The sequence below is a fragment of the Mobula hypostoma genome, chromosome 15 (genome assembly GCF_963921235.1).
Source record: "Mobula hypostoma chromosome 15, sMobHyp1.1, whole genome shotgun sequence".
NCBI classification, from domain to species: Eukaryota; Metazoa; Chordata; class Chondrichthyes; order Myliobatiformes; family Myliobatidae; genus Mobula; species Mobula hypostoma.
The window spans coordinates 74,012,539-74,156,717 of NC_086111.1; the positions used below are offsets into that span (position 1 = coordinate 74,012,539).

Consider the following 144,179-nt stretch of genomic DNA (forward strand, 5'->3'; position numbering starts at 1 on the left):
AGTGCAATTACTAAGGGAGCACGGCAGCACCTCTACTTCCTTTGAAGTTTGTGAACATTTGGCTTGACACCTAAAACTTTGACAAACTTCTATAGGTGTGTAGAGAAGAGTATATTGATTGGTTACATCACAGCCTGGTATGGAAACACCAATGCTCCTGAATGGAAAACCCTACAAAAAGTAGTGGATACAGCCCGGTCCATCCCAGGCTAAACCTTCCCCACCAATGAACAGATCTACACAAAATGTTGTTGCAGGAAACAGCATCCATCATTCGCGACCCCACTACCCAGCACATGCTCTCTTCTTGCTGCTGCCATCAGGAAGAAGGTACAGGAGCCTCAGGACTCTCTCCATCAGGATCAGAAAGTTATTACCCCTCAGCCACCAGGTTCTTGAGCCAGAGGGGTAATTTCACTCGTCTTCACTTGCTCCATCACCAAGCTCTTCCCACAACCGATTGGCTCACCTTCACGTCTCTTCATCTCATGTTATTGATATTTATTGTTTATTTATTTATTATTGTTATTTTCTTTCTTTTGTATTTGCAGTTTGTTTTCTTTTGCGCAATTGTTGTGGTCTTTCATTCAGTCTATTGTGTTTCTTCATGTTTATTGAGTATGCCGGCAAGAAAATGAATCTCAGGGTGTCATGGTCCCAGACATTTATTCCCTATCTTGCTCCTAATTTCCGTTGATTGTGCCACGGTTCTGACCGTTAATTTCCCAATTGCTTCTAATTCGCTTTGATGACAGCACACCTGGTTTCCATCATGAACTGCAGTATAAGAACCCTGGCGTCACAACCACTAGTCGCCAGTTCGTTGGTCTTTTTCCTGTGAGATAACTACGTTTCCCGACCGCTTAGAACCATTTGTTCTAAGTTTAGCTCCAGTTTCAAGGTTTACCTATGAGAGTCTGTCTCTCTGTGTCAAGGCTCCGTGCCAAGGCTCCATATCAGGGCTCCGTATCAAGATCCCTAATGTTTGATTTTGGCGTTTACACCTATGTAAGCGTCCAAACTCAATCTCCATGCCTGTGTCCTGCACTTGGGTTCACTTCCTTCGCTCATTGCAACACAGGGTTGTATATGGTGACATAAATATATGTACTTTGGTAATAAGTTTTCATTGAACTTTAAACTTTCAACTTTGGACTGTTGGAGGAAAGCAGAGCACCCGAAGGAAACACACACACATGGGAAGTACGTGCAAACTTTCTTTCAGAGGATGCTGGAAATGAACTCTGAAGGTCCGAGCTGTGATAATGTAATATGCCTCAGATTAGTCTGCCTACAGCCCCTTCCTTATTCCATTCAGACTTTGGCACAAAAAAAATCAAAACCACAACTATCAGGGGTGTCTGAAAAAACAGCACAGCAATAAATATTGGAGCCTTTAATCTGGATGTCAAGTAGTAAAGGTTATGAGAACCATTTCACAGGAGTTTCCTGGTACATTCAGGGTGTTACCCAGAGTAACACGTTACGCAGCCGATCAGGAAAAGTCCTATTTAATCAACTAACCATGAGTAAAAGTTCTCTGAAGATGTAGAGATCAAGGGCTGGCAGCTTTGTGCTCTGTCTGAGAGCTTGAAAAGTGTGTGCAGGACAAGAGTATAGAGTTGGCAAAAGGGGCAGACAGACTAGCAGAAGGGAGAGTAGACAAGCTGTATCAGAATCATAGAGCACGACCGTATGGAAACAGGCCCTTCAGCCTCGTCTGTGTTCAACTATTAATCTGCTCTGCCCCATCGATCTGCACTCAGACCACACCCCTCCCATCCACGTACTTATCCAAACTTCTCTTAAACGTTGCAGTCAAACCCCAAACCAACACTTCTGCTGACTGCTCGTTCCACGCTCTCTCCACCCTCTGAGTGATGAGGGTCCTCTTTAAACATTTCATCTTTCACCTTTAACCTATGACCTCTAGTTCTAGTCTCACTCAACCTCAGTTGCAACAACCACCTTGCAATCAGCGTCGGTAAGACCAGGGAATTGATTGTGGACTTCAGGAAGGGGAAGTTCGGGGGACACACACTGGTCCTCATCAGGAGAACAGCAGTGGAAAGGGTGGGCAGCTTCAACATCCCTTAAGGTTGTCCTGGGCCCAACATATTGATGCAATGTTGAAGAAAGTATACTTATATTTCATCAGAAGTTCAAGGTGATTTGGAATGTCACCAAAAACTAGCAAATTTCTACAAATGTACCATGGAGAGCATTCTAACTGGTTGTATCACTGTCTGGTACAGAGAGGCCACTGCACAGGATCGGAAAAAGCTGCAGACGGTTGTAAACTCAGCCCGCTCCAGCATGGACACCAGCCTCCCCAGCATCGAGGACACCTTCAGAATCTTCAAGAAGGTGGCATCCATCACGAAGGACCCTTGCCATCCAAGACACGCCCTCAAATAATTACTGCCATTTGGGAAGGAGGAAGACACACACTCAATGTTTTAGGAACAGCTTCTTCCCCCCACCATTAGATTTCTGAACGGTCCATAAATCCATGAACACGGCCTCACTATCCTGCTCTTTTGCATTATTTATTTATTTTGTTGTGTACTCTATACTCTTGCTGTATGTTTTCTGTATTGCACCATACAGCTGCCACAAACAACCGACCCACGCCGGTGATAATGAGCCTGATTCTGACTGGGGAGATAGTGGGTACAGTGCGCCACCATCAGTTTAGGAGCTGCAATTGCAGCGTACGAGACCACCGTCAGGATCAGAATCTTACATTTACACGACATTTAGTACATTTACTATCAAAATGATTGGACTGTGCCTGTCAGAATGAAAGACAATGGTAACAAGTTGAGGGAATCTTGGTTTTCAAGAGATATTGAGGCCCTGGTTCAGAAAACAAAGGAGGTACATGGCAGGTACAGGCAGGCAGGAGCAAATGAGGTGCTTATGGACTCATGGAAATGCAAGAGAATGCTTAAGAGGGAAATCAGGGGGGCTAAAAGAAGGCACGAGGTTGCTCCATCAGACAAGGTGAAGGAGAATCCCAAAGGGCACCTACAGATATGTTAAGAGCAAAAGGACAGCAAGGGACAAAATTTGTCCTCTGGAAGATCGGAGAGGTAACCGATGCGTGGAGCTGAAAGAGATGGGAGATATCCCAAATGGATTTTTCTGCAGCTGAATTTACTGGGGAGATGGATACAGAGTGTATAGATGTAAGGCAAAGCAGCAGCGATGTCATGGACCCTACATAGAAGAGGAGATGTTTGCTGTCTTGAGGCAAACAAGGGTGGATAAATGCCCAGGACCTGACAAGGTGTTCCCTTGGGCCCTGTGAGGTACCAGGTGAGGCGCAGGTGAGGTACCAGAGGATTGGAGGATAGCCAATGTTGTTCTGTTGTTCAAGAAAGGCTCTAAGAATAAGACAGGAAATTATAGACTGGTGAGCCTGACATCAGAGGTGAGAAAGTTAGAATCTATTCTAAAGGACCAGTAATATAAATATTTGGATTGGTAGGGACTGATTAGGGATGGTCAGCATGGCTTCGTGCATATTAGGTCATATCTAACCAATCTTATAGAATTTTTCGAGGAAGTTACCAGGAAAGCTGATGAAGGCAAGGCAGTGGATGTTGTCTACGTGGACTTTAGTCAGGCATTTGACAAGGCTCTGCATGGGAGGCCGGTCAGGAAGGCTCACTTGGCATTCAGGATAAGATAGTAAATTGGATTAGACATTGGCTCTGTGGGAGAAGTTAGAGAGTGGTAGTCGAGGGTTGCCTCTCTAAATGGAGGCCTGTGACTAGTGGAGTGTCACAGGGATCAGTGCTGGGTCCATTGTTGTTTGTCATCTATGTCAATGATCTGGGTGATGAAGTGGTAATTTTCCTTGAATTCCTTGAAATTCACAGGTAGATAGGGTCATAAAGAAAACTTTGGGCACATTGGTCTTCATAAATCAATGTATTGAGTGCAGGAGTTGCGATATTATGCTGAAATTGTATAAGATATTGGTGAGGCCTTATTTGGAGTATTGTGTGCAGTTTTGTCACCTACTTACAGGAAAAATGTAAATAAGATTGAAAGAGTACGTGTACAAGCATGTTGCTGGGACTTCAGGGCCTAAATTATAGGGAAAGGTTGAATAGGTTGGGAGTTTGTTCCCTGGAGTGTAGGAGAACGAGGGGAGATTTGACAGAGGTTTACAAAATTATGAAGGGCATAGAGAGGGTAAATGCAAGTGGGCTTTTTCCACTGAGGTTGGGAAGGATTGCACTAGAGGTCGTGGATTAAAGGTGAAAGGTGAAATGTTGATGGGAAACTTCTTCACTCAGAGGGCGGTGAGAGTGTGGCACAAGTGGTGGAGGCAGGGTCAATTTCAACATTTAAGAGAAATTTAGATAGGTAAATGGATGGGAGAGGTATGGAGGTCTATGGTCTGGGAGCATGTTGATAGGACTAGGTACAGACTAGATGGGCCAAAGGGCCCATATCTTTGCTAGAGTGTTCAATGGCTTTATGATTTTTCTATGACTGTATATATCTTTGAAATTCGTCTTCTTGCTGACAGCCCAAGAACAAAGAAACACAATAGAACTCATTCAAGAATCTCACGCTACAAAGAACATCTAAAATCCAAAGGGTGAAAAAAGAACAAATTGTGCAAACAATAAAGATAACAGATAACACACAGAACATGAACCAAAAGTGAGTCCACAATCACGGAGCTGGTTTAGCACTGAGATGAGTGCCGATGGCTGCAGGCCACAGACATGGGGCCAGTTCAGTGCTGAAGTGAGTAAATCTTGAGGAGTAGTGAGATGAACATCAGTTTGTCCTTCACCTTCACCTTGGTGTCTTGAACAAACCGTGCAAATAGTTTGAAAAACGTAAATACAAACTCAAATCAGAATCAGAATTAGCTTTATTATCACTGAAAATATTGTAAAATATGTTGCTCTGCGACAGCAGGACATTGCAATACGTTATAAATGAAAAGTATAAATTGCAATAAGAAATATATATATATATATAAAATGAAAGTAAACAAGTGCAAAAAGACAAGAAAATAGTGAGGCAGTTTTTATGGGTTTAATGTCCACTCAAAAATCAGATGGCCAAGGGGAAGACGCTTGAATTATTGAGTGTGTGTCTTCAGGCTCCTGTACCTCCTCACTGATGGTAGTAATGAGAAGACAGCATGCCCTGGATGGTGCAGTCCTTAGTGAAGAATGGCGCTTCTTTGAGGCATTGTCTTTTGAAGATGTCCACGATGCTGGGGAGGCTGGTGCCCTTGATGGAGCTGGCTGAGTTTACAACTTTCTGCAGCTCCAACTGATCCTGTGCAGTGGCCCCTCCATACCAGATGGTGATGCATCCAGTTACAATGCTCTCCACAGTACATCTATAGAAATCTGTTCGTCTTTGGTGACAGGGCAAATCTCAAACTCCCAATGAGATATAGCTGCTGTTGTGACTTCTTTGTAATCGCATCAATATGTTGGGCTCAGGATAGATCTTCAAAGATGTTGACACTCAGAAGCATCTCTGAACAATAGAAAACAACAGGAACATCTCTGAACAACAGGAAACAACAGGAACATCTCTGAACAACAGGAAACAACAGGAACATCTCTGAACAATAGGAAACAACAGGAACATCTCTGAACAATAGAAAACAACAGGAACATCTCTGAACAATAGGAAACAACAGGAACATCTCTGAACAACAGGAAACAACAGGAACATCATTGAACAACAGGAAACAACAGGAACATCTCTGAACAACAGGAAACAGGAACATCTCTAAACAATAGGGAACAACAGGAACATCGTTGAACAATAGGAAACAACAGGAACATCGTTGAACAATAGGAAACAACAGGAACATCATTGAACAACAGGAAACAACAGGAACATCTGTGAACAATAGGAAACAGGAGCATCTCTCAATAGGAAAAGTGGGATTATTTTTATCATTACTGTTCGTAGGAGAGAGAGGGCGGAGAGAAAGCCATAGAGACATGGAGCACTGCAGCATAGAAACAGGCCCTTCCACCCATCTAGTCCATGCCAACCTATTCATCTGCCTGCTCCCATCGACCCATGCCTGGAACATAGCCCTCCACACTCCTCCCATCCTCCTACTTATCCAAACCTCTCAAACGTTGGAATCGGATGGGCCTCCACAACTTCTGCTGGCAGCTCATTTCAGACTTGCACCACCCTCTGAGTGAAGAAGTTCCCTTAAATATTTCACCTTTCACCCTTAACCTATGACCTCTAGTTCAATCCTACCCAACCTCAGTCGAAAAAACCTACTTGCACTTACCTTATCTAAACCCCTCATAATTTTGTACACCTCTATCAAATCCCACCCCCCCCCCCCGTTCTCCTACGCTCCAGGGAATAGAGTCCTAACCTATTTAACCTTCCCCTGCAACTCAGATGCTCAAGTCTGGGCAACATCCTAGATAATTGGAATTGGTCTATTATTGCCACTGGTACAGAGATACAGTGGAAAACTAGTTCTCCACACTGTTCATACAGATCAGAGCATTGAGGTAGAATGAAGCGTTATGCTGACAGAGAGAGAGAGTGCAGTGCAGGCAGACAATAAGGTGCAAGGCCATTAAGAGATAGGTTGTGAGGTCAAGCGTCTATCTTATTGTACTGGGCAACCATTCGATAGCCTTAGTGAGATAGGAACTGTCCCCGAGCCTGGAACTACGTGCTTTCAAGCTTTTGTATCTTCTGCCTGATGGTCAGACCAAACATCAGAATGGGGAAGAAATGTGATCCAAGTGATTTTGACTATGGAGTGATTGCTGGTGCCAGATGGGGTGGTTAGAGTATCTCAGAAACTGCTGGTTTCTTGGGATTTTCACGCACAACAGTCTGCAGAGTTTACAGAGAATGGCGCGAAAAACAAAACAAAAATAGTGCGCGGCAGTTCTCTGGATGAAAAATGCCCTGTTAATGAGAGAAATCAGAGGAGAATGGCCAGACTAGTTCAAGGTGACAGTAACTGAAATAACCATGTGTTACAACCGCAGTTGTGGAATGCAGAACACGTCGAACCTTGAAGTGGATGGACTACAGCAGCAGAAGACCACAAACACACACCCAGTAGCCACTTTATTAGGTACAGGAGGTCTCCAATAAAGTGGCCACAGATTGCAGATTTAGCTCCACCAAGGTCAGTCCCAACTGCACAATGGTCAGTCCCAACTCCAGCAAGGTCAGTCCCAGCTCCAGCATGGTCAGTCCCAACTCCATCATGGTCATTCCCAACACCATGGTCAGTCCCATCTTCACCATGGTCAGTCCCAACTCCACCATGGTCAGTCCCAACTCCACAATGGTCAGTCCCATCTTCACCATGGTCAGTCCAAACTCCACCATGGTCAGTCCCATCTTCACCATGGTCAGTCCCACCTCCAGCAACGTCAGTCCCAACTCCACCATGGTCAGTCCCACCTCCACCATGGTCAGTCCCAACTCCAGCACGGTCAGTCCCAACTCCACCATGGTCAGTCCCAACTCCAGCAAGGTCAGTCCCAACTCCAGCATAGTCAGTCCCAACTCCAGCAAGGTCAGTCCCAACTCCACCATGGTCAGTCCCAACTCCAGCAACGTCAGTCCCAACTCCACCATGGTCAGTCCCAACTCCAGCACAGTCAGTCCCAACTCCAGCATGGTCAGTCCCAACTCCAGCATGGTCAGTCCCAACTCCAGCAAGGTCATTCCCAACTCCACAATGGTCAGTCCCAACTCCACCATGGTCAGTCCCATCTCCACCCTGGTCAGTCCCAACTCCACCATGGTCAGTCCCAACTCCACCATGGTCAGTCCCATCTCCACCATGGTCAGTCCCAACTTCAGCATGGTCAGTCCCCCACTCCACCATGGTCAGTCCGAACTCCAGCACAGTCAGTCCCAACTCCAGCACAGTCAGTCCCAACTCCAGCACGGTCAGTCCCATCTCCACCATGGTCAGTCCCAACTCCAGCATGGTCAGTCCCAACTCCAGCAACGTCAGTCCCAACTCCACAATGGTCAGTCCCAACTCCAGCAAGGTCAGTCCCAACTCCAGCAAGGTCATTCCCAACTCCAGCATGGTCAGTCCCAACTCCACCATCATCAGTCCCAACTCCAGCATGGTCAGTCCCAACTCCACCATGGTCAGTCCCAACTCCAGCAAGGTCATTCCCAACTCCACAATGGTCAGTCCCAACGCCAGCACTGTCAGTCCCAACTCCACCATGGTCAGTCCCAACTCCAGCACGGTCAGTCCCAACTCCACCATGGTCAGTCCCAACTCCAGCACGGTCAGTCCCAACTCCACCATGGTCAGTCCCAACTCCACAAAGGTCAGTCCCAACTCCAGCATGGTCAGTCCCAACTCCACAATGGTCAGTCCCAACTCCAGCATGGTCATTCCCAACTCCACAATGGTCAGTCCCAACTCCACAATGGTCAGTCCCAACTCCAGCAAGGTCAGTCCCAACTCCACCATGGTCAGTCCCAACTCCAGCAAGGTCATTCCCAACTCCACAATGGTCAGTCCCAACTCCAGCAAGGTCAGTCCCAACTCCACCATGGTCAGTCCCAACTCCAGCAAGGTCAGTCCCAACTCCACCATGGTCAGTCCCAACTCCAGCATGGTCAGTCCCATCTCCACAATGGTCAGTCCCAACTCCACAATGGTCATTCCCAACTCCAGCATGGTCATTCCCAACTCCACAATGGTCAGTCCCAACTCCAGCAAGCCCAGCTGCCAGAAGGGGAGGCTTGGGCATGGGGCTAGCAACCCCTTCTGTAAAAACTGAGAGCTACAGAAACACCAACAGGACTGCAAAGGCCTCATCCCTGGGAGAGGAAGTATTTTAAAATGGCTACCTCTGGAGAAGACTCGAAAGGTGGGCACAGGACAGCAGACTCTTGTCAAGATTCTGTCAGCAGCCTAAGCCATAGCACCGCTGATGGGCTTAATAATAACCTCACATTTTCCAAAATCCCACGAGCTGACAATTGAGTCTATACATATAATTCATTAAGAGCACTGTCTAATTTAACGCTGTGACTGCACACCTTACTGGGCTGCATATCTGTGCGTGCTGTTGATGCACTAGTGTTGGCCTCGGCTGATGCGAGCCACCGTTAATCAATCCCCAAGCACCAGGCCCCTAAAACACATAGTTCCAATTATTACAACAATGGTCTCCTGCCTGGTTAATAACTTGAGTTCAGTTCCAGGTGCCTCAATTTTACCTGACAGTCATTCATGAGGGATTTATTAAATGCCTTATGATGGACCATATAAATAACACCACTGTCAGACCCTTGTCCAAAAAGACCATAAGGCATTGGAGCAGAATTAGGCCATCCCATCTTGTCTGATTTATTATCCCTCTCACCTCCATTCTCCTACCTTCTCCCCGTAACCTCTGACATCCTGACTAATCAAGAACCTATCAACCTCCACTTTAAATGCTTATCCCCAATGACTTGGCTTCCATAGCTGCCTGTGGCAGTGAATTCACCACCCTTTGGCTAAAGTAATTCTTCCTCTTCTCTGTTCTAAAGGGACGCTCCTCTATTCTGAGGCTGTGCTCTCTGGTCCTAGTTTCCCCCACTATAGGAAACATCCTTTCTACGTCCACTCTAATGAAGCCTTTCAACATTTGATAGGTTTCTATGAGATCTCTCCTCATTCTTCTAAATTTCAGTGAATAAAGGCCCAGAGTCATTAAACACACCTCACAGGTTAACCCTTACATTCTTGGGATCATTCTCATGAATCTCCTCTGGACCCTCTCTAATGCCAGCACATCTTCTTATCCAAATAAGGGACACAAAACTGATCACAATACTCCAAGTGCAGTCTGATCAATGTTTTATAGTACTTTCACAAAGCTCAGGGTAGTTTGCCAGGCCAGACTTGCCCATTTATGAGTCTCTGATCAGCTGAAAATGTCCAAAATGTGCATTCAATTACTGACATCACCCCTCTGCAGATGTTACTTAACCAGTCTATAATTTCTTGAATGCCCTCTGTTTTACCCTAACAGAACTTGATGTGAAATTTTCCAATCGTGAGAAGTGGTTCTTTAATTAGGAAAAATCTGAGCAAGTACACTTCGGGAATCCACAACATTCTCGCTTTAAAACTCTGGGGATTTGCCACTCTAAAGTGCAATTATTTTTCTCTGTTGTTTTTTGGTTTCTGTTATTGAAACGGTTTCCCAGGGATACCTGGCATTCAGTCATTTCCTCCAGTTACATCTCGAGGCGATTATTCCAAAGGTCCAGCATTCCTTTATTACTTACAGTATCATTTCAGAGTTTTCACAACGACTTATGTCGGTCCTAACCGCTCTCGGGTCTCAACAGCACATCAAGAAGGAAAATTCTGATATCAAACCTTCACTGCCTTTTGGCTAGACTCACTCATGGGGAAGGCTTAGGGAGTAAATTCTGAGGGAAAAATCTGGAGCTGGAGCCCCGAAAGCAGTCCTATGTTGAGTTCAATACTCACTGACAACTCCTGCAACGCCGCTGGTGCCAAACTGTATCGGGCTCTGCCGTTCCTTTGGATTTATCCTAAAATCTCATCCGCCTTCTTCAGGTTACGGAAGACAAGCCGAGTTTATGCAGTCTCCATGGAGACGACCTCAGTCTGGGAGTTCTGGTAAAGCTCCATAATGCACTTATCCAAGCCCTATATGTTCTCCCTGAGCAGCACACACACAAAATGCTGGAGGAGCTCAGCAGGTTGGGAAGCATCTTTGGAAATGAATAACCAGTCAACGTCTCAGGCCAATACCCTTCATCAGGACTGGAAAGGAAGGAGGCAGAAGCCAGAATATTCCAACCTGATGGCACCAACATTGATTCCTCCAGCTTAGACCATAAGACACAGGAGCAGAATCAGGCCATTCAGCCCATCGAGTCTGCTCTGCTACTCCATCATGGCTGATCCCAGATTTCGCTCAACCCCATACACCTGCCTTCTTGCCATATCCTTTGACGTCCTGACCGATCAGGAAACTATCAATTCCCGCCTTAAATGTACACAAGGACTCGGCCTCCACTGCGGTCTGTGGTAGAGCATCCCACAGATTCACTACTCTCTGGCCAAAAAAAAATTCCTCCTTAGCTCCTGGTGATTCCCTGCACACCCCGCTCCCTTCCCCTCCTCTCTTTTTCCAACCTGGTTCCCCCCTCACCCCTTCTTTTCCCCTCACCTGCCTATCACCTCCCTGTGGTTCCTCTCCTCCTTCCCTTTCTCCCATGGTCCACTCTCCTCTATCAGATTTCTGCTTCTTCAGCCCTTTCCCACCCACCTTCCTACCCCCTCTCTCGGTCTCATCGATCACCTGCCAGCTTGCACTCCTTCGCCTTCCGTCACCTCCTGATCCTGGCTTCTGCCCCCCTTGCTGGATCTCGGCCTGAAACGTTGACTCTTCATTCCGCTCCGTAGATGCTGCCTGACCTACTAGATTTTCCCTTTTATTTATTTAGAGTGACAGGCGGTATCGGCGCTCCCAGCCCTTTGACCCCCGCCGCCCGATTTAACACTAAACTAACCACGGGACAACTTACAATGACCAATTAACGTACTAACTGGCATGCCTTTGGACTGTGGGAGGAAAGCCCCTGCATTCCACAGGGAGGACGTAGAAACTCCTTACAGACAACGCCGGGATTGAGCTCTGATGCCCTAAGCTGTAGTAGCATCGCGCTGACCGCTATGCCATTGTGGTGCCCAGCATTCTGTGTCTATGCTCGGACTTGGTTGGGCTTTTAAAATTTCTTGGGATGGTTTTGGGGACAGCGCTGGGAGCTAGGGTTTAGGGAAGGGACGAGGAGGAGTTAAGAGGTTAGAAATCTGGGCAGGAGCCAGCGCTGGGAGTACACATTGGAATCTCCACAGTCAAAGGTCAGCGATCCAGGAAGTCAGGTCACTAGGTGCTGAGAAGGCCCAGATCTGCCAATTCTGGGTCAGAGGTCCACCACAAAAGGATGGGAATCACAAGGGCCAGTGACCCTTCAGGTCATTGGGGTCAGTGGTCCATGTGTCTGGAAGTTGAGGCTCAAAGGTCATACCTGTGATTGGCAAGCCCTGGGGTCAATATCCAGATATGGGTGAATTCTGGAGGGCAAAACCAAAGGTTATAGGCCAGAACTCAGCAAGTCCAGAGGTAGAAACCTAAAGTTTGAAGACCAAAGTTAGCAAGCCTGGAGGAAGAGGTACGAAAAATTTGGGACCAAGGTCACTAGGGTCTGGGGTCCGTGCAGTTCCCTAAGTCGAGGCCTGAAGGTCAAACCTGTGATCAAACCTGGAGTCTAGGCCCAAACAGAGGTCATCAAGGTCCAGAGTTGAAAGCCAATGTCCACGAGTCTGAAAATCTGGTGCCAAGGACTGGCAGCCAGTCCTGGAGTTGGAGGCCTATGTGGCTGGAAAAAGGGCTTCTGTTGCTCTGCTGAACATCGTGGGAATGCTATGCTGGCATCCGAATGTGTGGTGACACTTGCGATCTGCCCCCAGCACAACCCTCAGGTGCGTTGGCTGTTAACACAAACCAGCATTTCACTGTATGCTTCAATGTACATGTGACAAATAAACTCGAATGTGATTGAGACTGTACAGAACTATTAGTCCAGGGGCAAGAAGACATTTAACACCATATATTGGTGGACAGGGAATTAAATCTTTTACAAAACTAAAGAATATACAGAATAAATTGAAAGATAGTCAGAACCAAGAGATATTAACCACAAGGAGATGTTTTTTCTCTATAAAAAAGACAGTCAGCTAAACAGTGGTGATTACACAATTCAAAAGGCAGATAAATGTTTCCACATGGAGAGGAAACGTGAGCCGACAGCTAATTGGTATGTGACTACCACCAAGAAATGGCATCAGGAGAAGCCACATTGCCAGAGAACGGCAAAATGTGGAGCATATTACTGTGGACAGGCTGAGATGAATACACATATTTCTAAGACCACTGCCTGCAAGATGATGTAACGACGTTGATTAGAATCTGGGAGGGCAGACAAGGCAAGAACAATATGGGGGCATAAAGATCAGTAAGAGCTTTCTGTCACAAATATCCTATTACAGTGCTGTGGATTTGATGTAAATATACAAACATTGACTGCAGAAATGTAATTGTAGACGCCAATGCTCTCAACACACACACACACTGCAGGAATTTAATTGTAGACCCCAATGCTCTCAACAAACATGCACACAAACACATTGATTACAGAAACTTAACTGTAGTTCCTAAGTTGTAGAAAGTTAATGTGATATGAGGAAGAACTACTAAACACAAAAACACACACACACACACACACACACACACACGAGACTCCCGGCATGTGAACTTCATTTCCTCTGAGAACAAAACCAGACAACTGGGAATAAAAGCTGAAGAAATGAAAATGATGTCAGGTCAGCAATGTCCAATATCCTGATCACATAGCAACAAGTAACAGACACCGCATATGGTTGTGATTCTAGACAATTTGGCTCAGGGCAGTAACATTAACTTTAGGTTTCTGGTAAACTTGACAAAAGTGGAGTGAACAGATGTTTTGGATCCTTCAAAGTGATTTAATTCTTTGGTATTGAACATTTGGAGTTACTTAAGATGGAAATATCCGCTTGTAAGAAACAAGTAACTGCACTGTGAGTGAAGCTTCTATGAAAATCAGGTCATGAGGTTAAATAGGTATCAGCTATCAGCTCTGGATTAAACATCTGATCCAATGGGTCAACAAAAGCAGGTATGAACACTAAGACAAAGAAGATGAGAGATAATCTTTATTAAATCAAACAAAAACACAATTTATTTCACACAATAGTCAAAAATAAACTTGAGGCACCAGCTTTGTACAATGTAACTTTGAAATATGTTCTATAAAAAACTGTGAAAGTGATAATCTGGTGTTGAAGCTCAGTCCGTAGTGTTCAGTTTGGTTGGGGTTAGACCACCCTCAGTGGAGGAGCCACAAGAACAACACCATCACCACGGACAAACAGCATTGGGATATTTCTCTTGGTGGACTGGGGAGAGAAAGAGAATGATTAAAGAACAACTTTACTCGCCTTCACATCTACAAGTATTAGGAATTTGTTGGGGTGTGTTGGTGCGACCTGCAACAAAAAACATGCAACAATTCTAAAGAATAAGAATTATATTAGATAAAGGTGAGAACTGATAACAACCCCCTCACTTATATCCTGACCTCGGCGAAGCTGGACGCTACTGGGCACCGGTGGTTAGCGGCCTTGTCTGCCTATGAGTTCAGCCTGAAGTACCGCCCGGGGAGTCGGAACATCGATGCAGATGCCCTGTCTCGTCGGGCACGGCCGAGGAGTGGAAGAGTGTCCCCGCCCAGGGAGTAAAGGCCATGTGTCAGGTTGGGAACGACGGGGAAGTAGGAGCACAGATGGGAACGGATCAGGCAGTAGATCAACTGGGGGCTGACGATGACGCGCTGCCCACTGTTTACTGTAATGTGACTGCTCTGAGGAACAGGCAGCTGCCAGAGTTGAGTCCCCAGGAAGTGGAGGCGGCTCAGCGTGATGACCCGAGCATTGGCACTATCTGGTACGCGGTTAGCCAGGGTGATATGGGGCAGGTGGAGAAGGCGAAGCATGCCTCCGTTCCCCTACTATTGAAGGAGCGGCCCCGGTTGAAGCTGAAGAACCACATCCTGTACCGAGTCACGTCGCCTCCGGACCACCCCCGGCGCTGGCAGCTGGTCATGCCTGAGAGGTATCGGAAGACTGTGCTCCAGGCTCTACATGATGATTCCGGGCACTTAGGGGTAGAGAAGACCTATGGATTAGTCAAGGACCGGTTTTACTGGCCCTGGATGAGGGGGAGTTTGAAGAATACTGTAAGACCTGTAGTCGTTGCGTCAGGAGGAAGATCTTGCCTGTGCAGGCGGCCCCGTTATCCCACTTGCACAGTGTGGGACCCATGGACCTGGTGTGTATGGATTTCCTGTCTATTGAGCCAGACACCAGCAACACTGCCAATGTCTTGGTCCTCACGGATCACTACACTAGATATGCGCCGGCTTTTCCTAGTAAGGATCAGAAAGCGACTACAGTGGCGAAGGTGTCGTGGGAGAAGTACTTTGTTCATTATGGCCTCCCCCGGCGGATCCACAGTGATCAGGGACGGGACTTCGAGAGCAGGCTTATCCATGAATTACAGGGTATGCTTGAGGTTGAAAAGTCCAGAACCACCCCCTATCACCCGCAGGGTGATCCTCAACCCGAGAGGTTTAACCGGACCCTGCTGGACACGCTCGGCACCTTGGAGATTGGACAGAAGAGTAAGTGGAGTCAGCACATCGCCCATTTGGTTCACTGTTACAATTGTACTCGCAATGATGCTACGGGGTACTCGCCCTACTATCTGATGTTCGGACGGGAAGCGAGGTTGCCCATTGATCTGTGTTTTGGGACTGAAGTGGGGGAAATACCTTCGAAGCCATGTCTGAAGTACGTGTCCGATATGAGGAGAGAGTTGAAAAGGGCGTATGAGTTGGCTGAGGCGGCAGCCGCCAAGCAGAACCAGCGGAATAAAAGGAGGTATGATCAGAAGGTAAAGTTCGCCCAGCTATTGCCGGGAGACCGAGTCCTTATCCGGAATTTAGGACTACAGGGTAAGCACAAGTTGGCGGACCGTTGGGCAGCCACCCCATATGTGGTGGAGAGTCAGATGCCGAATCTCCCGGTTTACCAGGTGAGACCCGAGGACGGGAAGGGGCCTGTCAAGGTACTCCATCGGAACCACCTGTTGCCTCTGGGTCGCGAGGTGAAGATGGACCCAGAGCCCAAATGGGAGTTTACTCCTATTACAAGGACTTTACGAGGGCGCGGGAAGAGCCCGCTGTGAAGAAAACGGGGTCGGTCCCCACCTCGAGAAGGGATACGTCATCGGAAGATGATGATTCCGACGTGTGGTACCTGCTTCCGTTCGCTGATTCCCCGGTGCCGGGAGAAGAGACTCTTGGCCCTTCCATCACTGAGTCAGGGGAACCGAGGGAGGGTGTTGCAAAGCCGCCTGTATTACAGCCGGGATTGGGGGAGGGAGTTGCAGAGCCGCCTGTATTACAGCCGGGACTGGGGGAGGGTGTTGCAGAGCCGCCTGTATTACAGCCGGGATTGGGGGAGGGAGTTGCAGAGCCACCTGTATTACAGCCGGGACTGGGGGAGGGTGTTGCAGAGCCGCCTGTATTCCAGCCGGGATTGGGGGAGGGTGTTGCAGAGCCGCCTGTATTACAGCCGGGATTGGGGGAGGGTGTTGCAGAGCCGCCTGTATTCCAGCCGGGATTGGGGGAGGGAGTTGCAGAGCCGCCTGTATTACAGCCGGGACTGGGGGAGGGTGTTGCAGAGCCGCCTGTATTACAGCCGGGACTGGGGGAGGGTGTTGCAGAGCCGCCTGTATTACAGCCGGGATTGGGGGAGGGTGTTGCAGAGCCGCCTGTATTCCAGCCGGGATTGGGGGAGGGTGTTGCAGAGCCGCCTGTATTACAGCCGGGATTGGGGGAGGGTGTTGCAGAGCCGCCTGTATTCCAGCCGGGATTGGGGGAGGGTGTTGCAGAGCCGCCTGTATTACAGCCGGGATTGGGGGAGGGTGTTGCAGAGCCGCCTGTATTCCAGCCGGGATTGGGGGAGGGAGTTGCAGAGCCGCCTGTATTACAGCCGGGACTGGGGGAGGGTGTTGCAGAGCCGCCTGTATTACAGCCGGGACTGGGGGAGGGTGTTGCAGAGCCGCCTGTATTACAGCCGGGATTGGGGGAGGGTGTTGCAGAGCCGCCTGTATTCCAGCCGGGATTGGGGGAGGGTGTTGCAGAGCCGCCTGTATTACAGCCGGGATTGGGGGAGGGTGTTGCAGAGCCGCCTGTATTCCAGCCGGGATTGGGGGAGGGTGTTGCAGAGCCGCCTGTATTCCAGCCGGGATTGGGGGAAGAGAGGGTGGAGGCAGAACCCGAGCCAGAGGGCTCACCGGGGCAGTGGGATCCCGGTGAAGGGGAAGGTCCAACAGATAGGCCCGAGGGGTCAACTGGGGTGTCTGAACAGGGAGAGTCAGCAGAGGAAGTACAGAGGCCTCAGAGGAGTAGGCATCCCCCGGAAAGACTCACTTATATAGCGCCGGGAGAGCAGGGTGTGATCTCTACTGCCCTGCAAAGTTATGTCACTGCTTTATGCACCTGGGTTGGGTTTTGTGTTTTACAAGGAGCGCTGGTGAACTCTGTTAACGTCATGAGGGCATGACTTTTTGTGGTGGGGGGAGAGTGTATGGGGTCTTTCTTTTGTTACATTTAAAATGGCGACTTTGTTATGTTAATCTGGGGAGTGCGGCTTTGTTGTGCTTTAACGCTGAAGAGAGTTTGCGCTAACAGTTTGTTTTACTTTAAAATGAGATAACAGGGTTCTATTAGCCAATGGGTGGTTATGTATCGTTTTGTTTTCGGATACCATGCTGTATGATATGACTGTGGACTGAGTTTTGGCGGGGAGTCGGAGGAGAGACGAGGAAGACCACGGACGTGCGGAGAGGCTCCGGTCGATCACTCCGGGTGGTCCCGAGCCGTGAGTCGATGGAATTCGGGTGGTCGTCTGACGTCGAATTGAGCTCCAACGGTAGCGCGCGAAGAACTTGGACTTTGATAAGTGTTGGCACCTTTTTTTTTCATTACTTTCCTCTCTGTATCAAATGTATATTAATGTTATAGAATTAGTAATATCTATAAAGTGTATTTGTTAAAATTTACTGGGTGTGCTGGCTGATGATTGATGTTTGTGATTGATTCGGGCGGCAACCGACCCTGTGGGGAGTGTTGAAGCAGGTGCTGGGCTGGATTTCCCCGAGACATACACGAGCCAATATAACGGAACGTTACATACAGATTTGGAATAAAACGTGCATCAACATCAGCAAGTATTTACAAAGTAGACAACATTCTAAGTGTGTATGGAACCGGTAGAGATAGCAGAGATACTGAATGAGTACTTTACTTCAGTATTCACCGTGGAAAAGGATCTTGGTGATTGTAGGGATGACGTACAGTGGACTGAAAAGTTTGAGCACATAGACATTAAGGAAGAGGATGTGCTGGAGCCTTTGGAAAGTTTGGACAAGTCACCGGGACCGGATGAGATGTAACCCAGGCTACTGTGGAAGGCAGGGGAGGAGATTGCTAAGCCTCTGGAGATGATCTTCACATCATCAATGGGGACGGGAGAGGTACCAGAGGATTGGCTGGTTGCAATGTTGTTCCATTATTCAAGAAGGGGAGAAGAGATAGTGCAGGAAATTATAAACCAGTGAGTCTTACTTCAGTGGTTGCAAAGTTGATGGAAAAGATCCTGAGGGGCAGGATTTATGAACATTCGGAAAGGCATAATATGATTAGCAATAGTCAGCATGGCTTTGTCAAAGGCAGATCGTGCCTTATGAGCCTGATTGAATTTTTTGAGGATGTGCCTAAACACACTGATGAAGGTAGAACAGTAGATGTAGTGTATATGGATTTCAGCAAGGCATTTGACAAGATACCTCATGCAAGGCTTATTGAGAAAGTAAGGAGGCATGGGATCCAAGGGGATATTGCTTTGTGGATTCAGAACTGGCTTGCCCACAGAAGGCAAAGAGTGGTTGTAGATGGATCATATTCTGTATGGAGGTCAGTGACCAGTGGTGTGCCTCAGGGATCTGTTCTGGGACCCTTACTCTTCGTGGTTTTTATAAATGACCTGGATGAGGAAGTGGAGGGATGGGTTAGTAAGTTTGCTGATGACACAAAGGTTGGGGGTGTTGTGGATAGTGTGGAGGGCTGTCAGAGGTTACAGCGGGACATTGATAGGATGCAAAACTGGGCTGAGAAGTGGCAGATGGGATTCAACCCAGATAAGTGTAAGGTGGCTCATTTTGGTAATCTAGGTATGATGGCAGAATATAATATTAATGGTAAGACTCTTGGCAGTGTGGAGGATAAGAGGGATCTTGGGGTCCCAGTCCACAGGACACTCAAAGCTGCTGAGCAGGTTGACTCTGTGGTTAAGAAGGCATACGGTGCATTGGCCTTCATTAATTGTAGAATTGAATTTAGGAGCTGAGAGGTAATGTTGCAGCTATATAGGACCCTGGTCAGACCCCACTTGGAGTAATGTGCTCAGATCTGGTCGCCTCCTGTAGGAAGGATATGGAAACCATAGAAAGGGTGCAGAGGAGATTTACAAGGATGTTGCCTGGATTGGGGAGCATGCCTTATGAGAATAGGTTGAGTGAACTCGGCCTTTTCTCCTTAGAGTGACGGAGGATGAGAGGTGACCTGATAGAGGTGTATAAGATGATGAGAGGCACTGATCGTGTGGATAGTCAGAGGTTTTTTCCCAGGGCTGAAATGGATTGCACGAGAGGGCACAGTTTTAAGGTGCTTGGAAGTAGGTACAGAGGAGATGTCAGGGGTAAGTTTTTTTTAATGCAGAGAGTGGTGAGTGTGTGGAATGGGCTTCTGTCAATAGTGGTGGAAGCAGATACAATAGGGTCTTTTAAGAGACTCCTGGACAGGCATGTAGAGCTCAGAAAAAGGGCTATGTAGAGTGGTATGGGCAACCCTAAGGTAATTTCTCAAGTAAGGACATGTTTGGCACAGCTTTGTGGGCCAAAGGGCCTGTACTGTGTTGTAGTTTTCTATAAAGTGGTTTAAGGTATTTATAGTGCAGTGATTGGGGATATTAGACAGAGGGGGTGAGGGCTAACTAGAATGGTTGATCATATTAACTGCCTGGGGGAAGAAACTTTTAAAGGTGGTGTGGTTTTTGTTTTAATAGCCCTATAGCACTTTCCAGAAGAAAGCATTTGGAAAAGGCAATTTGTTGGGTGGGTCGTACCCCTGATATTTCCACATTCATGGATATTTTCAAGAAAACAACTATGCATTCATTTTGATGTTGGATGAAAGAGGCTGCTTGTCAGATGGCATTTATCTACTCACCCGCAGCCTTAACTATCAAAATTATGGATTACTGTGGTTTGCCATTATGTGACAGGGTTTGATCAATACAGAGGAGTAACTCGATATCCAGCAGTACTGCTGAAGTACACCAATGCCTACTGGACGTCATCCTATGTTGGCGCCGGAAAGTCAGTCACAGGATCAAGCAGTACTACAGCACAGAAGCAGGTTCTCAGGGCATCTCATCCATGCCGAACTATTAATCTGCCGAGTTCCATCCACCTGCCTCCCATCCATGTAACTATCTGAATTTCTCCTAAATGTGAAAATGTTCCCCCTCAGGTTCCCCTTAAACATTTCACCTTCCACCCTTAACCCATGACCTCAGTGGAAAAAGCCTGCTTGTACTTAGCCCTCATAATTACTTTACTTTACTGTCGCCAAACAATTGATACTAGAACGTACAATCATCACAGCGATATTTGATTCTGCACTTCGCGCTCCCTGGAGTACAAATCGATAGTAAATAGTAAAAATTTAAATTATAAATCATAAATAGGAAAATAGAAAAGGGTAAGTAAGAAAGTGCAAAAAAACCGAGAGGCAGGTCCGGATATTTGGAGGGTACGGCCCAGATCCGGATCAGGATCCGCTCAGCAGTCTTATCACAGTTGGAAAGAAGCTGTTCCCAAATCTGGCCGTACGAGTCTTCAAGCTCCTGAGCCTTCTCCCGGAGGGAAGAGGGATGAAAAGTGTGTTGGCTGGGCGGGTTGTGTCCTTGATTATCCTGGCAGCTCTGCTCCGACAGCGTGCGGTGTAAAGTGAGTCCAAGGACGGAAGATTGGTTTGTGTGATGTGCTGGGCTGTGTTCACGATCTTCTGCAGCTTCTTCCAGTCTTGGACAGGACAACTTCTATACCAGGTTGTGATGCACCCTAGAAGAACGCTTTCTACGGTGCATCTAAAAAAATTAGTGAGTGTTTTAGGGGACAGGCCAAATTTCTTTAGCTTTCTCTGGAAGCAAAGGTGCTGGTGGGCCTTCTTGGCAGTGGACTCTGCTTGGTTAGACCAAGTCAGGTCATTTGTGATATTGACCCCAAGGAACTTAAAGCTTTTGACCTGTTCCACTTGCGCACCACCGATGTAAATGGGGCCGTGCGGTCCGCTACTCCTTCTGAAGTCAACAACCAATTCCTTCGTCTTGCTGACGTTGAGAGATAGGTTATTGTCTTCGCACCATGCCACCAGGTTCTTAATTTCCTCTCTGTACTCAAACTCATCATTACCCGAGATATAGCCTACAATTGTTGTGACATCAGCAAAAGTATATATTGAGTTCAATGGAAACTTGGTTACACAATCATGGGTGTACAGTGAGTACAGCAGGGGGCTGAGTACACAGCCTTGTGGGGCACCGGTGCTCGGAGTGATTGTAGAGGAGAGCTTGTCCCCTATTTTTACAGCCTGGGTCCTGTCTGTGAGGAAGTTGAAGATCCAGCTGCAGATCTGAGTGCTAAGGCCCAGGTTCCAGAGCTTGGGAATCAGTTTATTTGGAACAATGGTATTATAGACAGAGCTGTAGTCAATGAAAAGGAGCCTTACATATGCGCCTTTATTCTCCAGGTGTTCTAAGGAGGAATGTAGGGCCAGAGAAATGGCATCTGCCGTTGACCTGTAGCTCCGGTAGGCGAATTGCAAAGCGTCGAGGTTGACCGGTAGGCTGTGGTTGATGTGTGCCATAACCAATTGCTCGAAGCACTTCATTGCAATTGATGTCAATTTTGTATACCTCCTTCAAATATCTCATTCTCCTATGCTCTAGGGAATAAAGTTCCCCAAAAACTCAGGTCCTCAAGTGCTAGCAACATCCTCGTAAATTTTCTTTGTACTTTCAACATTATTTACATCTTTCCTGTGGGTAGGTAACCAAAACTGCACACAATACTCCAACTTGGGCCTTACCTAGATCTTATACAACTATAACATAACATACCAATTCTTCTACTCAATACTTTCAATGTGCCAAAAACTCTCTTTACGACCCTATCTACCTGTGACGTCACTTTCAAGGAATTATGGATCAGTATTCCTAGATCCCTCTGTTCTGCCGCACTCCTCTGTGTCCTAGCGCTCACTATGTAGGTCCCCCCGAAGTGCAACACCTCACATTAAATTCCATCTGACATTTGTAAGCCCATTCCCCCAGCTGATCTGGACGCTGCTGCCAGCTTTGGTAGCTTGTTCCACATTCTCACCACCCTCTGAGTGACCATGTTCCCTCTCGGTTTCCCCTTAAATATCTCACCTTTCACCCTACACTCATGACCTACCGTTCCAGTCTCACCCAATTTCAGTGGAAAAAGCCTGCTTGCATTTACTCTATCTGTACCACATAATTTTGCATACCTCTACCAAATCTCCTTTTATTCTCCAGTGCTTCAGGGAATAAAGTTTAATTTATTCAACCTTTTGCTAAAACTCAGGACCTCAAGTCCCAGCAACATCTTTGTAATTACTAGTTTAGCAACACTATGATCACTTTGCAACAAAAATGCATTTTTATTTGTTCCAATTGTGTAATTGATGTTTCTTTGTGAATTTAAAAACGCAAACATGAGGAAATCTGCAGATGCTGGAATTTCAAGCAACACACATAAAAGTTGCTGGTGAATGCAGCAGGCCGGGCAGCATCTCTAGGAAGAGGTACAGTCGACGTTTCGGGCTGAGACCCTTCGTCAGGACTAACTGAAGGAAGAGCTAGTAAGAAATTTGAAAGTGGGAGGGGGAGGGGGAGATCCGAAATGATAGGAGAAGACAGGAGGGTGAGGGATGGAGCCAAGAGCTGGACAGGTGATTGGCAAAATGGATATGAGAGGATCATGGGACAGGAGGTCACAGCTATCTGGACTATTCCTCTTCTCACCCTGTCTCTTGCAAGAATGCCATCCCCTTCTCGCAATTCCTCTGTCTCCGCCACATCTGCTCTCAGGATGAAGCTTTTCATTCCAGGAGGAAGGAGATGTCCTCCTTTTTTAAAGAAAGGGGCTTCCCTTCCTCCACCATCAACTCTGCTCTTAAACACATCTCCCCCATTTCACGCACATCTGCTCAGAAACACAGAAAATAGGTGCAGGAGTAGGCTATTCGGCCCTTCGAGCCTGCACCGCCATTCAGTATGATCATGGCTGATCATCCAACTCAGAACCCTGTACCAGCCTTCCCTCCATACCCCCTGATCCCTTTAGCCACAAGAGCCATATCTAACTCCCTCTTAAATATAGCCAATGAACTGGCCTCAACTGTTCCCTGTGCTCTAATGCTCTCACTCCATCCTCCCGCCACCCCACTAGGAATAGGGTTCCCCTTGTCCTCACCTACCACACCAACAGCCTCCGGGTCCAACATATTATTCTCCGTAACTTCTGCCACCTCCAACAGGATCCCACCACTAAGCACATCTTTCCCTCCCCCCCCCCCCCGCTTTCCGCAGGGATCGCTACCTACGCAACTCCCTTGGCCATTTGTCCCCCCCATCCCTCCCCACCGATCTCCCACCTGGCATTTATCCTTGTAAGCGGAACAAGTGCTACACATGCCCTTACACTTCCTCCTTCACCCCCATTCAGAGCCCCAGACAGTCCTTCCAGGTGAGGCGACACTTCACCTGTGAGTCGGCAGGGGTGATATACTGCGTCCGGTGCTCCCGATGTGGCCTTTTATATATTGGCGAGGCCCGACGCAGACTGGCAGATCGTTTCGCTGAACACCTACGCTCTGTCCGCCAGAGAAAGCAGGGTCTCCCAGTGGCCACACATTTTAATTCCACATCCCATTCCCATTCTGACATGTCTATCCACGGCCTCCTCTACTGTAAAGATGAAGCCACACTCAGGTTGGAGGAACAACACCTTATATTCCGTCTGGGTAGCCTCCAACCTGATGGCATGAACATCGACTTCTCTAACTTCCGCTAAGGCCCCATCTCCCCCTCGTACCCCATCTGTTATTTATTTATATACACACTTCTTTTTCTCTCTCTCCTTTTTCTCCCTCTGTCCCTCTCACTATACTTTCCCCCACTCCCCCTTTCTTTCTCCCTGGGCCTCCTGTCCCCTGATCCTCTCATATCCCTTTTGCCAATCACCTGTCCAGCTCTTGGCTCCATCCCTCCCCCTCCTGTCTTCTCCTATCATTTTGGATCTCCCCTCCCCCTCCCACTTTCAAATCTCTTACTAGCGCTTCCTTCAGTTAGTCCTGACGAAGGGTCTTGGCCCAAAACGTCGACTGTACCCCTTCCTAGAGATGCTGCCTGGCCTGCTGCGTTCAGCAGCAACGTTGATGTGTGTGGCTTTCTTTGTGAATGCTGCTTATCTGATGCTGTGTGCCAGTGATGCTGCTGGAGGTAAGTTTTTCATTGCACACATGGACTTGTGCAGATGACAATAAACTCCATTTCTCAGAATTTGCTACATTTGAGAGAGTATGCTTCTCTGCTGTAGTGTTCTGAGACTCTATAAGCTTTCTGTACAGAGGCAACAACAAGCATTCCTGTTTAATAACCAGGAGACCACTTCTCAGGTCCTTGTTCATGCCAGCATTTGGCAGGGAAGGGTTGTCTGCATTAGCATGCCCCTTGCTTGCCCACCAGTTGGGTGGGATGGGAAAAAGTGAGAGGGGCAGAGTGGGAGCCACAACATCTTCCCTACCGGACAGCAGACAAATGCTTGGGACAACTAGGATGAAGTAAACTGTACTGACCATCTCTATTTCATCTGGGTAGCCTCCAACCTGAGGCGTGAACATCGATTTCACTAACATACGGTAATTTCGCCCCCCTCTCCATTCCCGCTTGATTAATGCCCCACTCTAGCTCCACTCGTGCCTTTTCTCCTCATCGTCCTCTCTTCTCCCTCTGATGCCCCTCCTCCTTCCCCTTCTCCCATGGTCCACTGTCCTCTCCAAACAGATTCCTTCTTCTTCAGCCCTGTAACCATTTCCACCTGTCACCGCCCAGCTTCTTGCTTCATCCCCTCTCTCCCATGCACCCACCTGGTCTCACCCATCACCTGCCGGTTGGTACTCCTTCCCCCACCTTCTTATTCTGGCTTCTTCCCCTTTCCTTTCCAGTCCTGACGAAGTGTCCTGGGCTGAAATGTCAACTGTTTATTCCTCTCGATAGTCTGCCTGAGCCACCAAGCTCCTCCAGCATTCTGTGAGAGTTACCCTGGATTGCCAGTATCTGCAGAATCTCTTGTGTTTATGAAGATTCAGATTTATTTATCACACTGAAATGAGTTGTTTGTGTTGACAACCAACAGGGCCCAAGGCTGTGCTGGGGGCAGCCCGCACATGTCACCACACATTCCGATGCCAACGTAGCGTGCCCACAATGTTCAGCAGAACATCACAAACAACATAACAAAAATAAAAAAAAACAACAGCAAAGCAAACCCCTCAGCCCTTCCAGAGACATGATTCTAAGGTGGTGAAGATCTAGATCTGTGATTGTGTAACCAGACATGATTAATTAATGACATCTCTGTAAAGAATCCTTGAGGGAAATGTGATTGTAGAATGGTGGAATTGTTAACTCAGTTAACATTCGAGAAATGTGGGTCTGCAAACTGCTATCTGAGACCGAAATGAAGCCACTTATAAGGGCTGGGGAGAACGATAAACATAGGAGCAAACCTAGGCCATTCAGCCCATTGCGTCTGCTCTGCCATTCTATCATGGCTGATTTATTATCCCTCTCAACCCCACTCTCCTGCCTTCTCCCTGTAATCCTTGATGCCCTTATTAATTAAGAACCTGTAAACCTCCATTTTAAATATACCCAATGACTTGGCCTCCACAACTGTCTCACCAACCTCTGGCTACAGATATTCCTCCTCATCTTTGTTCCAAAGGGCTGTGGTTGTACAGTGAGGCTGTGTCCTCTGGTTCGAGACTCTCCCACTACTGGGGTGCCACAGCAGTGCAACGGCTTGCGTGATGCTATTACAGCTCGGGGCGGCGCAGTTCAAAGTTCAATCCCGGCTTCCTCCGTAAGGAGTCTCTGTATGTCCTCCCTGTGGAATGTGAGAGTTTTCTCTGTGTCTCTGGTTTCATCCCACAGTCCAAAAACATACCAGGTAGGTTCATTGGCAATAGTAAATTGTCCCGTGTTTAGACTAGGGCTAAATCGGAGCTGTTGGGCAGTGTGGCTGATTCGGAGGGGCGTATTCCACGCTGTATCTCTCTAAATAAACACATACTGGGAACAGCCTCTCCACATTCACTGTCTAGGTCTTGCAATATTCAGTAGGCAATTAATGAGATTAAACGATTTGGAAATACAAAAGGCCAGGGTTTTAAGGGTGTGGATATTGCTCAGGATGGGAAGCTGGAAGAGTTTATGGAGAGCCTAGTTTGCCAATGTAGCGGGTAGAAAGACACTAGAACGTAAAGAAAAGAGCATCGTACTTACCTTGTATATCTCCTCATACGTTTCCTCATCGATTTCCACAGTTGTTACTGTCTCTTCAACATCTCCCAAAATCATATTCAAGTGCTGATCATATGCCTGTGATTACAAAAAGAGCATGTTTTAGCAAAGTAACCTTGAGAGAAAGCAAGGACAAATTTTGCACGTCACTAATTATAAATGTATCTCTGTATGCCTGAGAGCACATGTATTATAAATTACACAACTCTCATTCATAACAGTGACTGACTATGTGTAGTTGTCATATTGCAGGCAGGCAGCAAGGTGTGAGGGGTCTTGGCTGATATTCACCCTAAATATGAACAGATAATAGGAAAATGGTAAAAAAACAACACAAAATAATGTCTGCAAGGACTGATCCAATTATCCTCTCTCGTGCACACACAAGCTCGATGTGTGTCTGACTGCCTACAATAAGCGGGCGCTCAGGGCTCTTTCCATGAAGCAGTATTGCTCTTCTCGTAGTCATACAGTCACACAGCATGGGTGTTGGCCCTTCTGCCCAGCTTACCCATGCTAACCCCAGACCTCCATCTAATCCAATCCCATTTGCCTGTGTTTGACCCACATCCCTCTTAACCTTTCCTATCTACGTCCATGTGTCTCCTTTTGCAGCTGTATGACCATATGACACAGAAGGTGAATTAGGCCATTTGACCCAGAGGATCTTCTCTGCCATTCCATCATGTCTGATTTATTTTCCCTCTTAAGCCCATTCTACCGTCCTTTCCCCATAACAGTTGATATCCTTACTAATCAAGAATTTATGAAACTCTAGTTTAAATATACCCAATGACTTGGCTTCCACAGCTGTCTGTGGCAATACATTCAACAGATTTACCACTCCCTGGCTAAAGAAATTCCTCCTTATTTCTGTTCTAAAGTTGAACCCTTTGGTCACAGACTCTCCCAATATAAGAAACATAATTTTTACATCCACTCTCTGTATATCAGGGATTCCCAACTTGGGGTCCACAGAACCCTCTGTTAATGATAGGGGTCAAAGGTCAGGACCCCTGATCTATATCGTTCAATATTTGGTACATTTCAATGAGAACAACCCCCCCCCCCGCCAATTCTTTGAAATTTAGTGAGTACAAACAGCTCATTCTGCACACCCACCAACCTCTGTGTGGAAAACTTGCCTCTTAGATCCCCTTTAAATTCTTTCCCTTTCACCTTAAACCTGGACCCTCTGATTCTTGGTTCCCCTTCCCTTTTTCATTGTTCATTACAGCTCAGTACAGGTTGTTCAGCCTGTTGTGCCAACCTTTTACCCTACTCAACGTCAATCTCATTCTTCCCTCCCTCCCTCATCACCATCATTACGTGCCCTGTCGTATAACATGGCCGATTATGGTCTTCCATCTCACTTCAGCCTGTTGTTCTTACTCTTTCTCTATCCATGACCATGGTTGTTCTTGGCAAGTTGTTCTACTGAAGTGGTTTGTCATCGCCTTCTTCTGGGCAGTGTCTTTACAAGACGGGTGACCCCAGCCATTATCAATACTTCAGAGACTGTCTGCCTGGCGTCAGTGGTCGTATAACCAGGATTTGTGACATGTACCAGCTGCTCCCGTGGCTTCACATGACTCTGATTGGGGGGCTAAGTTGGGGCTACACCTTGCCTAAGGGTGACTGCAGGGAAGGAGCATCCCACACCTCCTTTGGTGGAGAGGGGGGAGAGGAACATGACTCACATGACTCTGATTGGGGGCCCAAGGGTGACTGCAGGGAAGGAGCATCCCACACCTCCTTTGGTGGAGAGGGGGGAGAGGAACATGACTCACATGACTCTGATTGGGGGCCTAAGGGTGACTGCAGGGAAGGAGCATCCCACACCTCCTTTGGTGGAGAGGGGGGAGAGGAACATGACTCACATGACTCTGATTGGGGGCCCAAGGGTGACTGCAGGGAAGGAGCACTCCACATCTCCTTTGGTAGAGACGTTTCTTTACCTCGCCACCCTTCCCTTCCACGTAGTCCTACATTTTTCTATCACCCTGTGTCTAGTATCACTTGATGAACATACCATCCATGTATATAAGCAATTTTATGTATTTATATTTATTGTGTTTGTTTTTGTGCTGCATGGGATCCAGAGTAACAATTATTTTGCACTTTGTGTATTGGAAACCACAAGTGCCTTTACTTCCTGAGAAAGCTAAAGAAATTTGGCCTGTCCCCTAAAACCCTCACTAATTTTTATAGATGCACTGTAGAAAACATTCTTCTAGGGTGCATCACAACCTGGTATGGAAGTTCTCCTGTCCAAGACCAGACGAAGCTGCAGAAGATCGTGAACACAGTGCAGCACATCACACAAACTTATCTTCCGTCCTTGGACTCACTCTACACCGCACGCTGTTGGAGCAGTGCTGCCAGGATAATCAAGGAGGGAACAGCTTCTTTCCAACTGTGATAAGACTGCTGAACGGATCCTGACCCGGATCTGGGCCGTACTCTCCAAATATCCAGACCTGCCTCATGTTTTTTTTTTGCACTACCTTACTTTCCCTTTTCTATTTTCTATTTATGACTTATAATTTAAATTTTTAATATTTACTATCGATTTGTAATCCAGGGAGCTTGAAGCGCAAAATTTGATTCTTGAAATTTGAAAATTTGATGATTGTACGCTCTAGTATCAATTGTTTGGTGACAATAAAGTATAGTAAACTTAAAATAAATGATGTTGAAATTGATAAGGTTTCTGAAACAAAATTTTTAGGAGTGGTAATAGATAGTAAATTAAGCTGGAAACCAGATATAAATCATGTCAAAGCAAAAATGTCAAAATCTATTGCAATACTGTACAACACGCAAGATTTCTTATATCAGGAATCTTTGTATACATTACACTGTTGACTTTCAGTCCCATACATGACTGACTGTGTAGAGGTATGGGGAAATACATACAAAACAAATACAAACTTAATTTTTCTACTCCGAAACAAAGTCACACAAATTGTAAATAAGACAAGTTATTATGAGCCAACCAATCCACTATTTATTGAACTAAACACTTTAAAATTCAGAGATTTCGTAGATTTTAAAATAATACAAGTTATGTATAAAGTAAAAAATAATACAAGTTATGTATAAAGTAAAAAAGCTACCACAAAGTATCCAAAGGTTGTTTAAAATGAGAGAAAGTCAACATGATTTGAGAGGAACATGTATATTTCAAAAGCAAAGGATAAGAACAAATGTAAAAAATCATTGTATTTCAGTCAGAGGGGTGAATCTATGGAACAGTTGTCATGAGAATTTAAAAATATGCACCACACTTAACAAATTAAAAAAAATTATTTAAAAACAATTTAATGAATAGATGTAAAATACATGATTTAAAATGAATGGGAGTAATGTAAATAAATGACACTTGGCATTGGATTTTGTTAAAAGATTATGAAATTTTTTGTTTTGATGTGATGATTGACACCAAATATGTTGTTGTATGAGTAAGAGGGGTAGGCGTAATAAGCTGTAGCTTCAGCCTACACCCTTTCGGTCTGTTTTAAAGGATATCTATTTTTTTTTGTTGTAATTTTGCCCTATGAAATCATTGTTGAAAATTATGCTTTTTGTTATGTTTGTACTAACCAAAATAAATTTCATTGATTCATTAAACAGTCTTGAATCTTCATGAAAAAGCTGCTTTTTCCTGAACACTAAAGGTCTCTTGATTAACACTCGGTTCCTCACACTTCACTTACCAAAGAGATTGTCTGCTGATTAGCACGTTGCTGTTTGTAGGAACACGCTGTTTGCAATTGCTGCACTTGGCCACATTGCAATTCTGGCTACACTTCACTGGCATTAAAGCATGAAGCACTCTCCAGACAATACTTGTTCCTACACACAAACATTTCCTTTACTCTTTCCATTGCCCTTCCATTACTCTGCATCTTGGTCTGGGCAACGTTGAAGTCAGCTCCTCCTACACCCCTGTGGAATCTAACATTTTAACAGGAGACACCTTGCATCTAATTTTTCTAAATGTTAACTTTCCCCTGCAAGCTGTCACATTGGGCGTATCATCTTTGGAAAAGCTTTCAATAACTCAGCCCAAACAGGAAATGACAGTAAAGTTAGATGTATGCCTGGCTTCCAGTGCAGGGCTTTTTCCAATAGTCATGAATTGGGAAGAATTGGGGGAACTTGATCCAGTCACCAAGTCATGTGGGACTCTGAGGTTTACAAACCATTGTGGAGAGATAACCTTCTGCCTTCCTCGCCCATGAGACTAGTGGATTTGATGCTTGCTAAAGGATGTGCCGGGTCCAGAGGAGGTTCACAAGAGTCATTCCAAGGTTTGGCTCTGGGCTCACTGGACTTTCGAAGAATGACCAAGAAATATTGAATGCCTAGATAGAGTGGATGCGCAGAGGATGTTGCCTCTTGTGGGTGAGTCTAAGTCCAGAGGACACGGTCTCAGAACAGAAGAACAGACCGTTAGAACGGAGATGAAGAGGAATTTCATTAGCCAGAGGGTGGTGATTCTGTGGAATTCATTGCCAAGGATGGCTGTGGAGGCCAAGTATATTTAAATCAGAGATTGATAGGTTCTTGATTAGTCGGGACATCAAAGGTTACAGGGAGAAGGCAGGAGAATGGGGTTGAGAGGGATAATAAATCAGCCATGATGGAATGGCAGAGCAAACTTGATGGGCTGAATGGCCTAATTTTACTCCTATGGCCAATGGCTTTGCCCATAATATTGGAAAATACAATCATTTTGTATAATTCAGAGCACGTGAGGAGGCACAAAAAAGATAAATAATCCCAAAGGATTGTTTTGATGTTTGCTGTGGTTTGTGTTGTTCTGCAGAACATTGTGGGCATGCTAGGTTTGCACCGGAATGTGAAGCAACACCTGCGGGCTGCCCCCAGCACATGCGTAAGTGGGCTGGTTGTTAACACAAACAACACATTTCACTGCATGGCTTCATTTGCACATGATAAACAGATCTGAATCTTTGCTTTTGTGCAACGAGCTGCCGGTGGAAATGTGGATGTGGATTCGACTGCAAAGTTTAGGAAAATTTAGATTGATACATGGGTGGGAGGGCTATGGTCTGGTTGCAGGTCAGTGGAACTAGACACATTAACAGTTTGGTATGGACTAGATGGGCTGAAAGGCCTATTTCTGCTCTGTAGTGCTCTATGACTCTATATCTGACACTGGTTTTCTACTGTCCGTCCTGCTAATCTATCTGTCCACTTCACCAACTCTAAGTTGCACAGTTGTTTCTGAGGGCTGAAGGGTGTGTGTCTGTGCTGTATTCTCTATCAGGACTAGTTACAGAGAGGAAAGAAAACAAACTGTGTTTCGGGTGATGTGGGGGTTTGGGGGAAAAATTGGCTTCTAACCTAATGCTCCACGATTGCAATTTAAACCTCCACCCAATGCTGTACCACAACGTTTCTGATCTTGATCAAGGTGACCCCTCTGACTGACTTAGTTCAATTGCCTGATAAGCGGTTTATCATCAGACACTAAAGCTTTCTATTTTTAAAAACCTCCTATTATTCACTTTAGCTAATCATCAAAAGTATAGAATCTTCAGCAGTCAATCACATTGAAGGATCTCGTTTCCGAGCAGATCTGTGCAGGCTTAGAGTAAACTAATTATCAAAGTACGTATTAACTTTCTTGCAGGCATTTACAGGAACAAAGAAATACAACCGAATTTACACAAAAGCTACACATAAATAAAGATCGACAAAGAACCAATATGCAAAGACCAGTTGTACAAATAAATAAAAAAATGATAGTGAGAACACAAGTCCTTGAAAGTGAGTCTGCAGCTTGTGGAATCAGCTCAGTGTGGAGGTGAGTTCAGGAGCCTGATGGTTGAGGGGTAATATCTGTTCCTAAAACTGGTGGTGTGGGATGTAGGGCTCCTGTACCTCCTGCCCAATGGCAACAGCGAGAAGAGAGCAAGGCCTGGATGGCAGGGGTCCTTGATAATGGATGCTGCTTTCTAGATGTGCTCAATGGTTGGGAGGGATTTCCCTGTGATGGACTGGGCTGTATCCAACACTTTTTGTTGGCTTTTAGTTTCCCGGGCATTGCTTTTTACATTCCAGGCAATCACTTAGGACAATCTCCACTGTACATCTACAGTATCTACTTTTGCCAAAGTTTTTGGTGGCATGCCAAAACTACACAAACTAAGTCGCACAATTACTGATAAATCATCCTGTGTAGGACCTACAGACCCTGATAAGGGTGAGACAGGTGGAGTTTGGTGGGCCATGTGAATGGGTGATTCAAATAGGTAGAGTTTAGTGGAGCAGGTGAACAGGTGATTCAGACAGGTAGGGTTTGGTGGGCCAGGTGAATGGGTGATTCAGACAGGGTTTGGTGGGCCAGGTGAATGGGTGATTCAGACAGATAAGAGTTTAGTGGAGCAGGTGAACGGGTGATTCAGCCAGGTAGGGTTTGGTGGGCCAGGTGAATGGGTGATTCAGACAGGTAGAGTTTGGTGGGGCAGGTGAATGGGTGATTCAGACAGGTAGAGTTTAGTGGAGCAGGTGAATGGGTGATTCAGACAGGTAGGGTTTGGTGGGCCAGGTGAATGGGTGATTCAGACAGGTAGGGTTTGGTGGGCCAGGTGAATGGGTGATTCAGACAGGTAGAGTTTGGTGGGCCAGGTGAATGGGTGATTCAGACAGGGTTTGGTGGGCCAGGTGAATGGGTGATTCAGACAGATAAGAGTTTAGTGGAGCAGGTGAACGGGTGATTCAGCCAGGTAGGGTTTGGTGGGCCAGGTGAATGGGTGATTCAGACAGGTAGAGTTTGGTGGGGCAGGTGAATGGGTGATTCAGACAGGTAGAGTTTAGTGGAGCAGGTGAATGGGTGATTCAGACAGGTAGGGTTTGGTGGGCCAGGTGAATGGGTGATTCAGACAGGTAGGGTTTGGTGGGCCAGGTGAATGGGTGATTCAGACAGGTAGAGTTTGGTGGGCCAGGCGAACGGGTGATTCAGACAGGTAGAGTTTGGTGGGGTAGGTGAACGGGTGATTCAGACAGGTAGAGTTTGGTGGGGCAGGTGAATGGGTGATTCAGACAGGTAGGGTTTGGTGGGGCAGGTGAATGGGTGATTCAGACAGGTAGAGTTTAGTGGAGCAGGTGAACAGGTGATTCAGACAGGTAGGGTTTGGTGGGCCAGGTGAATGGGTGATTCAGACAGGTAGGGTTTGGTGGGCCAGGTGAATGGGTGATTCAGCCAGGTAGAGTTTGGTGGGGCAGGTGAACGGGTGATTCAGACAGGTAGAGTTTAGTGGAGCAGGTAAATGGGTGATTCCGGCAGATGGGGTTTGGTGGGGCAGGTGAATGGGTGATTCCGGCAGATGGGGTTTGATGGGGCAGGTGAATGGGTGATTCAGACAGATAGGGTTTGGTGGGCAGGTAAATGGGTGATTCCGGCAGATGGGGTTTGATGGGGCAGGTGAATGGGTGATTCCGGCAGATGGGGTTTGGTGGGGCAGGTGAATGGGTGATTCAGACAGATGGGGTTTGGTGGGGCAGGTGAATGGGTGATTCAGACAGGTAGGGTTTGGTGGGGCAGGTGAATGGGTGATTCCGGCAGATGGGGTTTGGTGGGCCAGGTGAATGGGTGATTCAGACAGATGGGGTTTGGTGGGGCAGGTGAATGGGTGATTCAGACAGGTAGGGTTTGATGGGGCAGGTGAATGGTGATTTAGATTTGTGCCTGTGTTTAGCCTCCACCTGCTCCCAAAGAGACTACAATTGTTTGTTACGTTCATGGATGTTTGGGTTATGGATCCCCACGAGCGGACAAACGGTGTTACATTCTCAAGATCAGATGAGCTTTTTGTCACGTGTACATCAAAATGTACAGTGAAATGCGTCGTTTGTGTCACTGAGGGTGTGTTAGCGGAAAGCCACAAGTGTTACCATGCTTCCAGTGCCAGCAGAGCATACTTACAATTCACCAACCCTAACCTGTCCATCCTTGGAGTGTGGGGGGAAACCGGAGCACCCCGAGGAAACCCAGGTGGTCGCAGGGAGCACAGGAAAACTCATTACAGACAGCGGTGGGAATTGAACCCAGGTCGCTGGTACTGTAAAGTATTACGCCAACCACTACACTCATGTACCACCCACAAAGAAGTTTGGAGGATGCCCTGAAGCATGTTTCCTGCCCTCTTGAGAAATGATGCCTTGCTAGAGTGTTTGCTTCAGGAGTCTGGTGGCAGGCACAGAGACTACGTGGCTCACCCGTCAGGCATTGTCAAGTGTAACAGGAACACTGACGCTGAGATATCTGACCAATACATTTGAAGGATTTCAGTCAGTACTGGTGCTGCCTCTCCAGAGCTCTGAGATGACAGCTGTATATTATCCGTGTCTTTGAATAGCAGGTCAGGATTTCTGCTTCTCCTTAGGCACATGCCTGGGTGGCAGGTTGGGGTCCAAATATAAACACGAGATTCTGCAGATGCTGGAAATCGCAAAGCAACACACAAAAAATGCTGGAGGAGCTCAGAAGGTCAGGCAGCATCTACGGAAGTGAAATCACAGTCAACGTTTCAGGCCGAGACTCTTCATCAGGGCCGGAAAGGAAGAGGGAAGATGACATAAACCAGGTGGGGAAGGGAAGGAGCACAGGCTATAAGATGACACATTCATCCAAAAGCTGCAGTGATACATGGGAGGTAACATCAGATTTTGTCATTGCTATCCCCTTGCCTTCCAAGGTACAAAGCGACCCATGTCAAGTCGGGTATCATCACGATTGTTTTGGGTGAAGTAAAACACTGGGCTGAGGCAGCACTTATCCCCTCCTGAGCAGCCAAGTGTGAGTATAACCAAGAGAAGTGTGGTCCAGGGAAGGCCAGACAGAACAGTAGCCCAACGTTTACAATGCCTGCGATCGAGGTCCAATTCCCGGCTGCCTGCGACCACACATGGGTTTCCTCTGGATGCTTCAGACGCCACCTGTGGAAGCAATGAGGTGGTTGGCTCCTCGGGTCGAGACGACACTAACTCCGGGCAGGAGATTGCTGGGACTGCCATGTGAGGAGATTGCTGGGACTGCCATGTCAGGAGATTGCTGGGACTGCCATGTCAGGAGATTGCTGGGACTGCCATGTGAGGAGATTGCTGGGACTGCCATGTGAGGAGATTGCTGGGACTGCCATGTGAGGAGATTGCTGGGACTGCCATGTGAGGAGATTGCTGGGACTGCCATGTCAGGAGATTGCTGGGACTGCCATGTCAGGAGATTGTTGGGATTGCCATGTCAGGAGATTGTTGGGATTGCCATGTGAGGAGATTGTTGGGATTGCCATGTGAGGAGATTGCTGGGACTGCCATGTGAGGAGATTGTTGGGACTGCCATGTGAGGAGATTGTTGGGACTGCCATGTGAGGAGATTGTTGGGACTGCCATGTGAGGAGATTGCTGGGACTGCCATGTGAGGAGATTGTTGGGATTGCCATGTGAGGAGATTGTTGGGATTGCCATGTGAGGAGATTGTTAAGATTGCCATGTGAGGAGATTGTTGGGATTGCCATGTGAGGAGATTGCTGGGATTGCCATGTGAGGAGATTGCTGGGATTGCCATGTGAGGAGATTGCTGGGATTGCCATGTGAGGAGATTGCTGGAACTGCCATGTCATTGCCATGTGAGCAGATTGCTGGGATTGCCATGTGAGGAGATTGTTGGGATTGCCATGTGAGGAGATTGTTGGGACTGCCATGTGAGGAGATTGTTGGGACTGCCATGTGAGGAGATTGCTGGGATTGCCATGTGAGGAGATTGCTGGGATTGCCATGTGAGGAGATTGCTGGGATTGCCATGTGAGGAGATTGCTGGAACTGCCATGTCAGGAGATTGCTGGGATTGCCATGTGAGCAGATTGCTGGGATTGCCATGTGAGGAGATTGTTGGGATTGCCATGTGAGGAGATTGTTGGGACTGCCATGTGAGGAGATTGTTGGGACTGCCATGTGAGGAGATTGTTGGGACTGCCATGTGAGGAGATTGTTGGGACTGCCATGTGAGGAGATTGCTGGAACTGCCATGTCAGGAGATTGCTGGGATTGCCATGTCAGGTGACCAGCTTTGCACATTGACTGCATGCCAGTTCTTCACGGCACAGGCAGCAACTTGTTTCCTTGTGCCCCGGATCCCAACGTCTCCAGTCTCCATTAGATAGTGACACAGTCCTGCCTGGAGCATGAATAATTGATGCTTAGGTTTAAATATCAAGCCTAAAAATGTTCCTGCAGGGCTTGTGTCAAGGTAATTAGCACTGCCACTTGTGCCATGGCTGTAGGCAAAACCTTCATCTATCCAGGAGGCAGAGAATGCAGCTGTGAGTACGGCAATTTCACCCAGGAAATAACCTAAAAAGTAAAAGGTCCTACAACACATGAAACTTGCAGTTTTTGTGCTCAACACACCCTTATTAGCCTACTGGGTTGTCCCAGGAAAGAGACCATTAAGATTGAAAGAGTACAGGGAAAATTAAATAGGATGTGGCCAACATCGGGATATAGAAACTGTCCTTGAGCATGGTGGCACGTGCCTTCAGGCTTTTGTATCTGAGGGGACAAGAGAGAATATTCGGGTGGGGTCTTTGATGATGCTGGCTGCTTTACTGAGGCTGTGAGAATTGTAGACAGAGTCCATGCAGAGGAGGCTGGTTTCTGTGATGTGCTGAGCTGTGTCCACAGCTCTCTGCAGCTTGTCGTAGTCAGAGCCAGAGCAGTTGTCATACTAAGGTTTCCTCTGGAACTTGGTAAAATCCGTCAGGGTTGAAAGAGAACCTGCAAGATTTCTGTGGCTTCCTGAGGAAGTAGAGGTGCCCATATCCCCATAACAACTGTTATGATCCCTCCTATTAACAGTTCCATCTGGCCTAAGATCATCAGCTCAGAAGTTCCGTGTAACATTTCAATTTAGCCAAATCAAAAACATGGATTGTGAATATCTAGGCCCCAAGCACCGAACGTGCTGTACCCCACAAGTTAGAATAGGTGTTTGTTTGTTCCCCCAACATGGTAATAATTCAACAGGTTACCCACGTGAAGTCTGCCACGAAGTTCTCGATCGTTCCTCATCTTCACGTAAATCCGTTCATCCAGACTAAGTCTGATCAAATCAAGAGGCTCCTCAACAGTGTTGGTGGTCTGGGGCTGAGGTGAAAGAAGCAGAAAACGAAATCTTATGAGCAGGAATCCGGTGACTTGACATATTTTAGAACACAGAACAGTATAGCACAGGAACAGGCCCTTTAGCCCACAATGCTGTAATGAACCAGCTAAAAAGCAAATCAGAGACATTCAAACACTAATCTCTCCTACCTAAACAACATCCATATCCCTCTATCGTCCTCACATCCATGTGTCTACCTGAACACCTCTTAAAAGCCTCTAATGTACTTGACTCTACCACCATACCAGGCAGCACATGGTAAAAAAACGTACCCCTTACATCCCCCTTTGAACCTCTCCTCCTCTCATCTTCAATGCATGCCCTCTGGTATTAGACATTTCTACCCTGGGAAACAGCTATTCCCTGTCTACTCTATCTATACCTCTCATAGTCTTGGAAACCTCTATCAGATCTCCCCCCAGCCTCTGCTGTTCCAGAGAAAACGGCCCAAATTTGTCCAACCTTTCGTGATAGCACATTCCCTCTAAACCAAACAGCATCCTGGTAAACCTTTTCTGCACCCTCACCCTCTCGACATCCTTCCTATAGTGGGGTGGCCAGAACTGTGTAAAAACTGCAGATGTGGCCTAACCAGTGTTCTATAAACTTGCAATATAACCTCTTGCAACAGAAAGGTCACAGGAGCTTCATTCAAGCATTTTACAGTAAGATAGATTACCTATATGATTAGGTATATGCAATTATGAAGAAGGCAAGCTATACTTCATTAGGAATTTGAGGAGATTTGTTATGTCACCAAAGGCTAGCAAATACCGTGAAGAGCATTCAGAATGGTTGCATCACAATCTGGTATGGAGGATGGTGAGAGTGTGGAATGAGATACCAGTGGAAAATGGTTGACGCAGGTTTGATTTCAACATTTAAGAGAAGTTTGGGTAAGTTTGGGAGGGGTATGGAGAGCTATGGTCCACGGACAGGTCAATGGGACTGGGCAGAAGAATGACATGGCACTGATCAGATGGACTGAGGGGCCCATTTTTGTGCTATAGTGCGCCACAAGGATAGGCTGCAAGTTTGATCTACATTCAGAGTTTGTCAATTGCAGGTTGATGGATAGCAACGATCATGGCTCTCAATACTTGCAAGTGAACTTTTTCTGATAGCAGATGGCTACTCCTCAAAGGCAGGTTCCATTCCTCCCATAACCCACCATCCAAATCAAAAGGCCAACAAGTCCAAGGTCAACAATGAAGAGGTGAAGTTTAACAGAGACCAAAGGCTGGTGAGAATGTGTCCCGCAGAGGACAAAGCTGCGTTGGAGAGGTGAAGGAATAAAAGTTTCAATCACCTATCTACAGGAAAGGCATCTAGAAGATTGAAAGTGCAGAGAAAATTTACAAGGATGTCACCAGGACTTGACCTGAGTTATATGGAAAGGTTGAATAGGTTAGGACTTTATCCCCTCTAGTGTAGGAGAAAAAGGGGATTGATAGAGGTATACAAAATTCTGACGGTAGAGATAGGGTAACTGCTTTTTCCACTGAAGCTGGGTGAGGCTAAAGGTTCTACTTTAAAGGGTGAAAAAGTATTTAAGGAGAACTTCTTCGCTCAGGGGGTGGGGGTGGTGTGTGTGTGTGTGTGTGTGTGTGTGTGTGTGTGTGTGTGTGTGTGTGTGTATATACACGTACACGTACGCATACGGAATGAGTGGGCTTGATTCCAACATTGAGAAGTTTGGGTAAGTACAGTACATGAGTGCGAGGAGTAAAGAGGGCCATGGCCCAAGCCAATGGGACGAGGCAGAATAACAGTTCAGCATGGATAGGCTGAAGGGCCTGTTTTTGTGCTACGATTCTAAAAGTCAGAAGGCAAGTAAGCTGGGTTTATGCTCGGAGTGGGAGTGCAGGAGGCTGAGGGGTGACCTAAAGAGATTTACACAAGTATAAGGAACACAGGATAAATAGTTAAGACTCTTTCCCAGGGCCAGGAAATCTAGAACTAGAGAGCACAGCTTTATGGTGAGAAATTCAACAGGTACCTGAGCAGCAAGTTTTTACAACGCAACTGGTATTGGTTACATGGAATGGGTTGTCTGTGCTGGTAGTGAAAGTAGATCGAATTACATCTTCTGACAGGTACTTGGACAGAAAAGGTAGTTTGGTAAATTGATCTATTAGTGTCACATGCCCCAAGGTTCAGTGAAAAGCTTGCCATGCATACCGATGACTCAGACCATTTCATTATAACACTGAGACAAGGGAAAATAATAACAGGTTCATTATCATTGTGTACCATGTCGTATGATGTGAGCTATGATTGTTCTTGGCAAATCTTTCTGCACAAGTGGTTTGTCATTGCCTTCTTCTGGGCAGTGTCTCTACAAGATGGGTGACCCCAGCCATTATCAATACTCCTCAGAGATTGTCGGCCTGGCGTCAGTGGTCGCATAACCAGGACTTGTGATATCAGCTGCTCATATGACCATCCACCACCTGCTCTCATGGCTTCACGTGACCCCGATTGGGGGGCTAAGCAGGTGCTACACCTTGCCCAAGGGTGACCTGCAAGCTAGCAAAAGGAAGTAGTGCCTCACACTTCCTTTGAGAGCCATATCTCTACCTCGACACCTATAATAACAGAATGCAGAATCATAAACACAAGAAATTCTGAAGATGCTGGAAATCTTGAACACACAAAATACTGGAGGAACTCAACAAGTCAGGCAGTGTCTACGGAGAATGACCAGTTGAATATTCCGGCAAGACCTTTCAGTATGACCAGATAAGAAGGGACAGAAGCCAGAATGCACAATGGAGTGTTACAAAGAAAGTGCAGTACAGGTAGACAATAAGGTGAAAGGTCACATGAAGGTAGATCACAAGGTCAAGAATTCATTTTATTGGATGAGGGGTTCATTCAGCATTAGAACAGCTGGATAGAAACTATTCATGAGTACGTGGAAATGGGTCTATTGGAGGCAAAGGGGCTGGTCAAAGACGATGACATATCAAAATGGCAGTGAAGGCAGAAGAAGGCTGAGAGGTCCCAATCATCTTGTACTACCTGCCACTGGACCCTGACCCTGACCTGGCAGGACCGTGTGGTGGCTGCCCGTGCATCAGACTCCCCATGTTAAACAAAGTCAGACACAGGCATTCTCCATGAGGAGAACATCATACTCAAGTTGAGTGAGCACACTACTCACAAGGTGTATGATGTGTTGGTCAAGAGATTGAATTGAAGATTCAAGAGCCGTGAGGTAACGTTGCAGCTCTACAAAACTCTGGTTAGATCACACTTGGAGTATTGTGTTCAGTTCTGGTCACCTCATTAGAGGAAGGATGTGGAAGCTTTAGAGAGGGTGCAGAGGAGATTTAAAAGGATGTTGCCCGAATTAGGAAGCATGTCTTTTGTGGAAAGGGTGAGTGAGCTAGGGGTTTTCTCTTTGAGATGAAAGAGAATGTGAAGTGACTTGACAGAGGTGTACAAGTTGCTAAGAGCCATAAATCGAGTGGGCAGCCAGAGACCTTTATCCCCAGGTCAGAAATAGCTAATACAAGAGGACATAAATTTAAGGAGATTGGAAGGAAGTATGGGGTGGGGGTTGTCAGAGGTAGGGCTTTTTTTTAAATATATACAGAGTGCTGAGTGTGTGCAATGCACTGCTGGAGTTGGTTGTAGAGGCAGATACCTCAGAGGTATTTAAGATTCTTTGATAGGCACATGGATAAGACATGGGAGCAGAATTAGACCATTCAGCTCATCGAGTCTGCTCTGCCATTCCATCATGGCTGATCCCAGATCCCACCCAACCCCATACTCCTGCCTTCTCGCCAAATCCTTTGAGGCCCTGACTGATCAGGAAACTATCAACTTCTGCCTCAAACATACCCACGGACTTGGCCTCCACTGCACTCTGTGGCAAAGCATTCCACAGATTCAGTACTCTCAGGCTAAGAAATTTCCTCCTTACCTCTGTTCTGAAAGGTCACCCTCAATTTTGAGGCTGTGTCCTCTAGTTCTGGATACCTCCACCACAGGAAACATCCTCTCCACATCCACCCTATCTAGTCCTTTCAACATTCAGTAGGTTTCAATGAGATCCCAATGCATTTTTCTAAATTCCAGTGAGTTCAGGCCCAGAGCTGCCAAACGCTCCTTCATTTCCGGAATCATCCTCATGAACCTCCTCTGGACTCTCTCCTTTCTGAGAGATGGGCCCCAAAACTGTTAATTATACTTAAAGTGCGGCCTAACTAATGTCTTAAAAAGCCACAAAGAGAGGGAAGGGATAGATTGATTTTAGAGAAAGTTGTAAGGTTGGTACAACATCATTTGAATCCAGTATGCCATCTAGTGGGAATATTTGAAAGCTTTAATCTAGTGCTTCCCAAAGTGATTCAAGATAAAGAGGGATGGGCTGCGTTCGGTAGCAATAGGCTGCTGAGGGATTAATGGTTTAAGTTAAGAAATGAATTACTTATTGTAAGCATTTTATCTTCAGTGCCTCATATTTGATTACAATGAACACAGTATCACCTCATCTCTTACTAACCCACTGTTCTCATAGACATTGCTCATAGCGCGTTATGGTTGTTGAAGAGCAATGTGACATTTCTGTATCTGGCATATCATGAAAAATCTACACTGAAGCGCTCACGTTATTTCTGGGCCTAGCCCGTGCACTATTGCTGTTAGCTAGTACGAGAGATTTTAGGACGTTCACTCGATTCAAATTCCGATCAGGCAATAAATCCATACCTGAGCACTTATAATGAAGAATAACAGTAAGGATGGGGGAAGAACTGATCTTGCTACAAAATGACTTTGAACTGAAGTCAAAGTTTAAAAAAAATCATATCAAGACTTTAGGTTGCAGAAAGAAGTCTCTGAACACTATCCTGCACTGTGGGAAAAGGTCAAGATGTTCTTTATAGCCTTTCCAACAACATATTTAGCGAAGCGTGCTCTCAGTACAGTCACCTAACTTCTTTCAAAACAACGAAGCAGGCTGCAAGTTACTGAATGTGGGAACCTGAGACTCCTGAATGACATTCAGCCTGACATTGAGAGCTGGTATCACTGCCCCAAGCTCATCCATCTGACTGAAAGGTGAAAAAGCAAGGAAGCAGTTAGTGAATATTTGGATCACTCATGTACACTCTAAAGTTGTTCATTAAAATTGATTTTACTGCAGTTAAATAAAGAATTTTATGGGCAACTTTAAAAAGAGTTGAACAATTTTTGCAATTACTTGTCTCTGCTTTGAATTAGCAGTTCCTATTTTCTTTCACTGAGCATCATAAATCAAATTTCTTTATAGTTTTTATGTAATGGCTGGAAAAGGAGGAGGGTGTTCTAGGGATGTGGTCTGGGAAATAAGGGGGCTGTAACCCCAAAAAAATTTGGGAACCACTGCTTTAATCCATAACAACAGCTGCACATTTACTACAATGAACTGCACAACCCATTTACAGATCACCTCAAGTCACTTCAACCGATGCAGTGTCACGACACACAAACCAGTCAACAGCATCACTGCCCAAGAAGTGCTCCTTTCCTGAATTAGTTGACTTGTGGTAATGGGACTCCAATGCTAATACAAAGGAACTGGAGACTCTGTGGGGTCTGTCACACGACACGGTTTCTCGTAACAGAACTTGCACCATCTATAATGTTTCATAATTGAAAACGACTGGCATGTTGCCGCCAAGGCACAAGCCTCCCCACCATCTTCAGAGCTAACGAGAGAGCAGCGTCCAATGAGGAATGCAGAGCCACAGTGACACCCCCGTCCCCCAGTCCAACAACCGAAGCGCACAGTGAGATCCCAGCCGGCTGAACAGCAGGCTACCAAGGCCTCCAGCAAACTTCTGCAGGAGTACCATGGAGAGCACTCTAACGGGTTGCATCACTGTCTGGCACAGAGAGGCCTCTGCGCAGGATCGGAAACTCAGCCAGGCCCATCGTGGGCACCAGCCTCCCCACCATGGAAGACATCTTCAAAAGGCGATACCTCAAATAGGTGGCATCCATCATGCAGGATGCCCACCACCCAGGACACGCCCTCTTCTCATTACTACCGTCGGAGAGGTGGTACAGGAGCCTGACAACGCACACTCAATGTTTCAAGAACAGCTTCTTCCCCTCCGTCATCAGACTTCTGAACAGTCCATGAACTATTTTGCTCTCCTTTTGCACTATTACTGTAATTTATATTTGTCTTTACGTATTGCACTGCTCTGTTCCCACAGGACAACAAGTTTCATAATTGCAGTGATAAGAAACTGGATTCTGACGAGTGACACAAAAACGGAGGGCAATGTGGGAGAGAAGATTAAATATACTAGTATACTAGCCCTTACAGAGGATGGGGAAGTTTTAAAGGTGCGGAGATTTACCAGGATGCCGCATGGATTACAGAGATATCTTATGAAGAAAGGTTGAGCGAGCTCGGGCTTTTCCCAGGCTGGAAATGGCTAATGCAAGGGGGCATGATTTTTACGGTGTACAGGGGATGTCAGAGATCAGTTCTTTACGCAGAGGTGCCTGGCTTCTTGTGTGTGGATGCACTCACTTTTTGTAAACTTCAGCTCTGAACGCCGTTTCCTTACTTTGTTTGCATGGTTTGTTTTTTCATTCGGCACATTGGGTGTTGACAGTCTTTTTTTAAAATGGGTTCTATTGGGTTTCTTTGAATTGTGGCTGCCTATAAGGAGATATATCTCAAGGTTGTATAAAATATACATATCTTGATAATAAATGTACTTTGAAGTTTGAGTGGTGGGTGCTTGGAACACATTGCCAGGGTTCGTGGTACAAGCAGTGACATATGTGTAAGAGATTATTAGACTGACTCATTCATGATAGAAAAATGGAGGGCTATATGGGAGGGAAGGGTTAGATTGATCTTAGAGTTGGTTAAAAATGTCAGCACAACAGCCATAGGCCAAAGGGCCTGTACAGCTCTTTGTTTTATATTAACTCTGTACTAAAGCAGTACAAAGTCAAGGAGGAAAATTTGATTTAAGTAAAAACAAAATTATGTCACCTTGCAATGAATATACCGAAACAGGGTATACTTCAACCTTGCAGGATGTGGATTACTACAGTATTCACCTCCTTGGAAGTTTTCATGTTTTATTGTTTTACAACATTGAATCACAGTGGACTTAATTCAGCTTTTTAACACTGATCAACAGAAAAGACTCGTTCGTGTCAAAGTGAAAACAAATTTCTACAAAAATGGTCTAAATTTATTATAATTATTAAACATAAAATAATTGATTGTATAATTTATCACCTCCTTCAAGTCATTACTTAGTGGATGCACCTTTGGCAGCAATTACAGTCTTGAGTCTGTGTGGGTAGGTCTCCATCAGCTTTGCACATCTGGACACTGCAAATTTTTCCCCATTCTTTACAAAACTGCTCAAGCTCTGTCAGCTTGCATGGGGATTGTGAGTAACCAAACAGCCCTTTGAGGTATGGGCTCTGACTAGGCCACTCCAAGACATTAACTTTGTTGCTTTTTTTTAAAGCCATTTCTGTGTAGCTTTGGCTTTATGCTTGGGGTCATTGTCTTGCTGGAAAACAAATCTCCCAAGTTGCAGTACTCTTTCAGATTACATCGGGTTTTCCTCCAGGATTTCCCTGTATTTTGCTGCATTCATTTTACTCTCTACCTTCACAAGCCTTCCAGGGCCTGCTGCAGTGAAGCATCCCCACAGCATGATGCAGCCACCACCATGCTTCACGGTAGGGATGGTGTGTTTTTGATGATGTGTGGTGTTCCGCTTACACCAAACATTGCACTTAGTGTGATGGCCAAAAAGCTCAATTTTGGTTTCATCAGACCATAGAACCTTCTTTCAACTCACTTCACAGTCTCCCACATTCCTTCTGGCAAACTCTAGCCAAGATCTCATGAGAGTTTTTTTTTTTAAAAACAGTGGCTTTCTCCTTGCCACCCTCCCATAAAGCTGCGACTGGTGAAGCACCCAGGCAACAGTTGTTGTCTGCACAGTCTCTCCCATCTCAGCCACTGAAGCTTGTAACTCCTCCAGAGTTGTCATCGGTCTCTTGGTGGCCTCCCTCACTAGTCCCCTTCTTGCACGGTCACTCAGTTTTTGAGGGCAGTCTGCTCTAGGCAGATTTACAGCTGTGTCATATTCTTTCCATTTCTTGATGATTGGCTTAACTGTACTCCAAGGGATATTCAGTGACTTGGAAGTTTTTTTGTATCCATCTCCTGACCTGTGCTTTTCAATAACCTTTCTGCAGAGTTGCTTGGAGTGTTCTTTTGTCTTCATAGAGTAGATTTTCCAGGATACTGACTCACCAGCAGTTGGACCTTCCAGATAGAGGTGTATTTTTACTATAATCAATTGAAACACCTTGACTGCACACAGGTGATCTCCAGTTCACTAACTATGTGACTTCTAAAACCAATTGGCTGCACCAGTAATGATTTGTTGTGAATACTTATGCAATCAATCATTTTGTGATTTATATTTGTAATTAATTTAAATCACTTTGTAGAGATCTGCTTTTACTTTGACATGGAAGAATATTGCTCTGTTTATTAGTCAAAAAAAGACTAATTAAATCCACTGTGATTCAATGTTGTAAAACAATAAAACATGAAAACTCTGAGGGGAGGCTGGAATACTTTTTATAGGCACAATAGACTGAGGCGCTGTAGGAAGCAGGCAGATCCCCTACGACAGAACTAGGACATTAAATCTACCAAGGTGTTAATAAAGTATAGTACTTAGAACAAGTAGGGCCAGAACACCAATTAAAAATAGAAGAAAAAGACTCAAAGGGCCACGGTAATGGAATAAGTGAGAGTTATCACAGAATTCCAGACAACCCATGATAATTTCCTTTCATGGAGACATTTCTTCTGCCTGAGAGTAAACAAGGATGATAAGGAACAACTCAATCTGCAGAACAGGGAGCAGGACCTAGTAGTAACGAACACAGAAAATGTACTTCTGAAAGGAACAGGGTAAGATGGCTCAGAAAACTGACTGTAAAATATGCAACTTACTTAACAAATCCACTGTGATTATAAGCAATATTCTCTGCACCTGAGAACAATTCTCTTGATTACAGTTGATCTAATTACTAATGGGTAAATGTACAATGTTTTCAACACAGAGGACAAAGGAATATACATGTAAAAGCTGGGAGTGAGGGTGGGGAGAAATCAAGTGTCTAATAACAGTTAATTATTAACTACAGACTAACATCAGTTATCAGGAAACTGCTTGAATATATCAAAACTGCTAGAATATTTGAGTTCAAAATCTGCTAGATACGGTAATGCTGCAGCTCTATAAAACCCTGGTTAGACCACACTCGGAATATCGTGCTCAGTTCTGGTCGCCTCACTATAGGAAGGATGTGGAGATTTGGAGAGGGTGCAGAGGAGATTTACCAGGGTGCTGCCTGGATTACAGAGCATGTCTTATGAGGATGGGTTGAGCAAGTGAGGGATTTCCTCTCTGGAGTGGAGGAGGATGAGAAGTGACTCAATGGAGGTGTACAGGATGATAAGGGACACTGACAGAGTGGACAGCCAGAGACCTTTCCCCAGGGTGGAAGTGGCAAATACGAGGGGGCATCAATTTAAGGTGATGGGGGGGGGGGGAGTATAGGGGGATGTCAGAGGTAGGTTTCTCACACCGAGAGTTCTGAGTGTGTGAAATGCCCTGCTGGGGGTGTTGGTGGAGTCGGACACATCAGGGACATTTAAGAGACTCCGGGATAGGCACATGGATGATAGAAGTTATGTGGGAGGGAATGGCTAATGGTCCAGAACACCATGGATCAAAGGGGCCTATCGTGCTCTACGTTCTAAATAAGGTCAGAAAATGTTATTTATGAACAGGCAGCATCAACATGTTTATGATAAATCTATTTTTTCACCATTATCCCCCTCCACCCCAACAGTGTACACAGGCAGGGTAATTATGGGCTGAGGATATCGGGACTTTTAAAAGGCATTTGTTAAGATATAAAATGTTAAGTAACACAAAGGCTCATGAACTTGGGAAGATTCACATTCAGATCCATTTATTTATTATACGTACTTTGAAAAAACACATTGTTTGGATTGACAACCGACACAAGACCAGACCATGGTGAGGGTAACCCGCAAGTGCCACCACACACTCCAGCACCAGCACAGGAGTAATACTCGTGTGGGTAGATGACGCATTAAAAACCAGAGCAAGAATAAACAGCGTGAGGTCTTTCTCAGCTTGGCAAGCTGCGAGGATACTGTGTCAGTCATCAGTTCCTTACATCTGCCTGGAAAAGGGAGTGCTACATGCCCAGGTTTGCCCGCAACAAAGCAGTTAGCACAATGCAAGCATTGTTGGCAGAACTTCAGATGGTGACGAAGGGCGAGATACAGAACCAGTTAGTTGGGTGGAGTTGCAGCTATAACCTTGCACTCAAAGAGCTGATTGTGGACTTCAGAAAGGTTAAGACGAAGGAACACCAACCAATCCGCATAGAAGTATCAGAAGGGGAGAGAGTAAACAACTTCAAGTTCCTGGGTGTCAGTATCTCTAAGGATCTAACCCGGAAGCAACACAAAGAAAGCAAGATAACAGCTATACGTATTTCAATAGGAGTTTGAGGAGATTTCGTTTGTCAATTAACACACTCAAAAACTTCTACAAATTTACTGTGGGGAGCATTCTGACTGGCAACATCACTGTCTGGTATGGGGGCAGGGAACTACTGCACAGGATCGAAGCAAGTTGCAGAAGCTTGTAAAATTAGTCAGCTCCATTATGGGCACAAGCCTCCACAGCATTCCAGACATCTTCAAGGAGTGGTACCTTAGGAAGGCAGTGTCCATCGTTAAAGACCCCACCCTCCCAGGCCAAGCCAGGCCCTCTTCACACTGTTCCGGTTGGGAAGGACGTACAGAAGCCTGAAGGCACATACTCAGGGATTCAGGAATAATTTCCTCCCCTCTACCATCCGATTTCTAAATGGACATTGAACCCATGAAAACTACCCCACTACTTTTTTTTATTTGTTATTTTCCACTACTTATGTTAACTTAACTATTTAATAGACATATATCTTTAATACAACTGTTTTTTCCCCTTTATATTTATCGTGTATTTCACTGTAGTGCCACCGTAAAGTTAACAAATTTCATGTCCATAAGACCATAAGACAAAGGAGCAGAAGTCGGCCATTTGGCCCATCGAGTCTGCTCCGCCATTTTATCATGAGCTGATCCATTCTCCCATTTAGTCCCACTCCCTTGCCTTCTCACCATAACCTTTGATGCCCTGGCTACTCAGATACCTATCAATCTCTGCCTTAAATATACCCAATGACTTGGCCTCCACTGCCACCCGTGGCAACAAATTCCATAGATTCACCACCCTCTGGCTAAAAAATTTTTTTCGCATAAGATATTAAATCTGATTCTGATGATGCCAGAAAGTGAGGGATTATTAACTTTGGTAGGAGCAGAGAAAAAAATAAAAAGCAGTAAAGTATTCAGTGGTATTCCTGTTGTATACAATGTTAGTGTGCAGTGACACCTTGTGTGCAGGTTGACAAAAAGCAGGCAGGTATCATGAGACAGCAGCAAACACAAAGCAAGTGACATGCTGATTTAATGTAAGGGGAGTTGCTGTACGATATTGCTGCAACTCCCTGGTGAGAGTACAATCGGCCTCTAACAGACAGCACCATGGTATTACTGATCAGGGCAGGCCAGAGTTTGGAGCTCAATTCCAGCACCATTCTCTGTACGTCCTCCCCATGGAACGTGGGGCATTTCCCTGGGTGCTCTGCTCTCCTCCCACAGTCTAAAGACATGCCAGGTAGGTTAACTAGTCTTTGTAAATTGTCCCATAATTCTGTTAGGGCTGTATGTGTATCTATAACGAAAGTGTCTCCATTTCAGGAACAAACTAAAAAACTTTGAATCCTGATGAAGAGCCTCAGCCCAAAAAGTCAACCATTTACTCTTTTCCATAGATGCTGCCTGGCCTGCTGAATTCCTCCGGCACTTTGGATGTGTTGTTTTCTGGTGTTAAATCAGGTTTGTTGGGAGTTGCTGGGGCAGCAGAGCTTGAAGGGCCTATTCCACGCTGCATCCCAATTAAAATAAATAAAGATCCACCACAGAGGCAATGAACTGTCAGCTTGTGATAGCCGACTCATTAACTGAGGGAAGAATGGGTCTCTGTTTACTCGGGTTGTTAGAATGTGAGGCAATTTTTTAAAAAAAACATACAAGATACCACAGCAGTGTTTGTGTATCTGTAAGAAAAGTGTCTCCATTTCAGGAAGAAACTAAAAGATGTAGATCAATCATGCAGACAGAAGAAATTCTACAGTTACTGGAAACCCAGAGCAACACCCAAAATGCAGCAGGAACTCAGCAGGTCAGGCAAGCTCCAGAGAAGGGGCACAAAATCCTGAAAAAGGGTCTTGGCCTGAAATGTCGACTGTTTATTCCCCTCCATAGATGCTGCCTGGCCTGAGAGTTCCTCCAGTGTTTTCTGTTATGTAAGAAAGCTAAAGATTATCAAAAAGAAAACAAGATCACATCTGACAAAACAGCATCTATTTACCAAGAGATAGCTGATAAAGTGCCAAACACAGTTAGTTAATAAACGGAAGCTACAGTACGAGGACATCTAGGAAGTATTTAGTTACAGTGCTTTGTGAAAGCAATCAGTTCCCAAACATTTGATCACATAAATGAGTATTACAAATAGGGATCACTAACTGAGAAATTTTATTTGTGATTCATGTGCTCCATTTTTCACAGTAGAGCCCATAAAAAAAGGGAAAATTGTGAAGTCAAAGTACACTTATCAAATTATGGATAATTTCTACGACTTTGAGATTCACCTCCTTACAGGCAGCGACACAACGAAGTAAGTTGGCTAGTAAGTTGTGGGCATGCTATGTTGACAGTGGCAGGATTCCTCCGACAGAATCAATATCACTGGTGTATGTTGTGAAATTGGTTCTACAGTAGCGGTACAGTGCAATGCACATTAATAAAAACTATAAATGACAATGTATACAAAAATAAATTAAATTAGTGTGAGGGAATAAATACTAAGTTAGTGCTCATGGGTTCATTATCTATTCAGAAATCTGATGGCACAGGGGACGAAGCTGTTCCTGAAACATTTGAGTATCGCCAGGCTCCTGTACCTCCTCCCTGATGGTAGCAATAAGAGGGCTTGTCCTCAATGATGGATGAGGCCGTTTTGAGGCCTGGCCTTTTGAAGGTGCCCTCGATGCTGGGGAGGCTAGTGCCCATGATGGAGCTGGCTGAACTCACACCTTTCTACAGCTTTTTCTGATCCTGTGCAGTGCTCCCCCCATACCGTAAGACAAAGCAGAACTAGGCCATTCAGCCCATTAAGTCTGCTTCCCCTTTCCATCAGGACTGATCACAGATCCCACTCAACCCCATACACTTGCCTTCTCACCATATCCTTTGATGCCCTGACCGATCAGGAAACGATCAACTTCCGCTTTAAGTATACCCACGGACATGGCCTCCACTGCAGTCTGCGGCGGAGAATTCCACAGATTCTCCTTCCTTTATCCTCTGGCTAAAAAAAAATTCCTCCTTACCTCTGTTCTAAAAGGTCGCCCCTCAATTTTGAGGCTGTGACCTCTAGTTCTGGATACCCTCAACATAGGAGACATCCTCTCTACATCCACCCTAGCTAGTCCTTTCAACATTTGGTAGGTTTCAATGAGATCCCCCCCACACACATTCTTCTAAATTCCAGTGAGTACAGGCCTAACGCTCCTCATATGTTAACCCTTTCATTCAATCATCGTTAGTCTCCAAGTACCCTGAAACCTCATCCTTAATAATAGACTCCAACACTTTCCCAACCACTGAGGTTAGGCTAACTGGCCTATAATTTGTTTTCTTTTGCCTCCTTAAAGAGTGGACTGGCATTTGCAATTTCCAGTCCTCTTGGCTCATGCCAGAATCAAATGATTCTTGAAAGATCCTGACCAATGCATCCATTATCTTTTCAGCAACCTCTTTCAGGACGCTGGAACGTAGTCCATCCGGTCCAGGTGACTTTTGCACCTTAACACCTTTGAGCTTGCTTCACACTTTTTTCTTGTAATAGCAATGGCACTCATTCCTGCTCCAACACTCACGGACCGCTGGCACACTGCTAGTGTCTTCCACAGTGAAGACTGATGCAAAGTACTCATTAAGTTCATCTGCCATTTCTTTGTCCCTCATTACTACCTCACCAGCATCATTTTCCAGTGGTCCAGTATCAACTCTCACCTTTTACTCTTTATACAAACTGAAAAAAACTTTTATTATCCTGCTTTATATCACTGGCTAGTTTGCCCACATATTTCATCTTCTCCCTCCTTTTTAGTTGCTTTTTGTTGGATTTTAAAAGCTTCCCAATCATCCAACTTCCCACTCACTTTTGCTTCCTTATACGCCCTTTCATAGAAACATAGAAACTCTACAGCACAATATAGGCCCTTTGGCCCACAAAGTTGTGTCGAACATGTCCCTACCTTAGAAATTACTAGGCTTACCTGTAGCCCTCTATTTTACTAAGTTCCATGTACCTATTTAAAAGACCCTATTGTATCCGCCTCCACCACTGTTGCCGGCAGCCCATTCCACGCACTCACCACTCTCTGAGTAAAAAACTTACCCCTGACATCTCCTCTGTACCTACTCCCCAGCACCTTAAATTGTGTCCTCTTTGTGGCAACCATTTCAGCCCTGGGAAAAAGCCTCTGACTATCCTTGGCTTTTATGCAGTCCTTAACTGCCCTTGTCAGCCACGGTTGCCTGCCCCTGCCATTTGAGAACAACTTCTTCTGTGGGACATACCTATCCTGCACCTTGTGAACTATTCCCAGAAACTTCAGACACCTCTGCTCTGCCGTCATCTCCACCAGTATCCTCCTCCAATTCTCCTGGGCAAGCTCCTCTCTCATGCCTCTGTAACTCCTTTATTCCATTGACATACTGATACATGTGACTTGTGCTTCTCCCTGTCAAATTACAGTATGAATTCAATCATATTATGATCACTGTCTCCCAAGGGATCCTTTACATCAAAGCCCCTAATAAAATCTGGATTACTACACAACACTCAATCTCAGATAGCCTTTCCCTGAGTCGGCTCAATCACAAGCTGCTCTAAAAAGCCATCTCGTAGGCATTCAACAAACTCCCTCTCTTGCAATCCGACACCAACCTGATTTTCCCAATCCTCTTGGATATTGAAGTTCCCCTTTACAACTGTTACATTACCTTTATTACATGCCCTTTCCAACTCCCTTTGCAATCTCAACCCCAATTCTCGCCTACTATTTGGAGGCCTAGATATGATTCCCATAATGGTTAAATACCAACGTTGAACCAGTTAGAATACTCCCCACGGAACCTCTGTAGAAATTTGTGAGCGTCTTTGATGACATATCAATTCTTCTCAAAATCCAAAGAAATATAGTCACCATTCTGACTTTTTGTACTTGCATCAATATGCCGAGCCCAGGACAGACCCTCGGAGATGCTAACACCAGGAACTTGAAACTCTTTCCACTTCTAATCCCTCAATGTGGGTGTCCCTCGACTCCCCCTTCCCGAAGCCCACAATCAACTCCTTGGTCTTACTAACGACAAGAGCAAAGTTGTTGCTCTGACACCATTGGTACGTCTCGCTCCTGCACGCCTCCTCGTCACCATCTGAAATTCCGCTAACAATGGTTGTGACGTCGGCAAACTTACAGATGGCATCTGAGCTGTGCCATGCTCGAGTTGCGGCTGTGGAGTACAGCAGTGGCTAAGCACACACGTCCCTGAGGTAGAGCAGCACATCGTTGTGCTGTGTCGGTTGCTGACTCAAACAATGTACGTTTCAATGTACATGCAACAAATAAAGCTTTTTAAAAATCTCCCTACGTATGGCACAAACGGTTGCTGCACAAGGTACAAGTGTACGCAACTGGAGGTAAAATGTTGCCATGCATCGAGGATTGGTCAACGTACAGAAAAGGTTGGGATAATTGGTTTGCTTTCAGATTGGGAGTCAGTAATTAATGAGGTACCACATGGTTTAGGCTGGGGTCTCACTACTTGCGATCTTTATCAGTGACCTGGATAAGGCGATAGAGCGCCCTGTAGCCAGATTTGCTGATGATACAAAGACAGGCGTACCAGCAAGTCATGATGAGGGTGCAGTGTACAGAGGGAGGTAGAGAGGCCGAGTCAGTGGACAACAAGTGGACAGGTGGAATATAATAGGCAGGTCAAATATGATGGCAGAATATAGTATTAATGGTAAGACTCTTGGCAGTGTGGAGGATCAGAGGGATCTTGGGGTCCGAGTCCATAGGACACTCAAAGCTGCTACGCAGGTTGACTGTGTGGATAAGAAGGCATACGGTGCATTGGCCTTCACCAATCGTGGGATTGAGTTTAAGGGCTGAGAGGTAATGTTACAGCTACTTAGGACCCTGGTCAGAACCTACTTGGAGTACTGTGCTCAGTTCTGGTCACCTCACTACAGGAAGGATGTGGAAACCATAGAAAGGGTGCAGAGGAGATTTACAAGGAGGTTGCCTGGATTGGGGAGCATGCCTTATGAAAACAGGTTGAGTGAACTTGGCCTTTTCTCCTTGGAGCGACAGAGGATGAGAGGTAAGCTGATAGAGGTGTATAAGATGATGAGAGGCATTGATTGTGTGGATAGTCAGAGGCTTTTTCCCAGGGCTGAAATGACTGCCACAAGAGGGCACAGTATTAATGTGCTGGGGAGTAGGTACAGAGGAGATGTCAGGGGTAAGTTTTTTACTCAGAGAGTGGTGAGTGCGTGGAATGGGCTGCAGGCAACGGTGGTGGAGGCGGATACAATAGGGTCTTTTAAGAGACTTTTGGATAGGTACATGGAGCTTAGAAAAATAGAGGGCTATGGGTAAGCTTAGTAATTTCTAATAGGGACATGTTCAGCATAACTTTGAGGGCCAAAGGGCCTGTATCATGCTGTAGGTTTTCTATGTTTCTATAAGGCGGGAAATTAGGAAATTATTCACTTCAGAATGTTGGAGGAAAGCAGAGAACCTGGAGGAAGCCCACCGGGTCACGGGGAGAAAGTACAAACTCCTTACAGATGGCAGCAGGAATTGAACCCCAATCACAACTGCTGGCACCGTAAAGCACTGCACCACCGGCCTCCCATATTATTGAATATCTCCAGGAAGTTCCAATACACCACATCCAATGGTTCCCCTTTCTACCCATCCTCAAAAAAACACAGCAAATAACAATTTCATGTGGACTGCTCAAATGCCTTGCCATTACCTTAACCATCTGCCCATGACCACAAGAAACTGCAGGGTTGTGAACACAGCTCAGAACATCATGGAAACCAGTCTCCCCTTGACGGTCTGTCTGCATTTCTTGCTGCCTCAGTAAAACAATCAATGTAATCAAAGATCCCACTCATTGTGACAGACTCTCCTCTATCTCTCTCCCATCGGGCAGAAGGTACAAAAACTTGAACTTGAAAGGATAGCTTCCACCCCACTGTTAAAATAACATTGAATGGTCCTCCAGTACGATAAGATGGACTCTTGACCCGATAGTCTACCACGCTGTGATCTTTCTCAACGCTGTAAAACTTTAGTTGGTTTTTCCCTTGATCTACCTCAATGCACTGTAATGACCTAGTCTGTATGAACAGTACAGACAGTTTTTTCACTAATTCACAATACATGTGACAGTAACAAACCAATGGAAAAATGAGCCCTGCAGATCCCACTGGGCCTACAGCCCCTCCACCTGCTTTGGATCCTGCAGAGACATATTTTTGCAGTTTTCCAAATCTCTGGGACATCTCCAGAATCTAAGGAAATCATGACATGTTACAACTAGCACATCCTCTGTTTCTGAAGCCAATTCTTTTGAGACCATAAAGAAACAAACTGTCAGGTATTTGGGCCACCAGCCCTTACCCAGGGGCTCTCAACCTTTCTCGAGCCATGGACCCTTGATTTCACCAAACAATTTCTCCAGTGACAGATAACTTTTAAGATACCCTTTTTGATTATTATTGGGACAATTTAACTGAAGCACTTCCCATTCCTTCAGTGTCTGTGCCAAGTGCTCCATTATTAGACATAAACCTGTCCCACACCAATCATCACACCATACATTTAATTCTCTGAATGTATCTACCCGGTACGGACTTAGTGGGTGGCAGGTGGAGATACGTCTACCAGAGGAGGTGTGAGGTGCTCCTTCCCTCCACTAGCCTGCAGGTCACCTTTGGGCAAGGTGTAGAACCTGCTCAGCCGCTCCTCCTGGATCAGAGTCACACGAAGCCACAGGAGCAGGTGGTGGATGGTCGTATGAGCAGCCGGTGCAGATCACAAGTCCTGGTTATGTGACTATTGACAATCTCTGAAGAGTATTGAGAATGGCTGGGGTCATCCCTCTCGTAAAGACGCTGCCCAGTAGAAGTCAATGGCAAACCAGTTTTGTAGAAAATTTGCCAAGAACAACTGTGGTAATGGAAAGATCAGGATCGCCCTTGTCACACGACACAGCACGTAATGATGTTGATGACGACTGACTTCCATCTCTCTCCTTTTGTACTCCATGGCTCAAGCCTGTTCTTGAGGATACAGTGAAGTGCATGAACATGTCAGAAACCTGTTCAAGTTTTGAGGAACAACATCCAACCTGCTGGAACAATTCAATGGGTTGAACAGCATCTGAGGGAGGAAAGGAACTGTTGATGTTTCGGGATAAGCCCTGATTCAGGACAGGAGCTTTTTTTGAGGTGGTAGCTAAGGCAGCACAGTAGACCTGGTTTATAAGGAGCAGTAAAGCTCTCAACAAAATCCCACGTCAGACTGGCCCAGAGCTACTCAACAACTTATCCGCAAAGTGGATCTAAAGCTCCATCCCTACTACCCGTACCACTCCCCTTTCCACCCCAACCCACCACCCTATCCCTGCCTTCCCTCAACTGCCTCGCTAACCACCTCCTCCCTATTCTACCTATCCCCTCCCTCCTCTCTAATCCACCCTCCTTCCCTCAACTTCCTCTCTATTCTACCTATCCCCTCCCTCCTCTCTATTCCATCCTCCTTCCCTCAACTTCTTCTCTATTCTACCCTATTCCCCATTCCTTCCCTCCCCAGCCTCCTCTCTATTCCACCTATCCCCTCCCTCCCCAGCCTCCTCTCTATTCCACCTACCCCCTCCTTCCCCACCCTCATCTCTATTCTACCTATCCCCTCCTTCCCCACCCTCATCTCTATTCCACCTTCCTTTCCTCAATTTCCTCTCCATTCTACCCTATTCCTCCCCTTATTCCCTCCCTCCCCTAGCCACCTCTCTATCCCACCCTATCCCCTCCCTCCCCAACATCCTGTCCATTCTCCCTCCCTCCCACAGCCTCCTCTCTATTCCACCCTATCCTCTCCCTCCCACAGCCTCCTCTCTATCCCTACCCTCCACCCACCTCCTCTGCATCCCTCCCAATCGTGAAGTCGTGAAGCTGCCGGACTGGACGGCATCTCAGGGCGGGTACTCAGGATGTGCGGCACAACTGGCAGGTGTGTTTACGGACATTTTTAATCTCTCCCTCTCCCAGTGTAGATTGCCTTACTGCTTCAAAACATCCACCATTGTCCCTGTTCCTAAAAAGACCAAAGACCAAGGCAACATGTCTCAACGACTGGCATCCTGTCACACTCACCTCAGTAATTATCAAATGCTTCGAGAGGCTGGTCAAGGATTACATCTGTAGCTGGCTACCACCCACACTGGACCCCCTACAATTCACCTACCGACACAACCGATCGACAGATGACACAATAGCCACAGCTCTACACACCGTCCTTACACATCCGGAGAACAAGAATGCTTATGTGAGAATGCTGTTCTTGGACTACAGTTCAGCATTCAACACTATTATTCCCTCCAGACTCAACAAGAAGATCAGAGACCTCGGCCTTCACCCTGCCCGTGTAACTGGATCCTGGACTTCCTGTCAGATCACCGGCAGGTGGTAAGAGTGGGCTCCCTCACCTCCATCCCTCTGAGTCTCAACACAGGTGCCCCTCAGGGCTGTGTCCTAAGCCCCTCCTTTACTCTCTGTATACCCATGACTGTGTCGCCACCCACAGCTCCAATCTGCGAATTAAATTTGCTGACGACACTACACTGATTGGCCTAATCTCAAATAATAACAAGGTGACCTACAGAGAAGAAGTCATCACCCTGACACAGTGGTGTCAAGAAAACAACCTCTCCCTCAATGTCGCAAAAACAAGGGAGCTGGTTGTGGACTACAGGAGGAATGGAGACAGGCTAACTCCTATTGACATCAATGGATCTGGGGCTAAGAGGGTGAACAGCTTTAAGTTCCTCAGCATCCACATCACTGAGGAGCTCACATGGTCTGTACGCACCAGCTATGTGGTGAAAAAGGGACAACAGTGCCTCTTTCACCTCAGATGGTTGAGGAGGTTTGGTATGGGCCTGTGACAAAAAACCAAGTTATCAGAAGATTGATGCTAATGAGAGAAATAAATGAGACAATGGAGAAACATTCACAATGTTAATGAGAGAGGAGAGAGAGATAACGGAAAGAGACACTAGTCCAAGTATTGACAGACCGATTGCTTTGAATCTGAACTGTTTGAAGTTTGATGGACAGGCGATACCCCAGCAGGGGGATAAAAAGAACAGGTTCGCTAAGGCAAGACACACACCACGAGATCACGAGACCCTGGAAAAGCGGTGTGCCCCCACAAGTCGGTGCGAGTTTGGAGGTCTGGTCGCGGGACCGACCATAGACGCACAGGGTGAAAAGGTACGATCGGCAGGAACCTGGTGTGTGTGTCCACCCTTGCCTGGGTGCCCAGTTCACTGCGGAAGAACGGTCGAATCCGGAACGGAGGGGTCACAGTCGGTGACCACAGAGACATAAAAGGGTTCGCCCGAAAGCTAACTGCGAAGAACAAAGGTCTGTGTGAATCAGAATTTGCATTCTCTCTCTCTCTCTCCAACGGCACGACAGCGATTACTGCGAACTGTACTAAGCTGAACTGAACTCTGCGTCACTTGAGACTAATCATTTTACCCCGAGACTGCGATAGAGCTTGATTGATCCTATTATCCTAGTTCTGTGTACATGTGTGTTTTATCACTGCTAACCTGTTGCATTTATATCCTTACGATTACTGTGTTACTTATTTCTTTAATAAAACTTTCTTAGTTCCAGTAATCCAGACTCCAACTAAGTGGTCCATTTCTGCTGGTTTGGTAACCCAGTTATGGGGTACGTAACAGGGCCCCCAAATCCTAAGGCCTATCTACATGGGCACAATTCAGAGCATCCTGACTGGCTGCATCACTGCCTGGTATGGGAACTGTACTTCCCTCAATCACAGGACTCTGCAGAGAGTGGTGCGGACAGCCCAGCACATCTGTGGTTGTGAACTTCCCACTATTCAGGACATTTACAAAGACAGGTGTGTAAAAAGGGCCCGAAGGATCATTGGGGACCCGAGTCGCCCCAACCACAAACTGTTCCAGTTGCTACCATTCAGGAAGTGGTATCGCAGCATAAAAGCCAGGACCAACAGGCTCCGGGACAGCTTCTTCCACCAGGCCATCAGACTGATTAATTCATGCTGATACAATTGTATTTCTATGTTATATTGATTGACCCACTGTACATACTATTTATTACAAATTACTATAAATTGCACATTTAGATGGAGACTTAAAGATTTTTACTCCTCATGAATGTGAAGGATGTAAGTAATAAAGTCAAGCAACACACATAAAAATTGCTGGTGAACGCAGCAGGCCAGGTAGCATCTCTACAGTCGACGTTTCGGGCCGAGACCCTTCGTCAGGACTAACTGAAGGAAGGGATAATAGAGATTTTTTTGTGTGTTGCTTGAATTTCCAGCATCTGCACATTTCCTCGTGTTTACGAAGTAATAAAGTCAATTCAATTCTCCTTCTTTCAACGTCTCACCTCCCCTCCCTCCTTTCTCCCCCTCCCCTCCCTCTCCCCTTCCCTTTCCCCTCCCTCTCTCCTCCTTCCCCTCCCTCTCCCCCCTTTCTCCCCCTCCCTCTTTCTCCCCTCCCCTCCCTCCCTCTCCCCCTCCCTTTCCCCTCCCTCTCTCCTCCTTCCCCTCCCTCTCCCCCCTTTCTCCCCCTCCCTCCCTCTTTCTCCCCTCCCCTCCCTCCCTCTCCCCCTCCCCTCCCATCCCCTTCCTCCCTCCGTCTCCCCCTCCTCCCTCCCTCTCCCCTCCCTCCCTCTTTCTCCCCCCTCCCTCCCTCTTTCTCCCCCTCCCCTCCCTCCCTTTCTCCCCCTCCCCTCCCTCCCTCTTTCTCCCCCTCCCCTCCCTCCCTCTTTCTCCCCCTCCCTCCCTCTTTTTCCCCCTCCCTCCCTCTTTCTCCTCCCTCCCTCTTTTCCCCCCTCCCTCCCTCCTTTCCCCCTCCCTCTTTTTCCCCCCTCCCTCCCTCCCCCCCTCCCTCCCTCTTTTCCCCTCCCTCCCTCTTTCTCCCCTCCCTCCCTCCCTCTTTCTCCCCTCCCCTCCCTCCCTCTTTCTCCCCTCCCCTCCCTCCCTCCCTCTCCCCTCCCCTCCCTCCCTCTTTCTCCCCTCCCCTCCCTCCCTCCCTCTTTCTCCCCTCCCCTCCCTCCCTCCCTCTTTCTCCCCTCCCTCCCTCTTTCTCCCCTCCCCTCCCTCCCTCTTTCTCCCCTCCCCTCCCTCCCTCTTTCTCCCCTCCCTCCCTCTTTCTCCCCTCCCCTCCCTCTTTCTCCCCTGCCCTCCCTCCCTCCCTCTTTCTCCCCTCCCCTCCCCTCCCTCCCTCTTTCTCCCCTCCCCTCCCTCCCTCCCTCTCCCCTCCCCTCCCTCCCTCTTTCTCCCCTCCCCCCCTCCCTCTTTCTCCCCTCCCCTCCCTCCCTCCCTCTTTCCTCCCTCCCTCCCTCTTTCTCCCCTCCCCTCCCTCCCTCCCTCCCTCTTTCTCCCCTCCCCTCCCTCCCTCCTTCTCCTCTCCCTCTCCCCCCTCACTACCTGCTCCACTTCCTCCGCCATCACCGCATTCGAATCCGAGGCCAAGTGGCGGGAGGACCCACACCGCGCATGCGCATCCACGCGGGCCGAGCTGTCGTAGGATTTTAAAGTTGAACGAACTCGGGTGATGGTGGAGGACGGGAACGCCGGACGGAGGGAAGATGACGAATGATCCTTTTCTCTCTTTTAATATGCAATATGGAAACAGCGGAGCGCTGCAGGCCCGAGCTACCGGTCCTCCACCCAGCCCGCCCCGTGCGGCCGGGAGGGTGATGGGTCTGGGCAGCCGGTACTCCACCCAGCCCGCCCCCTACAGCTGGAAGTGTGAAAGTTACTGGCTGTGGTCTTCCAGGCAGTGCGCCCCCTGCGGCCGGGAGGGTTTCGGGTTCAGTGGCCGGTACTCCAGGCAGTACGCCCCCTGCGGCCGGGAGGGTCTCGGGTTCGGTGGCCGGTACTCCAGGCAGTACGCCCCCTGCGGCCGGGAGGGTTTCGGGTTCGGTGGCCGGTACTCCAGGCAGTACGCCCCCTGCGGCCGGGAGGGTTTCGGGTTCAGTGGCCGGTACTCCAGGCAGTACGCCCCCTGCGGCCGGGAGGGTCTCGGGTTCGGTGGCCGGTACTCCAGGCAGTACGCCCCCTGCGGCCGGGAGGGTTTCGGGTTCGGTGGCCGGTACTCCAGGCAGTACGCCCCCTGCGGCCGGGAGGGTTTCGGGTTCGGTGGCCGGTACTCCACCCAGCCCGCCCCGTGCGGCCGGGAGGGTTTCGGGTTCGGTGGCCGGTACTCCAGGCAGTACGCCCCCTGCGGCCGGGAGGGCGGCGCGCTTTGCACATGCGCAGAGCGGTGAGCGGTGAGCGGCGATGCCCGGGGCTGGAGGTTCCTGGGTAGCTGCATTTGTGTTACATAAATCACCTCGCATGGTCCTTGCATAACAGGGTGGCAGAATCTGGAATTCGCATCTTGCATTGTCTCTTAAGTTGCATCAGGCTCAAAGATGGTGAAAAGGAAAGCGTCAGCCGACTCTGCAGTCAAGACCGACAATAAGAGGGTGAAGGAGAGTCGAAGTGAACGGGCCAAAGCTGTAAAATCTGGACAGCACCCGCAGACTGGTAATCACACTTTATAAACTTTCCAGTGGATGGATAGTTTGCAGCTGGTGCCTCTGATCCAAATGTAATGCCTTTGTACAGAAACCGGTGCCTCTAAGCCAGTCGTTCAGATTATCTATGAAGTGATTGTGGAAATTACTTGCGAGTGTGAAATGGACTTATGAGGGTCAATTAAGTCAGTGCTGGTGATCACTCGTGAAAGTTTGTGCTCAGAAGAGTTATGTAATTCCGTACAGAGCTGCTCCAGCGTTCTGTGTCGGCTGCTCTGGATTTCCAGCGTCTCTTGTGTTAATGCTGTTTTGGGGTGAATATCTGCTCAGCATGTTTGGGGGAACTCCTGTAATAAACTAATAATAATAAGCTGAACTCCAGTCCTTCGCGGCGGAGAACTGAGATCTTTCGCTTGAGGCTGAGATGGATGGAATTTTAGATAATAGAAATCAGAATCAATTTTAGTGTCACCAGCATATGAGGTGAAATTTATTGTTAAGGTTTTGTTTCAGAAATTATCCAAGACATGCTGTCTTCCCGAAGTTGCCGTTCAACAAGAGGTACAAGAGCCTGAGGTTCGGGTACATTTGGGGCACACACTCAACGATTCAGGAACAATATCGTCCACTCAGCCATCAGGTTTCGGAATGGACATTGAACCCATGAACACACCTCACTACTTGTTTTCTCTTTTCCCACTACTTATTTAACTTTTTAAATATATATACTTTCTGTAATTCACAGTTTTTATTCTTCTGTATTATATTGTACTTCTGATGCATAAACAGCAAACTTCACAATATATTCCAGTAATATTCTTTTTCTGAGTTACTGCCCTTCAACCTTCAGGCTGCTGAACTGGTGTGGATAACTGAACTGATTGCACACCCCACAGACTCACTTTCAAGGACTGGACAGCCCCTGTCTCAGTATTACCTGTCTATCTATTTGTATTTGCACAGCTGGCCTTCTTTTGCAGACTGATTGTTTGTCAGTCTCTGTGCCACGATGAGGCCACCCTCAGGGTGGGGGAGCAACACTTTATATTCCATCTGGGTAGCCTCCAACCTGAACATCGATTCCTCTTCCAGGAACAAATCTCACCAGCCCCCCCCCCCTCCAGTTCCCTACTCTGCCCTTTTCCCTCTTCTCAGCGGCCTATCAATTCATCCTGGGCCCCCTCCTCCTTCCCTTTCTCCGATGGTCCGCTCACCTCTCCTCTCAGATTCCTTCTTCTCCAGCCCTTTACCTATCCCACCCACTGGACTTCACCCAATCACTTATCCCTTCCCCCAAATCTTTTATTCTAGCATCTTTCCCCTTCCTTCTTTGTCCCAAACATCAACTGTTTATACATTTACATAGCTACTGTCTGGGCTGCTGAGTTCTTCCACATTTTGTGTGCAGTTATTCATTGATTCTATTATATTTCTCTGTGAATGTCTGCAAGAAAATGAACCTGTGGGCAGTATTTGTCTACAATGATAAATTTCGTTTCAGCTAGTGAGTTACAGTTAAAAGATTATACTTTGCTTGCCTTACAGACGTATTATCCCATACCTGCATCGGGACAGTTGTACCTACACCGTCCCGTACCCACATCGGGACAGTCACACAGACACACCGTCCAATACCTGCATCGGGACAGTTGTACCTACACCATCCCATACCCACATCAGGACAGTCGTACCTACACCAGTGATACAGACATTTCATCCCGTACCCTCATCGGGACAGTTGTACAGACACACCGTCCCGTACCCGCATCGGGACAGTCACACAGACATACTGTCCCGTATCCCCATCGGGACAGTCGTACCTACACCGTCCCATACCTGCATCGGGACAGTCGTACCTACACCGTCCCATACCTGCATCGGGACAGTCACACAGACACACCGTCCCGTACCCCCATCGGGACAGTCGTACCTACACCGTCCCATACCCACATCGGGACAATCGTACCTACATCAGTGATACAGACATATCATCCCGTACCCATATCGGGCCAACTGTACAGACACACCGTCCCATATCCACATCGGGACAGTCGTACCTACACCGTCTCGTACCCACATCGGGACGCTCGCACAGACACACCGTCCCGTACCCACATCAGGTCAGCTGTACAGACACACCGTCCCGTCCTTGCATAGGGACAGTCGTACCTACACCGTCCCGTACCCCCATAGGGACAGTCATACCTACACCGTCCCGTACCCCCATAGGGACAGTCGTACCTACACCGTCCCGTACCCCCATCGGGACGCTCGTACAGACACACCGTCCCGTACCCCCATCAGAACAGTCGCACAGACACACCGTCCCGTACCCCCATCGGGACGCTCGTACAGACACACCGTCCCGTACCCCCATCAGGACAGTCAGAAGAAGTTAAGGCCACAGAGCGTGACGAGGTATTTTGGGAGATTTAGCACTCGATGAGTTATCGACAGATTGCAGAGCCAAGCAGGGGAAAGGAGCAGATAGAATGAATCATGCAAATGTGCTGCCTGTGCTCCTTTGTTCCACCTCGGTGCACGGTGTAATGAATTGATTTGTATGAACATTTTGCAAGACAAGCTTTTCTCAGTACGTGTAACAATGATGATCCATTTCTGTCAGTGCAATGTGTCGCCCTAGACAAGAGGGTACATGGGATTGGGGAATGTACCGAGACAGGCTGAGAATGAGTTAATGAGAGGGAGAAGGTTGTGGGCATAACTCCGGTTGGCACGGTAGCACAGCAGGCGGTGTAACCCTTTACAGCTGGCGATTGGGCCACGGTTAGCCCGTCGCCATGACAGCTCAGGGTATTCCGGAGTCCGGAGTTCAGAGTTCCACTCAGCGCTGCTCCATCGGGATCCTCTTTGCGTTCTCCCTGTGGAATGCGTGGGTTTACCCCGGCCCCGGGTGCTCCGGTTTCCCCCCACAGTCCAAAACGTACCGGCGAGGTGAATTGGCCATTGTCAGTTGCCCTGGGATTGGTTTGAGTTAACCGGGTTTGTCGAGGTTGCTGGGCCAGTACAGCTGGAAAGGCCAGAAGGGCCTATTCTGTGCCCCCTCTCTCAATTTAAAAAAAAACCAACGTGCAGCTGCAGTGAATGGTTACGGCAGTGGCTATGTTTACACCAGGGTGTGTTTACAGGCGGAAACGCGTGCATATGTAGAGGCTTAGTGGGACTGCACCTGTCACTTTAGGTACAGTTGTTTACAGGCGAAAGTGTGTGACGTATGGAGGCTTAGTGGGATGGCACCTGTCACTTTCTGTACAGACAAAAGCAAGTGATGTTTCGAGGCTTGGCGCAACTTTGTGGTCACTCCTACCGAAGATAGGAACTAGGTTTTTTACCCCATTCTAGTATGAAGTCAAATTTGTTGTTCCGTGGTTGTAAAGGCATAAAATTACCATAAATTAAAACATAAATAGTGTAAGAAAACAAAATAGTGAGGTGGTGTTCGAGGACCGCTCAGAAATGGAATGGTGGTGGGGAAGAAGCTGTTCCTGAATTGTTGATGTGTGTCTTCAGGCTCCTGTAGCTCGTCCCTGATGGTAGCAGTGAGTGGGGGGCTCGTCCCTGATGGTAGCGGTGAGCGGGGGGCTCGTCCCTGATGGTAGCGGTGAGCGGGGGGCTCATCCCTGATGGTAGCGGTGAGCGGGGGGGCTCGTCCCTGATGGTAGCGGTGAGCGGGGGGCTTGTCCTGGGCGGTGTGAATCACACACTCAGAGTCAATGCTTGGATATTTAGGGCTTGAGAAATATCTTCACGCTTATGGTGGGGAATCTTTGGTATTCAGCCCCTGGGGGGCTGTCGAGTCTCAGTCAATGAGTTCATTGAAACAGAGAATGGCGGCTCATGGATAGTCAGGAAATTGAGAGATCCTGGGAGAATCCCAGGAAAATGGAGCTGGAGAAGATGGCGCCAGTGAACAACACGACCATGAACGACATCCTCCCGATGGTCCACAAAACTCTTTCTTTCACTTGCTTTATGTCTTCTTTTTCTGTCAAATGTGGTTCTGGTACTGTTGGAGGCTGTGATTTACAATGTGATGATGTCTTTTTGAGCCAATTGAGCGATCTAGACACAGTGCACGAGCCCAGGATCAAATCCGATTCTTGCCGATTAAAGCATGGCGGCTGGAAATCATCGGGGTGAGTGCGGGAGGTGAGCGAGTGTTCAGCGTCGTCGGGGCCCAAATGAGAGTATCCTGACTGGCTGCATCACTGCATTTCCCTCAATCGCAGGACTCTGCAGAGAGTGGTGCGGACAGCCCAGCGCATCTGTAGATGTGAACTTCCCACTATCCAGGATATTTACAGAGACAGGTGTGTAAAAAGGGCCCGAAGGATCACTGGGGACCCGAGTCACCCCAACCACAAACTGTTCCAGCTGCTACCATCTGGGAAACAGTACTGCAACGTAAAAGCCAGGACCAACAGTCTCTGGGACAGCTTCTTCCACCAGGCCATCAGACTGATTAACTCACGCTGACACAACTGTATTTCTATGTTATATTGACTGTCCTGTTGTACATACTAATAATTATAAATTGCACATTGCATAACTAGATGGAGACATAACATAAAGATTTTTACTCATGTATATGATGGATTTAAGAAATAAAGTCAATTCAATTCTATAATAAATATACTTTGAATCCTTTGGAGTTTGAACCTTCAAACTTGAAATAAAGGTTAGCTTGGAATATTGTGCACAATTCAATATTCAAAGTAAAATTTATTATCAAAGTACACTTGTGTTTCCAAAGACTGTCTCGAGATTCATTTTCTTCTGGGTACTTACAGGAAAATGAAGAAATACGATAGAATTTCTGAAAAAAACTATAAACAAAGACAAAAGTGGCCAATGTGCAAAAGGAGACAAACTGTATGAATAAACAATACTGAGAACATGAGTTGTAGAGTCCTAGAAAGTGAGTTTGTAGGTTGTGGAATCAGTTCAGAATTGAGTGAGTGAAGTTATCCACGCAGGTTCAGGAGCCTGATGGTTGTAGGGAATAGGGTAGAAACCCCTACTATCAAAGTCATGCTCTCTTCTCACTACTACCATCGGGCAGGAGGTACAGGAGCCTTAAGTCCCACACCACCAGGCTCAGGAACAGTTATTACCCCTCAACCATCAGGTCCCACACCACCAGGTTCAGGAACAGTTATTACCCCTCACCCATCAGGTCCCACACCACCAGGTTCAGGAACAGTTATTACCCCTCAACCATCAGGTCCCACACCACCAGGTTCAGGAACAGTTATTACCCCTCAACCATCAGGTCCCACACCACCAGGTTCGGGAACAGTTATTACCCCTCACCCATCAGGTCCCACACCACCAGGTTCAGGAACAGTTATTACCCCCTCAACCATCAGGTCCCACACCACCAGGTTCAGGAACAGTTATTACCCTACAACCGTCAGGCAGAGTGAATGTCTGGTCGCAGTATCTAAAACTTGAGGGCACAAAATTGAAGACGAGAGGGAGGGAGTTCAAAACGAATCTGAAGGGTAGAGTTTTCACACAGAGTGGTGGATATCTGGAATGAACAGCCCAGAGGAAGTGGTGGAGGCAGCAACAATAACGACAATGAAGAGGTGCCTGGTGTCTGCTGCACTGTGGAGGGCTCTGAGGGATGTGGAATTAATGCGGGCAACCAGGGTTGGTCAGCATAGACCCAGGGCTAAGGGGTTGTTTTGTTTTTTGCTTGGTTTGCTGTTGTTTGTGGAACTTTGTGTGGGAAGTTCCCTATAGAAGGGACGTGGAAGGTGCTATATTAATACCAGTCTTGCTGTACAGAGAACATCAAATACTACAGCACAGTCCAGGCCCTTCTACCCACGATGTTGTGCTGACCTTTCAACCTTCTCTGAGATCAGTTTAACCCTTCCCTCCTGCAGAGGCTTCTGGTTTTCTATCATCTATCTGCCTATCCTGAATGTCCCGAATGTATCTGCTACCACCCTCCCCGCTCTGGCTGTGCGTTCCACACACTCACCATTCTCACACTTACCTCTGACGCTCCCCTGTACTTTCCTGCAGTCACCGGAATGTTTTGCCCCTTCCCATCAGCCATTCCTGTCCCGGGGAAAAGCCGCTAACTACCCATACTATCTGTGCCTCTCATCATCTTGTACACCTCTATAAATTCCTCCCTCACTCCAAAGAGTTCAACCTGTCCTTGTATTCCCACCCTCCTGCTCTGTAATCCAGGCAGCATCCTGATAAAATTCCTCAGCACCCTGTCTAAACCTTCCACATCCTTCCTATAAGGAGGCGACCGGAACAGAACACAACAGGCAATCAGTTAATTTATTTACTTGTTTTTATTCAATAAATACAAAATAATTATAGTGATGGAATAATAATACCTTTATTGTGATTCTGTAGGTGACACAGGTGAACTGTTTGTTAGTCAGTCCTCCGGGCCGTGTCTACGAGACGGCAGCTGTCAGTGGATAAGATAGGTGTTATACAATTCCCGGTCTGAAGCATCCTTCTCTTCCCGATGAGCAGGTATCCAGGACTCCCAGAAGGAAAAGCCTCAGGTGAAGCCCAGAGTCCGCGGGGAGCGAGCAGCGGCTCCGAGGGGCTGTCCAGTCCCTGCGGCTGGGAAAGCGTCGAAGAGGAAACCCTCAAGGGGCAGGGGCAAAGTGGGGAGCTCCCCGGTGAAGGAGGAAAGAGAGAGCAGATCTCTTGTTGTGAGGTAGGCTTCGGGCCTGGCTTCTGACTGTAGGGTAAACAGAACTGACCAATGGAGTCATCCAACACAACAGCACGGAAACAGGGCGTTCGGCCCGTCCATTCCCAGCTGAACTGGTAGTCTCCCTCGTCTCACTGACCTGCACCTGGAATCATCACCCTCTCCACCCCTCCCATCCAAACTTCCCTTAAATGTTGAAATCGAACCTGCGTCCCTCACTTCCACTGGCAACTCTCACAACCCTCTGAGTGAAGAAGTTCCCTCTCAGGTTCCCCTTAAACTTCGCACCACTCACCCTTCGCCTATCTCCTCTAGTTCTAGTCTCACCCAACCTCTGGGAAAAGCCTACGGGCATTTACCCTGTCTACACCCCTTTATTAAATCCTCGATCTCCTACGCTCCAGGGAATGAAGTCCAAACGTGGTCAGCCTCTCCCTGTAATAAAGTGTTATAACGAGGTGGGGAAGCATTCTCGGACGATTCCCCGGGGAGTGGAATTAAAATGGCTGCCAACCAAGAGTTCTCGAAACACTGGAGTGAGTTTGGCTCCATAGCACTCGACAGGCTTTTATCAACGTTAGGGCAGTGCTGGTGAGCTGGAGCCTGGGCCTCTGCAGTGAGCTTTAGTTTGTGAGAAACTTGCATTTGTGAGTAACAAAGGACTGGGTTGTCAATCAGAATTGGGTTTATTACTGCCTCTGTGCTGTGAAGTTTGTTGTTTTGTGGCAGCAGTTCAGTGCAAAGGCTTAAAACTCTTTCACTAACACATATAACTGGTGCAGAAAAAGGAATAACGAGGCAGCATTCAAAGGTTCATGGTTCAGATATCTGACGGCGGGCGGGAAAAAGCTACACCTGAATCGTTGAGTGCAGGACCTCAGGCTCCTGCCACTCCTCCCTGATGGTAGTAAGGAGAGGAGGGAGGGAGGGAGGGAGTGTCCTGGATAGTAAGGGCCTTAATGATGGATGCCATCATGGGGCATCTCCTTTTGAAGAGGCTCTCGATGGTGGGACGAGGTCAGCTGAGAAGATCATCGGGGTCTCTCTTCCCACCATCACAGACACTTACACCACACGCCGCATCCGTAAAGCAAACAGCATTGTGAAGGACCCCATGCACCCCTCATACAAACTCTTCTCCCTCCTGCCATCCGGAAAAAGGCACCGAAGCATTCGGGCTCTCATGACCAGACTATGTAACAGTTTCTTCCCCCAAGCCATCAGACTCCTCAATACCCAGAGCCCGGACTGACACCAACCTACTGCCCTCTACTGTGCCTATTGTCTTGTTTATTATTTATTGTAATGCCTGCACTGTTTTGTGCACTTTATGCAGTCCTGGGTAGGTCTGTAGTCTAGTGTAGTTTCTGTGTTTTTTCTTACGTAGTTCAGTGTAGTTTTTGTATTGTTTCATGCAGCACCATGGTCCTGAAAAACGTTGTCTCATTTTTACTATGTTCTGTACCAGCAGTTATGGTTGAAATGACAATAAAAAGTGACTTGACTTGACTTGACTTGGCCCATGCTGGAGCTGCGTTTCCTCTGACCCTGTGTAGTGGCCCCTCTGTATCGAACAGGGATGCGACCAGTCAGAGTGCTCTCCGCTGTGCATCGATACACATTGGAAAGAGTCTTTGGTGATGTACCAAGTCTCGTCATGAGGTGCAGCCACTGGCCTGCCTTCTTCCAGATTGCATCAGTGTGTTGAGACCGCTCACCGTTTCCACTGCTGATCCCTCGACGAGGATAGGTCTGTGTTCCCTCGATCTCCCCTTCCTGAAGCCCACCGTCAGTTCCCTGCCCTCGCTGGCATTTCAGTGCGACGCCGGCTGTTCAGACACCACTCAACCAGCTGGCCTAACCCCCTCCTGATGGTAGTTGGTCGTCACTCACAGAAGGAAGGTGGAGGGGCTGGGACAATCATAACCACTTTGTGAGGGGCTGAAGGACTCGGGAAGAGCCTGTGGGAAATGGGTGTCTGTATTGTGTTAGGGTGTCTGCTGGAGACCGCCCTTCACCCACAAACATCTGCTTTCTCCCAGTTTGGCAGGTGGTGAGGCAGAGGAAGGCAGCTCACCGGAGGAGAGCGAGGATGACTGGGAAGATGTGGAAGGTGAGTTCACCCTCTGAGGGACGGTGGGGGGCTTTGGCCGACCAGCCTAGCGGTGGGACATGGTCCTCAGCCTGACAGCCCGCCTCACACAAGATATGGGAGCAGCCAGCCCTTCACATCTGCTTCAGTTTTCAAACTCATGGCACATTCTTCGCACACGGAACCCGTTCCCTCTGATTGTATTGGGAGCTGGTAATGTACATGCCTCTCTTTGACCACACTCGGTAACTGAGGCTCTACAGCCTCAGAAATGGAGTATTTCCTCATCATCCCAATCCGGAAAGGACACCCTGAGACCAGTCCCAAACACTATTCCCACATCTCCCCTGTCGAGCTGCAAGACATAGAAACATAGAAAATCTACAGCACAATACAGGCCCTTCAGCCCACAAAGTTGTGCTGAACATGTCCCTACCTTAGAAAAATAGAGGGCTATGGGTAACCCTAGTAATTTCTGAGCTCCATGTACCTATCAAAAAGTCTCTTAAAAGACCCTATCGTATCCACCTCCACCACCGTTGCTGGCAGCCCATTCCACGCACTCACCACTCTCTGCGTAAAAACTTACCCCTGACACCTACCCCTACTCCCAAGCACCTTAAACCTGTGCCCTCTTGTGGCAGCCATTTCAGCCTGGGAAAAAGGCTCTGATTATCCACACGATCAATGCCTCTCATCATCTTAAAAACCTCTATCAGGAAACTTCTCGTCCTCTGTCGCTCCAAGGAGAAAAGGCCGAGTTCACTCAACCTGTTTTCATAAGGCATGCTCCCCAATCCAGGCAACATCCTTGTAAATCTCCTCTGCACCCTTTCTATGGTTTCCACATCCTTCCTGTAGTGAGGCGACCAGAACTGAGCACAGTACTCCAAGTGAGGTCTGACCAGGGCCTTGTATAGCTGCAATATTACCTTTTGGCTCCTAACTCAATCCCACGATTGATGTAGGCCAATGCACCGTATGCTTTCTTAACCACAGAGTCAACCTGTGCGGCATCTTTGAGTGTCCTCTGGACTCAGACCCCAAGATCCCTCTGATCCTCCACACTGCCAAGAGTCTTACCATTAATACTATATTCTTTCATCATATTTGACCTACCAAAATGAACCACCTCACACTTATCTGGGTTGAACTTCATCTGCCACTTCTCAGCCCTGTTTTGCATCCTATCAATGTCCCGCTGTAACCTCCATACTATCCACAACACCCCCAACCTTTGTGCCATCAGCAAATTTACTAACCCGTCCCTCCACTTCCTCATCCAGGTCATTTATAAAATTCACGAAGAGTAGGGGTCTCAGAACAGATCCCTGAGGCACACCACTGGTGACTGGCCTCCATGCAGAATATGACCCGTCGACAACCACTCTTTGCCTTCTGTGGGCAAGCCAATTCTGCATCCACAAAGCAATGTCCCCTTGGATCCCAAGTCTCCTTACTTTCTCAATAAGCCTTGCATGGGGTACCTTATCAAATGCCTTGCTGAAATCCATATACACTACATCTACTACTCTAACTTCATCAATGTATTTAATCACATCCTCAAAAAATTCAATCAGGCTCGTAAAACACAACCTGCCTTTCACAAAGCCATGCTGACTATTCCTAATCATATTATGCGTCTCCAAATATTCATGTATCTTGCCTCTCAGGATCTTCTCCATCAACTTACCAACCACTGAAATAAGACTCACTGGTCTATAATTTCCTGGGCTATCTCTACTCCCTTTCTTGAATAATGGAACAACATCTGTAACCTTCCAATCTTTCAGAACCTCCCCCATCCTCATTGATGATGCAGAGATCATCACCAGAGGCTCAGCAATCTTCTCTCTCGCCTCCCACAGTAGCCTGGGGTACATCTCATCCGGTCCCATTGACTTACCAACTTGATGCTTTCCAAAAATCTCCAGCACATCCGCTTTCTTAATATCTACATGATCAATCTTTTCAGTCTGCTGTAAGTCATCCCTACAATCGCCAAGATACTTTTCCATAGTGAATACTGAAGCAAAGTATTCATTAAGTACCTCTGCTATCTCCTCCGGTTCCATACATACTTTTCCACTGTCACACTTGATTGGTCCTATTCTCTCACGTCTTATCCTCTTGCTCTTCACATACTTGTAGAACGCCTTGGAGTTTTCCTTAATCCTGTCCGCCAAGGCCTTCTCATGGCCCCTTCTGGCTCTTCTAATCTTTTTCTTAAGCTCCTTCCTGCTAGCCTTTATAATCTTCTAGATCTCATATCATCACCTAATTTTTGGAACCTTTCGTAAGCTCTTCTTCTTGACTAGAGCCCTTTGTACACCACGGTTCCTGTACCCTACCATCCTTTTCCTGTCTCATTGGAATGTACCTATGCAGAACCCCACACAAATATCCCTGAACAATTACCACATTTCTTCCGTACATTTCCCTGAGAACATCTGTTTCCAATTTATGCTTCCGAGTTCTTGCCTGATAGCCTCATAGAAACATAGAAAATAGGTGCAGGAGTAGGCCATTCGGCCCTTCGAGCCTGCACCGCCATTCGGTATGATCATGGCTGATCATCCAACTCAGAACCCTGTACCTACCTTCTCTCCATACTCCTGATCCCTTTAGCCACAAGGGCCATATCTAACTCCCTCCCCTTTAGCCACAAGGGCCATATCTAACTCCCTCCCCTTTAGCCACAAGGGCCATATCTAACATATCATATTTCCCTTTACTCCAATTAAACGCATTCCTAACTTGTCTGTTCCTATCCCTCTCCAATGCTATGGTAGAAGAGGTAAGAATTGTGATCACTATCTCCAAAATGCTCTCCCACTGAGAGACCTGACACCTGACCAGGTTCATTTCCCAATACCAGATCAAGCACAGCCTCTCCTCTTGTAGACTTATCTACATCTTGTGTCAAGGAACCTTCCCCTAACAAACTCCACCCCATCTAAACCCCTTGTTCTAGGGTCATGCCAATTGATGTTTGGGAAATTAAAATCTCCCACTTTAACAACCCTGTTATTATTACACCTTTCCAGAATCTGTCTCCCTATCTGCTCCTCGATGTCCCTGTTACTATTGGGTGGTCCATAAAAAAATACCCAGTAGAGTTATTGACCCCTTCCTGTTCATTTATTGTGATTCTGTAGGTGACGCAGGTGAACTGTTTGTTAGTCAGTCCTCCGGGCCGTGTCTACGAGACGGCAGCTGTCGGTGGATAAGACAGGTGTTATACAATTCCCGGTCTGAAGCATCCTTCTCTTCCCGATGAGCAGGTATCCAGGACTCCCAGAAGGAAAAGCCTTGGGTGAAGCCCAGAGTCCGCGGGGAGCGAGCAGCGGCTTCGAGGGGCTGTCCGGTCCCTGCGGCTGGGAAAGCATCGAAGAGGAAACCCTCAAGGGGCAGGGGCAAAGTGGGGAGCTCCCCGGTGAAGGAGGAAAGAGAGAGCAGATCTCTTGTTGTGAGGTAGGCTTCGGGCCTGGCTTCTGACTGTAGGGTAAACAGAACTGACCAATGGAGTCATCCAACACAACAGCACGGAAACAGGGCGTTCGGCCCGTCCATTCCCAGCTGAACTGGTAGTCTCCCTCGTCTCACTGACCTGCACCTGGAATCATCACCCTCCCCACCCCTCCCATCCAAACTTCCCTTAAATGTTGAAATCGAACCTGCGTCCCTCACTTCCACTGGCAACTCTCACAACCCTCTGAGTGAAGAAGTTCCCTCTCAGGTTCCCCTTAAACTTCGCACCACTCACCCTTCGCCTATCTCCTCTAGTTCTAGTCTCACCCAACTTCTGGGAAAAGCCTACGGGCATTTACCCTGTCTACACCCCTTTATTAAATCCTCGATCTCCTACGCTCCAGGGAATGAAGTCCAAACGTGGTCAGCCTCTCCCTGTAATAAAGTGTTATAACGAGGTGGGGAAGCATTCTCGGACGATTCCCCGGGGAGTGGAATTAAAATGGCTGCCAACCAAGAGTTCTCGAAACACTGGAGTGAGTTTGGCTCCATAGCACTCGACAGGCTTTTATCAACGTTAGGGCAGTGCTGGTAAGCTGGAGCCTGGGCCTCTGCAGTGAGCTTTAGTTTGTGGGAAACTTGCATTTGTGAGTAACAAAGGACTGGGTTGTCAATCAGAATTGGGTTTATTACTGCCTCTGTGCTGTGAAGTTTGTTGTTTTGTGGCAGCAGTTCAGTGCAAAGGCTTAAAACTCTTTCACTAACACATATAACTGGTGCAGAAAAAGGAATAACGAGGCAGCATTCAAAGGTTCATGGTTCAGATATCTGACGGCGGGCGGGAAAAAGCTACACCTGAATCGTTGAGCGCAGGACCTCAGGCTCCTGCCACTCCTCCCTGATGGTAGTAAGGAGAGGAGGGAGGGAGGGAGGGAGTGTCCTGGATAGTAAGGGCCTTAATGATGGATGCCATCATGGGGCATCTCCTTTTGAAGAGGCTCTCGATGGTGGGATGAGGTCAGCTGAGAAGATCATCGGGGTCTCTCTTCCCACCATCACAGACACTTACACCACACGCCGCATCCGTAAAGCAAACAGCATTATGAAGGACCCCACGCACCCCTCATACAAACTCTTCTCCCTCCTGCCATCTGGCAAAAGGCACCGAAGCATTCGGGCTCTCACGACCAGACTATGTAACAGTTTCTTCCCCCAAGCCATCAGACTCCTCAATACCCAGAGCCCGGACTGACACCAACCTACTGCCCTCTACTGTGCCTATTGTCTTGTTTATTATTTATTGTAATGCCTGCACTGTTTTGTGCACTTTATACAGTCCTGGGTAGGTCTGTAGTCTAGTGTAGTTTCTGTGTTTTTTCTTATGTAGTTCAGTGTAGTTTTTGTATTGTTTCATGTAGCACCATGGTCCTGGAAAACGTTGTCTCATTTTTACTATGTTCTGTACCAGCAGTTATGGTTGAAATGACAATAAGAAGTGACTTGACTTGACTTGACCCATGCTGGAGCTGCGTTTCCTCTGACCCTGTGTAGTGGCCCCTCTGTATCTAACAGGGATGCGACCAGTCAGAGTGCTCTCCGCTGTGCATCGATACACATTGGAAAGAGTCTTTGGTGATGTACCAAGTCTCGTCATGAGGTGCAGCCACTGGCCTGCCTTCTTCCAGATTGCATCAGTGTGTTGAGACCGCTCACCGTTTCCACTGCTGATCCCTCGACGAGGACAGGTCTGTGCTCCCTCGATCTCCCCCTTCCTGAAGCCCACCGTCAGTTCCCTGCCCTCGCTGGCATTTCAGTGCGACGCCGGCTGTTCAGACACCACTCAACCAGCTGGCCTAACCCCCTCCTGATGGTAGTTGGTCGTCACTCACAGAAGGAAGGTGGAGGGGCTGGGACAATCATAACCACTTTGTGAGGGGCTGAAGGACTCGGGAAGAGCCTGTGGGAAATGGGTGTCTGTATTGTGTTAGGGTGTCTGCTGGAGACCGCCCTTCACCCACAAACATCTGCTTTCTCCCAGTTTGGCAGGTGGTGAGGCAGAGGAAGGCAGCTCACCGGAGGAGAGCAAGGATGACTGGGAAGATGTGGAAGGTGAGTTCACCCTCTGAGGGACAGTGGGGGGCTTTGGCCGACCAGCCTAGCGGTGGGACATGGTCCTCAGCCTGACAGCCCGCCTCACACAAGATATGGGAGCAGCCAGCCCTTCACATCTGCTTCAGTTTTCAAACTCATGGCACATTCTTCGCACACGGAACCCGTTCCCTCTGATTGTATTGGGAGCTGGTTATGTACATGCCTCTCTTTGACCACACTCGGTAACTGAGGCTCTACAGCCTCAGAAATGGAGTATTTCCTCGTCATCCCAATCCGGAAAGGACACCCTGAGACCAGTCCCAAACACTATTCCCACATCTCCCCTGTCGAACTGCAAGACATAGAAACATAGAAAATCTACAGCACAATACAGGCCCTTCAGCCCACAAAGTTGTGCTGAACATGTCCCTACCTTAGAAAAATAGAGGGCTATGGGTAACCCTAGTAACTTCTAAGCTCCATGTACCTATCCAAAAGTCTCTTAAAAGACCCTATCGTATCCGCCTCCACCACCGTTGCCGGCAGCCCATTCCACTCACTCACACTCTCTGCGTAAAAACTTACCCCTGACACCTACCCCTACTCCCAAGCACCTTAAACCTGTGCCCTCTTGTGGCAGCCATTTCAGCCTGGGAAAAAGGCTCTGATTATCCACACGATCAATGCCTCTCATCATCTTAAAAACCTCTATCAGGAAACTTCTCGTCCTCTGTCGCTCCAAGGAGAAAAGGCCGAGTTCACTCAACCTGTTTTCATAAGGCATGCTCCCCAATCCAGGCAACATCCTTGTAAATCTCCTCTGCACCCTTTCTATGGTTTCCACATCCTTCCTGTAGTGAGGCGACCAGAAATGAGCACAGTACTCCAAGTGGGGTCTGACCAGGGTCCTATATAGCTGCAACATTACCTCTCAGCTCTTAAACTCAATCCCACGATTGATGTAGGCCAATGTGACCCCAAGATCCCTGATCCTTCACACTGCCAAGCATCTTACCATTAATTTTATATTCTGTCATCATATTTGACCTACCAAAATGAACCACTTCACACTTATTTGGGTTGAACTCCATCTGCCACTTCTCAGCCCTGTTTTGCATCCTATCAATGTCCCGCTGTAACCTCTGACAGCCCTCCATACTATCCACAACACCCCCAACCTTTGTGCCATCAGCAAATTTACTAACCCATTCCTCCACTTCCTCATCCAGGTCATTTATAAAAATCACGAAGAGTAGGGGTCTCAGAACAGGTCCCTGAGGCACACCACTGGTGACTGGCCTCCATGCAGAATATGACCTGTCTACAACCACTCTTTGCCTTCTGTGGGCAAGCCAATTCTGGATGCACAAAGCAATGTCCCCTTGGATCCCAAGTCTCCTTACTTTCTCAATAAGCCTTGCATGGGGTACCTTATCAAATGCCTTGCTGAAATCCATATACACTACATCTACTGCTCTACCTTCATCAATGTATTTAGTCACATCCTCAAAAAATTCAATCAGGCTCAACCTGCCTTTCACAAAGCCATGCTGACTATTCCTAATCATATTATGCGTCTCCAAATATTCATGTATCTTGCCTCTCAGGATCTTCTCCATCAACTTACCAACCACTGAAATAAGACTCACTGGTCTATAATTTCCTGGGCTATCTCTACTCCCTTTCTTGAATAATGGAACAACATCTGTAACCCTCCAATCTTTCAGAACCTCCCCCATCCTCATTGATGATGCAAAGATCATCACCAGAGGCTCAGCAATCTTCTCTCTCGCCTCCCACAGTAGCCTGGGGTACATCTCATCCGGTCCCATTGACTTACCAACTTGATGCTTTCCAAAAATCTCCAGCACATCCGCTTTCTTAATATCTACATGATCAATCTTTTCAGTCTGCTGTAAGTCATCCCTACAATCGCCAAGATCCTTTTCCATAGTGAATACTGAAGCAAAGTATTCATTAAGTACCTCTGCTATCTCCTCCGGTTCCATACACACTTTTCCACTGTCACACTTGATTGGTCCTATTCTCTCACGTCTTATCCTCTTGCTCTTCACATACTTGTAGAATGCCTTGGGGTTTTCCTTAATCCTGCTCGCCAAGGCCTTCTCATGGCCCCTTCTGGCTCTCCTAATTTCTTTCTTAAGCTCCTTCCTGCTAGCCTTATAATCTTCTAGATCTCATATCATCACCTAATTTTTGGAACCTTTCGTAAGCTCTTCTTCTTGACTAGAGCCCTTTGTACACCACGGTTCCTGTACCCTACCATCCTTTTCCTGTCTCATTGGAATGTACCTATGCAGAACCCCACACAAATATCCCTGAACATTTACCACATTTCTTCCGTACATTTCCCTGAGAACATCTGTTTCCAATTTATGCTTCCGAGTTCTTGCCTGATAGCCTCATAGAAACATAGAAAATAGGTGCAGGAGTAGGCCATTCGGCCCTTTGAGCCTGCACCGCCATTCGGTATGATCATGGCTGATCATCCAACTCAGAACCCTGTACCAGCCTTCCCTCCGTACCCCCTGATCCCTTTAGCCACAAGGGCCATATCTAACTCCCTCCCCTTTAGCCACAAGGGCGATATCTAACATATCATATTTCCCTTTACTCCAATTAAACGCATTCCTAACTTGTCTGTTCCTATCCCTCTCCAATGCTATGGTAGAAGAGGTAAGAATTGTGATCACTATCTCCAAAATGCTCTCCCACTAAGAGATCTGACACCTGACCAGGTTCATTTCCCAATACCAGATCAAGCACAGCCTCTCCTCTTGTAGGCTTATCTACATCTTGTGTCAGGAAACCTTCCTGATCAGACCTAACAAACTCCACCCCATCTAAACCCCTTGTTCTAGGGACATGCCAATTGATGTTTGGGAAATTAAAATCTCCCACTTTAACAACCCTGTTATTATTACACCTTTCCAGAATCTGTCTCCCTATCTGCTCCTCGATGTCCCTGTTACTATTGGGTGGTCCATAAAAAAATACCCAGTAGAGTTATTGACCCCTTCCTGTTCATTTATTGTGATTCTGTAGGTGACGCAGGTGAACTGTTTGTTAGTCAGTCCTCGGGGCCGTGTCTACGAGACGGCAGCTGTCAGTGGATAAGATAGGTGTTATACAATTCCCGGTCTGAAGCATCCTTCTCTTCCCGATGAGCAGGTATCCAGGACTTCCAGATGGAAAAGCCTCGGGTGAAGCCCAGAGTCCGCGGGGAGCGAGCAGCGGCTTCGAGGGGATGTCCGGTCCCTGCGGCTGGGAAAGCATCGAAGAGGAAACCCTCAAGGGGCAGGGGCAAAGTGGGGAGCTGCCCGGTGAAGGAGGAAAGAGAGAGCAGATCTCTTGTTGTGAGGTAGGCTTCGGGCCTGGCTTCTGACTGTAGGGTAAACAGAACTGACCAATGGAGTCATCCAACACAACAGCAGGGAAACAGGGCATTCGGCCCGTCCATTCCCAGCTGAACTGGTAGTCTCCCTCGTCTCACTGACCTGCACCTGGAATCATCACCCTCTCCACCCCTCCCATCAAAACTTCCCTTAAATGTTGAAATCGAACCTGCGTCCCTCACTTCCACTGGCAACTCTCACAACCCTCTGAGTGAAGAAGTTCCCTCTCAGGTTCCCCTTAAACTTCGCACCACTCACCCTTCGCCTATCTCCTCTAGTTCTAGTCTCACCCAACCTCTGGGAAAAGCCTACGGGCATTTACCCTGTCTACACCCCTTTATTAAATCCTCGATCTCCTACGCTCCAGGGAATGAAGTCCAAACGTGGTCAGCCTCTCCCTGTAATAAAGTGTTATAACGAGGTGGGGAAGCATTCTCGGACGATTCCCCGGGGAGTGGAATTAAAATGGCTGCCAACCAAGAGTTCTCGAAACACTGGAGTGAGTTTGGCTCCATAGCACTCGACAGGCTTTTATCAACGTTAGGGCAGTGCTGGTGAGCTGGAGCCTGGGCCTCTGCAGTGAGCTTTAGTTTGTGGGAAACTTGCATTTGTGAGTAACAAAGGACTGGGTTGTCAATCAGAATTGGGTTTATTACTGCCTCTGTGCTGTGAAGTTTGTTGTTTTGTGGCAGCAGTTCAGTGCAAAGGCTTAAAACTCTTTCACTAACACATATAACTGGTGCAGAAAAAGGAATAACGAGGCAGCATTCAAAGGTTCATGGTTCAGATATCTGACGGCGGGCGGGAAAAAGCTACACCTGAATCGTTGAGTGCAGGACCTCAGGCTCCTGCCACTCCTCCCTGATGGTAGTAAGGAGAGGAGGGAGGGAGGGAGGGAGGGAGTGTCCTGGATAGTAAGGGCCTTAATGATGGATGCCATCATGGGGCATCTCCTTTTGAAGAGGCTCTCGATGGTGGGACGAGGTCAGCTGAGAAGATCATCGGGGTCTCTCTTCCTGCCATTACAGACATTTACACCACACGCCGCATCCATAAAGCAAACAGCATTGTGAAGGACCCCACGCACCCCTCATACAAATTCTTCTCCCTCCTGCCATCCGGAAAAAGGCACCGAAGCATTCAGGCCCTCACGACCAGACTATGTAACAGTTTCTTCCCCCAAGCCATCAGACTCCTCAATACCCAGAGCCTGGACTGACACCAACCTACTGCCCTCTACTGTGCCTATTGTCTTGTTTATTATTTATTGTAATGCCTGCACTGTTTTGTGCACTTTATGCAGTCCTGGGTAGGTCTGTAGTCTAGTGTAGTTTTTGTGTTTTTTCTTACGTAGTTCAGTGTAGTTTTTGTATTGTTTCATGTAGCACCATGGTCCTGGAAAATGTTGTCTCATTTTTACTATGTTCTGTACCAGCAGTTATGGTTGAAATGACAATAAGAAGTGACTTGACTTGACTTGACTTGACTTGGCCCATGCTGGAGCTGCGTTTCCTCTGACCCTGTGTAGTGGCCCCTCTGTATCGAACAGGGATGCGACCAGTCAGAATGCTCTCCGCTGTGCATCGATACACATTGGAAAGAGTCTTTGGTGATGTACCAAGTCTCGTCATGAGGTGCAGCCACTGGCCTGCCTTCTTCCAGATTGCATCAGTGTGTTGAGACCGCTCGCCGTTTCCACTGCTGATCCCTCGACGAGGACAGGTCTGTGTTCCGTCGATCTCCCCTTCCTGAAGCCTACCGTCAGTTCCCTGCCCTCGCTGGCATTTCAGTGCGACGCCGGCTGTTCAGACACCACTCAACCAGCTGGCCTAACCCCCTCCTGATGGTAGTTGGTCGTCACTCACAGAAGGAAGGTGGAGGGGCTGGGACAATCATAACCACTTTGTGAGGGGCTGAAGGACTCGGGAAGAGCCTGTGGGAAATGGGTGTCTGTATTGTGTTAGGGTGTCTGCTGGAGACCGCCCTTCACCCACAAACATCTGCTTTCTCCCAGTTTGGCAGGTGGTGAGGCAGAGGAAGGCAGCTCACCGGAGGAGAGCGAGGATGACTGGGAAGATGTGGAAGGTGAGTTCACCCTCTGAGGGACGGTGGGGGGCTTTGGCCGACCAGCCTAGCGGTGGGACATGGTCCTCAGCCTGACAGCCCGCCTCACACAAGATATGGGAGCAGCCAGCCCTTCACATCTGCTTCAGTTTTCAATCTCATGGCACATTCTTCGCACACGGAACCCGTTCCCTCTGATTGTATTGGGAGCTGGTAATGTACATGCCTCTCTTTGACCACACTCGGTAACTGAGGCTCTACAGCCTCAGAAATGGAGTATTTCCTCGTCATCCCAATCCGGAAAGGACACCCTGAGACCAGTCCCAAACACTATTCCCACATCTCCCCTGTCGAGCTGCAAGACATAGAAACATAGAAAACCTACAGCACAATACAGGCCCTTCGGCCCACAAAGTTGTGCTGAACATGTCCCTACCTTAGAAAAATAGAGGGCTATGGGTAACCCTAGTAACTTCTAAGCTCCATGTACCTATCCAAAAGTCTCTTAAAAGGTCGTATCGTATCTACCACCACCACCATTGCTGGCAGTCCATTCCACGTACTCACCACTCTCTGCGTAAAATAGTTACCCCGATATCTCCTCTGTACCTACTCCCCAGCACCTCAAACCTGTGTCCTCTTGTGGCAACCATTTCAGCCCTGGGAAAAAGTCTCTGACTATCCACACGATCAAATGCCTCTCATCATCTTATACACCTCTATCAGATCATCTCTCATCCTCCGTCGCTCCAAGGAGAAAAGGCTGAGTTCACTCAACCTGTTTTCATAAGGCATGCTCCCCAATCCAGGCAACATCCTTGTAAATCTCCTCTGCACCCTTTCTATGGTTTCCACATCCTTCCTGTAGTGAGGCGACCAGAAATGAGCACAGTACTCCAAGTGGGGTCTGACCAGGGTCCTATATAGCTGCAACATTACCTCTCAGCTCTTAAACTCAATCCCACGATTGATGTAGGCCAATGCACCGTATACCTTAACCACAGAGTCAACCTGCTCAGCAGCTTGAGTGTCCTATGGACTCAGACCCCAAGATCCCTCTGATCCTCCACACTGCCAGGATCTTACCAGTAAAACTATATTCTGTCATCATATTTGACCTACCAGAATGAACCACCTCACACTTATCTGGGTTGAACTCCATCTGTCACTTCTCAGCCCACTTGTGCATCCTATCGATGTCCCACTGTAACCTCTGACAGCCCTCCACACCATCCACAACACCCCCAATCTTTGTCTCATCAGCAAATTTAGATTTACTAACCCATCCCTCCACTTCCTCATCCAGGTCATTTATAAAAATCATGAAGAGCAGGGGTCCCAGAACAGAAGCCTGAGGCACATCACTGGTGATCAACCTCCATGCAGAATATGACCCGTCTACAATAACTCTTTGCCTTCTGTGGGCAAGCCAGTTCTGGATCCACAAAGCAATGTCCCCTTGGAGCCCATGGCTCCTTACTTTCTCAATAAGCCTTGCATGTGGTACCTTGTCAAATGCTTTGCCGAAATCCATATACACTACATCTACTGCTCTACCTCCATCAATGTGTTTAGACACATCCTCAAAAAATTCAATCAGGCTTGTAAAACACAACCTGCCTTTCACAAAGCCATGCTGACTATTCCTAATCATATTATGCGTCTCCACATATTCATGTATCTTGCCTCTCAGGATCTTCTCCATCAACTTACCAACCACTGAAATAAGACTCACTGGTCTATAATTTCCTGGGCTATCGCTACTCCCTTTCTTGAATAATGGAACAACATCTGTAACCCTCCAATCCTTCAGAACCTCCCCCATCCTCATTGATGATGCAAAGATCATCACCAGAGGCTCAGCAATCTCCTCCCTCGCCTCCCACAGTAGCCTGGGGTACATCTCATCCGGTCCCGGTGACTTACTAACTTGATGCTTTCCAAAAATCTCCAGCACATCCTCTTTCTTAATATCTACATGCTCAAGCTTTTCAGTCCACTGTAAGTCATCCCTACAATCGCCAAGATCCTTTTCTGTAGTGAATACTGAAGCAAAGTATTCATTAAGTACCTCTGCTATCTCCTCCGGTTCCATACACACTTTTCCACTGTCACACTTGATTGGTCCTATTCTCTCACGTCTTATCCTCTTGCTCTTCACATACTTGTAGAATGCCTTGGGGTTTTCCTTAATCCCGTCTGCCAAGGCCTTCTCATGGCCCCTTCTGGCTCTCCTAATTTCATTATTAAGCCCCTTCCTGCTAGCCTTATAATCTTCTAGATCTCTATCATTACCTAATTTTTTGAACGTTTTGTTAGCTCTTCTTGACGAGATTTACAACAGCCTTTGTATACCATGGTTCCTGTATCCTACCATCCTTTCCCTGTCTCATTGGACTATACCTATGTAGAACTCCACGCAAATATCCCTGAACGTTTGCCACATATCTTCCGAACGTTTCCCTGAGAACATCTGTTTCCAATTTACGCTTCCAAGTTCTTGCCTGATAGCTTCATATTTCCCCTTACTCCAATTAAACGCTCTCCTAACTTGTCTGTTCCTATCCCTCTCCAATGCTATGGTAAAAGAGATAGAATTGTGATCACCATCTCCAAAATGCTCTCCCACTGAGAGATCTGACACCTGACCAGGTTCATTTCCCAATACCAGATCAAGTGCAGCCTCTCCTCTTGTAGACTTATCTACATATTGTGTCAGGAAACCTTCCTGAACACACCTAACAAACTCCACTCCACCCCATCTAAAGCCGTTGCTCTAGGGACATGCCAATTGATGTTTGGGAAATTAAAATCTCCCACCATAACAACCCTATTATTATTACACTTTTCCAGAATTTATCTCCCTATTTGCTCCTCAGTGTCCCTATTACTGTTGGGGGGGCTATAAAAAAACACCCAGTAGAGTTATTGACCTCTTCCTGTTCCTAACTTCCACCCACAGAGACCCCGCAGACAATCCCTCCATGACTTCCTCCTTTTCTGCAGCCGTGACACTATCTCTGATCAACAGTGCCACGCCCCCACCTCTTTTGCCTCCCTCCCTGTCCTTTCTGAAACATCTAAAGCCTGGCACTCGAAGTAACCATTCCTGCCCCTGAGCCATCCAAGTCTCTGTAATGGCCACAACATCATAGCTCCAAGTACTGATCCACACACTAAGCTCATCCGCTTTGTGTATAATAATCCTTGCATTAAAATAGACACATCTCAAACCGTTGGTCTGAGCGCGTCCCTTCTCTATCACCTGCCTATCCTCCCTCTCGCACTGTCTCCAAGCTTTCTCTATTTGTGAGTCAACGGCCCCTTCCTCCATCTCTTCAGTTCGGTTCCCACCCCCAAGCAATCCTAGTTTGAACTCTCCCCAATAGCCTTAGCAAACCTCCCCGCCAGGATATTGGTCCCCCTGGAATTCAAGTGCAACCCGTCCTTTTTGTACAGGTCACACCTGCCCCAAAAGAGGTCCCAATGATCCAGCAATCTGAATCCCTGCTCCCTGCTCCAATCCCTCAGCCACACATTTATCCTCCACCTCACTCTATTCCTATACTCACTGTCACATTCAAGACCTTCAAGATTAGCGTTATTTGTCACAAGTACATCAAAATATACGGTGGAATGTGTTGTTTGCGTCAACGACCAGCACAGTCCAAAGACTTGCTGGGGATTGTCTGCAAGTATTGCAAATACAGCACGCCCACAACTTACCGGCCTTACCCTACATGTCTTTGGTCTGTGGAAGAAAACCGAACCACCAGAGGAAAAGCATGTGGACACGGGGAGAAGTAAACGTACAGACAGGATTGGACCCAGATCGCTGGTGGTGTAAAGCGTCTCACTCTCCCACATGCTGCCCCACGAGGAATTTTGGACTTTTCATGATCACTTCTCACTCTTGAGACAAGCCTGCAAAACCCCTGCTTGTGTAACAAACCCACCACCCCAGGGGTCACTCTGCGAGCTGTCACCGCACTCCCCACCCCACCCACCCATCAGAAGTGCATCGTCCTTTGGGTATGGAGACAGGATACCTACATAATATCCCAGACCAGGTGTCAGCTGGGCCTCAAATACCACTGGAGTAAAACGTCTCTAACTTTGCACTCAAATCCAGTGGCGTGGAGAGAGTTTCATTCTGTGTCTGACCCCGGGAGTGTGTGATGGGACGGTGTGGAGGGAGCTTCACTCTGTGTCTGACCGTGGGTGTGTGTGCTGGGATGGCGTGGAGAGAGTTTCACTCTGTGTCTGACCCTGGGAGTGTGTGATGGGACGGTGTGGAGGGAGCTTCACTCTGTGTCTGACCCCGGGAGTGTGTGATGGGACGGTGTGGAGGGAGCTTCACTCTGTGTCTGACCCCGGGAGTGTGTTATGGGACGGTGTGGAGGGAGTTTCACTCTGTGTCTGACCCTGGAAGTGTGTGATGGGACGGTGTGGAGGGAGCTTCACTCTGTATCTGACCCTGGGAGTGTGTGATGGGACGGTGTGGAGGGAGATTCACTCTGTGTCTGACCCCGGGAGTGTGTGATGGGACGGTGTGGAGGGAGCTTCACTCTGTGTCTGACCCTAGGAGTGTGTGATGGGACAGTGTGGAGGGAGTTTCACTCTGTGTCTGACCCCGGGAGTGTGTGATGGGACAATGTGGAGGGAGCTTCACTCTGCGGGTTACCAGGATTTGCTTGCCTGTCCAAACAGGTGAAGGTTCCCCAGGTCGGAACTGTAGACATGGCTGGTGGGGCAGTGCCAAGGGTGTCTGTGTCTGTACCAGTGTAAACATCCTCTTCTCTCTGGGCAGAGCTACAACATGAAGCAGCTGAAGAACCTTCGGCCTTTTCCGTTCCTGAGCCCCAACTTCCAGAGAAACCTCTGCAGATCGAGATTGAGACACCATTACATGCCAAGGAGCGAGAGAGCAGGTCAGTGGTTTCAATATTGGTGTTACTATACGGCTGCCTGGTTCTCCAAGGGTCTCACACAGCTAGCTAGTGGCAATGAACCTGCAGAGACAGGAGTGTCTGCAAAGCCTGTACTCCTGGGGTGTTATTGTGGGGGGGGAGGAACTGTGGGAGGCTCACACTATCGGACCTCTCTCTCCTCAAGTTTGCTGCAAAATTGCCAAAGAACGGTTTTGGAAACTGCCCAAAGATTGGAAGTGTGGAGTATCATCTTGGTAGCAGAATGAAACAGTTTCCTTTTCTGGAAGGATTCTGTTCAGTGCAGATTTTTGGTCTGTGTCTCAGGACCTGAGTCAGGGGTTGAGGGTGGGGAGGGTTTTTATGCAGTTGGACCCGGTGCTGGGCCCCATGCGGTCGGTAAGCCTCTCAGACATCCACCCCCATCTCCCTGACAGGGCCCCACTCCCCAGTCTGCGCTCCATCGCGAGGTGCGATCGGAAATAACCCCGATATGGTACAGAGCACCTCCCCGGGGTTATGAGCACTTAGTCTCATTCCAGCGCCGTCTGCCGATGCAGCTGGAGTGGGGTGGGGCCCAGGGGCAGCTCCAGGGTTATTTTGAGGGGTGATAGTGTACCGTCCCCGGTCTGTGGGTTACTCGAGGTGCCACGCCTGTAAGGAGTTTGGGCATATTTGGAAGAATTGCCCGAACCATCAGGTGGCCAACTCTGCCTCAGAGGCACAGGGTGATACCGCTGGGCCTTCCCCTGCTGACCCCCCCCCCCAGGCTGTCCCTCTCCCTGTTGCGCGACCTCTCTCCGCCCCCCCACCCATGCCATCGGCTGTGTAATTTGATTTTGTGGCCCATGTCTGACTGTTGTACACTGCGGCAGAGTGCCTACTGAAGGTGAACGGGTCTCTGACAGCACCCGTGTGCTTTGGGAGGGGGGTGCATCAGGGGTGGACCCACTCCTGCCCCTGCTCCGTCACAGGTTAACGGGTTTTCTTCGACGCAGACCAGACATGGAGGTTGTCCTGTCAGCTCATGCCGACGACATCCTCCTCATGGTCACCGACCCAGTTGACGTGCAGAAGATCCGAGACCACCAGCAGGTCTTCTCGGCTGTGTCTTTTCAACTGGGAGAAGAGTGCGGGCTCCTGGTGGGTCGGTGGCAGGTGGACTCCCTACCCGAGGGGTTGAGGCCCTTTGTGTGGAGCACCACGCACCTCCTCTACTTGGGGGTCTACCTGAGTGCGACGGAGGAGGCCGGGCTAGTGAGCTGGTGGCATTCGGAGACAAAAATCTCTGCCCGGCTGGGACGCTGGTCAGGCCCCCTTCGTGCGATCTCTGCCCGGCTGGGACGCTGGTCAGGCCCCCTTCGTGCGATCTCTGCCCGGCTGGGACGCTGGTCAAACCCCCTTCGTGCGATCTCTGCCCGGCTGGGACGCTGGTCAGGCCCCCTTCGTGCGATCTCTGCCCGGCTGGAACGCTGGTCAGGCCCCCTTCGTGCGATCTCTGCCCGGCTGGGACGCTGGTCAGGCCCCCTTCGTGCGATCTCTGCCCGGCTGGGACGCTGGTCAGGCCTCCTTCGTGCGATCTCTGCCCGGCTGGGACGCTGGTCAGGCCTCCTTCGTGCGATCTCTGCCCGGCTGGGACGCTGGTCAGGCCCCCTTCGTGTGATCTCTGCCCGGCTGGGACGCTGGTCAGGCCTCCTTCGTGTGATCTCGTACCAGGGAAGGGTGTTGGCTATAAATCAGCTGGTCGCCTCGAAGAGATGGTACCGGCTGATTATGTTGGTCCCTCCGATCGCGGAGGGCAGTCTCCGCGTGCACGCTCAGCTGGTGGCTCTCCAGCTCAGGACCTGCAGAGGTATCTCACAGTGACCACGCTCTGAGACGGTATGCGCTGGCGACGCACTTTCTCCGCCGGGGACGGGAGTGCACGTGGCTTCCAGTGGGCAATGTCAGCCGCGCCGATTTGTGGGAACTGCCTGGGTTTTTTTGGGAGCTGAAGGGGATATGGGGTTTAGTCTCGTACTGACAGGGTGATCTTGCGTCGGTGGGGGACGGTGCTCTGGCTGTGAGGGGAACTGGTCCACATCCTATCACGGAGGGTATCGAGGAACTGGAGGGGTTCGGCTGCACCACCTGCTGGGCTGGAAGTGCTCGGGCCCAGGCCTCGGGAGAGGGTCCCGCACAACGTGAGCCATGTTGCGGAGGTGCCCACCGTGCCCTCCTGTGACGCTCCAAAGCGTTTCTTGTACGGGCTGCTCCTGCACTCCGTTCACTCCCTTGCCTCCTTCGACCGACCGGACCCGCCTTGGCAGCCCCTGTCACCACCTGACAGCGGAGGAGGCCCCCAGTGGAAATCTCTTTACACAGGGGTGCTTCCCCTGTACACTGGGGACCTGGGGTGGACGGTGTGGCGTCGGACAGTCCCGTACAATAGATTCCTGAGCAGGTTCACTGACACCTCGTCCAGCTGTCCATTCTGTGGCCGGAAGGGGTCAGTGTATCGTGTATATATGGAGTGTGCGAGGTTGCAGCCCCTGTTTGAGCATCTGAAGAGGCTGCTGCTCAGGTTCTGGTTGTAATCAGCCACACGCCCGTGTACGCGGGCACCCAGTACGGAACAGGGCAGGGTGTGACGAGGATCTACTGGTGGGTTTGGTCCTATGCCGACAACGTCCTCCTTGCGAGCGCCAACCCTGTTGACCTACAGGCGATGCGAGGCTGTCAGTGGGTTTTCTCAGCCGCATCCTCTGCCAGGGTCAATTGGAGAAAGTGCTCTGGTCATTTAGTGGCTCAGTGGGAGATGGACTCCCTGTCAGAGGAGCTAAGACCATTTGTGTGGAGCACCACCCTCCATCTGGGCTCTCCCTAGGATCCATTGCGGAGACTCAGCTGGTGAACTGTCAGGATTTAGAGACGACTGTCTGCCCCTCTTCTGGGGCTGCATGTGTGCCAGGGTGTCCCTAGAGAGGGGGCACGTGATCATTATGAGTTCCGTGGGGGATTTCCAGGAATGGTGGTCCCACCCCCGGGAATTGAATGCATCATGGACAGTAATAACTCTGTTTTAATTTGAATTCGGTAACTGTATTGTAACCCCTGACCTTTGTACATCTTTTGATTTTGAGTAGAGTTTTTTATGTTTGTAAAACAAAAATAGTGAGTGAGGGTCAAACTTCCTTGGTTTGAAGTTTTTGATGGGACTACAGAAAAGCAAAGATCTATTTTTTTTGAAGAAACCAGACATTTAGCCCAATTCACCTGTAAGCTCAGGACCTGCTGTTCCTCATTCTGCAGAGAGAAGAGGGAAGCTGAATTTGAATCCTATCTTCGTCGAATGATCAACCGTTTCACCCGGCAGCTTCGTGAGGACATCCACAAGGTCTGTCAAACCAAATTGGAAATCATGGAGTTTTGATGCCTTCAAAGGGTTCAGCCAGTAAATCAGGGAGTAATAGAGGACTGAAACACACCCTTGGCATTTGTTACATACTGACCAAGAAGCACATCTAAGCCAGTCCAGTGTGCCTGTGTTTGACCCATATCCCCCTAACCTTTCCTATCCTGTCCATATCCCTCTAAACCTTTCCTATCCGTGTACCTGTCCATATCCCCCAACCTTTCCTATCTGTGTACCTGTCCATATCCCCCAACCTTTCCTATCCTGTCTATACCCCTCTAAACCTTTCCTATCCATGTACCTGTCCATATCCCCCAACCTTTCCTATCCATGTACCTGTCCATATTCCCCAACCTTTCCTATCCTTTCCGCATCCCTCTAAACCTTTACTATCCGTGTACCTGTCCATATCCCTCTAAACCTTTACTATCCGTGTACCTGTCCATATCCCTCTAAACCTTCCCTATACATATACTTGTCCAACTGTCTTTTAACTGTCATTAATTTATCTGCCTCAACCACGTCCCCTGGCAGCTCATTCCGTTTATCCATCACCCTCTGGGTGAAAAAGTTATTCCTGAGTTTCCTATTCAATCTCTTACCCCACTCATCTTAAACCTGTGCCCTCTGGTTCTTGGTTCCTCAGCCCTGGGGAAAAGTCAATGGGCATTTACCCTGCCCTAGCCCCTTGTGATTTTATACACCTCCATGAGGTCACCTTTCCGTCTCTACACTCCACCGAGTAATAAACTCCCAGCCTGCCCAATCTCTCTCTATGGCTCAGGTCTTCGAGTCTTGACAGCATCCATCCTTGCCCCCTTTCCATCCATCCCTTAACTGAACAGAGTACTCCAGCGTCTTGTACATCTGCAACGTAATGTTCCATCAGGATCAGGGAGCATGTCTTGTGAGGAAAGTTTGTGTGAGCAAGGGCTTTCTGGAGAGCTGGAGGTTGAGAGGTGACAAGACAGTAGACAATAGGTGCAGGAGTAGGCCATTCGGCCCTTCGAGCCAGCACCGCCGTTCACTGTGATCATGGCTGATCATACACAATCAGTATCCAGTTCCTGCCTTATCCCTGTAACCTTTGATTCCACTGTCTTTAAGAGCTCTATCCATCTTTGGATGATAGGAGACATAGATAGAGTGGACAGCCAGAGACTTTTTCCCGGGTAGAAATGGCTGATGTGAGGAGGCGTAATTTTAACACGATCAGAGGAAAGTATCGGGGATGTCAGAGATGGGTGTTTTACACAGAGAGTGGTGGGTCTGTGGAATGCCCTGCCGGGTTGGTGGTGAGACAAGTACATCAGGGACATTTAGGAGATGATAGAAAAATGGAGGGTAACACAAGAGGGAAGGGTTGGACTGATCTTACAGTAGGTTGGAAGGTCAGTACAAGATCGTGGGCGTGTGGCCTGTTCTGTGCAGTAATGATCTATGTTCTGTCAATGTTTGGAACTGTTTTCACCAAAGAGCAGGAACTTGTGAACGTGTCTAGGGCAGAGGTTGACGAGTGACAGACGGGGTAAATGGGGAGTCGGGGTTCTGGTAGGTAAGCTGTCTGTCATCCTGTGGATATAAAAGGTTCAATGGCCCCAGCGGCTCTTTCTGCTCTTTATATCTTCTGCTGAATGGTGTCGGAGCAGGAGGGGCCTGGTATTCTCGTACACATCACAGAAAGTTAACATGCTGGTTCAGCACACAGTTAGATCATGAGACATAGAAGCTGAATTAGGCCATTCGGCCCATCGAGTCTGCTTGCCATGTGGTAATGGCTAATCTATTATCTCTCTCAACCCCATTCTCCTGCCTTCTCTCTGTAACCATTGACGTCCTGACTAATCGAGAACCTATCAGCCTCTGCTTTAAACATACCCATCGACTTGCCCCCACCACTGTGTGGGGCGCCATGGCAACGCGGTGGTTAGTGCAGTGCCTTCACCGCACGGTGCTTTGGAGTTTGGAGTTCAATTTTAGTGTCGTCTGTAAGGAGTTTGTATGCTCTCCCCGTCCATTTTCTCCAGGTGCTCTGCCTTCCTCCCACAAAAGACATTTTGGTTAGTGGGTTAATTGGTCATTGTAAATTGTCCTGTGATTAGGCTGGGGTTAAATTGGTGAGTTGCTGGGTGGTGTGGCTGTATCTCTAAATAAAATAAATTTTCACAGATTCACCACCCTTTGGCAAAAGAAATTCCTCCTCATCTCTGTTCTAAAGGGATGCCCCTCTATTCTGAGGCTGTGCCCTCTGGTTGTAGGCAACCCCACTACGGGAGGCACCCTCTCAACCTCCACTCTACCTCGGCCTTGGGGAGGGAAGTGGTTACGTTGCCTGTGAGGAGAGGGGCCTCTCTGAAGTGAATCCAGGCCCTGGTAAGGTTGCACCTGAAATATCGTGAAACATTCAGGGATAGAGAAAGTGCAGTGAAGACTCCTGAGCTGGTAGTTTTGTTGTATGAAGAGGGATTGAACAGATTGGTCAGATCTTGCTCCATTCCTTCCCCCCACCCCCACACCTCTTTAAGATGTCTGTGCCCCTCCGTCATTCAGTTTCAACCCAAAACGTCAGCTGTCCGTTTCCCTCCTCTGAGTTCATCCAGTGTAGATCACTACAGCACAGTCCAGGCCCTTCAACCCATAATGTTGTGCTGACCTGAGATCAGTCTACATAGCCTCCATTTTTCTATCATCCATGTGCCAAAGACACATAGAAAACCTACAGCACAATACAGGCCCTTCGGCCCACAAAGCTGTGCTGAACATGTCCTTACCTTAGAACTATCTAGGCTTACCCATAGCCCTCTATTTTTCTAAGCTCCATGTACCTATCCAGGAGTCTCTTAAAAGACCCTATCATATCCGCCTCCACCACCGTCGCCGGCAGCCCAGTCCACACATTCACCACCCTCTGTGTAAAAAAAACTTACCCCTGACATCTCCTCTGCACCTGCTTCCAAGCACCTTAAAACTGTGCCCTCTCCTGCTAGCCATTTCAGCCCTGGGAAAAAGCCTCTGACTATCCACACGATCAATGCCTCTCATCATCTTAAAAACCTCTATCAGGAAACCTCTCATCCTCCGTCGCTCCTAGGAGAAAAGGCCGAGTTCACTCAATCTATTCTCATAAGGCATGCTCCCCAATCCAGGCAACATCCTTGTAAATCTCCTCTGCACCCTTTCTATGGTTTCCACATCCTTCCTGTAGTGAGGCAACCAGAACTCAGCACAGTACTCCAAGTGGGGTCTGACCAGGGTCCTATATAGCTGCAACATTACCTCTCGGCTCCTAATCTCAATCCCATGATTGATGAAGGCCAATACACCGTATACCTTAATCACAGATCAACCTGCGCAGCCGCTTTGAGTGTCCTATGGACTCAGACCCCAAGATCCCTCTGATCCTCCACACTGCCAAGAGTCTTACCATTAATACTATATTCTGCCATCATATTTGACCTACCAAAATGAACCACCTCACATTTATCTGGGTTGAACTCCATTTGTCACTTCTCAGCCCAGTTTTGCATCCTACCAATGTCCCGCTGTAACCTCTGACAACCCTCCACACTATCCACAACACCTCCAATCTTTGTGTCATCAGCAAGTTTACTAACCCATCCCTCCACTTCCTCATCCAGGTCATTTATAAAAATCACGAAGAGTAGGGGTCCCAGAACAGGTCCCTGAGGCACACCACTGGTGCCTGTCTAAGAGTTTCCTAAATGTTCCTAATGCAGAGGGTTCACAACCTGGTGTCCACAGACCCTTTGATGAATAGTAGGGGGTCTATGATATTAAAAAGGTTGTGAACTCCTGCCCTAATGTATCTGTCTGTACCACCAGTCCTGGCGTTCCACACACCCACCACTCTCTGTGTCAAAACTTACCTCTACCGTCCCTCCTATACTTTCTTCCAATCACCTGAAAATCATGCCCCCTCGTATTAGTCATTTCCGCCCTGGGAAAAAGTCTCTGGCTGTCCTCTCGATCGTCTTGTTGCTCCAGACTGGACCTGTGACCTATTGAGTTCGGAAGAAAGAGCCCGGGTGGGAGAGGGGAGGAGACGGAAACGGTAGATGTGGAGGTAATGTTTTTCCCTGGCTGAGTCTCTAGATCCAGGGGACACTCTTGAAACGAGGAATGAGCATTTGGGTCTGAGGTGTGGAGAATCTCTTTAGCCAGAGGGCCGTAAGAGTTTGGAACTGCTGGCCAGAGTGTGTGTGGAGGCTCCATTGCCGAGTGTATTCAGAACTAGGAGGGCTGGGTTTAGATATCAGGGAAGTCATGAACATTGGAACGTGGTAGATCAGCCATGGCCGTATTTAGCGGTGGAGCAGGAACAAAGGGCCGAGTGGCCTGCTGTTTTGATTGGGGGAGAGGTACTGCGTGCGGCCACGTGGTAACATTGTCCAAATCACCCACTCTGCCTTCTGCTACTTCTGGTCTGTATATTGTTCCCCTGCAGGCACATCTCCTCTGCCTACTGGCCAATGGAATGTTCCGGAACAGGACGTGCAGTGAGCCCGAGCTGCGGGCCGTGGCCTTGTCCTTGCTGCCCACCGAGCTGGCCGGGCTTTCGGCCGGGGGTGCGGATGTCCTGTACATCTCCCGGCTTCTGAAATGGTAAGTGACCTCAGGACGGTAACGGCAACGGCAATGGCAACGTCCATTTGCACGGCAGTGGGCTTGGTTCCAATGGCGTTCCTTTGTGTAAAAATTCTGTGCAATAAATGTTTCTCTTGTGATTGCTGCTTCTATGATACTCTGTGCCTGTGATGCTGCTACAAGTACGTTTTCCATTACATCTGTCCAAGAAACTGCAGAGAGTTGTGGACACAGTTCAGCACGTCACAGAAACCAGCCTCCCCTCCATCGATTCTGTCTACACTTCCTGCTGCCTCAGTAAAGCAGCCAACAACATCAGAGACCACTCCCACCCCGGACATTCTCTCTCCTCCCTTCTCCCACCCGGGCCTTTCCGTCTGTCTCCTCCCCTCTCCCACCCCGGGCCGTCTCTCTCCTCCCCTCTCCCACCCGGGCCGTCTGTCTCCTCCCCTCTCCCACCCGGGCTGTCTCTCTCCTCCCCTCTCCCACCCGGGCCGTCTGTCTCCTCCCCTCTCCCACCCGGGCCTTTCCGTCTCTCTCCTCCCCTCTCCCACCCGGGCCGTCTGTCTCCTCCCCTCTCCCACCCGGGCCGTCTGTCTCCTCCCCTCTCCCACCCGGGCCTTTCCGTCTCTCTCCTCCCCTCTCCCACCGGGGCAGAAGATACAAAAGCCTGAAAGCACGACCCACGAGGCTCGGGGACAGATCCTACACCACTGTTATAAGACTATTGAATGGTTCCCTGGTTAGACCAGATGAAATGCTGACCTCCCAATCCACTCATTATGATCTTGCACCTTATTTACCTGCACTGCTCTTTCTCTGTGACTCTTGCACTTTATTCTGTGCTGTGACTGTTTCCCCGTGTTGTACACTGTGTGATGGTCTGCTCTGTGTGGACAGTCTGTTCGGTGTATCAGTACGTTTAACAATAACAAACCAATTCTGATGCATTACCGTTTATTTATTGAGCTACAGTGTGAAAAAGGCTTTTCTGCCCTTCGAGCCACACTTCCCAGCAATCCTGTGACTTAACCCTAGGCTATTTACAATGGCCAAATAACCTACAAACCTGTACACTATTGGACCTTGGGAGGAAACCAGAGCACCCGGAGGAAACCCACACACTCATGGGGAGGACGACATCGGAATTGAACTCTGAACTCCACCAAGTTGTTCTAGCATCGCTGATTGCTACGCTACCACGACATACCCAAGCGTGTTTTGGTTCTTGGTGCAAATGGCACATTTCACTCTATGTTTTGACATACACAGGATAAATAAATCTGACTCTGTGACCTCTGGTTATAGAACAGATAGATTCTGGCATTGTACTGGGTGACTGGAAAATTGCAAATGTTACTCCGCCATTTAAGAGGGGTGGGAGACAGCAGAAAGGAAACTATAGACCTGCTAGTCTGACATCAGTGGTTGGAAAGTTGTTGGAATCAATTGTTAGGGATGAGATTACGGAGTACCTGGAGGTACATGACAAGATAGGCCAAAGCCAGCATGGTTTCCTGAGGAAAATCCTGCCTGACTAATTTTCTGCAATTTTTTGAGAAAGTTACATGCAGGGTACACAAAGGAGATGCAGTAGATGTGTTGTACTTGGATTTTCAGAAGGCCTTTGACAAGGTGTTGCTCATGAGGCTACTTAGCAAGATAAGAGACAAGGTAATTACAGGGAAGTTACTAGCATGGGTGGAGCTTAGGCTGATTGGCAGAAAGCAGAGAGTGGGAATAAAGGGATCCTATTCTGGCTGGCTGCCAGTTACCAATGGAGTTCCACAGGGGTCGGTGTTGCTTTTTACGATGTATGTCAATGATTTGGACTATGGGATTAATGGATTTGTGGGTAAATTTGCCAATGATACAAAGATAGGTGGAGGAGCGGGTAGTTTTGAGGAAACAGAGAGCCTGTAGAGAGACTTAGATAGTTTAGGGGAATAGGCAAAGAAGTGGCAAATGAAATACAATGTTGGAAAGTGTATGGTCATGCACTTTGGTGGAAGAAATAAACGGGCAGACTATTATTTAGATGGGGAGAGAATTCAAAATGCAGAGATGCAAAGGGACTTGGGAGTCCTTGTACAGGATACCCTAAAGGTTAACCTCACAGCCGTACCGAGCTGTGATGCATCTGGATCGGATGCTTTCTGTGGTGCGTCGGTAAAAATTGGTTGAGTGTCATCGAGAATTTCTTCAGGCTCCAGAGGAAGTGAAGACTTTTGTGAACTTTCCCTCTCCTGTCTCCAGGTTTGTGTCGGCCTTTGAGATGGACCTGTCCGTCGGCCAGAGTGACTCAGGGAAGCTGTCCGGAGCTCTGCGGCACAGACTCTCCCGCCGTTCTGCGGGCAGCGAGGAGGAATTGGTTCACGTATGTTTCGTGGTGAAACAACCAACCGTACACCTCAAGTGAAGACCGTGTGCTAGAAGTACTCTGTGGCCTGCTACTGACCCACTGAGTATTTCCCACATTTTCTGTTCTGTCTGTGTTTTGAGTTTCCTCAATTGTGCATTTGTCTTGCTGTGACTCATTGCCCTGATCTCCTCGGTCCTTTGCTGCCCTCTGGTCCCTCCCACTCCTTTTGCTCTTCATTCCATCACCATAAGGTATAGGAGTAAAGTTAGGCCATTTGGCCCATCGAGTCTGCTCCACCATTCCATCACGGCTGATTTATTATCCCCCTCAACCCCGTTCTCCTGCCTTCTCCCTGTAACCTCAGACCCCCTGACTAATCAAGAACAAATCAGCCTCCACTTTAACTATACCCAGTGACTTAGCCTCCACAGCCGTCTGGGGCAATGAATTCCACTGATTCATTCTTCCTCTGCTCTAAAGGGATGTCGCTGTATTCTGAGGCTGTGCCCTCTGGTCCTGGACTCTCCCACAATGGGAAACATCCTGTCCACATCCACTCTATCTAGGCCTTTCAACATCTGATGGGTTTCAATGAATTCTCCATCATTTCTCTAAACTGCACTAAGTACAGACCCAGCGGCAGCCTCGTACATTAACCCTTTCATTCCCAGAAACATTCTCATGAACCTTCTCTGGACTCTCTCCAATGCCAGCACATCCTTTCTCAAGTAAGGGGCCCAAAGCTGTTCATAATACTCCAATTGTGACTTCCTCTTCCTGTCTCCGCCCCTCCTCCTCCCCCTCCATTCCTCCGTCTCCTCTGCTCCTAGTCTGTTCTGCCCTTCACCCTCCCAATGCTCACTGCCTCTCTGTGCACTTCCCTCACCCCGATGCCTGTCCCTCCCTCTCTGCCCCCCTCACCCTCTCCCTCTGCTGCCTCCAGATCTATTGACTGCACTTGAGGTTGGGTTGTTACCGTGTGAGGATTCTTTCTCAGTGCGCGACCCTCACTGCCGGCCTTTTTGTATCTACAGCTGTTCCTCATCGTACTCCGGGCATTGCCTCTGTCGTCTCGGCTTGTCATTTCTCTTCAGCCTATTCCGTTCAAGCAAAGTGCAAAAGTGGTAAGCAATGTGTCCATCACTCTTGTCGAGGTTGTGAGGGTAGGGTAGTGTTGTGGTTAGCGTAATCTATTACAGACGTGGGTTCAATTCCCACCTCTGCCTGTAAGGACTCTGGGGTTTCCTCCGGGTGCTCCAGTCTCCTCCCACAGTTCAGGGGTGCGGGTTAGTAGATTAATTGGTCACGTGGGGTGTAATTGGGCAGCGCAGTCTCGTTGGGCCACGAGAGGCTGTAACTGTGCTGTATCTCTAAATATTAAAAAATAACCCTTTGGGTAAACAGGTGTGCAGCTGATTCCTCCCAAGTCTAATCCCTGATGAAAAGTCTCGGCCAAAAACATCAACTTTTCATTCTACTCCACGCCTGACCTGCTGAGTACAGGCCCCTCGGCCCACTTTTAACCTACTCTAAGATCCCTCTAACTCTTCCCTCCCACATAACCCTCCATTTTTCTATCATCCACTTACCTTTCTGAGAGTCTGTTAAATGTCCCTGATGTATTTGCCTCTCCCACCACCCGTCAGCACATTCCACACACCCACCACCCTGTGTGGAGAAAAAATTCCCTCTGACAGCAGACCCCCCCCCCCCCGCCACCATACTTCCCTCCTTAAAACAGGGGTTCCCAACCTGGGGTGCCTTGCTTAATGGTATTGGTGCACGGCAGAAAAAAGGTTACGAACCTCTGCCTTAAAATCATCTCTCTCCTATTAGCTATTTCCACCCTGGGGAAAATATCTCTGGCTATCCACTCGATCTTTGCCTTTCATCCTCTTGCTCACGTCTATCAAGTCACCTCTCATCCTCCTTCACTCTGAAGAGAAAAGCCCTAGTTCACTCAGCCGATCCTCTGAAAACATGCAGCATCCTCCGCACCTTCTCTAAAGATTTCATATCCTTACGTTTAACCTCTGACATCCCCTCCACCTATATTTTTCTCCAATCATCTCAAAGTTATGCCCCTTCATATTCTGTGTGTGTTGCTGTGGATTTCCAGCATCTGCAGAATCCTTTGTGCTTCTAATTCCTGTTCTTCTCTTCTCCTGAAGAATCAGAGAGGGGAGAAGTCCGAAGGCGATTCCCAGGAAGCTCCTGAAGCGGAGGCCGACACTAAACCCGGAACAGCAGCCGGAAAAGAGGCCAAGAGAAAAGCGAGCGTCAAACCAGAGGAGAAGGGGGAGATCCGGGTGAAGAGAGAGGGTGGGGTCGCTCGGAAGAGGAAGAAGGAGGTCAGCCGTCCCGAAGCGTCCGCTGAGTCTGGGTTCGAGGACGACGAGCGCTCGGGGAAGCGGAAGCTGAAGAATGAGCGGCGGAGGTGTGTGGCTTCGAAGGTCTCATACAGGGAGCCTGACACAGACCAGGATGATGGCAGCGACTCAGATTTCGAACTTGTCGATGGCTCTGCCCACTCCAGCAGCTCCTCGGGTGGAGACGGGGCCCGCGCGCCCGGGGACAAGAGGGGAAAGGGCCGGGTGCGTGGGGGGAGTGTGGAGGCTGGTGAAGAGGGGGACTCGGGGAGCACTGCATCGAAGAGGAGATCCTCAGGTTGTAGGAGGGGTGCCAGAGAGGCGAAATCGTCAGACCAGTGGATCGAGGTTTATGCCGACGTCGAGCGGAAGTGGGTGGCCGTGGACTGTGTGCGCAGTTCTGTGGACCACCCAGCGTTGTGCGCGAAGCACACCTCCAAACCTCTCTGCTACATCATCAGCTTTGACAACGAGAACAGCGTGAGAGACGTTACCCAGAGGTACGACGTGGCCTGGATGACCGTCACCAGGAAGCGGAGGGTTGACCCGGCGTGGTGGGAGGAGACGCTGTCGGCGTACAGGAGCACCCGCTCTGAGCGAGAGGCAGAGGAAGACCAGGAGGTAGGTGCAGATTTGGAGACGCTCGTGAATCTCTGCTAGCATTGGGTCTGGTGAGATCCAGGGTCGCTACTAGAGCCTGGGCCTCACCATCAGGGACCAGAGTGCCGATTCCAAAACCAGTTCAAAGAGTCAGGGTCACACAGCACTTCAGACCTACAGAAACCACATTCCCTTGTTCATAACCCATAACCCTCCATTTTTCTATCACCCATATGCATAAGAGTTTCTTAGATGTCCCTAATGTATCTGCCCCCATCACCACCCCCAGAAGCACGTTCTCTGTGTTATTAAAAAAAAGTACTACCTCTGACATGCTCCCTATATTGTTGTATCGGTCTTCACTGTGGAAGACACCAGCAGTGTGTTGGATGTTGAAGGGTGTGAGGGAAGAGAAGTGGGTGCAGTTACTGTTACAAGGGAGAAGGTGATCAAAAAGCTGAGAGACTTAAGGGTACATAAGTCACCTGGACCAGATGAACTGCACCTTGGGGTTCTGTAAGAGGTAGTGTTGGAGATTGTGGTGGCATTAGAAATGATCTTTCAAAAATCATTGGACTCGGGCATGGTGCCAGAGGACTGGAAAATTGTAAATATCACTCCACTCTTTAAGAAAGGAGGAAGGCAGCAGAAATGAAATTATAGGCCAGTTAGCCTGACCTCAGTAGTTGGAGTCAATTGTTAAGGATGAAGTTATGTAGTACTTGGTGACACAAGACAAGGTTGGACAAAATCAGCATGGTTTCCTTAAGGGAAAATTTTGCCTGATGAACCTGTTGGATTTCTTTAAGGAGATTGCAAATAAGATAGATAAAGGGGATGCAGTGGATGTTGTATATTTGGACTTTCAGAAGGCCTTTGACAAGGTGCCACACATGAGGCTGCTTACCAAGTTAAGAGCCCATGGTATTACAGGAAAGTTTCTAACATGGTTAGAGCATTGGCCGATTAGTAGGAGGCAGCGAGTGGGAATAAAAGGATCCTTTTCTGGTCGGCTGCCAGTGACTGGTGGTGTTCCACAGGGGTCGGTGTTGGGACTACTTCTTTTTGTGCTGTATATCAGTGATTTAGATGATGGAATAGATGGTTTTGTTGCCAAGTTTGCAGATGATACGAAGATGGGTGGAGGGCAGGTAGTGTTGAGGAAACAGGTAGGCTGCAGAAGGACTTAGACAGATTAGGAAAATGGGCAAGAAAGTGGCAAATGAAATATAATGTTGGAAAATCCATGGTCATGCACTTTGGTAGAAGAAATAAATGTGGAAACTATTTTCTAAACGGGAAGAAAATCCAAAAATCTGAGATGCAAAGAGTCCTTGTACAGAACACCCTAAAGGGTAACTTGCAGGTTGAGTTGGTGGTGAGGAAGGCAAATGTAATGTTAGCATTCATTTCAAGAGGTCTAGAATACAAGAGCAGGGATGTGATGCTGAGGCTTTATAAGACACTGGTGAGGCCTCACCTTGAGTATTGTGGACAGTTTTGGGCTCCTCATCTTAGAAAAGATGTGCTGACTTTAGAGAGGGTTCAGAGGAGGTTCACAAGGATGATTCCAGGAATGAAAGGGTTATGCAAACAACAGGAATTCTGCAGATGCTGGAAATTCAAGCAACACACATCAAAGTTGCTGGTGAACGCAGCAGGCCAGGCAGCATCTCTAGGAAGAGGTACAGTCGACAGGCCAAGCTGAGACTCTCGGCCTGAAACATCGACTGTACCTCTTCCTAGAGATGCTGCCTGGCCTGCTGCGTTCACCAGCAACTGTGATGAAAGGGTTATCATATCTGGAAAAATCTCCCAAAACACTCTGGGCCTGTACCCATTGGAATTCAGAAGGGTGAGGCGGGTTCTCATTGAAACCCTTCGAATGTTGAAAGGCCTGGACAGAGTAGATGTGGAGAGGATGTTGCCTGTGGTGGGGGAGTCTAGAACAAGATGGCACAGCCTCAGGATAGAGGGGCATCCATTTAAAACAGAGATGTGGAGAATTTTCTTTAGCCAGAGGGTGGTGAATTTGTGGAATTTGCCGCCACAGGCAGCTGTGGAGGCCAGGTCATTGGGTGTATTTAAGGCAGAGATCGATAGGTTCCTGATTGGACATGGCATCAAAGGTTACGAGGAGGCTGGGGGGTGGGGCTGAGGGGGGGAAATAGGATCAGCCATGTTTGAATAGCAGAGCAGACTCGATGGGCCAAATGGCCTGATTCGGCTCCTATGTCTGATGGTCTTAAGGTTTACATTTTCCTCCATTCACCTTAAAGTTACAGCCCTCGTGTGTGTTTACTCTGGAACTGCTGCGTCTGCAGAATCGCTGTGTTCGTGTTAGGGATGATGTACTGGGCTGAGCCCACTGCTCTCTGCAGCTACTCGTGTTCGTGTGCATCCAAATTGCCGTATCAGAACATGGGGAACCAAGGTCAACACACAAAACGCTGGAGAAACTCAGCAGGTCAGGCTGTCTATGGAGAGGAGAATTCTTCCACCATTTTGTGTGAGTTGCTCTGGATTTCTGGCATTTACAGAATCCGTTGTGTCTGTGGTGCAACCAGTCAGGACATTTTCAACAGAAATCGGTTGTAATCTCAGTTACGACTGTTCGACACACCCGAAGAGCCTGTTTCTGTGCTGCCGGGTTTGAATCGGTTGAAGTTGTATATTTGGGCATTGTGAAAGGCCCCCACTACTCCCACTCCCCACCTGAAAGGGACCTCTTTATTTCTGCTTGCTGTTGGCTGTTGCCCTCGGGATTGAGGGTGGATTGGATCCGGCCTGGGCGGCCGCTGTGAGCTCATTCTGTGCTGCGGGACGTTTACAAGTGTTTTTCCTGGTTTGACAGCTGCGTGTGAAGTTGCTGGAACAACCCTTGCCCAGCTCCATCGTAGAGTACAAGAACCACCCACTGTACGTGCTGCAGAGACACCTGCTGAAGTATGAAACGCTCTACCCACCCACTGCCTCCATCCTGGGCTACTGCAAGAAGGAAGCCGTCTACTCCCGGTGAGGACCTCGAGGCAAGTCCGGCCGGCACTCCGACTGGCCGGGCGTACTCGGCCTCGAGACTGGGCAGTGGGAGGGCGTCCTGGGGTTTGAGACCCACAGTCTGACTCCCCTTGGTTCCTGACCAGGGCTGGTTCCCACTTGACACTGTCGAGAGAGGCGGGAGAGAGGGGAGGGAGGGGGAGGGGGAGGGGGAGGGGAGAGGGGAGGGGGAGGGCGAGGGGAGAGGGGAGGGGAGAGGGGAGGGGGAGGGAAAGGGAGAGGGGGAGGAGGGGGGGAGAGAGAGGGGAGAGAGGGGGAGGAAGAGAGGGAGGGGAGGAAGAGAGGGAGGGGAGGAAGAGAGGGAGGGGGAGAGGAAGGAAGAGAGGGAGGGAGGTGAGAGGAAGGAAGGGAGGGAGGGGAGAGGGAGGAAGAGAGGGGGAGGAAGAGAGGGAGGGGGGGAGGAAGAGAGGGAGGGGGGGAGGAAGAGAGGGGGGGGAGGAAGAGAGGGAGGGGGAGAGGAAGGAAGAGGGGGAGGGGGAGAGGAAGGAAGAGAGGGGGAGGGGGAGAGGAAGGAAGAGAGGGGGAGGGGGAGAGGAAGGAAGAGAGGGGGAGGGGGAGAGGAAGGAAGAGAGGGGGAGGGGGAGAGGAAGTTAGAGAGGGGGAGGGGGAGACGGAGGAAGAGAGGAGGAGGGGGAGACGGGGGAAGAGAGGAGGAGGGGAGACGGAGGAAGAGAGGAGGAGGGAGAGAGAGAGGGGAGGGAGGGAAGGAGGAAGAGAAGGGAGAGGGGGAGGGGAGGGGGAGAGAGGGGATGGAGGGAAGGAGGAAGAGAGGGAGGAGGAGGGGGAGAGGGAGAGAGGGGGTGGGGAGAGGGAGAGAGGGGGTAGGGAGAAGGAGGGGGAGGGGGGATAGAGAGGAGGAGGAAGGAGGAAGAGAGGGGGAGGGGGAGAGAGAACACCTCAGTACACTGTAACACACACAAACACATGCACACACTGTGCTCCCACATACACGCTCACCCCGGTTACCCACACGCTCACCCCCCCCACACACTCACCCCCCCCACACACTCACCCCCCCACACACTCACCCCCCCCACACACTCACCCCCCCCACACACTCACCCCCCCCCACACACTCACCCCCCCCACACACTCACCCCCCCCACACACTCACCCCCTGTTCTGCCTCAACTCCTCTTTCTTCCCTCATTTCCACTTTTTCCCTCTCCTTCCTTATTCCTCATGACTCCCTGCTTCCAACCCATAACCCTCCACCCACCTCCTCTCCCCCTTTTCCCCACCTCAACCCACTCCTCCTCTTTCTCCCCCTCTTCCCTACCTCTCCTCAGTTCCCCTCACTTCTTCCCACCTTCTGTCCCCCTCTCCCCTTCTCCCCACTTCTCCCCACTCCCCCTCTCCAACTTTACCATTCTCCCCTCCTCTCCCCATTCTCCCCTCAGTTCACCATTCCCTCCCCACCTCCTCTCCCCCTTTTCCCCACCTCAACCCACTCCTGCTCTCCTACTTGACCATTCTCCCCTCTTCCCTACCTCTCCTCAATTCCCCTCACTTCTTCCCTACCTCTCCTCAGTTCCCCTCTCCACCAGCTGCCCCCCTCCCTTCTCCCCGCACACAGTGCCAGTTTGGCCATGCTCCGCTCCGCACCCGTTTCCGCTGTGTCCGTCTCTTCTGGCCCCCGGTTTGTCGGCCGTCCGCTCGGGTGACATGAAGACGGAGCAGCACTGACCCCGTCCTGACCTGCTCTTTCAGGGACTGTGTACATGTGCTTCACTCCAAGGACACCTGGCTGAAGGAAGCCCGTGTGGTGAGAGACGGAGAGGTGCCATGTAAGGTATGAACTCTGGACCCCCTCAATGAAAGATTCGCCCCCCCCCCCAGTTTGCTGGAGTTCTGCCTCCTCTCCCCACCTGCCTCCTCCCCCAGACACAAGGCCTCAGGAAACCCAAGTAGGAGCCAGCATCCAAACCCCATTGCCCACCTTGCCTGATTAACTCTTAATCAGACCTTGGCCTCAGTGCTCCCTCCTTCCCTGCCCATGGACCCCCTCAATTCTCCAGACAGTACACTGTCAGCCACAGTCCAACACCACCCCTCAACCTCTCACAATGAGAGGGCTGCAAAGAATCGCAACCCTCGAGTGAAGAAATTCCTCCTCGTCTGCCTTAAATAGGCTACCCCTTATTAGAACACAGAACAGTCCAGGCCCTTCACCCCACGATGTTGTGCTGACCTTTTAACCTACTGTTAAAATCAACCTAACCCTTCCCTCCTGCACAGCCTCCAGTTTTCTATCATCCATGTGCCTGTCTAGGAGTCTCTTAAATGCCCCTAATGTATCTGCCTCTCCCATACCCACCTCTACCACCGTTCCATGTGCCCACCCCTCTCTGTGTATGAAAGCCGAGCTCTGACATCCCCTGATGCTTTCCTCCAATCACCGTAAAATTATTCCCCCTCGTATTAGCCATTTCCACCCTGGGAAAAAGTATCTGGCTATCTGCTGGATCTCAGCCTCTTATCATCTTGTACACCTCTATCAAGTCACATCTCATCCTCCTTTGCTCCAAAGAGGAAAGCCCCAGCTCCCTCAAACTTTCCTGATAAGAGGTGAGGCAGCATCCTGGTAAATCTCCTCTGCACCCTCTCTAAAGCATCCACATCCTCCCTATAGTGAGACCAGAACTGAGCACATATTCCACGTGTGGTCTGACTAGAGTTTCACAGAGCTAAATCATTACCTCACGGTTCTGAAACTCAACCCCTGTCGCCAGCAATCTCCCAACCTACACCCCGTCACCGTCCCCGTCCCCGTCCCTCCCTTGCAGTAACATCCCCCACCTCCTCCTCGCCTCGGCCTGTGCTCCTCGCCGCTGGGCCGGTGGCTGTAGTGACGTGGAACCGTGGTTACCCACAGATGGTGAAGAGTCAGTCCAACAGGGCGCGGCGAGCACGCATGTCAGGCCTGGAGAACGGCGGCCAAGACGATCTCGGGCTTTTCGGACGCTGGCAGACGGAGGAGTACCACCCGCCCAGGGCCACTGACGGAAAGGTGGGTGTGGCTTTTGGGGGCCGGAGGGTTGAGTGGGGTTTGGTGCCCTGTTCCTTCCCCAGATGGGTTGATCAGCCCCCAAGTTGGTTCCACTTTTGGTGAGGTTGTCCCACGGTGTGACCCTCCCTTGGTACCACCCCTCCCACAGCGTGACCCTTCCTCGGTACCGCCCCTCCCACAGTGTGACCCTCCCTCAGTACCACTCCTCCCACAGTGTGACCCTCCCTCAGTACCACCCCCCCACAGTGTGACCCTCCCTCAGTACCACCCCTCCCACAGTGTGACCCTCCCTCAGTACCGCCCCTCCCACAGTGTGACCTTCCCTCAGTACCACCCCTCCCACAGTGTGACCCTCTCTCAGTACCACCCCTCCCACAGTGTGACCCTCCCTCAGTACCACCCCTCCCACAGTGTGACTGTCCCTCAGTACCGCCCCTCCCACAGTGTGACCCTCCCTCGGTACCACCCCTCCCACAGTGTGACCCTCCCTCAGTACCACCCCTCCCACAGTGTGACCCTCCCTCAGTACCACCCCTCCCACAGTGTGACCCTCTCTCAGTACCACCCCTCCCACAGTGTGACCCTCCCTCGGTACCACCCCTGCCACAGTGTGACCCTCCCTCGGTACCACCCCTCCCACAGTGTGACCCTCCCTCGGTACCACCCCTCCCACAGTGTGACCCTCCCTCAGTACCACCCCTCCCACAGTGTGACCCTCCCTCGGTACCACCCCTCTAAAGAAGTAATTCTGCCTCATTCTTCTTGCTGCCAGGTCCCACGGAACGAGTTTGGGAATGTTTATCTATTCAGACCCTGCATGCTGCCTGTGGGCTGCCGTCACCTGCGGATCCCCAACCTGCACCGTGTGGCGCGTAAGCTTGACATCGACTGCGCCTCCGCCGTCACTGGCTTCGATTTCCACTCTGGACATTCGCACCCAATGTATGCACCTCTCCCTACAATGCTCAGATCCCCCGCTCCTCCACTCCCCCCAACATCCCCGAACCCTTTCCATCTCTGCTGAACCCTCCCCTCCCTCTGCCCCATTTCTCCTTCCCCCAACCCTTCCCCCTCTTAACCCCCCCCATTCACACATGGTGCTATTTGTCTCCACCCTCACTCGCCCTATCCCGAAATGTCCCCTTCACCTCCACGTAACCCTTCCTCTCTGCTAAACTCCCTCTCGTCCTTCCTTTTCCTCCTCAACCCAAAACCTCCCCTTCACCTCCCTCTTCTGTGGACTAGAATCCCCAGCATGGAGCAGAGGGACCGAATGGTCTGTTTCTAATTCTGTTCAAATCGGCTGGGTTGACTGCAACTCTGAACGGTTGGCAGAGAGAAGTTATCGAGCAGGTTGAGTGAGCTCGAGGTACAAGGAGAGACTGGACAGGGTGGGTCTGTTTTCCCTGCAGTGTAGAAGGCTGAGGGGGTGATGTGATAGAAGTTTATGAAGTCACGACTGGCAGAGATATTCACGGTACTTTTCCTAGGGTGGGTAAATCTAAATCCAGAGGGCAGATGGAATGGAGTGCAGGAAAGTGTGGGGTTATGCACTTTGTCGGAAGAATAAAGACATAGATTATTTCTAAACGTAAAGAAAAATCAGAGGTGCTCGGGGACTTGGGAGCCCTTGTGCAGGTTTCCCTGAAGGTTAACTTGCCGGTTGAGTCAGTAGTGAAGAAGGCAATTGCAATGTTAGCATTCATTTCAAGAGGACAAGAACACAAGGCAAGGGTGTAATGCTGAGGGTTTTATCTGACATTGGTCAGACCACACTTGGAGTATTGTTAGCAGTTTGGAGCCCCTTATCTAAGAATAGTTGTGCTGGCATTGGAGAGGGTGCAGGGGAGGTTCACGGCCATGCTTCTGCGAATGAAAGGGTTAACACAAATGCTTGCTGGCTCTGGGCCTGTACTCACTGGAGTTTAGAACATGACGGGGATCTCATTGACACCTATTGAATATTGAAAGGGCTAGATAGACTGGATGTGGAGAGGATGTTTCCTATGGTGGGGGAGTCTTGGACCAGCAGGTGGTGAATCTGTGGAATTCATTGCCACAGATGGCTGTGGAGGCCAAGTCATTGAGTATATTTAAAGCGGAGGTTAATAGGTTTTTGATTGGTGGGGGCATTAAGGTTTACAGGGAGAAGGTTGGAGAATATGGTTGGGAAAAAGCCTTGATTGAATGTTGGAACAGACTCAAGAGGCAACGACCTAGGTCTGCTCCTGGGCCACATAGTCTGGTGGCACAGGTTTAAGGGAGAGGAGACATTTTGAAAGAGACCCGAGGGGCAAGTTTTTCTACACAGGTCATGAGTTTGTGGAATGGGCTGCCAGAGGATGTGCCGAGGCAGATACATTAACATTTAAAAGACACTTCGACAGGTACACGGATAGGGAAGGTTTAGAGGGATACGGACTGGTACACGGATAGGGAAGGTTTAGAGGGATACGGACGGGTACACGGATAGGGAAGATTTAGAGGGATATGGACTGGTACACGGATAGGGAAGGTTTAGAGGGATACGGATAGAAAAGGTTTCGAGGGATATGGACAGGTACACGGATAGGAAAGGTTTAGAGGGATACGGACAGGTACGCGGTTAGGAAAGGTTTACAGTGATATAGACAGGGACACAGATAGGAAAGGTTTAGAGGGATATGGACAGGTACAGGACTATCTCAGGAAGGCATTGTGGGCAGCATGGAGTTGGATCGAAATGCCTGCTTCCATGCTTTGCGACTCTGACAGTAATTCCCTTTGTTGCTACCCCACAGAATAGATGGGTACGTGGTTTGTGAGGAACATGTGGAGGTCTTACTGACAGCGAGTAAACAGGAGGAGGTTGAGCAGGCCAAGAGGGAGCAGCTGGTAAGTGCTCCGGAAATCTGGGAAGGGAATGGGTGGGGTGGGACTGAGGGAGGCTAGGCTCGTAAGGGGAATGGGGGCAGGTGGGAATCAGGAGAGGGAGGGGGTGAGAATTGGCATGGGAGACTGTGATGGCCCTGACAAAAAATTCAACACGTTATAAGCTGAACCATTCTGGACAATCCCAGTAGGCCCAGCTCACAACCCAAAGCACCCATTCCATCCTGCTGACACCTCTCTCAGTCAGAGGTGGGGTGAGAAATAGAACTAGAATGTGTGAGGAGAACGTTTCACATATAAACCCAGGAGTGTGTGGTGGGATGGTGTGGAGGGAGCTTCACTCTGTGTCTGACCCCGGGAGTGTGTGATGGGACGGTGTGGAGGGAGCTTCACTCTGTGTCTGACCCCGGGAGTGTGTGATGGGACAGTGTGGAGGGAGCTTCACTCTGTGTCTGACCCTGGGAGTGTGTGGTGGGACGGTGTGGAGGGAGCTTCACTCTGTGTCTGACCCCGGGAGTGTGTGATGGGACGGTGTGGAGGGAGCTTCACTCTGTGTCTGACCCCGGGAGTGTGTGATGGGACGGTGTGGAGGGAGATTCACTCTGTGTCTGACCCCGGGAGTGTGTGATGGGACGGTGTGGAGGGAGTTTCACTCTGTGTCTGACCCTGGCAGTGTATGATGGGACGGTGAGGAGGGAGTTTCACTCTGTGTCTGACCCCAGGAGTGTGTGACGGGACGGTGAGGAGGGACATTCACTCTGAGTCTGACCCCGGGAGTGTGTGATGGGACAGTGTGGAGGGAGCTTCACTCTGTGTCTGACCCCAAGAGTGTGTGACGGGATGGTATGGAGGGAGTTTCACTCTGTGTCTGACCCCGGGAGTGTGTGATGGGATGGTGTGGAGGGAGTTTCACTCTGTGTCTGACCCCGGGAGTGTGTGACGGTATGGTATGGAGGGAGTTTCACTCTGTGTCTGACCCCGGGAGTGTGTGATGGGACGGTGAGGAGGGACATTCACTCTGATGTCTAGCTCTGGGAGTGTATGAGGGGACGATGTAGAGGAAGTTTCAGTCTGTTATGTAAGAGTGGATTGAAGTGTGTGTGCTGAGAACGTGGTCCCTGGGGTTTTTGGTCCCACCACTGGCGGTGTGGAGGTCTCTGGGAGGTCTGGCCCTGCAGATTCTGTTGGTCTGACAGATGACTGTTGTGTTTCTGTGCAGAAGCGCGAGAAGCGGGTTTTGGGGAACTGGAAGCTGCTGGTGAAGGGGCTGCTGATCAGGGAGCGGCTTAAGGCTCGCTACCAATCCCAGGTAACAGTGAGCTTTAAACTTAATTACTGCGTCCACCCTGCTGTCTCCCCAGCATAAAACACCACAGCGTGTCCCTCACACTCCCCATGTGTCCTAATATCCTTCCTCATTTCCATGACCCCCTCCCTCCTCCTCCCCATCTCACCCCTACACCCCTCCCTGCCTGTCCACAGCACGTTTTGGTCCTCTTGAAAAGACTGCAGTTTACCACCGACTCACTCTGCAAGTTAATCTTGCAAATCCGTAGGAGTTCGGAAGTTTTTGGGAACGCTGGTTGTTGGTGGGAACAACCGTGCAGGTCTGGTTCCCCTGAGTAGTTCAGGCCGCTCACAGCATCCAGTTTTCAGGACACCCGGCACCACAGACATGCCCTCTTCTCATTGCTACCAGCAGGGAGCCTGAAGACACCCGCTCAACATCTTAGGAATGGTTTCTTCCCCTCTGCTTTCACATATTTGATCAGACAATGAACACTACCTCACTATTTTTGCCCTTTCTGCACTACTTTTTATATATTTCTAATAGTAATTTTTTGTAACAACAGGAATTCTGCAGATGCTGGAAATTCAAGCAACACACATCAAAGTTGCTGGTGAACGCAGCAGGCCAGGCAGCATCTCTAGGAAGAGGTGCAGTCGACGTTTCGGGCCGAGACCCTTCGTCAGGACTAACTGAAGGAAGAGTTAGTAAGAGATTTGAAAGTGGGAGGGGGAGGGGGGAGATCCAAAATGATAGAAGACAGGAGGGGGAGGGATGGAGCCAAGAGCTGGACAGGTGACTGGCAAAAGGGGTACGAGAGGATCATGGGACAGGAGGCCCAGGGAGAAGGAAAGGGGGGATGGGGAAAAAAAACCCAGATGATGGGCAAGGGGTATAGTCAGAGGGACAGAGGGAGAAAAAGGAGAGTGAGAGAAAGAATATGTGTATAAATAAGTAACGGATGAGGTACAAGGGGGAGGTGGGGCATTAGCGGAAGTTAGAGAAGTCAGTGTTCATGCCATCAGGTTCCTCCACTCAGGTTGGAGGAACAACACCTTATATTCCGTCTGGGTAGCCTCCAACCTGATGGCATGAACATTGACTTCACTAATGCCCCACCTCCCCCTCGTACCCCATCCGTTATTTATTTATACACACACATTCTTTTTCTCTCTCTCCTTTTTCTCCCTCTGTCCCTCTGACTATACCTCTTGCCCATCCTCTGGGTTTACACTCTGCCTTGTCTTTCTCCCCGGGCCTCCTGTCCCCTGATCCTCTCATATCCCTTTTGCCAATCACCTGTCCAGCTCTTGGCTCCATCCCTCCCCCTCCTATCTTCTCCTATCATTTTGGATCTCCCCCTCCCTCTCCCACTTTCAAATCTCTTACTAACTCTTCCTTCAGTTAGTCCTGACGAAGGGTCTCGGCCCGAAACGTCGACTGTACCTCTTCCTAGAGATGCTGCCTGGCCTGCTGCGTTCACCAGCAACTTTGATGTGTGTTGCAGTAATTTTTTGTATTCCTTTTTACCACTACCCCAAACAACAGCTTTCACGACATATGGCAGTGATAATCAACCTGATCTGATTCATCAAACCTGAGCAGTGCTTTCCCCCCCAAACTCTGCGTGCTTCGGTAAAACTCTGGCAGAGCTTTCCCTTCTGCCAGTATGGTAACTGCTACTCTGTCTTTCCGCTTTTAGGAGGGAGCTGTTGTAAACTCCGGGCAGGGGCCCACAGGCTGCTCCGAGGACGAGGGTCCCAGCGAATCGACCCCGGCCACTGACACTGCTTCCTCGTGGCCCCTGAACCGACAGGAAGGGGAGACAAGCCAGAAGAGGCGCAAACTGAAGCGAGGCGAGGAGAAGCACCTGTTCCCCTTCGAGAAGCTGTGAGCCCTCACCCCCACACACCAGGGTGGCTTGGCGCCTTCCTCACGCACCCACCAGTGGAGAGGGCTCCAACCTGTTTCCAGGGAGCAGCTGACCAGGGACATCCCATTATTTGCTGCTACCACACGGAGGTCCTGCCAAGATCCCTGCGGCCTCTGTTTCTGCTGTTCTTGGTACCGATTCTCCGCACTGTGTGTGTGTGTGTACTGCTCAGTGTGAGGGGCTTCAATCTGTACATTGCTCAGACTACCACTGTCCTGTTGAGAATCAGTGGGTCCCTGACCACAGAGTTCACAAGACCGGGAGAAAGGCATTCTGTTCTTGTAAGAACCACATTTGTCAAACTTGCACCCTGTCCCTCTGTACCCCAACTTCCTCACACCAGCAGGGCATTACCAGCTGTTCAGTTATAACTTCACTGCGGAATTATTCAAGTGTTTAACATTCTTTCCTATATTTGCAGAAAAAAGAATAAAGTGCATTGATTTGTAACAAAGACTCTTTGGGCTCTAATTGGAGAGGGTGTGGAGGGGTTCAGGGTCCCTCCTGTGCAGGCAGTGATCAGCCGGGTTCCCCATCAATCTCCACAGCCCCAGCCTGGTCTGTCCCCATGGGGAAGAGGGGCTCGGCTAAATCCCTCCAGGATGAACTGTATAGGGAAGGCTGGTTGAAGTGGGGGATAATCACGGTGTGGGGATTAGGGCGCTAAAGTAGTGTCACAGTTAGCATGATGCTACTACATTTCAGGGCATGGGAGTCTGGAGTTCCGAGTTCATTTCTGGTACAGTCAATAAGGAGTTTGTACATCATTCCCGCGAACGTGTGGGTTTCCACCTCGTTCTAAAGATGTACCAGTTAGTAGGTTAACTGGTCATTGGGTGTAAACTGTCCTGTCATTAGGCTCGGGTTAAATCGGTGGGTCGCTGGGTGTAAATTGTCCTGTCATTAGGCTTAGGTTAAATCGGTGGGTCGCTGGGTGTAAATTGTCCTGTGATTAGGCTCGGGTTAAATTGGTGGGTCGCTGGGTGTAAATTGTCCTGTCATTAGGCTCGGGTTAAATCGGTGGGTCGCTGGGTGTAAATTGTCCTGTGATTAGGCTCGGGTTAAATTGGTGGGTCGCTGGGTGTAAATTGTCCTGTCATTAGGCTCGGGTTAAATCGGTGGGTCGCTGGGTGTAAATTGTCCTGTCATTAGGCTTGGGTTAAATTGGTGGGTCGCTGGGTGTAAATTGTCCTGTCATTAGGCTCGGGTTAAATCGGTGGGTCGCTGGGTGTAAATTGTCCTGTCATTAGGCTTGGGTTAAATCGGTGGGTCGCTGGGTGTAAATTGTCCTGTGATTAGGCTCGGGTTAAATCGGTGGGTCGCTGGGTGTAAATTGTCCTGTGATTAAGCTCGGGTTAAATCGGTGGGTTGCTGGGTGGTGCCAGTGGTTGGGAGGGGCCTATTCCACACCGATCTCTAAATAAATAATTAAAAATAATCCGCGCTCTCTGACAGGATGGCATCCCATCAGCCTGTGGGCATTGGGATCCAGACAGACAACCTTCCTGCTACAACCTTCAACGCCGGAGCCATTTCCTCCCTTCCCTCTTCTCTGCCCTTGGTGCTCTAGGAAACCCAGGAATACTCTTCTTGGCCACTGATTCTTTTAAACACAGAAAAATGGGACTCAGTCAGGTGGGCACGTTAGTTGGCGCGGACAAGCTGCGTCAAAAGGACTGTTTCTGTGCTGTGACATTTGGACAGTACACAGATAGTAAAGGTTACTTAGCTGAAAACCTGTGCCAACCAACTAGTGGGAGTATTCAAGGACATTTTTAACCTCTCACTGCTATGGACAGAAGTTCCCACTTGCTTCAAAAAGGTGACAGTTATACCAGTGCCTAAGAATAATGTGAGCTGCCTTAATGACTATCACCCGGTAGCACTCACATCAACTGTGATGAAATGCTTTGAGGGGTTGGTCATGACTAGACTGAACTCCTGCCTCAGCAAGGACCTGGACCCACTGCAATTTGCCTATCACCACAATGGGTCAACGGCAGACACAATCTCAATGGCTCCACACGGCTTTAACCACCTGGACAATACAAACACCTACGTCAGGATGCTGTTCATCGACCAAAGCTCAGCATTTAACACCATCATTCCCACAATCCTGATGATAAGATATAGACCCTGGGCCTCTGTACCTCCCTCTGCAATTGGATCGGCTTCCTAACCGGAAGACCACAATCTGTGAAGATTGGTGATAACAACTCCTCCTCGCTGACGATCAACACTGGTGCACCTCAGGGGTGTGTGCTTAGCCCACTGCTCTACACTCTATATACACATGACTGTGTGGCTAGGCATAGCTCAAATACCATCTATAAATTTGCTGATGATACAGCCATTGTTGGTAGAATCTCAGGTGGTGACAAGAGGGCATACAGGAGTGAGATATGCCAACTAGTGGAGTGGTGCCGCAGCAACAACCTGGCACTCAACGTCAGTCAGACGAAAGAGCTGATTGTGGACTTCAGGAAGGGCAAGACAAAGGAACATATACCAATCCTCAGAGGGATCTGAAGTGGAGAGAGTGAGCAATTTCAAGATCTCTGAGGACCTAAACTGGTCCCAACATATCGATGCAGTTATAAAGAAGGCAAGACAGCAACTATACTTTATCAGTTTGAAGAGATTTGGTATGTCAACAAAAACACTCAAAAACTTCTATGGATGTACTGTGGAGAGCATTCTGACAGGCTGCATCACTGTCTGGTATGGAGGGGGTGGGGGGCTACTGCATACGAATGAAAGAAGGTCATAAATTTAGTCAGCTCCATCTTGGGTACTAGCCTACAAAGTACCCAGGATATTCTCAAGGAGCGGTGTCTCAGAAAGGCAGCACCCATTATTAAGGACCCCAAGTACCCAGGGCATGCCCCTTTCTCACTAGTACAGAAGCCTGGAGTCACACACTCAGCGATTCAGGAACAGTTTTCCAGGGAAGGTGGGACCTGTTCCAGCGTGATGGTCTACATCTGAACTGGAGGGGGAGAAATATTCTTGCAGGTAGGTTTGCTAGAGAGGCTCCAGTGGGTTTAAACTAGATACGAGGGGGGAGGGGAACCAGAGTGCAGGAACAGATGTAGGGAAGAAGGAAGAAAAAGAAAATAGTAAAATTGTTTGCACAGTTAGTGATAAACAGAGAGTAAGAGGTGGAAAATTTCTTAAATGTATTTATTTTAATGCTAGGAGCATTATAAGAAAGGTGGATGAGCTTAAAGCATGGATTGATACCTGGAAATATGATGTGGTAGCCATTAGTGAAACATGGTTACAGGAGGGGTGTGATTGGCAACTAAATATTCCTGGATTTCGTTGCTTCAGGTGTGAGAGAATCGGAGGGACAAGAGGGGGAGGTGTTGCATTGCTTGTCAGAGAAAATATTACAGCAGTGCTCCGGCAGAATAGATTAGAGGGCTGGTCTAGGGAGGCTATTTGGGTGGAATTGAGGAATGGGAAAGGTGCAGTAACACTTATGGGGGTGTATTATAGACCACCTAATGGGGAGCGAGAATTGGAGGAGCAAATTTGTAAGGAGATAGCAGATATATGTAGTTAGCACTAGGATGTAATTGTGGGAGATTTTAATTTTCCACACATAGACTGGGAAGCCCATTCTGTAAAAGGGCTGGATGGTTTGGAGTTTGTAAAATATGTGCAAGATAGTTTTTTGCAGCAATACATAGAGGTACCAACTAGAGAAGGAGCAGTGTTGGATCTCCTGTTAGGGAATGAGATAGGGCAGGTGACGGAGGTTTGTGTTGGGGAGCACTTCGGGTCCAGTGATCACAATGCTGTTAGTTTCAATATAATTATGGAGAAGGATAGATCTGGACCCAGGGTTGAGATTTTTGATTGGAATAAGGCTAACGTTGAGGAGATGCGAAAGGATTTAGAAGGAGTGGATTGGGACAATTTGTTTTATGGGAAGGATGTAATAGAGAAATGAAGGTCATTTAAAGGTGAAATTTTGAGAGTACAGAATCCTTATGTTCCTGTTAGGTTGAAAGGAAAAGTTAAAAGTTTGAGATAGCTATGGTTTTCAAGGGATATTTGGAAACTTGGTTCGGAAAAAAAGAGAGATCTACAATAAATATAGACAGCATGGAGTAAATGAGGTGCTCGAGGAATATAAAGAATGTAAAAAGAATCTTAAAGAAATTAGAAAAGCTAAAAGAAGATATGAGGTTGCTTTGGCGAGTAAGGTGAAAATAAATCCCAAGGGTTTCTACCGTTATATAAATAGCAAAAGGATAGTGAGGGATAAAATTGGTCCCTTAGAGAATCAGAGCGGACGGCTATGCCTGGAGCCAACAGAGATGGGGGAGATTCTTAACAATTTCTTTTCTTCAGTATTGACTAAGAAGAAGGATATTGAATTGTGTAAGGTAAGGGAAACAGGTAGGGAAGTTATGGAAACTATGATGATTAAAGAAGTAGTAGTACTGGAGCTTTTAAGGAATATAAAAGTGAATAAGTCTCCGGGTCCTGACAGGATGTTCCCTAAGACCTTGAGGGAAGTTAGTGTGGAAATAGCAGGGGCTCTGACAGAAATATTTCAAATGTCATTAGAAACGGGGATGGTGCCGGAGGATTGGCGTATTGCTCATGTTGTTCCATTGTTTAAAAAGGGTTCTAAGAGTAAACCTAGCAATTATCAGCCTGTGAGTTTGACGTCAGTGATGGGTAAATTGATGGAAAGTATTCTTAGAGATGGTATATATAATTATCTGCATAGAGAGGATCTGATTAGGAACAGTCAACATGGATTTGTGCGTGGAAGGTCATGTTTGACAAATATTATTGAATTTTTTGAAGAGGTTACTAGGAATGTTGACGAGGGTAAAGCAGTGGATGTTGTCTATATGGACTTCAGTAAGGCCTTTGACAAGTTTCCACACGGCAGGTTGGTTAGGAAGGTTCAATCGTTAGATATTAATATTGAAATAGTAAAATGGATTCAGCAGTGGCTGGATGGGAGACACCAGAGAGTAGTGGTGGATAACTGTTTGTCAGATTGGAGGCCAGTGATTAGTGGTGTGCCTCAGGGATCATACACTAATGATCTGGATGATGGGGTGGTAAATTGGATTAGTAAGTATGTAGGTAATACTAAGATAAGTGGAGCTATGGATAATGAAGTAGGTTATCAAAGCTTGCAGAGAGATTTAGGCCAGTTAGAAGAGTGGGATGAAAGATGGCAGATGGAGTTTAATGCTGATAAATGTGAGGTGCTACATTTTGGTAGGACTAATCAAAATAGGACATACATGGTAAATGGTAGGGCATTGAAGAATGCAGTAGAACAGAGGGATCTAGGAATAATGGTGCATAGTTCCCTGAAGGTGGAATCTTATGTGGATAGGGTGGTGAAGAAAGCTTTTGGTATGCTGGCCTTTATAAATCAGAGCATTGAGTATAGGAGTTGGGACGTAATGTTGAAATTGTATAAGGCATTGTTGAGGTCAAATTTGGAGTATTGTATACAGTTTTGGTCACAAAATAGAGACAGTACAGAGAAGGTTTACTAGAATGTTACCTGGGCTTCATCACCTAAGTTACAGAGAAAGGTCGAACAAGTTGGGTCTTTATTCTTTGGAACGCAGAAGGTTGAGGGGGGACTTGATAGAGGTATTTAAAATTATGAGAGGGATAGATAGAGTTGACGTGGATAGGCTTTTTCCATTGAGAGTGGGGGAGATTCAAACAAGAGGACATGAGTTGAGAGTTAAAGGGCAAAAGTTTAGGCGTGACATGAGGCGTGACATACTCTCTGAGTAAAGGAGTGGTGGCTGTGTGGAACAAGCTTCCAGCAGTAGTGGTTCAGGCAGGTTCGATGTTGTCATTTAAAGTTAAATTGGATAGATATATGGACAGGAAAGGAATGGAGGGTTATGGGCTGAGTGCAGGTCGATGGGACTAGGTGAGAGTAAGCGTTTGGCACAGACTAGAAGGGCCAAGATGGCCTGTTTCTGTGCTGTAATTGTTATATGATTATGATTAACAGCTTCTTCCCCTCTACCATCCGATTCCTAAACGGACATTGAACCAGTGAACACCAGCTCACTTTTTAAATATTATTTTTGTTTTTACACAATTCTTAATCTCCAATATACATATACTGTAATTGATTGATTTCTTCTAGATCATGTATTGCATTGAACTGCTGCTGCTAAGTTAACAAATTTCACGACACATGCCAGTGATAATAAACCTGATTCTGATTCTGAAGGACTAATTGAGGAAGTCCAAACCTTTAAGAGGATCCCATTGTCCAAGTTTGAGCCGCCCCATGCCAATGTCATCGTGCTAGATTATTTCTACCATAGCAGCAATCCGGGAGTCCAGGGGGACAGGCTGTGACTGTTTTCCCTGGAGTGAAGGAGGCTGAGGGTTTATAAAATCATAAATAATCAGAATTATGTTTAATATCACTAGCATGTCATGAAATTTGTTGTTTTAGGGCAGCAGTACATTGTAATACATGATAAAATAGAAATTACAAGTGTGTATATAATTGATTACATAAGTAGTGCAAAATGAGGGGAAAGTACTGAGGTAATGTTCATGGGTTCATTGTCCATTCAGAAATCTGATGGTGCAGGGGAAGAAGCTGTTCCTGAATCATTGCAGCAAGTCCAGGTCCTTGCCTAGGCAGTTGATTCTGGCCATGATCAACTTCATCACAGTAGATGTGAGTCACTGAGGCAGCTCCCCCTGCTCTTCTTGGACACGGGTCTGATTGTTGCCCATTTGAAGCAGGTGGGGATCTCTGACTGCAGCAGTGAGAGATTGAAGATGCCCTTGAATATGGGTATTTTCCCCAGGGTAGAGAAGTCTATTAAAACTAGAGGGCACAGATTTAAGGTGGGAGGGGAATTGGTTATATCAAAGATTGCGGGCAGTAGGTAGGAGAATAGATTGAAAAGGAAAGGACATCAACCATGACCTAACAGTGAAGTCTCGATGAGCCAATTGGCCTAATTCTGCTCCTATGTCTTATGATGCAGTGATAAAAAAGCAAATGACTCTAGTTGCGTTAGGCATTTATGCCTACACTGACCAGCTGGGCTGAAGACCTGTGTCAACACCTATCACTCATGGGAACCAGGGGATGGGACCTCAGACTCGGATTCTCTCTGTCCTGGGGTGATAAAGATATCTGACACTTGCTTTACACTCATGACGGTGACAGCTCCAATGCCATAGTCAAGTTTGCTAACTAACAGTGACCAAATCAAAGATGGTGACAAATCAGCAGATTGGAAGGGGACTGAGAACTTAGCTGAGAAGTGACACTCGACTGCCTCTCACTCCATATCAGCAAGGCCAAGAAGCTGATTATTGACTTCAAGAGGAGGAAACCAGAAGTTCGCAACTTTAACTTAGACCATAAGACCATAAGACAAAGGAGCAGAAGTAGGCCATTCGGCCCATCGAGTCTGCTCCGCCATTTTATCATGAGCTGATCCATTTTATCCTATTTAGTCCCACTGCCCCGCCTTCTCACCATAACCTTTGATGCCCTGGCTACTCAGATACCTATCAATCTCTGCTTTAAAGACACCCAATGACTTGGCCTCCACTGCTGCCCGCGGCAACAAATTCCATAGATTCACCACCCTCTGACTAAAAAAATTTTTTCACATTTCTGTTCTGAAAGGGCACCCTCCAATCCTGAAGTCATGCCCTCTCGTACTAGACTCCCCCATCATGGGAAACAACTTTACCACATCCACTCTGTCCATGCCTTTTAACATTCGAAATGTTTCTATAAGGTCTCCCCTCATTCTTTTGAACTCCAAGGAATACAGTCCAAGAGCGGACAAACGTTCCTCATATGTTAACCCTCTCATTCCCGGAATCATTCCAGTGAATCTTCTCTGTACCCTCTCCAACGTCAGCACATCCTTTCTTAAATAAGGAGCCCAAAACTGCCCACAGTACTCCAAGTGAGGTCTCACCAGCGCCTTATAGAGCCTCAACATCACATCCCTGCTCCTATACTCTATTCCTCTAGAAATGAATGTCAACATTGCATTCCCCTTCTTCACTACCGACTCAACCTGGAGGTTAACTTTAAGGGAATCCTGTACGAGGACTCCCAAGTCCCGTTGCATCTCAGAACTTTGAATTCTTTCCCCATTTAAATAATAGTCTGCCCGTTTATTTTTTCTGCCAAAGTGCATAACCATACACTTTCCAACACTGTACTTCATTTGCCACTTCTCTGCCCATTCTTCCAATCTATCCAAGTCTCTCTGCAGACTCTCCGTTTCCTCAGCACTACCGGCCCCTCCACCTATCTTCGTATCGTCAGCAAACTTAGCCACAAAGCCCTCTATTCCATAATCCAAATCGTTGATGTACAATGTAAAAAGAAGCGGCCCCAACACTGATCCCTGTGGAACACCACTGGTAACCGGCAGCCAACCAGAATAGGATCCCTTTATTCCCACTCTCTGTTTCCTGCCAGTCAGCCAACGCTCTATCCACGTATGTAACTTTCCTGTAATTCCATGGGCTCTTATCTTGTTAAGCAGCCTCATGTGTGGCACCTTGTCAAAGGCCTTCTGAAAATCCAAATATACAACATCCACTGCATCTCCCTTGTCTAGCCAACTGGTAATTTCCTCAAAAAATTGTAATAGGTTTGTCAGGCAGGATTTTCCTTTAAGGAATCCATACTGAGTTCTGCCTATCTTGTCATATGCCTCCAGCTACTCTGTAACCTCATCCTTGACAATCGACTCCAACAACTTCCCAACCACCGACGTCAAGCTAACAGGTCTATAATTTCCTTTTTGCTTCCTTGCCCCCTTCTTAAATAGTGGAGTGACATTTGCAATCTTCCAGTCCTCCGGAACCATGCCAGAATCTATCGACTTTTGAAAGATCATCGCTAGTGCCTCCGCAATCTCCACAGCTACTTCCTTCAGAACACCAGGGTGCATTCCATCTGGTCCAGGAGATTTATCCACCTTTAGCCTATTCAGCTTCCTGAGTACTCTGTCGTAATTGTGACTGCGCACACTTCTCTTCCCTGCCACCCTTGAGTGTCCAGTATCTTGCTGTCTTCCTCAGTGAAGACTGATGCAAAAAACTTGTTCAGTTCCTCTGCCATCTCCTCATCTCCCATTACAATTTCTCCAGTATCATTTTCTATCGGTCCTATATCTACTCTCACCTGTCTTTTACTCTTTATATACTTGAAAAAGCTTTTAGTATCCTCTTCGATATTATTTGCTAGTTTCCTTTCATAGTTAATCTTTTCTCTCTTAATGACCTTCTTGGTTTCCTTTTGTAAGGTTTTAAAGACTTCCCAGTCCTCTGTCTTCCCACTAATTTTTGCTTCCTTGTATGCCCTCTTCTTAGCTTTAGCTTTGGCTTTGACTTCTCTTGTCAACCACGGTTGCATCCTTTTTCCACTTGAAAATTTCTTCTTTTTTGGAATATACCTGTCTTGCACATTCCTCATTTCTCACATAAACTCCAGCCACTGCTGCTCTGCCGTCTTTCCCGCCAGTGTCTCTTTCCAGTCAACTTTGGCCAGTTCCTCTCTCATGCCACTGTAGTTTCCTTTACTCCACTGAAACACCGACACATCAGATTTCGGCTTCTCTTTTTCTAATTTCACAGTGAACTCAAATCATGTTATGATCACTGCCTCCTAAGGGTTCCTTCACCTCAATCTCTCCAATCACCTCCGGTTCATTGCACAATACCCAATCCAGTACAGCCGATCCCCTAGTGGGCTCAACAACAAGCTGTTCTAAAAAGCCATCTCGCAGACATTCTACAAATTCTCTCTCTTGAGATCCAGTGCCGACCTGATTTTTCCAATCTACTCGCATGTTAAAATCCCCCACAATTATCATAATACTGCCCTTCTGACAAGCCTTTTCTATTTCCAGTTGTAATTTGTAGTCCACATCACTGCAGCTGTTTGGAGGCCTATAAATAACTGCCATCAGGGTCTTTTTACCCCTGCTATTCCTTAGCTCAACCCATAAAGATTCTGCACCTTCCGATCCTATATCACCTCTTTCTAACGATTTAATATCATTTCTTACCAATAAAGCCACGCCTCCCCCTCTGCCTACCTTCCTATACACCATGTATCCTTGGACGTTCAGCTCCCAGAGACATGCATCCTTTAGCCAGGTCTCAGTGATGGCCACAATATCATACCTGCCAATCTGTAGCTGTACAAGAAGATCATCCACCTTATTTCTTATGCTGCGTGCATTTAAGTACAACACCTTAAGACCAGTATTTGATACTTTTTGCTTTGATTTCACTGCAACTCATCCCAATGGCTACACATTTGCCCCATCACCCGCCTGTCTTTCCTGACATCTTTACTGCTCACTATCTTAGATTTATTTCTGTTTTCCCCTTCCTCCGCTCTATCATTCCGGTTCCCATCCCCCTGCCAAATTAGTTTAAACCCTCCCTAACAGCTATTAAACTTTCCCGCCAGGATATTGGTCCCCTTCGGGTTCAGGTGTAACCTGTCCTTTTTGAACAGGTCATGCTTCCCCCAGAAGACATCCCAATGATCCAAGAATCTGAAGCCCTGCCCCCTGCACCAGTCTCTCAGCCACGCATTCATCTGCTTGATCCTACTATTCTTGCCCTTGCTAGCACGTGGCACAGGTAGCAATCCCGAGATTACTACCCTGGAGGTCCTGCTTCTCAGCTTCCTTCCTAACTCCTGGAAATCTCTCTTCAGGACCTCCTCCTTTGTCCTATCTATGTCATTGGTACCAACATGTAACAAGACAACTGGCTGCTCACCCTCCCCCTTTAGAATATTCAGGACCCGATCCGAGACATCCCGTACCCTGGCACCTGGGAGGCAACACACCATGCGGGTATCTCTATCAGGCTCGCAGAATCTCCTGTCCATTCCCCTGACTATGGAATCCCCCACGACTACCGCATTTCTCTTCACCCTCCTTCTCTCCTGCACAACAGCGCCAGGCTCAGTGCCAGAGACCTGGTCACCGTGGCTGTACTCTGTCAGGTCATCCCCCTCAAAAGCATCCAGAACAAGATATTTGTTGCTGAGGGGGACAGCCACAGGGGTGCTCTCCACTATCTGGGCATTTCCCTTCCCTCTTTTGACAGTGACCCAGTGTTTTGACTCCTGTAGCCTAGGGATAACCACCTCCCTGTAGCTCCTGTCTATCACCTCTTCACTTTCCCTGATAACAACTTCCTTGGTAACACACACAAAATGCTGGTGGAACTCAGCAGGTCAGGCAAGCATCCATGGAAATGAATAGACGAGACCACATTTCAGGGTGAGACCCTTCTTCAAGATTAAAAAGAAAGGGAGAAGATGCCAGAATAAAAAGGCGGGGGGAGGGGAAGGAGGCTAGCTGGAAGGTGATAGGTGAACCTAGGTGGGTGGGAAAGGTCACGGTGGAGGAGGAGGAATGTAATAGGAGAAAGGGAAGGGGGGGAAATAATGAGCAGGTGAGAAGAAGTGCATATAGACATTTCTGAGGAGGAAATACTAATACCCCTGAGTTAGCCAGTTCGTTTGAGATGGTCTTCAAGGAGCGTTGAAACAGTGGCTGGTGTCCTTCATGCAGAATGCAGGTTCAGCGGGTGAGTAAAGCAAAACACCCAACCATTCCAGAAATGAGCTCCGACGTTTATGTGCACATTGGACTGGTTTAACTGTAATGGACCCTTTTAACTGTTTGTTAAAGTTGAAATATTGGTAAATATACTTCTTTTGTAACTTTATGCCAGTGTAAGATCTGTTATTTTTCTTCTAAACAATAACTTCATGTGTGGAGTACTCACACAGCACAACTAACATTCCTCCCCATAACATCCCAACTTTCCTGTTCGGTTAAAGCCAAATCATACGGACCCTAGAGGTATATTGTTTACCAAAGGTGGCCTTCTTACCACTCAGTCACGTGGCTGACTGCAGAGATAGCTAACAAGGCAAGTGAGAGGGCTACATAAATAAAAACACAATAAATATAAATACATTACATATAGAGTGTGTGTGTGTTTTTTTTACAATGTTTATTTATATTTAAGATATTTTTATGTTTTATATTGTGGGTATTTTGTGCTGCATTGGACCCGGACTAACAACTGCGTCGTCCTCCTTTACACCTGCGTACTGGAAATGACAATAAACAATCTAGTGTCTTGAATCTGTGTAAAATTCCTACCTCTGACATGGATGAACCATCATAGTAAAACAGTAATAAAATTATTTGCCAATTTACCGAACACTCTGCAATGAATATCACTGGAAACCAGGTGAGAGGGGGCCAACCCCCACCCGGCTCCCCCCAGATCTGCCACAGTCTGTGACAAGAAGCAATGGAAGCTGGTGTAATCCACCATCAGATCTTGAATGCAGCTTACCTGCGGTGATAGTCTGCATCACCAACAATGGATTCAATATTTTTATTAAGAAAGTTGCCTAGAAGATATCACAACCCCACCCCACCCCAAGCAGAACTGGAACTGGAATCAAACGGTACCAGATTCTCTGTAAACTCTGACATGGACGGTCCCAAACCCGGCTGCAAAATGAGAAGGGTCAGGCACGGGGCAAGCAACCCCATCCCCTGAAAAACAGGAACGGCAACTGAAGCTCCAACCACCTCACCGCCGGGAGAGGAAAGGTCTTCACTGTACCTGCAGACAATCTGACAGAGGACTCGGGTGGGCCTCTGTTGGCAGCCTACGCCCCAGGAGAGCTGATGGGCTTAAGGAGAAGCAACCTGCTGGGCTGTGCGTGGGCACCAGCAGGAGACTGGTCCCAGTCAACAGAGTCCATTGCTGACATCTCAAGCCCTGGCATCGCACTGAATTGGAGCTCAGGGAACAGGCTACAGGCCGTCAGATTTGTTGCAGGGTTTCTGCAGTGACACTGTTTACTGGGATCGTCCAGTGAGGGAGGGGACGGCAGCGGCTCACCCTCTCCGCTCTCTGGGCTCACAGCATCTTGGGCCGGTCTCGGATCTTCGCCATCAGGATGGGCAGAGTGGCCAGGAGCACCAACAGTACGGCCAGCAAGGGCCGATAGAAGATCCAGCCCACGGCCACCGTCAGCAGGGTCAGGGAAGTGGCCACGGAGAGCGCAAATACTGTCAGACCCATGCTCACCACGTCACGGAGGATGGGTACCCAGTCCACTGTGGGGAGAGAGAGAGACACACAGCATTAATATGGGGAAACACAGAACACAGACTACACAGCACAGAAACAGTTCAGCGGCCCACAAACTAAACGAAACCCTTCTGCCTACACAATGTCCACATCCTTCCATTTCTCTCACATCCATGTGCCTATTCAAACACCTCTGATCTATCGGCCTCTACCATCACCCCAAACAGAGCATTCCAGGCACCTGCCACTCTGCCAAAACAAAACTCACCCCTCACATCTCCTTTGAAATTAACCCCCCTCCCACCTTAAATGGATGCCCTCTGGAATTAAACATTTCAACCCTGGGAAAAAGACACCGTCTGTCTACTCTGTCTATGACTTTCGTGATTTTATAAACCTCTATCAGATCTCCCCTCAGCCTCCGAAGCTCCAGAGAAAACAACCTCTCGTGATAGCAGATGCCCTGTAATCCAGACAGCGACATGGTAAACCTCCCCAAAGCCTCAACATCCTTCCTACAGTGGGGCAATCAGAACTGCATGCAATACTCCAGACACGGCATAACTAGAGTTTTATAACATCACTTCCTGACCTTTGAACCGAGTGCCATAAGCACCCCACTGCCCTCTCACCCACTGTCTGACCCTGTGCAGCAGCGGAGCTATGGATCCCTCTGGTCATAAGCAGCACTGACCCTCCAGCAACAGGGTCAGCAGGTCACAGGCAATTACCCCCCCAGCACCCCGAGCGAGCGGAGAGCTGGCACGTACCCCCCTTACACCCCCAATGCTCACTGAATCCACTGGCTACACAAATCACCTAGGAAATGGTCAGAGAGGTCAGGAGAAGGGGGAGGGGGATCAGAGGAGGGAGGTGGAGTTGAGGAGGGACAGGGAGTTGAGGAGGGAGGGGGAGCAGAGGGAGTTGAGGAGGCTGAGGGAGCAGAGGGATTTGAGGAGAGAGGGGGAGCAGAGGGAGTTGAGGAGGGAGGGGGAGTTGAGGAGGGAGGGGGAGCAGAGGGAGTTGAGGAGGCTGAGGGAGCAGAGGGAGAGAGATTACACAGAAAAGAAGAGAGAACTGGCAGCATAGCAGTTAGCACAGTGAATTACAGCACGGCCCAGGCTCATTTCCCGCTGCTCTCTGTAAGGAGTTTGTACGTTCTCCCCGTGACCGCATGGGTTTCCTCCGTGTGCTCTGGTTTCCTCCCACAGTCCAAAGACACACGGTTAGGGTTCGTAAATTGTGGGCGTGCTACGATGGCGCCAGAAGGTGGCAACTCTTGTGGGCTGCCCCCAGTTCAATCCTCCAGGGACGCATTTCACTGTATGCTTCGATGTTTCCATGTGCCCAAAAAAGTTCATCTTAATTTAGAAAGTAGTGAGCAAACAAATTTCTCCAAATACCAAACCCCTCCCTCACTCTTTCTTCACTCCCCATTCTGGTTCCCCTCCTTCCCCTTCTCTCCACACCTGTCCATCACCTCCCTCTGGCTAGACAGCGTAAATGCAAGCTGAGCTTGGGTAACACTAGAATTAGGCTTAGGATGTCCACACTGGGTGAGAGAAGAGAGTGAACAGCGGTTGGTCTCAGCGATCCACGTGGGGAAGTGGTGTGACAGGGGAGAACAGGGACCGAGCGCGCGGTCAGACTCACCGTGATCCACGTGGGGAACTGGTGTGACGGGAGATGGCAGGGACCGAGCACGCGGTCAGACTCACCGTGATCCACGTGGGGAAGTGGTGTGACAGGGGAGAACAGGGACCGAGCGCGCGGTCAGACTCACCGTGATCCACGTGGGGAAGTGGTGTGACAGGGACCGAGCGCGCGGTCAGACTCACCGTGATCCACGTGGGGAAGTGGTGTGACAGGGGAGAACAGGGACCGAGCGCGCGGTCAGACTCACCGTGATCCACGTGGGGAAGTGGTGTGACGGGAGATGGCAGGGACCGAGCGCGCGGTCAGACTCACCGTGATCCACGTGGGGAACTGGTGTGACGGGAGATGGCAGGGACCGAGCGCGCGGTCAGACTCACCGTGATCCACGTGGGGAAGTGGTGTGACGGGAGATGGCAGGGACCGAGCGCGCGGTCAGACTCACCGTGATCCACGTGGGGAACTGGTGTGACGGGAGATGGCAGGGACCGAGCGCGCGGTCAGACTCACCGTGATCCACGTGGGGAAGTGGTGTGACGGGAGATGGCAGGGACCGAGCGCGCGGTCAGACTCACCGTGATCCACGTGGGGAAGTGGTGTGACGGGAGATGGCAGGGACCGAGCGCGCGGTCAGACTCACCGTGATCCACGTGGGGAACTGGTGTGACGGGAGATGGCAGGGACCGAGCGCGCGGTCAGACTCACCGTGATCCACGTGGGGAAGTGGTGTGACGGGAGATGGCAGGGACCGAGCGCGCGGTCAGACTCACCGTGATCCACGTGGGGAAGTGGTGTGACGGGAGATGGCAGGGACCGAGCGCGCGGTCAGACTCACCGTGATCCACGTGGGGAACTGGTGTGACGGGAGATGGCAGGGACCGAGCGCGCGGTCAGACTCACCGTGATCCACGTGGGGAACTGGTGTGACGGGAGATGGCAGGGACCGAGCGCGCGGTCAGACTCACCGATAGTGTAAAGGATCCGTGTCATCAGCTTGATGCCGACAAACATGAGCAGCCAGCCGGCAAAGCGCAGAGCCCAGGTCAGGGCAGCGTTGGCAGCGTGCTCCCTCTCAAACACTTCCTGCAACACACGCCAGACATACACAGAGTCATGGAGCACCCAGCATCCACATCACAGACCCCCACCATCTTGGCTGTGCTCTGCTGTCAGGCAGGCAATACACCTCGTTCCACACTGCCATAAGCCTCATCCCTCCGTGTACCCGTACCCAAACTGAACACAATATTCCAAGTGTGGTCTACCCAGAGCTGCAACACTACCTTGCAGTTCTTGAACTCAGTCTCTCAACTAATAAAGGACAACATACCATTTGCCTTAACAACCTTATAAACGAACGGCAACTGTGAGCCATTTATGGACATGGACCTCAAGATCCCTCTGTTCACGTGCACTACGCACTGAAACTCCTGGGTCCCTCTGCACGCCAGTGACAATGGACTTGAACATAAAACTCCAACACCTTCCTGCTCCCGTTGACACTACTGCCCACTGAGTAACACCCTCTCTGGCTGGGGTACTGCATCGCCTTCAGCTGCCGAATGCCTTCCACCTGGCTACAGCAACACCGAGGACAGGGACCAGCGTACCCGCTATTTTTTACATCTGCGTGGACTTATGGATCAGTGCATGAATAGGGGGGGTTCAGAAGGATATGGGACTAGCTGAGACAGCATTAGCACATTGGGCCAAAGGGCCTGTTTTCTTGCTGCACTAGACTGTGATTGATATCTCTCTATTCCCTGCACATTCATCTCATCTAACAGCCTCCTAAACATCACTAGCATTCTAACTGGGTGCATCACCATCTGGTATGGAGGGGCCACCGCACAGGATCGGGAAAAGCTGCAGAAAGTTGCAAACTCAGCCAGTTCCACCATGGGCACCAGCCTCCCCAGCATCGAGGCCATCTTCAAAAGGCCAGGCCTCAAAACAGCCGCATCCATCACTAAGGGCCCCCATCACCGGGACATACCCTCCTCTCACTGTTACCATCAAGGAGGAAGTACAGGAGCCTGAAGACACACACTCAGCAATTCAGGAACAGCTTCTTCACCTCCGCAATCAGATTTCTGAATGGTCCATGAAAACTCCCTCACTACTTTTCTTCCTTTCTTTTTGAACTACTTAATTTTTATTATTGTAAATTACAGTTTTTATCATTATGTGGTGCATTGTACTGCTGCCACAAAACAACACGTCATAACATATGAATGCCTGTGATATTAAACCTGATTCTGATTACCCTATCTGCTTCCATCACCAGCTCTGGCCTATTCCAGACACCCTTCACAAAACTGCCTGCACTTTTCCTTTCAACTCTCCCCCATCCCCAGATGCGTCTATCTATTATCGGACATTTCTACTCTGCGAGAAAGATTCTGACTATATACTGACCGTTGCCGAGAGTTGCTCCTCGTACAATAGTTCTAGAATGTTCCCCGCCTTGGTCTGGTACGCACCCAGCATGTTGGTCTCCTGATGAGCCACAATGGTCACCTTCAGGGAGAGATCGCACATCAGCCGCTGGAAGGCAAGGCCAGTCCCCGCCCCGTGAGCCTCACCCACCTGGGCACAGAGCAGAAATCGGTGGGTTCTGTGACAGGATCAGGCTCTGGGGACATTCGACAGAAAGCAGCATGGACAAAGGACGAAGGCAGGGATACCTACCAGGCAGAGGAAGACTGCAACAGTGAAGGATCCCTAATCATCTTACATTCCCCACGGCACTGGACCATGAACCCGATTTGTCAAGGACCGTGATGGCTACCTGTGCATCAGCCTTCGCATGTTAAACAAAGTCACGCACAGGGTGTTCTCCATTAACAGAATTTACCCTAACATTCCGGTTTGACAAACTGCTTTCTATAGATGTGTGGTGGAGAGTATATTAACTGGTTGCCTCATAGACTGGTATGGAAACACTACTGCCCTTGAACAGAAAAGCCTACAAAAAGTGGTGGAGAAATCCCAGCCCATCACGGGTTAAAGCCCTTCCCACCATTGAGCACATCCACGTGAAGGGTTGTCGCAGGAAAGCAGCATCCATCATCAGGGACCTCCATCACCCAGGACGTGCTCTCTTCTCACTGCTGCCATAGCAAGAAAGTACAGGAGCCTCAGGACTCACACCACTATGATCAGGAACAGTTATTACCCCTCAACCATCAGGCCCTTGAACCAGTGAGAACTTCACTCACCTCAACACTGAACTACTCCCAAAACCCAAGGACTCACTTTCAGGTTCCTGATATTTATTGTCCATTTTTTATTATTTCTTTGTATTTACTGTGAATACCTGCAAGAAAACGAATCTCAGGATTGTAAATGGTGGCACATTTACTTTGAACAACGGATTAACTCCAGTGGTGATCAGCCGGTGACAAAGGGGGGCAGGATTGAGAGAATATGTGGATTACGGATCAGCCTCTTCAGCTATCTGAGGACCAACCATTAAAGAACATCAGACTCAACGCGAGTGACAACCTACCACATCCGGACGTCCAAGGAAGAACCGCTGACCGCTCAGCCCTGCGTAATAGAAGGACACACGCACGTCCCCAACCTGGGAAGAGAAAGCAGAGGTGACCACTTGAGGATGTTACTGGAAGTCGAGGAAGTCTTAACAGAGGTGTCCCGTCAAACACAACCTCTCTCCCCCATTGGGAACCACCCATGGACAAAGGATTAGACAGAGAAGGGAGAATCAAGCCCCTTGCTCTGACTGTGTCCAGTCTCTCCCTCCCAACACACCCAGACACACAGATGTAGGCATGAATCAGGCCTACCATGACTGCACAGGACAAACCTCGCCCACATCACGGGACTGCACAGGACAAACCTCACCCCGTCAGTACACAGGGACAGACCCCTGACCAATGCTCCCCAACCCTGTGCAAACCGCTCCCCCCCCCCCCACTCCGCTTTACAGGACAAGTCACCCAGCCTGCTAAACAAACCTCTCCATCTGCAGGTGGTGAATCTGTGCAATTCACTGCACCAGGCGGCTGTGGAGGCCAAGTCATTGGGTACAAAGCAGAGGATGATAGGTTCTTGATTAATCAGGATGTCTAAGGTTACAGAAAGAGGGAAAATAAGTCAGCCCTGATGGAATGCTGGACCAGACTTGATGGGCCAAATGGCATAATTCTGCTATGGCTTATGGCCATTCTGCCCCTCGAATCTGCTCGACCACTCTGCTGCCACTTTTGGGAACTACTTGAACTCTATCTACCAGCCCTCCACAAGCAGTGGTGCTGTCTCAGCAGATTTAAAGCTGGATGTTAGTATTCTCGTTTAGAAAGCATTTTAACTGTAGGGTGGGGAGTGGTGGTTGTCCGTTTTATCTCACAATGACAGAAGACTTGTGCAGGGGACTTTTTAGTGTGGTAAAGTCTTGGCTGTTTGCAGTGGATGACTGTGGCTTCTGCCTTGTCATGCCCCTTGCTCTCCACGGATTGTCGCAGTACCGCCTCCCTGGCCACTGGATCTCACTGTAGTTCTCGTGCATCTAGACCACAGGAGCTGACTTTCCATGCTGGGACGGGCATGTCCCTACATCACCGGGGTACGAGGCCTGCTGGCTGCACTCACGGGGTTTAGTCCGACTGTCGAAGCAGTGTACTGAAATCAGTGTGCTGAGGCGTAACCACTGTCGCATGCAAACAGCTACTTACCACGTTCAGAAATACAGATTAACTGAGGGAAGGGTCCGAGACACATAGTGCCAAAACAGGATATTTGGCCCAACTCATCCACGCCAACCGAGATGACCGCTCGAGCCTGCACTTGGCCCATATCTCTCTCAACCTTTCCTATCCATGCACCTGAACCTCCTAAATGTCTTTTCAATGTTGTCATTGCACTTGCCCTCAACCTCTTCCTCTGACCGCTCCTTGCACACCCTCTGGGTGAAAAACCTGCCCTCAGGTCCCCTCTTAAATCCTTCCCCCTCTCACCTTAAAGATGTATCCTCTAGTTATAGATTTCCCTACTCTGGGCACGTGGCCAAGTGGTTAAGGCATTCGTCTAGTGATCTGAAGGTCACTAGTTCGAGCCTCAGCTGTGGCAGTGTGTTTGTGTCCTTGAGCAAGGCACTTAACCACACATTGCTCTAGCATCTGTGTGAGGAGTGGCGCCCCACACAGACTTCCAATCTGCGCCTTGTAAGGTACGAAAATGCCTGAGGCAGGCCTCTCATGGTCTGAGTCGACATTCCCCTCCTACCCCGGGGAAAAACAATGTGATCAGATCTTATAAACCTCACCCCTCAGCCTCCTTTACTCCAGGGAAAACAGTCCCAGTTTGTCCAGTCTTTCCTTATAATTGAGGCCCTCTGGCCCCAGCAACATCCTTTGTGAATTGTTCCAGCTCCCAGTGTGTAAGAATGAACGACTGTTTACCTCTGGGCTCCTGGGGCTGCTGCTATGGTAGAAGTAATCATCCAGCACAATAATGTCGGCATGGGGCGGCTCAAACTTGGACAATGGAATCCTCTTAAAGGTCTGGACTTTCTCAATTAGTCCTGAAGTGAAAAGAGAAGAGCAGACTCAGGAAGAAGCTCATGCAACCACTCAGAACCAGCAGCTAATCTTTGAACAGCACAAGCCCTTCGGCTGGCCTTTACAAACATTCTAAGTACATTTATTATCTAAGTCTTTAAGCAGTATACAACCCTGAGATTCATCTTCCCACAGACAGCCACGAAGCGAAGAAACACCATGGAACTCATTCAAAGAAAAACATCAAACACCCATTGTGCATAAAAAAGAACAAATCAAAAACAAGCAAATCACACACCGAATATTAAACATCAAACCGCAGAGTTCGTGCAACGGTCTAGGAACGTTCAGTTTAGTTCACATTAACCTAATCCAACATCAGTCCAAGCCTTCTCTCCCACATAACCCTCCGAACTTCTATCATCCACATGCCTAGCTAAAAGGTTCTTAAATGTCCATAAAGTATCTGCCTCTACCACAGTGGTGAGTACTCTCCACTGTGTAAAAAACACTTACCTCTGACAGCCCCCTACATTTTCCTCCACACGTTAAAACTATGCCCCCTTGTACTAGCCATTTCCACCCTGGGAAATGTCTCTGTCTGTCTGCTCTGTCTCTGCCTTTTATCATCTAGTACTCCTCTATCAGGTCACCTTTCATCCTCCTTCGCTCCACAGAGAAAAGCCCGAGCTCACTCAAGCTTTCCTGACAGGGAACGCTCCCTAATTCAGGCAGCACCCTGGGGGTGAGCAGATCGTCTGGTGGGTCAGAACAACTGTGCAGGGGTGAGAGGGAGCCCTTGTAAGAGGCAGAGTAGAAGGTTAAAAGATTAGCGTTACATGAGACATGTACACTGAAACATACAGTGAAATGCGTCGACCAACACAGCCCGAGGATGTGCTGGGGCGGGCTGCAAGTGTCAGCATGCTTCAAAACCAGTAAACAGTGAAATATTCCAGTTACTCTTGTAATGCTTCAAAACCAGTAAACAGTGAAATATTCCAGTTACTCTTGTAATACTGTTGCAAAGGAACAAAATGTAAAGATTAGTCGTGTACAGTCTAGGGTTCCGCTTGAAGAGTTTCTCAAGCACTTCCCACTACATTGTGTGCTGATGGTGCATTGTACAAGGATGTATCGGGTACACTAGACACAGAGAAAGGTACAGTATGTCTCTGTTGTATATATTATAAAATCAGAAGACATAGGAGCAGAATTAGGCCGTTCAGCCCATGGAGTCTGCTCTACCATTCCATCATGGCTGATCTATTATCCCTCTCAACTCCATTCTCCTGCTTTCACCCTGTAACCTTTGACCACCATTTTGAATCAAGAACCTATCAATCTTCTCTTTAAATATACCCAATGACTTGGCCACCACAGCCGTCTGTGGCAATGAATTCCAGGTTCACCACCCTCTGGCTAAAGAAATTCCTCCTCATCTCTGTTCGAAGTCCCTTGATTCTGAGGTTGTGCCCTCTGGTCCTAGATTCTCCCCACTATAGGAAACATCCTCTCCACATCCACTCTATCTGTGTCCTCTGGTCCTAGACTCCCCCACTATCGGAAACATCCTCTCCACATCCACTCTGTGTCCTCTGGTCCTAGACTCCCCCACTATAGGAAACATCCTCTCCACATCCACTCTATCTGTGTCCTCTGGTCCTAGATTCCCCCGCTATAGGAAACATCCTCTCCACACCCACTCTATATATGCCTTTCAATATTCAATAGGTTTCAATGAGATCTCCCCTCATTCTTCTGAACTCTACGAAGTACAGGCCCAGAGCTATCAAGTGCTCTTCATGCATTAACCCTTTCATTCACGCAAACCTCCTCTGGTGGCTCTTCAACACACATCTCTTCTTAGATAAGGGACGCAGAACTGCCCACAATACACTCCAAATGTGGCCTTATAAAGCCTCAGCATTACATCCTTGCTTTTACTGTATATTCTAATCCTCCCAAAATAAATAAGTAAACTTCTCCTCATCTGTTTTAAAGGAGGGTCTTTCTTTTCCGAGGCTGTGCTCTCTGGTCACTAGGTGGTTTCCTCCGGGAGCTCTGGTTTCCTCCCATGGGTTAGAGTTAGTAAGTCGTTACACTGACGTGTTACGTTGACGTTCCAGGCTGCCCCACCACGATCCTCGCTGATTTGATTTGCCTTAAACAACACCATTTAAAGATGAACCCCAATGAAGCCAATCTTCCCCTCACAGAGTCTGCAAATTTCTAAAGTTCAGAGAGGTTGAGATATTGCTAAACATATAACATAATATATATGTATATAAACACATAGGTAATCACACGCAAGTGAATTACGAAGAAAGTGTGGCAGTGTCTCTACTCCTTAGGAAATTGCAGAGTGTAGATCAGCCAGGGTGGGGTAGATTTGAAGGACCCGACAAGCTACTCCTGCTCTCTAGTTTCTTGTGTTACCCTTCCCAACCCCTGCACACCGGGTTGTATCCTGATCTCATTCCATTCCCAAGAGTTCACACCCCTTCGCATTATTCCCCCAAACCAGAGACATGCTCACCTTTAGAGAGGTGGAAGTTTCCCAGGTCAACAGACGGAGCCACCACCGTGAATGATTCAACAGCCATGGAACTGCAGGAGAAGAAAGTGGTTAGTGGTGGGCAGTGATTCCACAATGGCCAACAAAAACCCGCATTTATAAAGCCCCTTTAATTCACTGAATAACAGCAGGGGGGGATCAGAGCAGTGCCATCAATCCCACTGGATTCAGAGTGAACAAGCAAACATAATTGTCTTGGTGGAAGGAACCAGAGTGTGTGATTGGAAGGCTGGGATTCAGAGTGAAGCACTGTGACCAGTGGTCTGCCACAGGGATCAGTGCTGTGACCCTGTTCTGTTGTTTGACATCAAAAATGTTTCAGATGAGAATTAAGAGGCACAGAGCAAAGGCAGGAACTTCCACCCACAATATAGTCTTATCACAATGCCAGTCTAAACTGTTCATCTGTCCATGTATCCACGGTCTCTATCCCTCACACACTGCCTGTCCATGTATCCACAGTCTCTATCCCTCACACACTGACTGTCCATGTGTCCATGGTCTCTATCCCTCACACACTGCCTGTCCATGTATCCACAGTCTCTATCCCTCACACACTGACTGTCCATGTGTCCATGGTCTATATCCCTCACACACTGACTGTCCATGTGTCCATGGTCTCTATCCCTCACACACTGACTGTCCATGTATCCACAGTCTCTATCCCTCACACACTGACTGTCCATGTGTCCATGGTCTCTATCCCTCACACACTGACTGTCTATGTGTCCACGGTCTCTATCCCTCACACACTGACTGTCCATGTGTCCATGGTCTCTATCCCTCACACACTGACTGTCCATGTGTCCACAGTCTCTATCCCTCACACACTGCCTGTCCATGTGTCCATGGTCTATATCCCTCACACACTGACTGTCCATGGTCTCTATCCCTCACACACTGACTTTCCATGTGTCCACAGTCTCTATCCCTCACACACTGACTGTCCATGGTCTCTATCCCTCACACACTGACTTTCCATGTGTCCACGGTCTATATCCCTCACACACTGACTGTCCATGTGTCCACGGTCTCTATCCCTCACACACCGACTGTCCATGGTCTATATCCCTCACACACTGACTGTCCATTTGTCCTCGGTCTATATCCCTCACACTCTGACTGTCCACGGTCTCTATCCCTCACACACTGACTGTCCATTTGTCCTCGGTCTATATGCCTCACACACTGACTGTCCATGTGTCCATGGTCTATATCCCTTACACACTGACTGTCCATGTGTCCACGGTCTATATCCCTCACACACTGACACACTGACGGTCCATGGTCTATATCCCTCACACACTGACTGTCCACGGTCTCTATCCCTCACACACTGACTATCCATTTGTCCTCGGTCTATATCCCTCACACACTGACTGTCCATGTGTCCATGGTCTATATCCCTCACACACTGACTGTCCATGTGTCCATGGTCTATATCCTTCACACACTGACTGTCTATGTGTCCACGGTCTCTATCCCTCACACACTGACTGTCCATTTGTCCTCGGTCTATATGCCTCACACACTGACTGTCCATGTGTCCATGGTCTATATCCCTCACACACTGACTGTCTATGTGTCCACGGTCTCTATCCCTCACACACTGACTGTCCATTTGTCCTCGGTCTATATCCCTCACACACTGACTGTCCATGTGTCCATGGTCTATATCCCTCACACACTGACTGTCCATGTGTCCATGGTCTATATCCTTCACACACTGACTGTCTATGTGTCCACGGTCTCTATCCCTCACACACTGACTGTCCATTTGTCCTCGGTCTATATCCCTCACACACTGACTGTCCATGTGTCCATGGTCTATATCCCTCACACACTGACTGTCCATGAGTCCACGGTCTATATCCTTCACACACTGACTGTCCATGTGTCCACGGTCTATATCCCTCACACACTGACTGTCCATGTGTCCACGGTCTATATCCCTCACACACTGACTGTCCATGTGTCCATGGTCTATATCCCTCACACACTGACTATCCATGGTCTATATCCCTCACACACTGACTGTCCATGTGTCCACGGTCTATATCCCTCACACACTGACTGTCCATGTGTCCACGGTCTATATCCCTCACACACTGACTGTCCACGGTCTCTATCCCTCACACACTGACTGTCCATTTGTCCTCGGTCTATATCCCTCACACACTGACTGTCCATGTGTCCATGGTCTATATCCCTCACACACTGACTGTCCATGAGTCCACGGTCTATATCCTTCACACACTGACTGTCCATGTGTCCACGGTCTATATCCCTCACACACTGACTGTCCATGTGTCCACGGTCTATATCCCTCACACACTGACTGTCCATGTGTCCATGGTCTATATCCCTCACACACTGACTATCCATGGTCTATATCCCTCACACACTGACTGTCCATGAGTCCACGGTCTATATCCTTCACACACTGACTGTCCATGTGTCCACGGTCTATATCCCTCACACACTGACTGTCCATGTGTCCACGGTCTATATCCCTCACACACTGACTGTCCATGTGTCCACGGTCTATATCCCTCACACACTGACTATCCATGGTCTATATCCCTCACACACTGACTATCCATGGTCTATATCCCTCACACACTGACTGTCCATGTGTCCACGGTCTATATCCCTCACACACTGACTGTCCATGTGTCCACGGTCTATATGCCTCACACACTGACTGTCCATGTGTCCACGGTCTATATCCCTCACACACTGACTGTCCACGGTCTATATCCCTCACACACTGACTATCCATGGTCTATATCCCTCACACACTGTCCATGGTCTATATCCCTCACACACTGACTATCCATGGTCTATATCCCTCACACACTGACTGTCCATGTGTCTAACAACCTGTTCCTGCACAGATCTGTATCTTCCATGGGCGCAGTATTAGGCAATTCAACCCATCGAGTCTGCTCCGACATTCCATCATAGCTGATTTATTGTCCCTCAACTCCTTTCTCCTGCCTTCTCCCCATAACCTTTGATGCCCTGACTATTCAATAACCTATCAACGTCCATTTTAAATATACCCAATGACTTGGCCTCCATAACCGTCTGGCTCCCTGGCGTCCCCTGGCATTATTCTGTGGAATGAATTCCAAGTCATTGACATAATGTGAAGTGGGCCCAATACGTTATATTTCATCCTTTCTCTCCTTATAGCTTTTCTATAGTTGCCTTGTATTGGTTTTTAAAAGCTAACCATTTCTCATCACTAATTCTTATCCTATTTCTTATCACTATTTTTTGCTGTATTATATGCCCTGTCTTTTGCCTTTCTGCTGTCTTTAACTTCCCTTGTCAGCCACGGTTGCATCATTCTCCCTTTAGAATACTTCATCTTTAGGATGTATCTATCCTGTGCCTTCCGAATTGCTCCCAGAAACTCTAGCCGTTGCTGCTCTGCCGTTGGCCCTGCTAGTGTCCCCTTTAAATCAACTTTGGCCAGCTCTCCCCCATGCCTCTGTAATTCCCCTTACTCCATTATAATACTGACATATCTGACTTTAGCTTCTCCTTCTCAAATTGCAGGTTGAATTCTATCTTATTATGATCACTGCCTTCAAAGGGTACTCTTACCTTAAGCTCCCTATGAAATCTGGTTTATTACACAACACCCCATCCAGATTAGTTGATTCCCTAGTGGGCTCAACCACGAGTTGCTCTAATTCCCCCTTTTGAGATCCAGCAACAACTAATTTTGCCAATTGACTGCATATTGAAATTTCCCATGACTATTGTAACATTGCCCTTATAACATGCTTTTTCTATCTCCTATTGTAATTCATTGCCCACATCCTCGCTACTGTTCGGAAGCCTGTATATGACCCCTAGCAGGGTCTTTTTACCCTTGCAGTTTCTTACTACCCACAAGGATTCTACATCTTCTGATCCTATGTCACCTCTTTCTAATGATTTGATTTCATTTTTTTTTACCAACAGAGCCACCCCAACCCCTCTGCCTACCGGCCTGTCTTTTCAATAGAATGTGTGTCCTTGGACGTTAAGTTCCCAGCTATAACCTTCTTTCAGCCATGACTTAGTGATACCCACAATGTCATACCTGTCAATCTGTAACTGTACTACAGATCACCTACCGCCTATTCAAGTGTCTCACAACTTCTTGCACATTGACTCCATCGCGCCCCCCCCATTCCCTGCCTGCCCTCTCCTTTACACTTGTTTACAGTAAATGACATTAAACCATCTTGAACCTTGATAAAACTCTATCTGCCAGTTCTCTGTCCACGGTGAGTAGTCTGCCTAAAGTTACAACAGGAATATGAACCAACTGAGGAAGAGGCAAGGGAATGGCTAAAGGAACTTAACTCAGACAACTGATGTCAGATCAAGACTAGGGGTATAGATAGGGTAAATAATGCAAGCTGGCTTTTTCTACTGGCATCAGCTCCATTCACCCTCAGAGGTTATGGGTTAAGGGTAGAAGATGAAAATTTTAAGGGGAACATGAGGTGAAACTTCTTCACTCAGAGGGTCGTGAGGGTGTGGAATGAGCTGCCAGAGCAAGTGGTGCACGAGCTCAATTTCAACCTGCAAGAGAAGTTTGGATAGGTATATAGATGGGAGGAGTATGGAGAACAATGGTCGATGGGAGTAGGCAGTTTAAATGGTTCAGCACAGACTAGATGGGCTGAAGGACCTGTTTCTGTGCTGTACTTTTCTATGACTTGCAAAGTGACAAACAAGAGATCCTCCCCTCTCTTTGCCCCAGTCTCTCTCTCCCCTATCATGCCTCTCTTTGCCCTGCTCTCCCCTCCCCCCCGCTTCGAGTGCAAGTACCCTATTCCTTGAAAGTGGAACACAGGTAGATGAGGTGGCAAAGAAGGTCTGTCTGCGAGACACTGACCTTCATCTGCCGTGGCACGGAGTGTAAAAGTTGGGATATCATGGTACAGTTGCACAAAACATTGATTGAGTTTTGTGCTTTTGGTATTCAGAACTTTGCTATTTGAAATGAAGGAGGATGAGTGGTGACTTGTTAAAGGTGTACAAGATGATAAGAAGCATAAATTGAGTAGCCAGCCAGAGATTTTATTCCCCAGGGTGGAAATGGCTAATACAAGAGGGTATAATTTTAAGGTGATTGGAGAAAAGTATAGTGGTGAGGGGGTTGTCAGAGATAGTTTTTTTATATACACACAGAGAGTGATGGGTGTGTGGAACGTGCTGCCAGGGGTGGTTGTAGAGACAGTTACATTTTTAGCAAACTGATGAAGGCCGTGCCACTGTTTGGCCTATTGCTGTTCTTGTTTGTCCTGGCTCTGTTCGTGTCTCTGTGTAGACATGATGTGCAAGCCACTATTGTCTACGATCGTCAAACACTCCAGCCTCCGTCGTCGACTTATTCACTCGGGATTCCAGACAATGAGGCTTCCGCCGCTCTCTATTCTCCCAACTACCTGAAGGTATATGTGCTCGGCCCTGCGGCTACCACCGTAGGAAACGAGCTAGAAGGCGGGGTAAATGTGCAGGCGCCTCGGTTAAGCTGAGGAATCTTGCCAGCTCTCGCTCGGCACTGGTCTATCTTTTGCAGCTCGACGATGTTGGACCCAGTCGGCCACGTCACTCCATTCCTCAGCGCTCCCTCAAGACCAGGTACGCCTCTCTCCGACCAATTATCCCAGACACAGACCTGGACGCCAGACCACTTGTGAAGCCCGGAGTAGTCTTTCGTAACCTCCGCCCTCTGCTGAGGGAGCCATTGTCGGATTATACTGCTATCCCAGTCAATGTGGCTCTGATCAACGCGAGATCCTTATCCAATAAGACTTTTATTCTCAGTGACTTTTTCACTGCCCAGGGATTGGATTTCTTACTGGTGACGGAAACCTGGTTAAGCACTGGTGAGCTCGCTCCACTTGTTGAACTCTGTCCAGATGACTGTAACTTTTTTAGCGCGCCTAGACCCTCCGGACGTGGAGGGGGTCACCAAAAAGCCGCTGTGTTTAAGAAACATTTTAATTGCAGTCTACTGAACTCTGATTATTTCCCCAGCTTCGAGGTACAATTAATTAAAGTGGGCCTGGTCAATCCCCTCTTAATTGCTCTTGTGTATCGTCCACCAAAAGTACATAAAGATTTTCTCACTCAATTTGCGGACTTCCTCTCAAATACTATGCCCAACTTTGATCCAGTTCTGATTTTTGGTGACTTTAATATTCATGTTTGCTGTCCCGCTAAGCCTCTCGTAAGTGATTTTATGCACCTGCTTGAGTCTTTTAATCTTGCTTTGCTTATCACCGGACCAACTCACATGCTAGGCCATACATTCGACCTAGTCTTATCGTCTGGTTTTCCGATCTGCAATGCGGTAATAATTGATGCCTGTCTGTCGGATCATAGTGCTGTTATGTTTGATGCTTCTCTGCTTTTTTCTCCTACTAATTTTCATCTTCCTGTATGTTATTCTCGCTATATTAACTCTTCGACTGCCAATAAGTTCTCTGAGGCTCTCATAGCTGCTCCCAACACTTGTACTATTGAGGCTTCTCCCCATCTCAGCACTGAGGAACTTACTTCCTTATTTAATACCACCTGCTCTTCTATTCTGAATACTGTTGCTCCCCTTAAATTCAAAAAGCCTAAGCCTAAAGGTCTGCCTTGGCTTAATGACACCACCAGAGCCCTGAGGAGGAAGTGCAGGATATCCGAACGAAAGTGGAAGCGTGATAAGCTTCAAATTTCCTTTGAAATTCTGAGATACAATCTTCACAAATATCAGGATGCAGTTAAGGCTGCGAGAGCAAAATACTTTCCTGACCTAACTTCTAACAACTCTCATAATCCCAAGGTCTTATTCAGTACCATAAATTCTGTCATTTGTCCCGCCCCCAGTATTAGTTTGGATGTGTCCCCTGCTAAATGTGAAAAATTTTTAAAATTCTTCATTAGCAAAGTTGAAGACATTAGAATGAACATTTCCCTCCTACTCGTGACCTAACTGTCTCACTGGTCTGTTAATCTAAACTGGATTGTTCCCAACCCATCATGCTACCCTCCCTTACAAAGATTGTTTCCACCATGAAACCTGCAACCTGCCCCCTTGACATTGTCCCCACTGCCCTCCTGAAGGATGTCTTTGACGTAGCCGGTCCCAGCATCCTCTCTAAAATCAACAGCTCCCTGTCAACTGGTACTGTTCCAATCTGCTTCAAGCGTGCCGTGGTCCAGCCCCTCCTGAAAAAAAAACAACTTAGACCCTACCTTACCTAGTAACTACAGACCTATTTCTAAACTTCCATTCCTGTCTAAGGTTCTCGAAAAGGTTATTCTCAGTCAATTGCTGCCCTACTTACACCAAAACAACATCTTGGAAAGATTTCAATCAGGTTTTAAGGCTTATCATAGCACAGAGTCTACCCTGCTGAAAGTGTACAATGACCTGCTCCTCTCTACCGACTCAGGTGACTCTACCATCCTAATTCTTCTTGACCTCAGCGCAGCGTTTGATACTGTGGATCATGCCATTGTAACAGACCGTCTCCAATACGGGGTTGGTGTTGATGGCACTGTCTTGAACTGGTTTATATCCTACCTCAAAAATAGAAGCTTCTCAGTCAACATAAGCAAATTTTCCTCTTCTCCAGCTAGTCTCTCCTGCAGGGTCCCACAAGGTTCCATCCTAGGTCCCATTCTTTTCTCTATATACATGCTTCCCCTCGGCCAAATCATTCAAAAGTACGACATTTCTTTCCACTGTTATGCTGATGACACACAGCTTTATCTCCCCTTGAAACCAAACGACCAGTCAAATCTAGTCAGCCAAATGAACTGCCTTGAGGACATAAAGTGTTGGATTGTGCCTCGGTTCTACCTGTCGCCCTGGCTATGAAGGATGGGTCTGGCCCCACTCCTGCGCAACGCCCCAGTCAGCTGGTCGTTGCTGGCATACCTGTCCTACGTAGCAAAGTTCTTCCAGGAGAACGCCTTTGACCACAGGGCCATCAGGCAGTGGTCGGCACGTAGTGTCCTGCAGGCACTGCAGGAGGACGTGATGGACACAGTGGGGTGGTTCCCTGAGCAGACTGTCCAGTTCATCTGGCAAAATGTCTCATCGCCAGATCTCACCAACAGGCACCAGGACCTCGCCTGGCTGGCGGTGAGAGGGTCCCTCCCCGTCAGATCCCCCCTGTACGCCCAGAACGTCGTCTCCGCACCCCACTGCCCACGGGAGGACTGCAGTGAGGAGTCGTCTGTGACCCACCTCTTTGCACACTGTCAGTTCGCAGAGAAGGTGTGGAGGAGGATGGATGGGCTAGTGTCACGTTTCATCCCCAGCAGCTGCGTAACAGAGAACTCTCTGATCTACGGGCTGTTCCTGGGGACGCACACGGAGACCAACATCCGGTGCTGCTGGCAGATCATCAACTCAGTGAAAGACGCTCCTTGGTCGGCCCGAAACTTGATGATCTACCAGCACATGGAGATGTCCGTGGGAGAATGCTGCCGACTGGCACATTCTCGGCTGCAGGAGTACGTGCTGAGGGACGCACTGAAACTCGGTGCAGCCACCGCAAGGGGCCGGTGGGGAAGGACCACGGTTTAGAGTTCTTCACCCGCGGGAGTGGGAGGGGTCGGGTGGCGGGCAGTATACCCCTCAACAATGGTGTGGTAAGGTGAACAACTGGAGTGCCATGTGAGTGGCCAATAGTATGGATATCTAGAGACGGTAAGGGAAACGTATGTAAAGGATTGAGAGTCATTGAATGGTTTGTTGTATATAATTTTATTTTTGAATAAAGTATATTTTGAAAAAAAAATGTAAGTGTTGGATGGCACAAATCTTCCTACAGCTGAATGAAGGCAAGTCTGAAGTTGTCCTATTTGGCCCCCCTGACTCCATCAAAGTGATTACCAACAGTCCTGGTAACCTGTCCATCCTTGTCAAACCCCATGTTAAATCCCTTGGTGTGATATTTGATTCCACCTTTAAGTTTGACAAGCAAGTTAATGCAGTAGTAAAAGCCAGTTTTTTCCAGCTTCCTACTATTGCCAAAATCAAGTTGTTTCTCTCTTTCAAAGATCTCGAGAAAGTCATCCACACCCTTGTATCCTCCCGCTTGGACTACTCCAACTCCCTGTATACTGGGATTAGTCAGTCGT

The 144,179-nt window shown here is 48.3% G+C and overlaps 3 protein-coding genes across 5 annotated transcripts in view; 1 reads left to right on the forward strand and 2 right to left on the reverse strand.

Moving 5' to 3' along the window:
• Nucleotides 1-13,793: 13,793 nt before the first annotated feature.
• lsm3 (LSM3 homolog, U6 small nuclear RNA and mRNA degradation associated) lies at nucleotides 13,794-60,914 on the reverse strand. The gene is made up of 4 exons (XM_063068268.1): nucleotides 60,744-60,914; nucleotides 37,529-37,639; nucleotides 26,444-26,539; nucleotides 13,794-14,056 (listed from the first exon to the last, which is right to left on the reverse strand). Exons 1-4 carry the CDS (start codon nucleotides 60,762-60,764, stop codon nucleotides 13,976-13,978), a joined length of 309 nt encoding a protein of 102 aa, XP_062924338.1. The 5' UTR covers nucleotides 60,765-60,914; the 3' UTR covers nucleotides 13,794-13,975.
• Nucleotides 60,915-61,439: 525 nt separating this feature from the next.
• Nucleotides 61,440-112,539, forward strand: xpc (xeroderma pigmentosum, complementation group C). 2 transcript variants are annotated; one of them, XM_063068267.1, is made up of 20 exons: nucleotides 61,440-61,847; nucleotides 68,369-68,558; nucleotides 70,598-70,668; nucleotides 73,932-74,121; nucleotides 76,157-76,227; nucleotides 79,402-79,591; nucleotides 81,640-81,710; nucleotides 86,500-86,620; nucleotides 89,909-89,993; nucleotides 94,477-94,634; nucleotides 96,873-96,993; nucleotides 98,013-98,102; nucleotides 99,150-99,968; nucleotides 102,802-102,962; nucleotides 104,715-104,796; nucleotides 105,880-106,014; nucleotides 106,787-106,956; nucleotides 108,795-108,888; nucleotides 110,105-110,194; nucleotides 111,876-112,539. In XM_063068267.1, the coding sequence occupies exons 1-20, from the start codon at nucleotides 61,733-61,735 to the stop codon at nucleotides 112,065-112,067; spliced, it is 3,216 nt and encodes a 1,071-aa protein (XP_062924337.1). In that variant the 5' UTR covers nucleotides 61,440-61,732; the 3' UTR covers nucleotides 112,068-112,539. The 2 variants fall into 2 exon arrangements, 1 of the variants encoding a protein (XP_062924337.1); XR_010020477.1 differs by lacking the exon at nucleotides 111,876-112,539 and having other exon boundaries at nucleotides 106,787-106,886; nucleotides 110,105-110,132.
• An 11,617-nt stretch (nucleotides 112,540-124,156) lies between these two features.
• The window catches only part of LOC134357143 (transmembrane protein 43-like), a 34,865-nt gene continuing 14,842 nt past the window's right edge, over nucleotides 124,157-144,179 (reverse strand). For both annotated transcript variants that reach the window (XM_063068441.1, XM_063068442.1), the window contains exons 7-12: nucleotides 134,982-135,052; nucleotides 132,344-132,465; nucleotides 130,432-130,506; nucleotides 129,339-129,440; nucleotides 127,886-128,003; nucleotides 124,157-125,293 (exon numbers count right to left, since the gene is read on the reverse strand). In XM_063068441.1, the coding sequence (XP_062924511.1) occupies nucleotides 125,094-125,293; nucleotides 127,886-128,003; nucleotides 129,339-129,440; nucleotides 130,432-130,506; nucleotides 132,344-132,465; nucleotides 134,982-135,052 (688 nt within the window). In that variant the 3' untranslated portion in view covers nucleotides 124,157-125,093. The remainder of the gene's footprint in view (nucleotides 125,294-127,885; nucleotides 128,004-129,338; nucleotides 129,441-130,431; nucleotides 130,507-132,343; nucleotides 132,466-134,981; nucleotides 135,053-144,179) is intronic.

Bases quoted from the DNA above. Each gene is read 5' to 3' on its own strand.
- lsm3 (XM_063068268.1), bottom strand. From the start codon at position 60,764: ATGGCGGAGGAAGTGGAGCAG. The intron at 26,540-37,528 runs GTGGGTAACCTG...TTGTAATCACAG, and splicing joins AACTTCGTGGCAGACTTCAC to GCATATGATCAGCACTTGAA. The intron at 14,057-26,443 runs GTAAGTACGATG...TTCTCTCCCCAG, and splicing joins CGTATGAGGAGATATACAAG to TCCACCAAGAGAAATATCCC.
- xpc (XM_063068267.1), top strand. From the start codon at position 61,733: ATGGTGAAAAGGAAAGCGTCAGCCGACTCTGCAGTCAAGACCGACAAT. The intron at 94,635-96,872 runs GTAAGTGACCTC...TCCTGTCTCCAG, and splicing joins ATCTCCCGGCTTCTGAAATG to GTTTGTGTCGGCCTTTGAGA. The intron at 106,957-108,794 runs GTATGCACCTCT...GCTACCCCACAG, and splicing joins TCTGGACATTCGCACCCAAT to AATAGATGGGTACGTGGTTT.